This window comes from Chiloscyllium plagiosum, unplaced genomic scaffold, assembly GCF_037043375.1.
Source record: "Chiloscyllium plagiosum isolate Xiang-an unplaced genomic scaffold, Cpla_swu_hap1 HiC_scaffold_45, whole genome shotgun sequence".
Classification (NCBI taxonomy): domain Eukaryota; kingdom Metazoa; phylum Chordata; class Chondrichthyes; order Orectolobiformes; family Hemiscylliidae; genus Chiloscyllium; species Chiloscyllium plagiosum.
In genome coordinates this window covers 65,121,965-65,266,143 of record NW_028270183.1, presented here as the reverse complement: position 1 = coordinate 65,266,143, position 144,179 = coordinate 65,121,965, and the positions used below count along the sequence as shown (strand labels likewise).

The 144,179-nt window shown below is 45.8% G+C and overlaps 2 long non-coding RNA genes across 3 annotated transcripts; one reads left to right on the top strand and one right to left on the bottom strand.

Moving 5' to 3' along the window:
• Positions 1 to 43,129: 43,129 nt before the first annotated feature.
• On the top strand, positions 43,130 to 96,253 carry LOC148136719 (uncharacterized). 2 transcript variants are annotated; one of them, XR_015754518.1, is made up of 7 exons: positions 43,130 to 43,176; positions 45,917 to 45,999; positions 49,147 to 49,233; positions 68,795 to 68,903; positions 82,010 to 82,117; positions 88,766 to 89,330; positions 95,964 to 96,253. It is a non-coding gene; the product is annotated as an uncharacterized LOC148136719 (long non-coding RNA). The 2 variants fall into 2 exon arrangements; XR_015754517.1 differs by lacking the exon at positions 82,010 to 82,117 and having other exon boundaries at positions 43,141 to 43,176.
• Positions 96,254 to 113,138: 16,885 nt separating this feature from the next.
• LOC148136718 (uncharacterized) lies at positions 113,139 to 117,279 on the bottom strand. Its single transcript, XR_015754479.1, has 3 exons — positions 117,173 to 117,279; positions 115,960 to 116,151; positions 113,139 to 113,351 (listed from the first exon to the last, which is right to left on the bottom strand). It is a non-coding gene; the product is annotated as an uncharacterized LOC148136718 (long non-coding RNA).
• Positions 117,280 to 144,179: the final 26,900 nt, after the last annotated feature.

Sequence of the window (144,179 nt, the reverse complement as noted above, 5' to 3'; positions counted from 1 at the left end):
TGTCACCCCAACTCTCTCTCCGTTCCCCTCTCTCTGTCCCCCTCTCTCTGTCCCCCTCTCAATCCCCCCATCCCCGCCTCTCTGTCTCCCTCTCCGTCACTCTCTCTCCGTCCCTCTCTCTCTGTCCCCTCCTTTCTTTGTCCCCTCTCTCTCCGTTCCCCTCTCTCTGCCCTCCTCTCTCTATCCTCCATCTCTGTCCCCCATCTCTGTCCCCCCTCTGTCCCCCTCTCTCTCCGTTCACTTCTCTCTGTGTCCCCTCTTTCTATCCCCCTTCTGTCCCACCCTCCCCCTCCCTCTGTCCCTCTCTCTCTGTCCCCCCTCTCTGTCCTCTTCTCTCAATACCCCCGTCCGCCCTCTCTTTCTGCCCCCCCTCTCTCTCTCTGTCCCCCCTCTCTCTCTGTCCCCCTCTCTCTGTCCCCCTCTCTCCCTGTAACCCCTCTCTCTGTACTCTCCTCTCCCCTCCCTCTGTCCCCATCTCTCTGTCCACCCCTCTCTCTCTGTACCCCTCGCTCTGTCCCCCTCTCTCTGTCCCCCCACTCACTGCCCCCTCTCTCTGTCCACCCTCTCTCTCTTCCCCCTCTCTTTACCCCCCTCTCTCCCCATCTCTCCCCTACCTCTCTCCCCCATTCTCTTGTCACCCTCTCTTTCTGTCCCCTCCCTCTCTAACCGTCCTTCTCTCTGTCCCCCCCCTCTGTCCCCCCCTCTCTGTCCGTCCCCTCTGTCCTCCTTTCTCTTACCTCCTCTTTCTTTCCCCCGCGCTCTCTGCCCCCCTCTTTCAGTCCACCCACTCTCTGCGCCCCCTTCTCTCTTTCCCCCTTCTCTCAATGTCCCCCGTCTCTCTGTCCCCACTCTCTCTCTGTCCCCTCCCTCTGACCCCACTCTCTCTCTGTATCGCCTGCTCTCTCACCCTCCTCTCTGTCCCCACTCTCTCTGTCACCATCTCACTCTGTCCCTCCCTCTCCCTCTGTCCCCATCTCTCTGTCCACCCCTCTCTCTTTGTATCCCTCTCTCTGTCGCCCTCTCTCTCTGTTCCCCCACTCTCTTCCCCCTCTCTCTTACCCCTCTCTCTCCCCTATCACTCCACCCTCTCTCTCGCCACACTCTCTTGTCCCCCTCTCTGTCTGTCCCCCACTCTCTCTCTATGTCCCCCCTCTCTCTCTGTACCCCCTCACTCTCTCTGCCCCCCTCTCTCTCTGTCCCCCCTTCTCTATGTCCCCCCTCTCTCTGTCCACCTCTCTCTCTCTATGTCCCCCCTCTTTCTCTGTCCTCCCCTGTCTCTGTCCCCCCCTCTCACTCTGTCCCCCTCTCACTGTCCCCCACTGTCCCACCGTGGGCGGCACGGTGGCACAGTGGTTAGCACTGCTGCCTCACAGCGCCAGAGACCTGGGTTCAATTCCCGCCTCAGGCGACTGACTGTGTGGAGTTTGCACATTCTCCCCGTGTCTGCGTGGGTTTCCTCCGGGTGCTCCGGTTTCCTCCCACAATCCAAAGATGTGCAGGTCAGGTGAATTGGCCATGCTAAATTGCCCGTAGTGTTAGGTAAAGGGGTAAATGTACGGGAATGGGTGGGTTACGCTTCGGCGGGTCGGTGTGGACTTGTTGGGCCGAAGGGCCTGTTTCCACACTGTAAGTAATCTAATCTCTCTGCCCCCCCCCCTCTCTCTCTCTGTCCCCTCTCTCTGTTCCCCCCCACTCTCTCTGTCCTCATTCTCTGTACACAACTCTCTGCCCTCTCTGCCGCCCCTCTCTCTGTGACCCCCACTCTCTCTGCGCCTCCCTCTCTCCGTCCACTTCTCTCTCTGCCCCTCATTCTCTCTGTCCCCTCTCTCTCTGTCCCTCCTTCTCTCTGCCCCTCCGTACCACTCACTCTGCTCCCCTCTGACCCCCTCACTCTGTCGCCCCATCTCTCTTTCTCCCCCTCTCTGACAGCTCCCGCTCTGTCCACCTCTTCCTCTGTCTCCCCCTCTGCCCCATCTCTCTGTCCCTCCTCTCTGTCACCCTCTCTGTACTCCACTCTCTGTCCCACTTCTCCCTGTCTCCTTTCTATCTGTGCACCCCTCTCTGTCCCCTTCTATGTACGCCCTCTCTGTCTCCCTTCTCCCTGTACTCCCTCCCTCTGTCCCCTCTCTCTATATCCAACCTCTTTCCCGCTCTCCCTGTCCCCTCCTCTTTCTGTTCCCCTCTCTGTTCCCCTGCTTTCTGTCCCCATTCTCTCTGTCCCCCTCCTCTCTGTCCCCCTCTCTCTGAACCACCTCTCTGTACCACTCTCTCTGCCCCTCCTCTCTCTCTGTCCCCCCGCTCTCAGTCCGCCCCCTCTGTCCCCTTCTCTCTTTCGCAATCTCACTTTTCCCCCTCTCTCTTTCCCCCCTCTACCTGACCCCCTCTCTCTGTCCCCCCATTACCCCCTCTCTACTGCACCCTCGTCTTTCTGTCCCCACTTCTCCCTGTCCCCACTCTCTCAGTCCACCCGCTCTCTGTCCCCCTCCACTCTGCCCCCTCTCTCTGTCCGCTCTCTCTCTACCCCCCTCTGCCCCCTCTCTCTGTTCCCCCCTCTCTCTGTACCATTTCTCTCCGTCCTCCCTCGCTCTCTGTCCCCCTCTCTCTGTCCCCCCTCTTCCTCTGTCCCCCTCTCTCTCTCTGTCCCCTCTCTCTGTCACCCTCTCTCTCTGTCCACTCTCTCTCTGTCCCCCTCTCTCTGTCACCCTCTCTCTCTGTCCCCTCTCTCTGTCTCCCTCTCTCTGTCCCCCTCTCTCTGTCCACCTCTTGCTCTGTCCCCCTCTCTCCCTGTCCCTCCTTCTCTCTGTCCCTCCGCTCTCAGTCTGCCCCCTCCATACCACTCATTCTGCTCCTCTCCGTCCCTGCTCACTCTGTCACCCCATCTCTTTTTCTCTCCCTCTCTGACACCCCCCTCTCTGTCCACCCTCTCTCTGTCCGCCCTCTCTGTCCCCCTCTTCCTCTGTCCCCCTCTCTCTCTGTCCGCTCTCTCTGTTCCCCCCACTTCCTCTGTCCCCCTCTCTCTCTGTCCCCCTCTCTCTGTTCCCCTCTCTCTGTTCCCCTCTCTCTCTGTCCCTCTCTCTCTGTCCCCCCTCGCCCCTCTGTCCCCCTCTCACTTTGTCCCTCCTTCTCTCTGCCCCTCCGCTCTCAGTCTGCCCTCTCTGTACCACTCTGTCTGCTCCCCTCTGTCCCCCTCACTCTGTCACCCCATCTCTCTTTCTCCCCCTCTCTGACACCCCTCTCACTGTCCCCCTCTCTCTGCCCCCACTCTCTCTGTTCCCCCCTCTCTGTACACCCCTCTCTCATTCCCCCCTCTCTCTGTCCTCCCTCTGCCCTCTCTCTCTCTCTGTCCACCTCTCTGTGCCCCACTCCCTGTCCCCTTTCTATCTGTCCCCTTCCCTCTCTCTCCCCCCCCTGTCCCCCCTCTCTCTATCCCCCCTCTGCTCCCCTCTCTCTGTCCCCCTCTATGTATCCCCCTTTCTGTACTCCCCTCTCTGTCTCCCTTCTCCCGGTCCCCCTCTCCCTGTAACCCCTCCCTCTGTCCCCCCTCTCTCTCTGTCTATCCAACCTCTGTCCCCCTCTCCCTGTCCCCCCTCTTTCTGTCCCCCCTTTCTGTCCCCCTCCTCTCTGTCCCCACTCTCTCTGTCCTCCTTCTCTCTGTCCCTTTCTCTCTGTACCACCTCTCTCTCTCTGTCCCCCTCTCTCTGTACCCCTCTCTCTGACCCCCTGCCCCTCCCCTCTCTGTCCCCCTCTCTCTGTACCACACTCTCTGGCCCCCTGCCCCTCCTCTCTCTCTGTTCCCCCGCTCTCAGTCCGCCCCCTCTGTCCCCCTCCCTCTTTCCCCCTCTCTCTTTCCCCCCTTTCTGTCCCTCCTCTATCTGACCCACTCTCTCTGCCCCCCTTGTCCCTGTCCCCACTCTCTCTGTCCCACTTCTCCCTGTCCCCACCCTCCCTGTCCCCTTCTCCTGTCCCCACTCTCTCTGTACCCCTCTCTCTGTCCCCCATCTCCGTCCCTCCCCTCTCTGTCCACCCTCTCTCTCTGTCCCCCTCCACTCTGCCCCCTCCCTCTCTCCCCCTCTCTCTGTCCCCTCTCTCTCTATCTCCCCTCTGCCCCCTCTCTCTGTCCCCTCTCTGCCCCCTCTCTCTGTTCCCCCTCTCTCTGTCCCCCTCTCTCTCTGTCCCCCTCTCTCTCTCTGTCCCCTTTCTCCATCTGTCGCCTCTCTCTGTCCCCCTCTCTCTGTCCCCCTCTCTCTGTCCCTCCCGGTCTCTGTCCCCTCTCCATCTGTCCCCCTCTCCATCTGTCCCCGTCTCTCTTTACCCCTCTCTCTGTACCCGCTCTCTGTGTCCCCCTCTCTCTCTGTCCCCTCTCTCTCTACCCCCCCTTGTCCATGTCCCCACTCTCTCTGTCCCACTTCTCCCTGTCCCCACCGTCTCTGTCCCCTTTCTCCTGTTCCCACTCTCTCTGTACCCCTCTCTCTGCCCCCCATCTCCGTCCGTCGCCTCTCTGTCCACCCTCTCTCTCTCTGTCCCCTCCACTCTGCCCCCTCTCTCTGTCCCCCCCCCTCTCTGCCCCTCTCTCTCTATCCCTTCTCTCGCTGTCCCCCTCTCCATCTGTCCCCGTCTCTCTTTACCCCTCTCTCTGACTCCCCGCTCTGTCCCCCTCCCCTCTCTGTCCCGCCTTCTCGGTCCCAGCCCTCTCTCTGTATCCCCTCTCTCTGTCCCCTCACTCGCTCTGTCCCCTCTCCCTCTCTCTACCCCTCTCTCTCTATCGCTCTCTCTCTGACCCCCCTGTCCCTATGCCCCCTCTCTGTCCCGCCTTATTGGTCGCAGCCCTCTCTCTGTACCCCCTCTCTGTGTCTCCCTCTTTCTCTCTGTCCCCTCTCTCACTGTCCCCACTCTCTCTGTTCCCCTCTGTCTATCCCCCCTCTCTGATTCCCCACCCTCTCTGTCCCACTTTCTTGGTCCCAGCCCTCTCTATGTACCCCCTCTCTCTGTCCCCTCATCTCTCTGTCCCCCCTCTCTATCCCTCTCTCTCTGTCCCCCTCTCTGTCGCCCCTCTCTCTGTCCCCCACTCTCTGACCCCTCTCTCATTATGTCCTCCCCTATTTCTCTCTCTCTCCCTCACCTTATCTCTCCCTTGCCCCCCCCCCCCCCCCTCTCTCTCTCTCTCCCTGCTCCTTCTCTCTCTCTCCACGTTCTCTCACTCTCGATCCACCTACCTCGGTCTCTCTTTCTCCCCACCTCCCTCTGTTTCTCTGACTAAATCTTTCTCCCTCCTGCCCCTCCCTCCCTCTCTGACGCAGTCTGTCTCCCTGACGCGTCCCTCTCTCTCTGATCCAGAAACTGGGAAGGCGGGTAGTGGGTGGTGCTGTGGCTGCATGTGTTTGGAGGGGTGGTTGTGAGATGATAGAGAGATGTGGGAGGTGAGAGGAGGGGGAAAAATGGAGTAGAAACGGAATTGCGGGAGGGAGACAGACGGCAGGAGAGAGAGACAGTGCAGGGGAGGGGGAGAGGAAAGAGTGGAGGCAGGTGGAGAGAGTAGGGGAGAGGAAATGGGGAGGCCAGGTTGGAGTGGGGGAGGGGGACAGAGGGAGTTAAACCCAGCTCCTGAGCTCAGGGTGCGGTGCCCTCCCCTTCCCTGAGGACCAGGACTTGGGGCTGAGTCTGTCTCTCTCCAGCTCAGCTTCTCCAACACAAAGACACACAACAACATCGGTCACTCTGCTGCTCGGCACGCTTTAATCAACATTTTTACTGGTTACAAATGGAAGTGATGGATACAGTCAGTGGGATGGTGCCTTTTCTCACCGGCCCCTGAGTTGTGAGAAACATTGAAATGTTTCCCTGTAACCCCCCTGTGGGATAAGGATGGACAACCCAGCGCTACCCTCAGTCTGTTACCATAGCGACAGGCTGCTCCATCGCTGAAACACTGAACTGAAATGAGAAAATCCCGGAAGGATTGATTAATGAGGGAATTTGATGGATGGATGGATTTGGGTGAAGGGATATTTCAGCACATTCTTCAGCTGCTGCCTGAACTTAGTCTGGGTCACGGCATAAATCGCGGTGTTTGTGCAGCAGCTGAGGAGCTGCAGCATGAAGCCCAATTCCCGCACAAAGAGATGGAGATTCACAGACTGATACCCAATATCCAACATCCTGCCCCATATAGAAAACAGCATGAACGTTGACCATAACAGGATGAAATTGGCCGAGATCACAAACAGTAAAATGATGGATTTTGTTCGGTTTCTCATTTCAGTGTCAGACTGAGCGTCCCCATTGGTGTGAGCGCGGAGTCTCCTGCAGGCTCTGCTGGTCACTACAATGTGTCTGACGGTGAGAACATTGAGCAGCAGAATCAGGAGAAATGGGACCCCCGGGGTTAGAATGTGGTGGAGCAACTCGATTGTGACCCAGACCCTGGAGGATAGAACAGCGTCTGTTACATCACAAAACCAGGGGGTGTTCACCAGCCAATACCGAGCCGAGAGAATAAAATACCAGGAAATGTTCTTTAAACATCTCAGCACAGTCACTGCTCCCAGAACCACAGCCGCCGTCTTCTCACTGCAATATTTACTTTTCAGCTTCTGGCAACAAATGGCCACAAACCGATCAAAGGTGAAAGTGACGGTGAACCAGACAGAGCAGTCAGTGGCTGCATGAAGCAGGACAGCGTGGATATTACACACGGGGACGGAGTCCCTCAGGAAATAAAACTGTTCCTCATAAACAATGGGAATGTGTCTCAGGATCAGGTCGAGGATAATGACCAGGAGATCCGCCGCTGCCATGGCCCCCAGGTAACGTCTGACACATGGAGACAATCCACAATCTTGAGAAAGCAGGACGTAGATGGTCACTACGTTAACTGTGAGGAAGGAAGACAAACCCATTATCCATCAGCCTGGAGGCAAAGGGACCCGTTTGATCAGGGACACAGTGAGATTTTCAAATGTGTCTCTGTATTCAGGGATTTATTAAAATAATCGGAGCTGGAATAACAAATGGGAAGGTCGGAATTACTGACAAAAATGTGACATAAACCACAAGAAACCCTCCCTCCCCAAACACACAGAGACACATCCATAAGGACAGATGGTTTCTAGAACATTCCCACACACTCGATCACTCGAGAGCAGACACAGGTTACTCCTTCCCAGTTCCTAATACGGAGGGTGGGAACGTTGCTGTCCTGAAGGATTATCTCCCAGTTTCCTGAAGACAAACGGAGTTTGGGAATTTCTGTATTTTGTTCTAAATTGTGGTCGATCCTGTGACGTGGAGAAATGTAAACGCCGGGAAAACGTGTTCACTCCTTTAACTGCCTGAGGGGCCTTCGGGACAGTGTCTCCTTCTCCCTGGAACGGGATCTCTTCCCTCGGGATCTTATCGTTTGTTCAATTCACTGACGTCCGGCCGTTCACAAACAATGTCAGGGACAGAACGTTCCGGGAAATGTCAGTTACAGGATGTTGTGGACAGAACGTTCCGGGGAACTCCTTGACCTGCCCATAACCTTTCCCCCCTACCAACCACACCAAAATGATGTACTGTACCTGGACACACTTACATTAATGGGGTGAGAGACGGAGGGTCCAGTCACAGGAATGAGAACTAAAGGCTTTGCCAGATCAGCTGAAATGGTTAGATATACCACATTCTCAATCCACCTCACAGAACCAGCCCAGAAACCATCAACCCAGAGGAGATATCTGTTCACCGTGGAACACTGTGCAGACCAGGCCAGTGTCCTGCTCAGTACAACCCAGCAATCTGTCCAGAGTGATACACTCCACAGATCAGATAGGGCATTGATCTATAATCCCAGACCATTTATCTGTCCAGCGCGGTGAGAATTGCAGACCACAGCAGTGCATGGATCTATAAACCCAGATTAGATATCTGTACAACACGGGGAGCTGTGCAGACCACAGCAGTGCATTGATCGATAAACCCAGATTAGATATCTGTCCAACACGGGGAGCTGTGCAGACCACAGCAGTGCATTGATCTATAACCCCGTAGTAGATATCTGTCCAGCAGCGGGAGAAGTGCAGACCACAGCAGGGCATTATCTATAAACCTCAACCAGATAGTCTGACCAGCACAGTGACCTGTGCAGTGGTCACCCGTGAATTAATCTGTAAACCAGGAGCAGTTACCCTCCCAACATGTAGGACTGTGTACACCACCCCAGTGCATTGATCTGTAACACTGTGATAGATCACTGCCCAGCGTGGGGAAACTTGCAGCCCATGCTGGAAGTGACAGGATGTGCAGCTCACATCCATTTCCAGCTCCAACTCTCCATTGTGCCCTGACAAGGGGGTGCTGTGAGTGTGAACATCACTGCCACAGAGATACAGAGATGGAGGGGGAATCAGTTTAAACAATAACAAATGGGAGGGGTATGGGAAATAGACAGAGAGGGGGTCACTGAGAGACAGTGTTATGGAAGGATATGTTCCCAGGTTTTAGAATGCAGAAATGAAAACATTTTAACAGCACCCTGTAACATAAGTATTTCCAGGAATTGTAGGTGAACATGATATTGGTGGGAGTTCAGATGATGCAGAGTTTTGGATGAGTATTTGTTCTGCAGCTTTGTATTTGGGTGTAGGGTCAGCAGAGTCTTTGACTCATTGAGCTAAATCTAACAGGGATTCTCAACACGAGGCTGAGCTAGTTTCCTGGTGCTATCTTATCGAACTCACCTCATTAACCACCCACCCCATGGTGTCCCTCTCATTCAATACCAGCCCGATTCTCCCACCCAATATGGCTGGATGTACTCACCATAGCCCGGGTGCCTCTGGATATTCCATGATCCATGACGCTGGCGCCATCTTTCAAAGGTCACTGAGCACAAGGTTGAGCTTTCTCTGTTAGGAGCTGCCCTGCACAGTTTACCCCGAGCCTGGCAGATAAGGGGCAATTACACCACGTTTTGTCGACAGGAGCACGGAGGTCCTGGTGAATGGGCTAGTACAGAGGGGGACCATTCTTTTCCCAGAGTAGGCCACACCACCAGACCCACCGAGCATGGCCTGATCTCACCACCCAGCTCAGTGCAGTAACTGCGGTCTGAAGAAATGTCCAGCAATATAGGACAAGCATCAATAACCTTCCCCGTTCTGCAGGGATAAGGGTCACCGTATTCTCTCTGCTCCCTCACACTCACTGTATATCTGTTACAGCACCAACCCCCGAAAAAGGCTCATGGTCCACCATTCTCACTGCCGCATGCCTCCACTTTACCCCCCCACCACCACATTAAAAACACCGCATGGATACAACACTGTGGACTGACTCCCTCCGGACACCTCACCAGACCATGTCCCCCACCTACACCAGCACTAACAGCAGGGCCACCCACTCCCACCCTCCCTCTCTCCCTCCCTTTCTCGCATCCTAGGAGAAACAGCCTGGAATAGGACAGAAAGGGCCTATCCGCGTGGTGGAATGCCCGATATCCATTCCCTCACCTCGTGTGGAGATTCTGAAACATCCAGGTCCCACCAACCGAGAAAGGAGCAATGTTCAGTGAAGGGCAATTCTCCCTTTAAACCCCCTGGCAGCTCCGTTTCCCCCCGGCACAACTGAGATGCCGTAGCCCTGATGCCATCTCCCTTTTGTGTTGAGCTGGTACAAATTGAATCCCCACGGTCTTGGTGGGCAGAAGGGTGGGCTCACAACACATCGTCACCACCACCTCCCAGGAGGTGTAGGAGGGAGTCACGCTCCTACACCTCCCCCTGTAAACAGCTCAGATACTGTAACTAATCTGTGATAGTTACTACTCTCCCCACTTGTCCTGACATCTTCAACAATCTGTGCTCATATACACCCAGCGCTCTCTGTTCCCGCACCCCCTTTATAATGGCACAGCCTGCTTTAAACTGCCGTTCACTGTCTTTCCTACCAAAGTGTATCACCACACACTGCTCTGTATTGATTCCCATCTGCCATAAACCTGCACACTACATCAACGTGTGATTGTCCTGGTAGAGTTCCACACTGTCCTCCAAAGACTTCAGAGTTCTTCCAGGTTCGGAGCCATCTACAAACATTGAGATTGTTACAGTGTCACAGTCCCCATGAAACAACTGAAATCCTGCCCCACATACACGAGTGTGAACAAGTGAAATATTGATATATTCCTGTGGACAAAGTTGAATAATGACATGCTGTCAATGAAGCAACAAAAATCCTGACACACACCAGACGGAGCAAATGAAATATTGACAAACCACAGAGCAAGAGAAATCAGGATCGGATCCACTTATCGATATTCATCAGGGTATAATGTGATGAAGTTGAAAACGTGTACTGTACCTTTAAGCGAGGGTGAATGCTGTTCTGAACTGAGAGCTTACAAGCACCTGTGATATGAGAGAATGGCAGACCCAGAAACAGTATATTACTGTAGAGCTGGAGTCGGGAAATAAGCAGTTAAGAGAAAATGGGGTCCCAGAGTTGTGAATAGTTAATGTAAAATGTTCACTTTCAGAGTTAAAAAATAAATTGATGTTTTTATTTAAACAGTGGAATTTGGCAGATCTGTCCCTCATATTTTAACAGTTTACGAGGCGAATTGAGCATTTCTTTATGTTTCATTTAAGTTACCAGATGAGCTTCACGCCGTGTCCTAACCATTCCCGTGTGTGTATCTGTGTGTCTCTGTGTGGGGCAGGTCTGGCTGTCTCTGTGGTGCTTAAAGTGATGCAATGCCACCCTCTGCTGGCTTCCACATGCCACTGCACAGGCATTGGCAGAGGGTGAAAACCAACAGGGATTCATTCAGAGATGGGGAGGGTGAGGGCAGCTGCTCACAGCACCATCCAAACTGATGTCTTATCCATGGATTGATCTAAATGTCTTTTAAACGTTGTAGCTGTCCCTGCTTTCACCACTTCCTCTGGAAGTTCATTCCACACACAAGCCAGATTCTACCTCAAATAATTACCTCTCATGACTTATGTAAATCTTTTTCCTCACACCTTAAAATATCCCTCAGTTTTGAATCCCCAACTCTAGGGAAAAGACATCAGCCCTTCAGCTTATCTGTGCCCTTCATTATTTTATAAACCTCTGTAAAGTTACCCCTTAATCACATACTCTGCAGTGAAAAAAGTCCCAGCCTACCAGCCTCTCGTTATAGCTCACTCCCTCCATTCCCAGAAACACCCAGGTTAATCTGTTCTCAACCCTCTCCAGCTTAATTATATCAAGGTCAATAATATCAAAGTGAATAGTCAAGGTGTTTTCGAAGGGTACGGGGAGACCAAAACTAGAGGACATAGGTTTAAGGTGAGAGGGGAAACATTTAAAAGTGACCTAAGGGGCAGCTTTTTCACCCAGAGGGTGGTGTGCCTATGGAATGAGTGGGCAGGATGACCAGACTGGACACAGTATTCCAGAAGAGGTCTCACCAATGTCCTGTACAACCACAACATGACGTCCCAATTCCGATACTCAAAGGTCTGACCAATAAAGACAAGTGTGTTAAACACCTTCTTAACCACACTATCTGCATGAGATGCAAATTTTAAAGGACAATGCCTGACGTCCTAGGTCTCTGTCCTACAACACTGCCAAAGGCCCTGCTTTTAATTGTATAGATCCTGCTCTTGTTTGATTTACCAAATCCAATACCTCGCATTTATCCAAACTAAACTCCATCTGCCACCCCTCAGTCCAGTGTGTGATATTATTGTTACCTCACCCACCCACTTCAGTTTTAAAATGCCCATCCCCCTCTCCAGGAGGTCTGCACACTACGGCCTTGATTTTCACAAAGACCCCGGCAGGTCCTCCTGGAGTACTGAGGAACACAGGGACCTTGGTGGGCAAGTCCCTGGATGTCTGAAGGTGTCAGCATAGGTAGACAGGGTGGGGAATACACCTGAACTGGGAGCAGGAGGGGGACCCACATCCTGGTGGGGAGCGTTGCTGGAGCTGCTCGAGAGGATTTAAACCCGTCTGGCAGGGCTGTGTGACCCCAAAGAGTCGTAAGGCCAGAAAGAAAGTTGAAGCTGGTACAAATGTTGAAGAGAGCAATATAAGTAGGCAAGGCAGGCAAGAACATAGCAGGCAATGAGGGAAAACTGGTGGATTAACCTGCAGTTATTTCAATGCAAAGGGCCAGACAGATAAGGCAGATGAACCCAGAGCATGGATGGGAACATGGGATTGGGATACCATAGGTATTACAGAGACACAGCTGAGGGAGCAACAGGACCAGCAGCTCAATGTTCCGGAGACAGATGCTACAGGAAGGATAGAACAGGAGGCAAAACAGGAGGAGAGCTGGTGGTTTTGATTGGGGGAAACATCCCAGCAGTACCTAGAGGGAGTATTCATGCAGGATCGCCCAGTTAAGTGATATTAGTGGAACTGAGAAATAAAAATTGGTCATTAGTTTTCTACGGTCAGACTACAGTGATAGGCAATGGGAGATGAAGGAGCAAATATGTCAGGAGATTTCAGATATCTCTTAGAATAATAGGGTTGTAATGATAGGGGATCTTAACCGTTCCAAACCTGGACTGGGATTGCTACTCAGTTAAGCATTTGGATGGAAGGAATTTGTTAAGTGTGTTCTGAAAACTCCCAGTCATTATGTAAGTGGCCCAACTGGAGAATGGGGCTAAACCTGACCTCCCCGTGGGAAACAAGGTAGGGAACGGGACTGAGGTGTTAGTGGGGGAACACTTTGGAAAGTTACCACAATTGTATTAGTTTGAAAATAGCGATGGAAAAGGACAGGCCTGGTCCACAAGTTAACGTTATTCAATGGAGCAAGGTAGTATTAGACATGAATTTTTAAAGTAGATCTGGGGAGGCTATTTGCAGATAAAGCGAAGTCTGGCAAGTAGGAATATTTTAAAACCGAGATAAAAGGAGCGTTCAGCGCCAGCGTGTTCCTGTTAGTGTGCAGCTCAATGCTGACTGAATTCGGAAACACTGGCTGAGTTTCAAGGCTGTGGTCAAGACACAAAAGGGGTCACATGTCAGATTTAACTGGCTGACTCAAGGGAATCCCTTCAGGAGCATCGGGGCTGTAGAAATACACTTAGGATGGAAACCAGGAATGTAAAAAGGGGACACGAGATAGCTTTGGCAGAGAAAGTTAAGGAGAATTCAAAGAGACTCTACAAGTGTATTAAAAGCAAAAGAAGAGCTAGGGACAAACCCGGTATCCTTAATGATCAATGAAGCCAACGTTGTGTGAAACTACAAGATCTGAAACAAATATTTCACTTTGGAACTTACTGTGGATGAAGACTGGGGCGCTCAGGTAACAAAACAGTGTTTGGCCTGACCACTATTGGAATACTGTGTGCAATTCTGGTCTCAATGTCATCGGGAGGATGTCGTGGAACATGAAAGGGTTCAGAAGAAATGACCAAAGATATTGCCAGGGTTGGAGGGCTTGCGCTTCAGGGAGAAGCCTGAATAGGCTGGGGCAGTTTTCAGTTGAACCTGGGAAGCTGAGGAGTTAACCGATAAAAGGTGTTTAAAATCATGATGGTCATCGACAGGGTCAATAGACAAGTTCATTTCCCCAGGCGAGGGAAACTTTTCAAAGGGGTCTAAAGGACAACTGGCTCCCGCAGAGTGGATGGAATAAGCTGCCAGAGCAAATAGTGGAGGCTGATAGAAATACATTTAAAAGGCATGGGGATGGGTGTATGAATAGCAAGGGTTTAGAGGGATATTGGCAAAATTGTGGCAAATGCGACTAGAAACGCCATGCAGGAGTTGGTCCGAAGGGCCTGTTTCCGTGCTGTACATCTCTATGACTCAAAGTGTTGAAATGAGTCCACATTATAGAAAAGGAGGGCTGGAGGGTTTAAAACACAAAGGTACATAAATCCCCAGGACCTGATCAAATGTATCTCAAGACATTGTGGGAAGCTGGTGAAGAAATTGTAGGGTCCCGAGCAGAGATATTTGTACCATAGAGAGCGATGTGTGATAGGCTGTTAGACTGGAGGGTGGCATTGTGGACAGTGAAGAAGGTTTTCTGAGATCACAGAGGGATCCTGATGAAATGTGTGAATGGCTGAAAAACTGTCGATGGAGTTCAATCTGAATAAATGTGAGGTAATGCATTTGGGACAACAAACACGGGCAGGACTTATACAATTAATGGCAAGACCTTCGGTACTGTTGTAGAACAGAGGGAACGCAGGGTTCAGCTACATAATTCTTTGAAGTTTGCAACATAGAGAGACAGGATAGTTTCAAAAAAGGTGCTTGCCTCACTTGCTTTCATCACTCAGTCCTTTGGATATAGGAGTTGGGAAGTCGCATTGAGATTATCCAGGCCATTGGTGAGTCCTCTTCTGGAATACTGTGTCCAGTTCTGGTCGCCCAGTTATAGGAAGGATATTATTAAGCTGGAAAGGGTTGGGAGAAGATTTACTGGGATGTGGCTGGGTACGAAAGGCTTCAGTATAAAGAAAGGCTGAATAGGTTGCTATTTTTCACTGAAACCTGAATGTTGACAGATGACCTCATAGAAGTTTATAAAATCATTAGGGGGATAGATAGAGTTAATGGGAGTTGTCTTTTCCCATGGACAGGGGAGTTTCAAGACAAGGCACTACATTTTTAAGTTTAGAGGAGAGACATTTAAAAAAAAAAAGACACGAGAGGCACATTGTTACACAGAGGGTGGGTTGTGTGTGAAATGAACTTCCCAAGGAAGGGGTGAACATGGGGACAATTACAATGTTTAAAAGACATTTCGATTAGTACAGGAATAGGAAAGGTTTGAAGGGATATGATCCAGGAACAGGCAGGTGGGATGAGATCCGTTTGAAGAGTATGGTTAGCGTTAACCGAACAGTGCGGTATGACTCTGACTATGATTATAATGTTGCGTCATTAATTAAGAAAGGCTGAAGAGAAAGCCAGGGAACTACAGACTGATGAGCGAGACATCAGGGTGGGTCAGTTGTTGGAGGTCATTCTGAGAGGTAGGCCTTACATGCATTTGGAAAGATAAGGCCTGATTACGGACAGCCAGCATGGCTTTGTGCGTGGGAAAACATGTCTCACAAACTTGACTGGAGTTTGCTCAAGATGTGACCAAGAAGATAGATGAAGGCAGAGCAACAGACGTTGTTTCTGGCTTCCGCAAACCCTTGTTCAGGGTGTAACATGATACACTGGTTAGTAAGGGGAGATCACAAGGGATCAGGGAGAGCTAGCCAACTAGATACAAAATGGGATGACAGTGGGAGACAGAGGGTGGTGGGAGAGGGTTGTTGTTCGGACTGGAAACTCTGACCAGCAGTGTGCTGTAAGGATTAGTGCTGGGACCACTGTTGTGCACCACTTACATAAACAATTTGAGTGAAAATATGTTAGTATGTTTTCGGATACCAAGATTAGTGGAAGAGTGGGCAGGGAATATAGTTATCGAAGGGGATGTTAATCAACTGGGCCAGTGGGCCAAAGAATGAAAGATGGAGTTTAATTCAGGTGTTGGATTTAGTTCAGACAAACCAGGGAGGAGTAACACGGGTAATGGTTGGGCCCGGGACAGTGTTGTAGAAAAGGGAGAGACCAAGGGGTGCAGTTACATTATTCCTTGGACTGGCATCACAGGGCGACAGGGTGTTGAAAGCAGCAATTGGCCCACTTGTCTTCATTGGTCAGAGCATTGAGTACATGAGTTGGAGATATTGGTAACATTGTCGTCTATATTTCTCCTGGGCAGAGTAGGCCACGGGGTGACCTTATAAAGGTTTATGAAACCATACAGGGTTTAAGTAAGGTGAATTGCCGAGGGTAGGTGAGTCCAAAGCTAAAGGCATAAATGTGAGGTGAGAGAGCAAGGATTTAAAGAGGGAGCGGAGGGGCAACATTATCCACAGAGGATGGTGCATAGACGGAACGGGCCGCCAGAGGAAATGGTAAAAACTAGTACAATTACAACATGGAAAAGACACTCGGGCAGGTACATGGAAAGGAGAAGGTTTGAAGGGATATGAGCCATACACAGGCAAATGCAACTCATTCCATTTAGGAAACCTCGGCCGAAGAGTCATGCCGCACAGAAACAGACCCGATGTCCCCAGTTATTGGAGGAGGAGACTATCGAGACAAGGCATGTTGTAGAGACTGAAGCAAGTTACAGCGATACGGATGGTCATCTGGACTGGAGGTTTCAAATATGTGAAATAATTGTTGAGAGGGGAGGAGATGACAGAGATAGGAACTGTTACAGGAGTTAGAATGATTGAAGACACTGGTCCTCAATACAAGCCATAGATACAGTGTTGGAGAGGGAATAGGGAACAGAAAGATCCCAGGCAGCATTACCACCGTCGTGTGGGAGGCCTGCTTTCCCCTCAGTTGTTCTGATGCTCCCTAAGAAAGCACAGGCATGGACTGATAACTGGGAACTGCCGGCGCTGTCTCATTATTATAAAACTTGCAGCAGGCGTGGTGATTGAGCCTGGGGTGTGTCTGTGCTGTGCTCCCCCTCCAGCACTTTCTCTATGTCATATCTTGTTAGCTGATGGTTGGATCCCCCTAATTACTTTCTGCTCTGTGCACTGGAATGATCTTACCTGGGACCAGGATTTATTGAAGACTCCCGACCTCCCTGACTTTTTCTTTCTGGCTGACCAACCATCGTTCCAACCAGCAGTTGGCAAGTCTATTGAGTCAGGAACTCCAAGAGCACATGTAGAAGACACATAAACAGGCAGAATGGGAAATTAGACTGATGCTGTGAGAGTTACACATATAGAATGGCACGGAACCCACAGAGATCTGGAAAATCCCAGTCTCCATTCCTGACCTGTGCTGCCTCATCTCTCTGGAGTGGAGAATTCTGTTGGCTCATGATCTGGAGTAGCTTCAAAAGTGAGAGACGCTGACAGAGGCAGCAATCAGAGCCACACAGTGAGGGATACCACATGGAGAGGTACTGAGTCACATCACCAGAGTGCCGGGTCAAACAATTGTGCAGGAAGAAAGGGTTTTGATTCATGTTGCACTGGGATATACAAACTGTGAGCAGGCGAAGTGATGGCCTAGTGGCATTATTGTGAGACAGTTTATCCAGAAACTCAGCAAGTGTTTTCTGGACACAGGTTCAAATCCCACCATTGCAAATGATTGAATGTGAAGTAAATACTTCAAAAACGATGTAATTAAAAATCTGTAAATGAATATTAAACAATTGCTGATGTTAAGAAAAACCCATCGGGTGCCTTCCTGTTTTTAGTGAAGTAATCTAAGATGGGACTGGGATGTCACAGGTATTACAGAACAACAGCTGAGGGAGGGACAGGACAGGCAGCTCAATGTCCCAGGGGACAGATGCTGCAGGAAGGACAGAAGGGGAGCTGAGAGAGGAGGAGAGCTGCTGGTTCTGATTGGGTGAAACATCCCAGCAGGACTGAGAGAGGATATTCCTGCGGGACCGCCCAGTGACGCTGTTTCCGTGGGATTAATCAGTTACAATGGGTCTTCCCTTTCCTCTGATTGTTCTACAGACCCCGAGAGCCCCGCCCTCCTGCACCTTGACCTTCACAAGATGGCGGCCCTGAGCGCTCCCTCTTCCCTCAAACAAATGGCGGCCGTGACCCTGGGCCGCTTCCCTGATCAGAGACCGCCGCCTCCTTACCCGGGCCTGGAGGGTCTTTATCGAGTTATTTTTAACCTGTATCCGGGACTTGTGAATTCTCTCCGCTCCTTTCTCCCAGCGAGGCTCCCACACACCGACCCGAACGCCGCTCTCTGAAGCCGATCGCAGCCGCTGCCGGAGAAAGCAGCTCCATGTCTCTCTCTGTCATGACGAATTTGACACTGCGCATGCTCTGCACAGAAACCAAACTGCGCGTGCGTCTGAGGTTATCGGTGAGTTGATATATAATATTCCTATCTGCACAGAATCATGGGTGAAATATTAGTCATTAACAATTGCTCTGTCGACTTACAGTCATAGACATGTCTAGCTTGCCAATAAATTGTTTGTTCCAATTCAACCATATCGGCCAGGTATATAAATTACCAATCGTTCTGGGAATTTGAAAATAAGTTTTTTACTCGAGTTGTGTAAATCGATTGGAAATATATATGCTATCAGATTTACATCTCAACTATTTTTTAAAATGTCACATAGATTTATGAGAGAGGTTTAACGCTGTACCGTGGAGTGAGAACGATCAATCGTGCAAAACACTTTGCTTTCTGACCAATCCTGAAGCGTTCACTCGCCGAGAATGCTTTGGCCCCTAAAATAAGCACTACCGCACTTAGGTGGTAGTGTGGGGGTTTAAAGAAAAAAAGAAAAAAGAAAAAAAAATATAACCAGGAGGTTCCCTACCCTCCCCCTAAAGAAAAAAAAAGAAAAAAAAATGCTTTGGCCCCGCTCCTCACTCACTCTGGTTGGAAGACCGGCCGCTGCTCAGTCCTCTCGTTCCGCCCCTTCCTCCCAATTGTAGAGTTGATTCAACTGGCCAAGCAAAAGAAACATTAAGGGACAAGGGAACTTAGAGTCGATGCCTTCTGATGCGGTGAAAATATCCTGAATCTTGGACCGAGAGGCCAGAGATTAATTCACAACTTGTGCAGGTTTGTAATAACATCTTTGAACAGGTTCATTAGGAAAAACAAGGGAAGTCCGGAACAGCACTAAAACAATAACAAAACCCATGCAATATGGTGGGACTCTCAATGCTCAGATGATTTTAGTCTTTACCAAGTGTTTCAGGGCCCCAGTGGGTCCCAGTTCAGGCTGTTGCACTCCTTCTAGTGCACAGCCAAATACCACAATTGTGTGGCAAAGTGTTGTGGTGGGAGATAGAGGTGCTTTTCTGAAAGGCATTCGGTTTTGGAGGGGATAAGAATTGAGAAGGAGTAGGGTTTTGTATGGAGTTACCTGTTCCCCTCCTGTTGCAGCATCTTATTATTGCCCTGATTCTACCTCGTACATTTTTGGTAGATATCAGTGACATTTCGTAAGCCCACAATACAAGATTTGTCACTCTGTTTAAGACATCAGAAATCTCTTGTAGCACTATAGTCATAGAACAATACAGCGCAGAACAGGCCCTTTGGTCCTTGATGTTGCGCCAACCTGTGAACTATTCTCAGGCCAACACCCTACACTATCCCAAAATCACACCTGTGCTTATCTAAAGGATTGTTTAAATCTCCATAATGTGGCTGAGTTAACTACATTAGCAGGTAGTGCATTCCACGCCCTAACCACTCTGAATAAATAACCTGCCTCTGATATTGGTCTTAAATCTATCACTCCTCAATTTGTAGTTCTGTGCCCTAATACGCAATGATGTCATCATCCTTGAAAAAGACCTGCACTGTCTACCATATCTCAGCCTCTGATCATCTTGTATGTCTCTATCAAATCCCCTCTTGGCCTTCTTGCCAATGAGAACAGGTTCAAGTCTCAACTTTTCCTCATAAGACCTTCCCTCCAGACAAGGGAACAACCTCGTAAATCTCCTCTGCACCTTTTCCAATGCTTCCACATTCTTCCCGAAATATGGGCACCAGAACTGCACACAATATTCCAAGTATGGCTGCACCAGCGTTTGTATAGGTGCAGCATGATATTGTGGCTCAGGAATTCAATCCCTCCACGAATTAAACCTCACACACCGTATGCCTTCTTAACAGCACTATCCAACTGGGTGGCAACTTTCAGGCATCTATGTACATGGACCCCAACATCCCTCTGCACATCCACAAACCAAGAATCTTTCCATTGACCCAGTACCCTGCCTTCCTATTATTCTTCCCAAAGTGCATCACCTCACATTTAGCTGCATTGAACTCCATTTGCCACCTCTCCGCCCAATTTTGCAGTTTATCCATGTCACCCTGCAACCTGTAACATTCTTCCACACTGACCACTATTCCACCGATTTTAGTGTCGTCTGCAAATTTACTAATCCATCCACCTATGCCTGCATCTAAGTCATTTATAAAAATGACAAACAGCAGTAGTCCCAAAACAGATCCTTGTGGCACACCACTAATAACCGGACTCCAGGCTGAATATTTTCTATTAACCACCATTCGCTGCCTTCTCTCAGAAAGCCAGTTTCTAATCCAAACTGCTATCACCCTCAATTCCATGTCTCTGCATTTTCACCAACAGCCTACCATGTGGAACCTTATCAAAGACTTTACTGAAGTCCATGTATACCACGTCAACTGCCTGACCATCATCTACATGCTTGTTCACCTTCTCAAAAAACTCAGAGGATTGTGAGACACGACCTGCCCTTGATGAAACCATGTTGACTATCTGAAATCAAATTGTTTTTTGCTAGATGATTATAAATCTTATCAGTTATAATCATTTCCAATATCTTTCCGACAACAGAAGTAATGCTCATTGGTCTATAATTACCTGGGTCATCTCTGCTACCCTTCTTGAACAAGGGCACAACATTTGCAATCCTCCAGTCCTCTGGTACCAAACCTGTAGACAATGACGACTTAAATATCAAAGCCAAAGGCTCAGCTGTCTCCTCCCTAGCTTCCCAGAGAATCCTCGGATAAATCCCATCCAGCCCAGGGGACTTGTCCAGTTTCACTCCTTCTAGAATTGATAACATCTGTTCATAACTAACCTCTACAATATTCTCCTTTTTCCTGAGTGAAAACCAATGAGAAATGTTCATTTAGCATCTCTCCGATCTCCACAGGGTCCACACTCAACTTCCCACTTCTGTCTTTGATTGGTCCTATTCCTACCCTATCCCTTTATTCCTCACATACCTATAGAATGCGTTAGGGTTCTCCTTTATTCTATTTGCTGAAGACTGCTTGTGTCCTCTCTTTGCTCCTCTTAACTCTCTCTTTAAATCCTTCCTAGCTGATATGTACTTCTCCATCACCTCATCTGTACCATCTTGCCTCATCAACACATAAGCTCCTACATCTTCTTAACAAGAGATGCAATTTCTGCAGTAAGCCACAGTTTCCTTACCTGATCACTTCCTCCCTGCCTTATAGGGACATACCTATCAAGGACACGCAATATCTGTTCCTTAAACCAGCTCCACATTTCAATAGTCTGCATCCCCTGCATTTTGCATCGTAATTCTTGCTGAATCGCATTATAATTGCCCCAGCCCCATTGATAAATCTTGACCTGTGGCATGTACCTATCCCTTTCCAATGCTAAACTAAATGTAATTGAATTATGATCACTCTCTCCAAAAAGCTTACCTACAACTAAATCAAACTCCTAGTCTGGTTCATTACCAAGGACCAATCCAATGTGGCCTCATCTCTTGTCGGCCCTTCGACATACTGTGTCAGGAAACCCTCCTGTACACATTGGACAAAAACTGATCCATCAGACATACTAAAGTTATAGCATTTCTAGTCAATGTTGGGAAAGTTATAGCCCCCATAATGACCACCCTGTTACTTTCACTCCTACCCAGAATAATTTTGCTAATCCTCTCTTCCACCTCTCTGGAACTCTGCGGAGGCTTATAAAAAACTCCAAGCAGTGTGACCTCTCCTCTCCTGTTTTTAACCTCAGCCCACACTACCTCAGTAGATGAGTCCTCATCAAAAGTTCTCTCAGCCGCCGTTATACTATCTTTGACTAACATGACATGCATGGACCCATTGCAGAGCTTCAAACTCCATTAGGCAGGCAGACTCAGTCTGGCACCTCCTCTGTCCTTAAGACCATCTGCACTGCCTGCGCTCCTCCATTTTCCTTTTGCACATTCCCTTTCCAATCCACCCCACCTGCATCACTCCACAATTGGAGCTGTCAAGGGCAGAAGTCTGTGGAAAACCCTCCCTAACCTTCTCTATCCTCCTTTTAAGATGTATTTTAAAATCATTCTCTTTAATCAATGTTTTGATCATCCATGAAGCACCATAGGAGATTTGCCATTCTGAAAGATTCCATGCAAAGCAAGTAGTTTTTGTTATTGCCATACATTAGGAGAAACAGGAATGATGCATTCAAAATTATAACAAGAAAGTCACTGACAGGTGTAGTGTGCAGGCCACCAAATAATAACATCACATTGTGATGGGCAATAAACAAAGAAATAACTAATGCCTGTAAAAATGGTACGGCTATTATCATGGGTGATTTTAATCAACATGTCGATTGGTTGAACCAGCTCAGTCAGGGTAGCCTTGAGTTTGTTAACTGTATCCATGATAGTTTCATTGAACAGTATGAAAAACTGACAAGGGAGCAGGCTATCCAAGATCTGGCCCCTGTGCAATGAGACAGGAATGATTAATGACTTCAGAGTTAGGGAACCCCTTGGAAGACATGATCTCTGTATGGTTGAATTTAGAATAGATATGGCAAGTGTGAAGGTAAAATCTAATACCTGGGTCCTGTGCTTGAACACGGGGAACTACAATAGAATGAGGGAGAACCTGGATAAAGTAGACTGAAAACAATGATTTTATGGTGGGACTATTGATGACCAGCGGCAGATTTTCAAAGACATGTTACAAAGTGCTCAGTAAAAGTATATTCCAGTGAAAAGGAAGGACTGTAAGAAAAGGCATACTCTGCGATGGGTATCTAAGGAAAGCAATCAAATTGAAAGGGAAGGCATACAAAGTGGCCAAAAATAGCCTGAAACTAGAACTGGGAAAACTTTAAAGGTCAACAGAAAGTCACAGCAGAGCTATAAAAAATAGTAATTAGAACAGGAGAAAAATAAACTAGCACAGACTATAAAGACAGAGAGCAAAATTTCATATAAATAATAAATAAATAAATAATTTTGCGAAAAGAATGGCTAAAGTAAATGTTGGTCCCTTGGAAAATGAGAAGAAGCATTTAGTTATGGGATATCACAATGGAGGACACTAATATCTTGCCAGTAATTAACAAAGAGACAACGGTAGGTGTGGATTTGGAAATTATCATTATTATGGAATAGCTAGTGTTGACTGTTGGAGGTAATTGTTCTAATGATAGAAAAGTCTCCTGACCCTGATGGAATGCATCCCAGGGTACTCAAGGAGATGCCAGGAGAAATAGCAAATGCACTGGCAGTAAGTTTCCAAAATTCACTGGACTCTGTGGCAGTCCCAGCAGATTGGAAAGCAGCAAAAGTGATGACACTATTTTAAAAAGGAAGTGGACAAAAGATGGGAAATTATACACCAGTTAGCTTATTCTCTGTCATGGAAAAGATGCTTGGGTCTATTATCAAGGAAGAAATAGCAGGGAATCTCGATACAAATTGTCCCGTTGGACGGACACAGCATGGGTTCATGAAGGGCAGGTCATGTTTGACAAATATTTCAGAATTCTGTGAAGACATTACGAGCAAGGTGGACAACGGGGACTCAGTGGATGTGGAGTACCTGGATTTCCAAAAGGCCTTCAACAAGGTGCTGTGCAAGAGACTGTTGCATGATATAAGGGTGCATGGTGTTAGGGGTAGAGTATTAGCATGGATAGAAGATTGGTTGAATAAAAGGAAGCAAAGTGTGGGGATAAATGAGTATTATTCTGGCTGGCAATCAGTGACTAGTTGTGTGCTTCTGGGATCAGTGTTGAGACTGCAAATATTTACAATTGATACAGATAATTTGGAGTTGAGGACCACATGTAGGGTGTCAAATTTTGCATATGAGACTAAGATGAGTAGCAGAACAAAGTGTGCGGAGGACTGTGAAACTTTGTAGAGGAACATAGATACATTGAGTGAGTGGGCAATGGTCTGGCAAATGGAATACAATGTTCATAAATGTAAAGTCATACTGTTTGTTTGGAGTAACATTACAAAGGAGAATATTACTTGACTTTTAAAAAGTTGCACATTTGCTATGCAGAGGCACCAGGGTATCCTTCTGCATGAGGGTTGGTCACCAGGTATAACGATCCATTCAGAAGGCAAATGGAATTTTGTCCTTCATTGCTGAAGGGATTGTGTTTAAATGTAAAGATTATGTTCCAGCTGTGTTGGGTGAGGTCACACCTGGAGTACTGCATGCAGTTTTTATCTCCTTACATGAGAGAGGACGTCCTGGCTCTGGAGGGCGTGCAGAGGAGGTAAACTAGGTTGATTCCGGAGTTGAGGGGGTTGGCTTAACAGAGACTGAGTAGATTGGAATTGTGAGAAATAAAACTCACAGTATAATAAATTTCAGTCTGAGTCAAAATCTGAACCAGCGAATTTTATTGGAACCTTCTTGCAAGAAGGGGTTACCAGTGGGCACACACATTCAGGGATTGCTTTACAATGTATACAGTTTTAATTTTCGGTATTCCCCGTTTACCTCATAGGTCTTCATACCTATCAATCTCCCTTATTGCGTTCTGCCACTACCCAGGTCCGCTCTGCCATTATTACTTGCCCCTTATCCAAGCTGGCGACCCTCCCCTCTGTAAGTGCTGACATAAGGGAGATTTTGCTAAACCTCGATCTTGATGTTCTTTTCACTTTATCTGTTTGCTTGTAACATCTTCCATTGTTCATAGGTACATTCCATTCTTGAATATACATTTTAACAATATGTCTTTTCTTGCCTAGTTTATGAGCTTCAGCTATCTCAGCTCTTTTGCTGAAATTGTAAATTATTTAAACTATCATGATGGAAGAAATTATTTGCTAGAATAATTATGCACTAAAGTTACTCAATTATCCACAATTATATACTAAAGTTAGTAATTATTTACCTATCTCCCACAATTATACGCTGAAGTTAGTACTCAATTTCACTGTTCAATGTTCGCAGGAGGACAGTAAAACACTGTTTTACCTATATCCCACAGGATTATATTCATTGTAATTCAGAAGAATGGAAACATAAAATAATGTATGGAATGGATAAAACAAAAGTAGTGAGGATGTTTCCACTGGCAGGTGAAGCGAGGGCAACATGGCATCATCTCAAGATTAGAGGCAGCAAATTTAGCACTGAATTGAGAAGGAACTTCTTAACCACTATGGAATTAATTTCACAGGAAAGTAGTTGATGCTAGTTCAATAAACGTTTTTAAAGCTAAGGTAGATTTTTATTAAAAAAGAAGTAATCAATTAAGGGATGTGGTGAGAACGCGGGTAAATGGTTCTGCGTCCACGAAATGATCTTGTTGAATAGCAGAGAAGGCTCGAAGGGCAGGACGGCCTTCTCCTGTTCCTAGTTCTTTTGTTCTTATATTATGCATTCCTCCCTCACTCGTGACTTGCAGGTGCTGGTTTTGGATTAGGATGGACAAAATTATAATTTAGTGAACGCCCACTTTAGAGTCCAACAAGTTTATTTGGAAGCACTAGTTTTGCTCCTTTTTCATCAGGTGGTTGTGTGATTTTTAACATTGTAAAAACAATGACTGCAGATGCTGGAAACCAGATTCTGGATCAGTGGTGCTGGAAGAGCACAGCAGTTCAGGCAGCATCCGAGGACAGGCAAAATCGACGTTTCGGGCAAAAGCCCTTCATCAGGAATAAAGGCAGAGAGCCTGAAGCGTGGAGAGATAAGCTAGAGGAGGGTGGGGGTGGGGAGAGAGTTGCATAGAGTACAATAGGTCAGTGGGGAAGGAGATGAAGGTGATAGGTCAGGGAGGAGAGGGTGGAGTGGATAGGTGGAAAAGGAGCTGGGCAGGTCGGACAAGTCCGGACAGGTCAAGGGGACAGTGCGGAGCTGCAAGTTTGAAACTAGGATGAGGTGGGGGAAGGGGAAATGAGGAAACTGTTGAAGTCCACATTGATGCCCTGGGGTTGAAGTGTTCCGAGGCGGAAGATGAGGCGTTCTTCCTCCAGGCGTCTGGTGGTGAGGGAGCGGCGGTGGAGGAGGCCCAGCACCTCCATATCCTCGGCAGAGTGGGAGGGGGAGTTGAAATGTTGAGCCACTGGGCGATTTGGTTGATTGGTGCGGGTGTCTCGGAGATGTTCCCTAAAGCGCTCTGCTAGGAGGCGCCCAGTCTCCCCAATGTAGAGGAGACCGCATCGGGTGCAACGGATACAATAAATGATATTAGTGGATGTGCAGGTAAAACGTTGATGGATGTGGAAAGCTCCTTTGGGGCCTTGGATAGAGGTGAGGGAGGAGGTGTGGGCGCAGGTTTTACAGTTCCTGCGGTGGCAGGGGAAAGTGCCAGGATGGGAGGTTGGGTCGTAGGGGGGCGTGGACCTGACCAGGTAGTCAGGGAGGGAATGGTCTTTGCGGAAGGCGGAGAGGGGTGGGGAGGGAAATATATCCCTGGTGGTGCGGTCTGTTTGGATTTTTAACATTGTCCCCTCTCGAAAGTTATGAACAGCAGCAGAAGCCACAAAGCAGTGCGCATGCTCCAACCAACAATGGGCCCCGGGTGATTGATGTCAGCAGCGGACCAATGGAAAGACAGGGGCAGAGCTGGAAGACCTGTCTTTCCATTGGAAAGCTGGAAGTAAATGAGGGGGTGGGACTAGACTATACCACGTGATTATCCTCGCCATCGGCGCGCGTGTGCAGGACGTGTGGCTGGAGGGCTGTCGGTAAGGAAAGAAATAAACAGCAGGAAGCGGGAGGGTAATGGTGTTGGTATGGGCTGAGAGGTTTTAAATACATTTGGTGCCCATCGGAAAACACAAATTTGAAACTTACAGTCCCGTTTTTGCAGCAAAGGGGAAAATGCCTCATTGAGCGATCCTGCCCGAGTGAGCGCCGCCATCTTTATTCGGGGCAACGACTCACTGGACACGTGCGCAGCCGCCAGCTTTGTCGGGGGCAAAGTTCAGAGGGGTGGATGTGCAGCTCTCCCTGAGAGAGAGTCATGGGGCAGGATTTACACAGAGCACATTCAAACCCAGGGAAATGGATGCTTTTTATTCTGGACATGTCTCGTCATTCATTTAAAAAATTTTGATGTGAAGCGAGGCGGTACAGATAGTAAGTTTGCAGATGACACCAAAATTGGAGGTATTGTGGACAGTGAAGAAAGATATCTCGGAGTACAATGGGATATTGATCAGATTGGTCAATGGGCTGAGGAGTGGCAGATAGGGTTTAATTTAGGTAAATGTGAGGTGATGCATCTTAGAAAAGCAAATCAGAGCAAGACACATACTGAATTGTAAGGTCTTGGAGATTCTTGCTGAACAAATAGACCTTGGAGTGCAGGTTCATAGATCCTTGAAAGTAGATAGAATAGTGAAGAAGTTGTTTAGTATGCTTTCCTTTATTGGTCACAGCATTGAGTAAGGCCACTTTTGAAATATTGTTTACAATTCTAGTCTCCCTCCTATCAGAAGGAGGAACTGAAACATGGAAGGTTTGAGAATAGATTTTCAAGGATGTTGCGAGTTGGAGGATTTGAGTCACAGGGAGAGGCATAATAGGCTGGGTCCATTTTCCCTGGAGTGTCATAGGCTGAGGTGTGATGTTATAGAGCTTTATAAAATCATGAGGTGCGTGGATAGCATAAATAGACGAGATGTTTACCTTGGGTTTGTGGAGCCCAGAACTAGAGGATATAGGTTTAGGTTAAGAGGGGAAGATTCAAAAGGAGCCTAAAGGGCAACTAAAATTGGAACACTTAAAAAGCATTTGAATAGGAAGGGTTCAGAGGGATGTTGGCCAAATGCTGGCAAATGGGAATAGATTAAGTTAGAATATCTGGTTGGCAGAGACGGTTGCACCAAAGAGTCTGTTTCAGTGCTAGTCATCTCTGACTGTGATATCATAAAAGTGAACACTGTTCTGATTCTCCTCTGGTCTCCTTGATGTCCATTTGTTCATTATCTTGCTTCCTCAGTGTCTCGTGTGTATTTTTGCTCTGTTTAGTATTTTACTATTATGTTCACAGACCCTTTTGTAAATGAATTGTCTACTGCTGCCCAACTCATGACCATATGCTTCTCATTATCAGGTTTTTTTTCCCACAATATCTTTGATAGTCAAGAATTCTTTTTTCCAATAAGCGAGTAAATTTTCCTTCTATTTCTAACAGCCAAATTCTGCACCATTTTTGTTCTCTATAATTCATACTGCACTCTCTGAAAAATCGTGTGTATTTCTCCTTCCACAGATACCAGTGATCAATGCCAAAGCCCTGGTGCCTGTGGAGAGGGTAATATTTGACTTCTTGTACTGCTGCAGTTTGTATGGTGAAGGTGCTCCCACAACGTGGTTTGGTAAGAGACAGAACAGATTATTCACTCAGCGATAGTGACGAGTAGAAGATACCGGTAAAAATCAATATGTTTTTAATTTCACAAAAACATTATTGAGAACTTTTGACAAAAGGCCAAAGATGGAGAATATTATGCCAGTGCTAGAGCAGTACTTGTCTTGGTGGGCAACAAGTTCTGGAGCACAGCCATCAGTCTTATTGTAACAATGTTGGCAGGGCCCAGAGCCTTTACACTATTTGTCCATTTCTTGATATGATTTGAAATGAGTTTTCAACTAATCCAATTCACATCTGTGTCAGGGACCAATGGGGAAGCTCATTCACTTGGCACTGCTGGCTGAAGATTGCTGCAAATGCTGTTGTCGTATCTGTTACATGGATGATTGAGACCCTTCTGTCTGTAGGGATGGGGATATCTGTGATGCTTCCTGCAGTGAGTTGTTTAGTTGTCCATCACCAAGCATGACTAGGTGTGGCAGAAATGCAGAGCTCAGATCTGATCCAGTGGTTGTGGGATCACATAGTTCTATTTGGTGTTGCTTGCACTGTTTGGCATGCAGGTTTGGTAGCTGCACCAGGTTGGCATCTCAATTTTATGTACTGGTACTGCTGCTGGCATGTCGTCCTGTATTCTCCATTGAACCTGGGCTGATCTCCTGGCTTGATGTTATTGGTTGAGTGGGGGATATACCAGGCCATGAGATTTCAGATTGGGCTGGAGTACAGTTCTGCTGCTGTTTTTGGCCCACAGTGAGGCAGAAGTTGCAGTGTCAAGAGGACTGACTTTGTGGTTGTACTTTCCAGTGCATTGGGAGATGTAATGTGGTCCATCTAGTTTCCTTCCTTTGTTGAGACTGTGCAGTGATTAATACAGTGAGTGATTGGGTGGACCACTGTCAGGAATGCAACTTTTAAAAACAGGTTTTGTGATTTTTTTTATGCATAATTTCAGTTGCATCACAATGTAAATGTTTGCTATGAATTCTGTGCCTCAGAATTGTGCCCTCCACAATCACCTGATGAAGGAGCGGCGCTCCGAAAGCTAGTGTGCTTCCAATTAAACCTGATGGACTATAACCTGGTGTTGTGTGATTCTTAACTTAGAATATGACAGCACTACTAACAGGACTGCATGTAAACAGGCTCAATCCAGTTAATCAATACATTCGGAAGGATTTCCTCCAAGTTTGATGACTCAATACTAGTCAAAACCGTCAACTTCAACCTGCAATGTTGCTCTTAACAAAAACTTCAGGCTGACACAAAGCTCCCCACCCCACTGCAATGTGGTAACCGGGCCCGGCCCAGGAACTGGGACATTTGTGGACTGTGATCTCAAAGGAAGTGAGAAAACACAATTCTGACAGATTAGTCCTCAAAGGTGAGTAGCAAGTTTGAGAAAAGGCCGGTGGTATGCCACCTTGCACTTAGCTTAATTGCATTTCTTATTTACAGTTGTGTTTTGCAAAGTACAAAGAACTGTGTTTTCCATGGTTGGGGAGTTTTATCCTAGTTGATCACAGTTGCTGCCTCATGCTCCCCAAGTCAAATCATAGGATCTATATAAAAAAATAAACTGCAGGTGCTGAACCACAGAAACAAAGTGCTGGAGAAACTCAGCAGTTCTGAGGGCATCAGTGAAGTGAAAAAAATGTTACATTTCAAGTTCACTAACTCTTCGTCTGAACGGACAAATGGTCATGAGACTTTGAACTTACAATGTTTTTTCCCCCCTCAGAGATGCTGCTGGACCTGCGGTTCTCCAGCACTGTGCTTTCTATAGTGAACTTTATTTACAAAACAGATCGGAAAAATACTAATCTCCAAAAGTGAAAGGTTCATTGCAAACATGAGCATAGTTTCCACACTTGAGTTACACAAGTACGTCTCAGTTTAAAAACAAGATTTAACTCAAAGTGACATTCCATCTCAAAATTAGCCAAGTTACACCAGTAATAAAGCTCATCCACCCAATGAGGCACTTCAGCACAACATCCTGCAGTGTTGTACACAGCCACCTTTACCAAAGAATGATCACATGTCACAAAATTGAAGGCCAAGAGCATGTCTCTTTAAAGGAGCTGAAGTCAAACTCAATTTTTGGAAGGATTTTTATTAAACCTGATTGAACATTTAAACCTCAGAGCATAATCTTTGCTTTTTTAAACAAAATGTGTTGGAAACATCCCACATCTTGCTAAAGGCTCAGTTCGGTCTGATACATAGAGCCAAAGGTCAAACAAACATCTCACTTTCCATTCACTTCTACAAAGGGCTGACATCACATTTCTTCAGGATTTAAAGTATTTTATAAATTGTTTGTAAAATCATTTGTCACATTAAAGAACTGGACAATAAATGTCATTGTATACAATAAGAGTGAAGCCTGTGACAGCAGATTTAGCTTTGGAGGGCAGTTATGCGTTTTCTAAATTCTGGGAGCACTTTGGGAGACTGCTCCCAGGTGGTGATAGTGAGCATATCTGGAATGCACTGTTTAGATTTGGGAATCCATGGGAAACAATCTGTGGTTTCACTAATACTTGGCTTGCGTTGTTGGTGTACAGTAAGCAATTCATAAAGTTACTTATGTATTGTTGTTGACTACCTGAATGGTATTCAAATCTTCCAGGTTGCCTTCAATAGTGTAAGTGTATCTATTGTAAATATTTGGAATACTCCAGAACTGCCCAGTGCTTGGCAAATTCAGGGGGGACAAAAAAATCACATTGAGTAATTTGAAATTAACAATCCAAGAGGACTTAACCACTGAAGTATTCAATTCAAATAGTTAAATGGAGTGCTCACATTTAAAATACCTCTTCCTGATCTTTGGGCACCCGGTACGGAGGAAGGAGGGCAGGTCTGAGGACTTCCTCGTGGGTCTGCTCCTGGGCCTGGCCAAACTGGCCATTAACAGGTCCAGGCAGCGGGCCGTGGAGGGTGTCGTTAGGGCCGACTGCCTGCCCCTCTTCCGCGGCTACGTTAGGGCCCGGGTGTCCTTGGAGAAGGAGCACGCGGTGTCCACCAACACCCTGGAGTTGTTCAGGGAGAGGTGGGCGCCACAGGGAGTGGAGTGCATCATTTCTCCCTCCAATTCTATGTTGATTTAGTCCCTACCCTCCCCTTCACTGTTTTGATCACACAGCACTGCCCTTTGATGTGAAGGGCAGTGTTTGTCACTGGCCACCCGGGTGTTTTCCTATCTTCCTGGTGGTGAAAATTGAATAAAGATTCGTGCACTTTGTGTCTTTCACTGTGTCTCACACCTGCACACACACACCATGGGTGCTGGGGGAAAAAAATAAGCACTACCGCACTTAGGTGGTAGTGTGGGGAAATAAAAATAAATAAATAGGAAAACAATAACCTGTTTATTTATCTTCCTTGTTAAAAAAAAACAAAAAAAAAACAAAATTAAAATACCTCTTATCCATAAGAATGGATGGACTGACAGAATTGTGACCAAATTCCTAGCTGGGGCATGTGAAATGTGCTTTGATAAAGTCACCTGCATTTACCAACAATAATTTGGCAAGCTCGGAAATTTAAAAAAACAATACGAGCTTCATTGCTGCTCCAGTCGGGTCCCAAGCTCTGTGCAAAAGTAACAATGTTCAGGTTTATTGCATACACTCTACAGATCCTGCAAGTTTCCCCAATGAGCATAGTCCATCCAAATGATGTTGCTAACTTTGGCCAACTCATTTCTTTCCAAGCCTCTATAACCTGAAGAGTGACCAGAAGCAATTACTCCCCATATGTGGGAACATTACCGACGAGGATTATTTCCTTCAGAATTGACTTCCATATATTCAGTGCCCAGAAAAAATAAAAAGCTTGTCACCTTTTATAGAGCAATGATTCAGTGGGAGTAAAACGCTAAACTTTTCTTGCTGAACAATCAAGCTGCCTAAATTTTAAAAATGAACACTTCTTAATAGTTCTTAATAGATCTATTAAGAATGAACACTTGTAATAGATCCTAACGAAAAGTATTGTGCAAAACAAATCACAAGGAAGATAAATAAACAGGTTATTGTTTTCCTATTTATTTATTTTTATTTCCCCACACTACCACCTAAGTGCGGTAGTGCTTAGTTATTCAGATAATAAAACAAGTTTGTTCAGTGAAGAACCCAGAGGAAAAGGTCATGAAATAATGTGAGTTTGATATACCTCAATCATCATTGCAAGTGTATTCTCTGCATAAATTCTCCCTTTCCTCCTCGAAATATTCAACTTCTTGAATAATTGAGAGAATGAAGTCACAGTTGTACAACACAAACTTAGACCCTTCAGTCCAACTTGCCCATGCTGACCAGATATCAAAAATCTAATCCCATTTGCCAGCATTTGTTCCATATCTATCTTAAACCCTTTCTACTGATTATCAGTTTATTTTACTTTATCAGCACTTGAAATACTGACATTTTTTTTCTCCCAACATTGGTTAAAGAAATCATAAGTTCATTTATCTAAGTTAATTTTGTAATCTTTCACAAAGAAACAAGTGAGAACAACATATAGCTGAGTGCAAAACAAAATACTGCAGCTGCGCGATATCTGGGAACACTCTAAAGCTGAGGCACTGATACTGCACAAGTTTGTCAGCACGGTTTCAATTACTGACAATAATTTAGTAATGTCTTAGCCTTCACATAGTTAAGGTAAATGTGAGATATCTGAATTTCATGAATTGGTTCCTATTGCACTTCGATCAACAAAAATTATTCTTGGTTTAATCTACTCAAAGGAGAAAGTGACGACCAAAGAAGCTGGACGTCAGAATCGAAAAGTGTCATGCTGGAAAAGCACAGCAAGTCAGGCAGCATCCGAGAAGCAGGAGAGTTGATGGTTCGAGCATAAGCCCTTTATCAGGAATCACAGGCTTCAGAAAAATAACTGGCATAAACTTATGCCAATACATATGTAGAAGGGTCAAAGCACGTTACTATCAGATTAGAGACTAATTTCAAATTTGGTACTATTGAGTGCAACATTTCAGGATGATATTTACATATGTACCTAAAAGAGAAGTTGTCTAAAATTACAAGCTCTAGAATGATTATAGAATTAAACATGGAAATAAAGCTGGTGAACAAGAATGGCAAAGTGAAGTCCCATCAGTATCGCCTTGGGCAGTGTCAAGTAAGAATTTGAGAGCAGAGTTGCCACTTTGGTGTAACCTGCAGTCTGGCCAAATTGCAGCAAACATCTGTTCAATTTTATCTGCAAACTATTGAATGCAAAATCCTCCTTGCACAATAATGAGGCAGCATTTTGGGATGTCATTTTTCAATTATATTATTTTCAAAGTTACTCACAATTAAGAGTGTTCACTTGGTGCTGTCTGCATAACACAGTACGAAAAGGAATTAACAGAAAAAAACATTATAACCCAAATTCAGAGTCACTAATTTATTGATATTGCATGGGTCCAGCATTGATAAGTAATCTATTTTTAAAAATAAATACAGATACATTTACTAATTACATTGGAGTACAGTCAAGTTTCTTACTGAACAGTGACAAGATTGTACAGAGTCCGCATGGATTTAAGAGAGGGGAATTATACTTAGCAAATCTACTGAAATATTCGACTCTGTAGATTCTTAAAGTAAGAAATTGCAGGACATTTAGGAAAGCTTATCATTAAACATGATAGACTGGGTTTTGTGAAAGAGAAACTATATTTGACAAATTTGCAACAGTTCATTGAGGAGATAACAAGAAGGGCTGATAAAGGGCAATCCAATGATGTTCTGTATTTGGATTTTAAAAATGCAAATGATAAGGTGCTACATAAAAGTTATTTGCACAATTTAGGAGCTCATGGTATCGGCGTAATGTATTAGCATGGATTGAGGATTGGTTAACCACACTGGCTGTTGGTGAGTCCTCACTTGCAGTGTTGTATACAATGTTAGCTCCCATATTTAATAAAGGATAAACTAACATCGAAACCATTCAAAAAAGATTCACTTAGGTGCTTCGAGGACGAAAGGGTTGACCTATCAAGAATAGATAAGCAGGGGTGATCTTATGGAAACAAGATTCTGAGGAGCTTGACAGAGTAGATGTTGACTAGATCTTCGAGCACCAGTGAAGTCTCAAACCAGGGGACATTACATAAGGGAACATTCATTTTAGAAAAAGTAAAGAATTTTTTCTCTCAGTGAATGGGTAGAATTTTCTCACCCAAACAATTGTGAAAGTTAAATGTGGGAGGGGAAAGGTTGGGTTACTCTTCGGAGGGTTGTTCTGGCTTGTTGGGCTGAAGGGCCTGTTTCTACACAGTAGGGAATCTATGATTCTATCTCAAATTATTTTAAAAGAGGGCAGATAGATTTTTGAAATATTGAGCAGTTGAGGGCTATGCGGATCAAGCATAAAAGAGGTGTTGAGGTCTGGGTTGGCCCAGCCATGATCTGATAGAATGGGGGAACAAGCTGAAAGAGATTGTTAGAAACGAAAATCGCTTCTCAATAATCGCTCTAGACAAATTCAGGAAAACAAAGTTTTATTAACAAGTCAAGTCTGCAGAGTCGGGCACCCTTAAAGAAAAGGCGCGCTGAGGCTTACAAAGTCTCCATTATTTATAGGACAAGCCCCTCCTCTCCTTGGCTCCAACAAGCCATGAGGTTCACATTCTTAAAAACATCATTATTTTTATCACAAAGTCTGCAACAAAAGGCTCCAGAGTCTCCAAAGTTTGTTGTTTTTCTCACCCTGTAGTCTTATCAAAACAGATGTCTCAAGTCGTACTCCCATCCTGGAGTCTTATCAGCCAAGGACTTATCCTTCTCTGCTGTGTGAATGGCTTCATTAATCAAGAGCCTGCCTGCTTTTACTATCGCTCACAAATTGTCAGCATTCTGCACAATTTAAACTACTCTACTTTTGAGTATATAAAATGGTTGTTAGAAAAGAAACAAAGGTTCTGTCTTTTATTATAGCAGCATGTGGTCCAGGCACATCTTAAAGTTCCCCCCCCCCCCCCCCCCCCCCCCCCCCCCCCCCCCCCCCCCCCCCCCCCCCCCCCCCCCCCCCCCCCCCCCCCCCCCCCCCCCCCCCCTTCCCTCAAGGGCCCGGGAAATCCTTGGTCTTTCGCAGCAACATCACTTTAAGTTCCCGTGTCCCATGTTGTGGAACCACCACTGCCTGGAGTCGGGAAATATTTTTCTGAATTAAAAACTGAATACAGGGAGTTAGGCAGGGTAATACGAGAAGAAGAATCATGCCGCCCCCAACCATCAGCAACGCCGTGCGCCACCAGCTACCACCAAGGAGACCATCTCACCATCCGATGCCACTAAGAGGACGCCAAGATTGTACTGGCACATGGGCCAATCTCCGAATTTCATCGGAAATTTTCAAAACCGCTTTACCATTATCGTCAATTTCTAGACAGCAGTTTGTCAGGTTAAATTTCCCGCACACACCCCCCTCCGAGGCCAACAGATAATCCAAGGCAAGTCGGTTTTGATATTTGGCAGCCCTCATCTGATCCTGCTGCTGAGCCAACAGCTCTAGGGCCAGGGCAGTCCGGTTAGTAATGACCTCTACGACTGCTTGGAGCCTGATAATTCGATTTAGCATATAGATAGGAGTATGATATCCCCACCAATACAGTCCAAGTAGAGTTCATTATTGCTGTCTTTTCAGTTTTACCGACAACGGCTTGTCCCCTTGCTCGCATGTCTAGGTGCTTTCTTCTTCAGGCGGAACGGGCCCCTTTATCCTTGATGCGTGGACCCACCCTTTTTCTTTCGTTCAAACAGCTGCCTCAGTTGTTAACAGAACCAGGAACGGTCCTTCCCACCGCGGCTGGAGCTTTTCGGCCTTCCAGGTCTTAACAAGTATCCAATCTCCGGGCTCCACCTTATGCAGGAGGAAGTCGAGCGGCGGAGTCTGAGCCAGGAGACCTTTCCTTCGGAGTTCTGCAAAAGAACGGGATAAGGCCAGTAAATAGGTTCGGATAAATACATCCCCCCCTTGTAGAGTGGGACATCCATCAACCTTACTCCAATACGGTAATCCGAAGAGCATTTCATAGGGGGAAACCCCGACATCTCGGCGAGGTGCCGTACGTATCCTCAATAGGGCAATGGGCAGGCACTTTGGCCAGGGTAACTTAGTTTCTAACATCAGCTTAGTCAATTGGGTCTTGAGCGTGCCATTCATTCTCTCAACTCGACCCGAACTCTGAGGATGCCAGGGTGTGTGGAATTTCCATTGGATACCCAGGGCATTACAGATCAAATGGTGTAGCTTAGAAATAAAATGCGTCCCGCAATCGGAGTCAATAGATTCCATTATGCCATATCTCGGGATTATGTTCTCTAACAACAGTCGGGCCACGGTTGGTGCATCGTCTTTGGCAGTTGGGAAAGCCTCTACCCAGTGAGTGAAATGGTCTACTATTACTAGCAGATATTTCCATCTCTGTACTGGGGGTAATTCTGTAAAGTCGACTTGGATCCTCTGAAATGGCCTAATCGCTAGGGGCTGACCACCAGCTAGCATAGAACGCATGGCTTTCTGATTAATACGCCGGCAAGTGGGGCATCCGACTACCTCTTGTTGGGCTAATGTGTATATCCCCCTGCATACATAGTCTCTCAGGATTGTGTCACACATGGCTTGCACCCCCCAGTGGGTCTGATGGTGTAATCGGTGCAGAATACCCCGGGTGATCTGTTTGTTCAGTACTTGTCTCTCATCAGGAACCGTCCACTTCCCGTTCGTATCTAGCCGGGCACCCAATTGATCCATTTTATCAATCTCCCCCTGGGTGAAGACGGGTTGTTTAGCGAGGCCCTCCCTCAATGGTATTAACGTTAACAATTGGACGGATTTTTCGACCGCTGCCCGCTTGGCTTCCTCGTCTGCCAGCCGGTTTCCCACCGCTTCCGGTGTCGACCCCTTCTGGTGACCGGGTACATGGACTACTGCAAGTTCCGTAGGTAACGCCAGGGCTTCCAACGTTAGGCTGATCATTTGTTCGTGAGCTAATTCCTTTCCCCGGGAAGTTATCAATCCTCGCTCTTTCCAGATTTTCCCGAAAGTATGAACGACTCCGTATGCATACTTTGAGTCAGTATATATGGTCCCCACTTTCCCTTCCAACAGCTTCAGGGCCCTCTGGAGGGCGTACAACTCACAGGATTGGGCTGACCACTTCCCGGGCAGTCGGCCGGACTCAATCGTCCGTTTCGTTGCACCATCTATAACAGCATAGCCACTGTATCGTACTCCACTGATGCACCGGGAGGACCCGTCGATATACAGTTCCTGTCCCTCACCCAGCGGGGCTTCTTGCAGGTCCTCTCGGCTTTTGGTCTGCAAGTCCACAAATTCCACACAATCATGCTCCTGTTCCCCGTCTGCAGGACGTCCGTACAGAAACTGGGCTGGGTTGCAACTGAGATCTTTTGCAAAATTGAGATCGTTCCCGGTCATCAAAATCGTCTCATACTTTAGGATGCGAGAGTCTGTTAACCAGCGGTGAGCCTTCTGAGCCAGTATGGCACTAACCGAATGTGGGGAGTATACTGTGATCCTTCCTCCAAAGGTAAGTTTTCGGCCCTCTTCTACTAACATTGCCGTAGCTGCCACTGCCTGTATACAGGTCGGCCATCCACATGACACAGGGTCTAACATTTTTGACAAAAATGCAACCGGCTGACGTTTCCCTGCCCGCAGCTGAGTGAGCACACCCTGGGCAATTCCGCCGGCGCTATTAACATATAACTGGAACGGTTCCTTCAGGGTGGGTAAAGCCAATACCGGAGCTCGAATCAGTTTATTTTTAATAATATTAAATCGCTGCTCCTCCTCATCTGACCAGTCCACCTTTTGTCCTTCTTGTCCCAGTTTGTCGTACAAAAATTTTACTAAAGTGGTGTAACTTTCAATCCATATCCGGCAATACCCTACTAGTCCCAGGAATTGTCTGTCTTCCTTCTTCGTCCTGGGTATTGGCATACCCGTAATTCCTGATATTCGTTCTGGCGTGATACGGCGGTGCCCCTTACTGACTTGATGGCCCAGATATCTTACTTCTCGCTCCACAAACTGGAGTTTTGTCCTGGAGACGCGTAGACCCTGTTTCCCCAGGAAGTTCAACAGGGCAACGGTGTCTGCTCGTACCTCCTCTTCTCTTGGTCCTGAGAGTAAGAGATCATCGACATACTGGAGCAATTGATTCTCCGCATTACACTGAAATCCTTCTAAGATCTGCTCCAGTATTTGTCCAAACAAATTGGGTGACTCCGTGAATCCCTGCGGCAAGACCGTCCATCTTAACTGTCGCTTTCGTCCTGTGAAGGGATTCTCCCATTCAAAGGAAAAAAGGTTCCGACTTTCTTCGTCAAGGGGGCAACTCCAAAAAGCATCCTTCAGATCTATTACGCTGAACCATTCATGTTCGGGTGGAATTTTACTCATTAACGTGTAGGGATTAGGTACCACCGGGTATCTAGCCTGGACTACTTCATTCAACCCCCGCAGGTCTTGCACCAGCCTATATGTCCCGTCCGGCTTCCTCACAGGGAGTATTGGAGTATTGAAAGGGGACATGCATTCCTCCAGTAGTCCATCTGTGATTAATCTTTCTATCACAGGTTGTAACCCCTCCCGTCCTTCCATAGCAATCGGGTATTGTTTCCTTCTTACCGGGCCTCTTCCTGGTAACATGGTGATTTGGAGAGGTTTGATGTTTAGACCCCCTCTGTTCCCCTCTCGGTACCAAACTTCCGGGTCTATTTGTTGATCATCATCTTCGGTGAGGGCGAACAACCTTACCACCATTTCCCCGTTACTTGGTACCGTTCCGATCCCTAGTTTGACCTGCAAGTCTCTTCCTAACAAATTAAATCCCGCCGATGGCAGTAGAAGGAGGTCTCGTTTAGTAGTTCTGTTTTCATATCCAATTTCCACGTCCTCTACCACTGGGACTTGTAATTTCTGTCCTCCAATTCCAGATACCCCCATAACTTTTCCTCCTGCTCGGGTGCCGGGGGGTATTTGGATTATACTTGATCTTTCGGCTCCCGAGTCCACCATTAATGTGATCTCCGATCCTTGGGGCCCTACTTTCAAGTTTACCAGGGGTTCCTGTCGATAGTCCTTTTGCCCCAAGGGTAGGAACCCCCGACCTCCCTAATCTTCCTCCATCAGGGCGTACGACCTCACCTCCCGCTTGTAGCGGGAGCACTCTCGTTTAAAATGTCCCTCTTCATTACAATAGTAACATCTGAGTGTCCTCTTCGTTTCCCTGTCGCGGTCTCGCGTTCCTCCACTCTTCCTTTGTTCCGGCCATGGTTCTCTTTTCCTCTGCTCTTGCCACGACTCTCCCCTTTCCTGTTTCTGCCACGGCTCTCCCTTTTCCTTTCTTCCAGCTGTCATTTGTTGCACCGTTTGCATCATTATCTTTGTCGCCTTCCTTTGCTTCTCATCGTCCCTTCTCACAAACACCTTTTGTGCCTCCCGTAGTAGTTCACTTAAAGATTTACTATCCCAATCATCCATTTTCTCTAACTTCTTTCATATGTCCGGCCAGGCCTTTGATACAAACTCTACCCGTATGAGTTGTTGCCCTACGTCCGTCTCAGGGTCCACCCCAGCAACCTGCTGCACATTCTTCCTAATCCTGTCTAGGAAGTCCGTAGGGGTTTCCTCCGGATTTTGATGATTACCAAAGGCCTTGGTAAAATTGTGCCCCTTCGGGGCTGCGTGTCTTATTCCTTTTATCCAATATTCCCGCATGTCTCTCATGTTGCGCCATCCTCCCTCCGTGTTCTTATCCCACTCGGGGTCGGTGAGGGGAAACTTCTGCTCCCCTCCTTCTCCCCCCTCTCTCTCCCAGACCAAGAGCGCAGCTTGTCGTATCATCTGACGCTCCTGGCTAGAGAACAATGTTTTCATGATGGAACACATCTCTTCCCACGTGTAAGTATTCGGACCCAGGAACTGATCCAATTGTTCAGCAAGTCCCATGGGGTCCTCTAGTAGACCCTTCATCTCCCTCCTGAAATTCCGTACTTCAGTACTCGTCAAGGGAACGTTCACATATCCCGTCCTTCCTTCCTCGCGCCCCATGGGCACTTCCCGGAGTGGATTCATTCTTGCAATTGAGACAGGGTTTTGTCTGTGACCCTTTTCAGCTTGAAATCTGGTCTGTTCCCCTGAGGTAGTTTGTGATTCCTCCCCATCTTCTTCCCCTTCCCCTGAATCTTCGTCACCCGAAGGAACATTCTGTGGGGCAGACGGGGTCACGTAGGGCGGCGGTAAGTGATCTAAAGGGTCCCATTCTTTCTGCCCTTTCGAGTCTTTATTAGTTACCTGCATTTGACAAGATATCGTAACCGGCAGCCAACAAAGGGCATAATCACTTTCTTCCAGATTAACATCAGGTTTTGAATTGACATATAAAATGAGGGCTTGCCGGACCCAGTCTTCGTCAGTACCGAATCTAGGCCACCACACTGAGTCGCCCTGAATAGGTTTCTGGGACCACTTTTGACAGTATTTTACCATCTTCCTTTTAGATTTTCCCTTTCTTCCAGCCTGATCCCAATTATTTAGCATTCTCCCTAACGGACTATCGTCAGGTACCCCGGGGTATGTGTCATTGTCCCTGTTTAAGCCTACCTTTCCCTTAATCACCTTAGATCCCTTATTTCCCATTTCCGAGGACTTCGTATTTTTCCCGTGATAATCTATCACAATGTAGCCAATTACCGGACCTTCAGTCCCGTGATCGCCCAGGTTCCTTTGCAGGCACCCCCGGTCTTTGGATTCCTGTGTCCTACGTCTCTGTGACACAAATCACAGGCACCCCGTAGGTACACGTTCCTCCTCAAACACGGTCTCTGCAAAATCCCTCACAGGCGAGCCCCGGTCTCCAGATTCCTGAGTCCCACGTCTCTGTAGAAAAAAAAAAATCCACAGGCACCCCGTAGGTACCCAGTCCTCCGGAAACACGGTCCCCGCAAGTTTTGTCTTACCTGGGTTCGGTGCACCGAAATTACTCGATCGTTAACCGTCCCCACTGCCTCGGGTACACCCCTCCTTTGTTTTCCTGAGCCTCCTGGATATCACTCGCTCAAGCCGCGCGGGGCGACAAGCAAGGAATCAGGGACTGCTGAACTCAGCAGGGTGCACCTTCTCCGATATCCTTCCTCAACTCCCCTTGCGGCCGGAGTGTTGATCCCGGATGACGAGCCCCCAAGTTGTTAGAAACAAAAATCGCTTCTCAATAATCGCTCTAGACAAATTCAGGAAAACAAAGTTTTATTAACAAGTCAAGTCTGCAGAGTCGGGCACCCTTAAAGAAAAGGCGCGCTGAGGCTTACAAAGTCTCCATTATTTATAGGACAAGTCCCTCCTCTCCTTGGCTCCAACAAGCCATGAGGTTCACATTCTTAAAAACATCATTATTTTTATCACAAAGTCTGCAACAAAAGGCTCCAGAGTCTCCAAAGTTTGTTGTTTTTCTCACCCTGTAGTCTTATCAAAACAGATGTCTCAAGTCGTACTCCCATCCTGGAGTCTTATAAGCCAAGGACTCATCCTTCTCTGCTGTGTGAATGGCTTCATTAATCAAGAGCCTGCCTGCTTTTACTATCGCTCACAAATTGTCAGCATTCTGCACAATTTAAACTACTCTACTTTTGAGTATATAAAATGGTTGTTAGAAAAGAAACAAAGGTTCTGTCTTTTATTATAGCAGCATGTGGTCCAGGCACATCTTAAAGTTTAAACCGAAATTACCTCTCACAGAGATGAATTGCCTACTCCTGCTCCGATTCCTGGAGGCTCCATTTTATGGTTTTTTTTTGTTGTTTCCAAAGAAGAGCGTGATACAATGTGCTAAAGATCTCAGATGTTGTGAAAATGGGGTGTTTATGTACTGATTCAGATGGCATTGATTCATCAATCACAGCTATACAGTCATGAGTAGGAAGGCAATTCCCTCCATGAATAAAGGAAATCTACTGCAGAGCTCACACAAAGGGAATTCTTACCCTCAGTAAACTCTCCCATTACATTACCCAACATATCAGTTAAAGCAGGACACACTGCATGCTCTAGCCAATAAAGGGACCCCCGAATGATTGATGTCAGCACCGGACCAATGAAAGGACGGTGGGCGGAGCTGGATGACCTAGCGGGATGTTGGTCCTCCAACCAATCAAAGTGAATGAAGGGCGGAGCTAAACAACCATGTGATCACCCTCGCGCGCGGCGCACAGTCGCTGTAATGAATGGGAAGTTATGGAGAAAAAGGATACGGTAAGGAAAGAAATAAACAGGGAAACGGGAGAAAAACTGTGTTGCTATGAGTGGAGAGGTTTTACAAACAAATTGTGCACGTCGGAAAACACAAATTTGAACGTCCCAGTCCCGTGTTTGCAGTAAATGGGGAATTGCCTCAGCGCGGCTGCAGGCCTGAGTGAGCGCCGCCATCTTTATTTGGGGCAACGATTCACTGGACACGTGCGCGACCGCCATCTTTGTAGGGGGCAAGGTGCAGCCAGGCGCATGTGCAGCCTTTCTCGAGTATAGAGTCTTTGGGATCACAGCAGCCCATACAGCTCTGATTCACCTCTGGGCTCCCTCATGGCCACTTTGTCAATATCTAGCTTCCTGAGTCTCGAACCATGGGTGTATTTTTGGTCTGTTTACTATGTATTATTACTTTTATAGACCGTTTGTAAATGAGTTATTCACTGCGGCCCTGCCCCTGACTATGTGCTGCTCTATTATCAGATTACTTTTTTCTTGAATATTTTTGACAGTCAAGAATTCTTTTTTTTCCAACAAGCAAGTGTATTTTCCTTCCATTTCTGACTATCAAATTCTGCACCATTTTCATTCCCTGTAATCCATTTTGCACTCCCTGAAACATCAACTGTGTTTCTCCTTCCACAGATACCTGTGATTAATGCCAAAGCCCTGTTGCTTGTAGAGAGTGTGATGTTTGACTTTCTTGTACAGCTGCAGTTTGAGTGGTGAAGGTGCTCCGACAATGTGGTTGGGTAAGTGGCATTGAGATTATTCATTCAGCCACAGTGATGGTTTGAAAATAATGTCCAAATCAACAATAGTTTGTATTTTTATTATCATGCTTATAATTTCACAAAAATACTATTGACAACTTTAGACAAAAGGCCAGAAATGGAGATATTAGGTCAGATGACCAAATTGCCAAAAAGCAGGTTTTTAGGGATGTCTTAAAGGTGGAAAGCAGACCTGTGAGGTTTTGGCTGCGAATTTCAGACCATGCTGCTTCAGCAACTGTAGAAACATCCACACAGGTGAAGTAATGAATTCACAAATATTTGGGAGTCTCGAAGAAAATGGGTTGTCGAGGTCTCAAAGTGTGTGTGGTGCAGGGAGCTAGGGATTATCACAGCCAGGAATTAAATCAAGTGTGAGGATTTTAAGTTGAGGGATATTTGCCAGGTGCTGGCAGGTGAGACTAGATTGGGTTGGGGTATCTGGTCGTCATGGACGAGTTGGACCGAAAGGTCTGTTTCCTTGCTGTACATCCCTATGGCTGTATGCTGTTGATTATAATTAGGAGCCTTTTGATGAATCAACAAGCAGAGATTTAGACTTTCTTGAGATTACAGGGAGGTTGAATGTGGGAAGCTGGCCCTGAGTGTGTTTGGAAAATGAAGTATGGAGATAAAACAAGGTTGATGAAAGTATATGAGCTGAGGCAAGGGTGGAATCAGCTAGAAATAGTGGTGTTGGAGTGGGACTGAGTTATCACACTCACCTCACCTCTGGAATTCAGCTGGTTGTCAGGTTGTGAATCAGGGCGGTAACACAATCGGGAGCTGAGTGGCTCTGGTGGAGCCTGAAATAAGTGTCGCTCAGCTGGCTGTTGCTGAGCAGTTGCTGCTTGGTAGCCCTGTTAATGACATCTTCCATCACTTTACTGCTGATCGAGTGTGGACTGATGGAGGGAAATTTCCTGGGTTGGATTGCCCTGTGCTTTTGTGTTGAACATCCCTGGGCAATGTTCCACATTGTCGGTAGATGCCAGTGCTGGAGTGGTACTTGGCTTGGTGGGTGGCAAGTTCTGGAGCACAAGCCATCAGTATTATTGCCAGAATGTTGGCAGGGCCCGTAGACTTTGCACTACTTAACCATTTCTTGATGTTATTCAAACTTAATCGAACTGGCTTAAAACTCATCTGTGATGTTGGAAACCACTGGAGAAGGCCGAGATGGATCATCCCACTTTACACTTCTGGCTGCAGATTGCTGCAAATGCTGTCATCTGATCTGGTGCATGGATGTGTGAGGCCTCTCCATCAGTAAAGGTGGGGATATCTGTGATGCTTCCTCCAGTGAGTTGTTTAATTGTCCATCACCGTTCACAACTGGACGTGGCAGAACTGCAGAGTTCCGATCTGTTCCATTGGATGTTGGATCACTGAGCTCTGTTGCTTGCTGCTGATGCTGATTGATATGCAGGTAATTCTGTTTGATAGCTTCACCAGGTTGGCACTTCATTTTTAGATCTGCCTGGTGCTGTTCATGGCATGCCCTCCTTTACTGTCCATTGTGATGGGTGAGAGCGGGATTTACAAACCCATGAGATTTCAGATTGTGCTGGAGTACAGTTCTGCTGCTGTTGATGTCCCACAGTGCCTCAGAGATACCCAGTTTGAGATCCTACATCTCTTCAAAGTCTGTCCCAATTAGAACGGTGATAGTGCCACTCAACACAATGGAGGTTTTTCTCAACTTTAAGGCAAGACTTTGTCTCCAAAAGGAATGTGTGATGGTCGCTCTTCCTGATACTGTCATGGCCAGATGTATCTGCCGCTGGTCAATTCATATCAATGAGATCAAGTATGTTTTACACTCTTGTTGGTTCCCTCACCACCCGCTGCAAACTCAGTTGAGCAGCTATATCCTTTAGGACCTGACCAGCTCAGTCAGTAATTCTGTTGCAGAGCTAGTCTCGATTGTGGACATTGAAATCCTGTTCACGGAGTACGTTTGACACCATTTTACTCCCTCAGTGCTTCCTCCAAATGTTCAACATGAAGGAGAACTGATCCATCAGCCAAGGGAGAACAGTACGTGGTAATTGGCAGGAGCCATGAGACTTCCTGGTCTCCGGAGCCAATGCTGAGTACTCCCAGGGCACATCCTCCCTGTCTGTACACCAAGGTGCCACCACCTCTGCCTGGTGTGTCCTGCCGGTGGACAGGACATATCCAGAGATTTCACGAGGAAGTGAAGACTGCAGATGCTGGAGATCAGAGTCAAGAGTCTGGTGCTGGAAAAGCCCCAGCAGGTCAGGGTTATGAAGGGCTGAGTCTCGAAACGTCAATTATCCTTCTCCTCGGATGCTGCCTGACCTTTTGTGCTTTTCCAGCACCACACTCTCGATATCGAGGGATGGTGATGGTGGTGTCTGGTCATTGTCTGTAAGGGATGATTCCGTGAGTATGACTATGTCAGGCTGTTCCTTGACTAGTCTGTGAGACAGCTCTCGACATTTTGGAACCAAAAACCATATGTTAGTGAGGAGGACGTTGCACCATCGAGAGGGCTGATTCTGTGGTTGTAATTTCTGGTGCCTTGTTAGTTGCCAACTGGTCCATCCAGTTTCATTCCTGTGTTGAGACTTTGCAGTGATTAGTACAGTGAGTAGCTGGCTGGGCCGCTGTCAGGTTGGCAGGATTTTTTTCGCCATTGACAATGGTTCCATGGAGATCAGGAGATTCCTAACATTTTTTTTCTTGAATTCAGATTCCACCATCTGCCAAGACGGGATTCGAACCAGGACTTCAGTAGTTTGTTTTAATATTCGGGATAAAAGCTAAATACATCAGGTTTGTTCACTCGTTTTGAATATCACTAACCCTGGTTTTGTTTCTTTGTAAAACACTGTCCATCATCCTTTCTCCTCCATCCTCCCCTCCAACACCGAGTGAGGAGCACATGGAATTTCTCTGACACTAAGACTGAGATAATCCGATCTGCTGCTTCTCTCCCTCCCGCTAGCCCACTGAGCCAAACTGCCTCACGTGGTGTTCCTGGTTTTTGTCCTAAACCTACATCTTTCTCCAGTCTCTTGTCAAGCCTTATCAGAGCTCACCTTGACCCTTTACCCAAACCTCGCTAAACTCACTTTCAAACTCTCTTTCCTCCGCTGCCGCCTCATTACTCCCCTTCGCCAATTCATAGATATTGTTCCTTGTTCTGTCTGTTGGTCTTTTTTTGGTTATGTCCTTCTCTCCCATTCTGTGAAAAACTAATATTTGACCTCACCGTTGTTGGAAAATCCTGTTCCATCTCCACTCTCCCTTTCCTTTCTGAATTCCTTGCATTTGGTGTCCCTCAACGATCTAACCTTGGTCTCTCCTGTATCTCACGTACATCGTGCCAGGAGGTGATATCATCCAAAAACACTGTTGGGTTTCACATGTACACTGACGATGCCCAGCTCTCCCTCCCCATCATCCCTCTCCATTACTCCACTGTTACTCAGTTATCAAACTGCTTATCACATTCCCACTACTCGATTAGCTGCAATTTCCTCCAATGAAACATTGTCACGGTTAAACCCATTGCCTTACCTTTACCTTTCTACTGAGCCCCTCCCTCCCACTGGGAACTCTCCGAGGCAGAATGACCCTCTTCACAATATTGCTGTTACATCTGACCCCAAGGTGACCTTCTGATCAGACATCCACACAATCCCAATCTCTTAAAACGTGCTTTTCTCCACCTCACCCCAGCTCCATTGCTACTGAAACCCCTTACCCGTGTCGGTGTCACAATATCTTGATGAATCCAAAACAGAACCCTTGATTCCGTGACTCAGAATCTGGTTTCAGACTCCCCTCTCAGTATTTACCCTCAGACACATCCTCTCAGTATTTATCCTGTCAAACCCCTTAAGAATCCCATCTGTCCCAATGAGATCACCTCTCTTTCTCCCAAATCCAGTGAGTAGAGTCCCAACCTTTTCAGCCTTTATTTAAAAGATAATCCCTCTAAACTAGGGATCATCTCATTGAATCTTCCCTGAAATGCCTCCAATAAAGTGACACATTTCCTGATCTAAAGGGACCAAAACTGCTCTCATTACTGCAGATATGGGGGTCTCACCAGCACTTCCACACGGTACTCTCAGGTATATACTCCAAACTCTAGTACTGAGAACCTTTGAAACAAAACGTTCCATTCCCCTTCCTGGTTCCATGTTGTAACTGTGTGGTAGCTTTCTGTGTTTTCTGAACAATTACTCCTGGTCCCTTTGTGGTGCAGCTTTCTATGGTTTCCACCATTTAAATAGTACTTTGTTCTTTTATTATCTCCTCCAAAATGAGCAACTTCCCATTTTCCCAAGTTACACACCATCTGGCAACTTGTTGCCCCCTTCTCCTGTACATCTCTCACTTTTCATAATCCTCTTAGACCTTTACAGTTATGCCTTTTCTAGGAGATATCCCCCCCCCCCCCCTTCCCATTCTTCCAAACATTTACTGGGAGCACTGGGCAGTGGGAAGCAGACAGAGTTGCTATCTTTTTTGGGATACGCTTTGGAGTGATTGGGAGGATCTTCCTACACATTGGTCAGGATGGAGACAACTTGCCCATCGTTAGGCATTAGCCTTTCACACCCAAGTCTTATTGATGAGGCAGAGCGGCAGCACGGAATGAAAGAAAAGAAAGTAATTCTTGTTCCCCCTATCTCACTGACGCTTGGATCATTTTCTCCAATGTGTCAAAGAACTGCTGTGTTCAGTCACATGAGATCTCAAGTTGGAATCTCCCAGAAACCCACAGATTTCCCCCTGAGTTGACTGCTGTTGACCTCAAGGGTAATATGTACAGTAATCCTGGGCCACGAGGAGGGGATGGTGTGAGTTTCTAACTTGAACTGATAGTGACAGATTTTATAAACTTGTATTACAGGATATTACAGGTGGACATTCAGATGGTAATCTCAGTAAATGTTCTGCTAAACTCTGATTGAATTACTCAGTATATATCAGGACCTGGATATTCGCATTGCGTGTGAGTGAGTGTTGTGTTCCAGATCAATCCCATTTGCTGCTTAAAAATTCTCCTTTGAATCATCGCATTCTCTCAAAAGGTCTCCCCAAACCTTCAATGTGTCATGTAATCCTTTTATGATGACCTGAGGAGTGTAAGGTTTATTATTCGAATGTGTAATTTTTGTACAAGGATGTCTCAGAGAGGGAGCAGAATATGCTTAAAGGGGAGAATAACCATTTTGAGGGGAGGCTGTTGTTTATTGGTATTAATGATATCGGAAGAGAAGAGTTCATATTGTTGGATCATTGGAATCTCTTGGAGGGTAGAATTGACCTCCATCAGAAGGATGGATTGTACCTGCACTGGAAAGGAAGAGTTGCTAGTGCTATTCAGGAGGCATTAAACCAGTGAAGGAATGTGGGTAAACCCAGAGAGAGAGTGAGGGAAGAGCTAAGTCTGACACTGGTACAGTTCAGATGTCAAACAGTCAAGGAAGACAAGGGCAAGGCACAGAATGAGCAGTTACACTGCATTTATTTCAATGCGGGAGGCCCGATAGGTCGGGTAGAGGAGCTCAGGGTATGGTTTTGAATATCGCACTGGGATATTATAGCAATTACAGAGGCATGACTTAATGATGGATAGGACCAGCAGCTTAATGTTCCAGTGTATAGATGCTATAGCAAAGATAGAAAGGGGGCAACAGAGCAAGGGGAGAGGTAATTTTGATTAGGGATAACATTACAGCTGGGCTTCAAGAGGGTATTCCTGTGAGTACATCCAAGCAGGCTATACAGGTGCTAATGAGAAATAAGGGATGATCTCCTTATTGGGATGGTACTATTGACCCCCCCTCCCCCTTCCCCAATAGTCAGCAGGGAGTTGAGAAGCAAATTTACTAAGAGATCACTTCTCTGTAAGAATAGTATGGTTGTGTACAAGACTTGACCTTCTTTGTTATTCATTCACAGGATGAGGGTGTCACTGGCTGGGCTCAAAGGGCAGTAAAGGGTCAACCACATTGCTGTGGGTCTGGAGTCATATGTAGGCCAAACCAGGTAAGGATGTGGCAGATTCCTTCCCTGAAGGATATTAGCTAATCTCATGTTTTTTTTTCGCAGTAATCAACAATGGATTCATGGTCTTTAATAGATTCTTAATTCCAAATTTTTATTGAATTCACATTCCACTCTCTGCCGTGACGGGATCCAAACCTTGGGCCCCAGAACGTTTTCTGGGTGTCTGGATTATCCATCTAGTGATAATCTCACTAGGCCATTTGGCAGGGTGAGTGACTGAGGTATCCGTAGGGCAGCACATCAGCACCAAAGATACCATGGTCTCTGTGGAAGATAGAAAGGGCTGGGGAGGGAGATATATCCCTGGTGGTGGGGTCTGACTGCAGGTAGCGGACATAGCAGAGGTTAATGGTGATTAGTAGGTGGCAGGTGAGGACCGGGGGATTATATTCTTATTGTGGTTGGAGGAGTGGGGGGAAGGCGGAGGTACAGGAAGTGGAGGATATGCGTTGGAGTGCATTGTTGATCAAGTGGGAGGGAAATCCGGTCCTTGAAAGAGGAAACCTTTCTGGGATGTCCTGGAGTGAAATTGCTTCTTCTGGGAGCAGATATGGCAGTGGCGGAGTAATTGGGAGGACAGAATCACGTTTTTACAGGAATATACTCGAGGGTAATCAGGAGAGCAAAACGGGGACTTGAAATATCTCTAGGAAATAGTTTAAGGAGAATCCAAAGAGATTCTACAATACATTAAGGATAAAATAATAACCGGACAGAGAATAGGACCCCTTAAAGATCAACAAGGCCATCTATGGAACAACAGGAGGTGGGAGAAATACTATGCTATTCTATTCTAGAGAGTTTGGAGAAATAAATAGTGATAACTTGAAAAGTGTCCATATTACAGAGGGGGAAGTACTGGATGTCTTAAACAGTAGTAAGGTTGATAAATCCCTGGGACCTGATCAGGTGTATCCCAGAAATTTGTGGAAAGCTAGGAAGGTGATGGCAGTGCCCTCCCTGAGGTATTTATATCATTGTTTGTGACAGGTGAGGTGCTGGAAGATGGGTGGCCATTATTTAAAAAAGGTGGTAAGGAAATGCCAGGGAACAAGAGAACAGTCCACCTAACGTCAGTGGTAGGTAAGTTGTTGGAAGGGATTCTGAGGGACAGGATTTACATGTATTTGGAAAGACAAGGATTGATTAGGGATAGCTAACACGGCTTTGTGTGTGGGAAATTCTCTCTCTCTAACTTGATTGAGTTTTTTTGAAGATGTGACAAAGATGATTGATGAAGGCAGACTGTGGACGTTGTCTATATGGACACTGAACGATGTTCCACAAAGCAGACTGGTTAGCAAGGTTAGATAACAACATGAAATGGCGGGAGAACTAGCCATTTGGATACAAAACTGGCTTGAAGGTAGGAGGCAGAGGGTGGTGATGGAGGGTTGCTTTGCGGACTGGAGGCCTGTGAGCAGCATTGTCCTGCAGAATGGGTATTGGGTCCTGAAATAAATGACTTGGATGTGAATATGAGATATGGTCAGTGGGTTTTCAGAAGACACCAAAATTGGAGGTGTAGTGGACAATGAAGAAGGTTAGTTCAGAATGCAACAGTATCTTGACCAGATGGGCCATTGGAGCGAGGAATGGCAGACTGGGTTCAATTTAGACAAATGTAAGCTGTTGGATTTTGGAAAGGCAAATCAGGGCAGGACTTGTACACTTAATGGTAAAGTCCTTGGGAATGTTGCTGGACATGGAGACCATGGAGTGCAGGTTCATTGTTCCTTGAAAGTAGAGTCGCAAGTAGGAAGACTAGTGAAGGTGGGGTTTGGTATGCTTATATTTATTGGTCAATGCACTGAGTACAGAAGCTGGGACGTCAAATTGTGGTTGGACAGGACATTGATTAAGCCATTTCAGGAATTATGTTTTAAGTTCGAAATTCCCTGGTCTCGAAAGGATGTTGTGAATCTTGAAAGAGTTCAGACAAGATTAACAAAGACTTTGTTAAGGTTGGAGGATTTGGGCAACAGGGAGAGGCTGAATAGGCCAGGGTTAATTTCCCTGGAGAGTCAAAGACTGAGAGGTGACTTCATGGAGATTTATAAAATCATGAAGGGCATGAATAAGGTGAGCAGCCGGTGTCTTTCTCCCCCAGGTTAGGTGGGTTTAAGATAAGATCACATGGGCTTACGTTGAGAGGGCAAAGATTAAAAACGGATCTAAGGGGCAAAGTTTTCAAGCTGTGTGTGGTGTATGTGTGGAATGAGCTGCCAGATGAAGTAGTGGAGGCTGATACAATTACAACATTTGAAAAACATCCGATTGGGTACATGAATAGGAAGAGTTTCCAATGATACGGACCTATAGCTGGCAAATGGGGCTCCATTTGTTGAGGATTCCTAGTTGGCATGGACAAATTTTTTGTTCAATGTGTGCAGGAGAGTTTCCTGACACAATATGTAGACAGGCCAACAAGAGGTGAGGCCATACTGGATTTGGTTCTGGGTAACGAGGAGAAAGTGAGGTCTGCAGATGCTGGAGATCAAAGTTGAAACTTTATTGCTGGAACAGCACAGCAGGTCAGGCAGCATCCAGGGAACAGGAGATTCGACGTTTCGGGCACAGGCCTGAAGAAGGGCCTGTGCCAGAAACGTCGAATCTCCTGTTCCCTGGATGCTGCCTGACCTGCTGTGCTGTTCCAGCAATAAAGTTTCAATTCTGGGTAACGAACCAGGCCAGGTGTTAGAATTAGAGGTAGGTGAGCACTTTGGGGATAGTGACCATAATTCGGTGATTTTTACTCTCGTGATGGAGAGGGATAAGTGTGTACTACAGGGCAAGAGTTATAGCTGGGGTCAGGGAAATTATGATGCGGTGAGGCATGACTTAGGATGTGTGGCTTGGAAAAGTAGACTCCAAGGCAAGAGTGTAAATGATATGTGGAGCTTGTTCAAGGAGCAACTATTGAGTGTCCTTGATAATTATGTACCTGTCAGGCAGGGAGGAAAGGGTCGTGCGAGGGAGCCGTGGTTTAATAAGGAATTGGAATCCCTTGTTAAATGGAAGAGGGCGGCCTATCTCAAGATGAGACGTGAAGGTTCAATTGGGGCGATTGAGAGTTATAGGGTAGCCAGGAAGGACCTGAAGAGAGAGCTAAGAGCAGCAAGGAGGGGACATGAAAGGTCCTTAGTCGGTAGGATTAGGGAAAACCCTAAGGCTTTCTATAGGTATGTTAGGAATAAAAGAATGACTAGGGTAGGAATAGGTCCAGTCAAGGATAGTAGTGGGAAGTTGCGTGTGGAGGCGGAAGAGATTGGGGAGACACTGAATGAATACGTTTCTTCAGTATTTACTCAGGAACAGGGCATTGTCGTCGATGTGAATACTGAGTCACAAATAAGTAGAATGGATGGCTTTGAGGTATGTAGAGAAGAGGTGTTGGAAATCCTGGAAAAGGTGAAAATAGATAAGACCCCTGGGCCTGATGGCATTTATCCTAGGATTCTCTGGGAAGCAAGGGAGGAGATTGCAGAGCCATTGGCCTTGATTTTTATGTCCTCTTTGTCTACAGGAGTAGTGCCAGAAGACTGGAGGATAGCAAATGTGGTTCCCTTGTTCAAAAAGGGGAGTAGGGATAACCCTAGTAACTATAGGCCGGTGAGTCTCACTTCTGTTGTGGGCAAAGTCTTAGAGAGAATTGTAAGGGATAGGACTTATGCACATCTGGATAGGAATAATGTGATCAAGGATAGTCAGCATGGTTTTGTGAAGGGCAGGTCGTGCCTCACAAACCTTATTGAATTCTTTGAAAAGGTGACGAAGGAGGTTGATGAGGGGAAAGCGGTAGATGTGGTATATATGGATTTTAGTAAGGCGTTTGATAAGGTTCCCCATGGTAGGCTACTGCAGAAAATACGGAGATATGGCATTGAGGGTGAGTTGGAGGTTTGGATTAGGAATTGGCTGGATGGAAGAAGACAGAGGGTAGTAGTTGATGGCTAAGTTTCTTCATGGAGTGCCGTCACTAGCGGTGTTCCGCAAGGATCTGTTTTGGGACCATTGCTGTTTGTCATTTTTATAAATGACCTGGAAGAGGGGTTAGAAGGTTGGGTGAGCAAGTTTGCGGATGATACGAAAGTCTGAGGAGTTGTTGACAGTGAGGAAGGATGTGGCAGGTTACAGCAGGATATAGAGAAGCTGCAGAGCTGGGCAGAAAGGTGGCAAATGGAATTCAATGTAGCTAAGTGTGAGGTGATTCACTTTTGGAAGAATAACAAAAAGATGGGGTACTGGGCTAATCGTCGGATACTTGGTAGTGTGGATGAGCAGAGGGATCTTGGTGTCCATGTACACAGATCTCTGAAAGTTGCCACTCAGGTAAATAGTGCGGTGAGGAAGGCATATGGCGTACTGGCTTTTATTGGTAGAGGAATTGAGTTCCGGAGTACTGAGGTCATGATGCAGTTGTATAAGACTCTGGTGCGGCCGCATCTGGAATATTGTGTGCAGTTTTGGTCGCCATACTATAGGAAGGATGTGGAGGCACTGGAACGGGTGCAGAGGAGGTTTACCAGGATGTTGCCTGGTATGGAAGGAAGATCGTATGAGGAAAGACTGAGACACTTGGGGCTGTTTTCATTAGAGAAAAGAAGGTTTAGGGGTGACTTGATTGAGGTGTACAGATGATTAGGGGGTTAGATAGGGTTGACAGTGTGAACCTTTTCCCGCGTATGGAGTCGGGTATTACAAGGGGGCATAGCTTTAAATTAAGGGGGGGTAGATATAGGACTGAAGTTAGGGGTAGGTTCTTCACTCAGCGAGTCGTAAGTTCATGGAATGCCCTGCCAGTAGCAGTGGTGGACTCTCCCTCTTTAAGGGCATTTAAGCGGGCATTGGATAGGTATATGGAGGATAGTGGGTTAGTATAGGTTAGGTGGGCTTGGATCGGCGCAACATCGAGGGCCAAAGGGCCTGTACTGCGCTGTGTTCTATGTTCTATGTTCTAAATTGGACCAAAGGTTTATTTCTGTGCTGTACATCTCTATGACACTATTAAATGAAAATAAGATGTGTTCCTCTTTTGTGGAGAGCTAGCAGAAGCACAGATAATTGTCCTTGGAGCCGAGAAGGTTAAGCAGTGATTTTAACCAGGTGCAAATTTGTTTCTAGGATATCTAATCTGCAGAGACAGGGGAATTGTTAACAATGTCACAATTTTAATAACTATTTTCAGGTAATTGGCAAATAATGTGAATATGTGAATGTTATTTTATTCAGTAAGTTCTGAGTATCTGGAACAGTCTGAATTGCAGCTGGACACAGACTCAGCAGTTATTCATAAACAGACTTGGAATTTTACTTTTTAAGGGAAGATTTGGGGGGTTATGGGCAAATGGGAAGGGAATTGGGACAGATTTGTAGAATATCCAGAGGGAGAGAGTACAGCCCCAATGGGCTGAATAGCCCCAGACCCTGTGCTCTGTGATACTGCCCCATTGAGTGTGAATGTTGAAGCTCATCCCAGGGCAGAGAGAGGGAGGATCCCACCACTCACCTCACAATGGGCCCCGATGATTGATGTCAGCTAGGGCCAATAGGAGGCAGAGGGCAGTACTGGAGGACCAGGCCGTACCAGTTTGTCTTCCAACCAATCGGAGTGAATGAGGGCAACCTCAAGGCTGGAACTAAAGAAAGGCAAATATCGCAGAGATTTGAGAAACTGGAGGACATGAGATAGGGAGCGTTCTGTGGCTGGTGAGGAATTATATAAATAAGGAAGACTTGTGAGGCTGGATGAGGTGACAGTGATCAGGAGAGTTGAGGATGGAGGAATTTAGAGTTAGTGAGGATTAGAGTCATAATGTTATACAGCAAGGAAACAGGCCCTGTGGTCCAACCAGTCCATGCCAACCATAATTCCAAACTGAACTAATTGTACCTGCCTCCGCTTGGTCCACATCCATCCAAATATTTCCTATTTATGTACTGATCTGAATGTATTTTAAATATTGTAATTGTATTCACAGCTACCACTTCCTCTGGAAATTCATTCCACACGTATATATATTTTTTAAAACCCTAATGTCTTTTCTCAAACCTTTCTCATTTCTTCTCAAAATGAATGCACCCGAGTTTTGAATCCCCCTCTCCCCCGGCTATTCACCTTATCTACGCTCTTTCTGATTTTATAAACCTCTAATAAGGTCACCCCTCAACCTCGTGCACTGCAGTGGAAAAAATTCCCAGCCTATCCAGCCTCTCCTTAGAATACAATCCCTCCATTCATGGCAACATGCTGGTAAATCTCTTCTGAACCTGCTCCGATTTAATAATATCCTTCCTATAAAAGCACAACCAGAACTGGACAGAGTATTCCAGAAGAGGCCTCTCCAACATCCTGTACGTTCTCAACATAACGTCCCAACTCCTGTACTCAAAGGTCTGAACAATGAAGGTAAGTGTGCTAAGCACCTTAACCACCCTGTCTACATGTGACACAAACTTCCAAGACGTGAAGCCCTCTGTCTCTTCGTTCCCATATCACTACTCAAGGTCCTACTTTTATTGAGTGTAAGTCCTACCCTGGTTTGTTTTATCAAGATGTAATATTTAGCATTTATTCCAATCCAAAAAATTTTCAAGTATAAAGGCAGTAGGAGTATAATTAAGAGGGAAATCAGGAGGCAAAAAGGGGACGTGAGATAGCTTTGGCGAATAGGGTTAAGGATAATCCAAAGGGCTTTTATAAATACATTTAAGAACAAAAGGCTAACTAGGAGAAAATAGAGATCAGCAAGGCAGTCTTTGGAAAAATGTCCATATTACAGAGGAGGAGGAGGTGCTCAATGAGTGGCTAAAGAGCTGGTGCAGTGGAAAAAGGATTCACGTTTTTGCATCATTGTGATCTCCTCTGGAGTAGAGTTGACCTGCATAAGAAGGATGGATTGTACCTGATTTGGAAGGTGTCTAATATCGAGGCAGGGAGATTTGTTAATGCTACTCAGGAGGCATTAAACCAGTGAGGGAGTGAGTGTGATTGCAAATAGATAGTGAGAAAAGAGGTATGTCTGAGGCTGGTACAGTTCTGAGGTCAAATAGTCAAGGCAGGCAAGGACAAAGCAGAGAATGAGGTCAGACTGAGCAGTTACACTGCATTTATTTCAATGCAAGAGGCCTGACAGGGAAGGCAGATGGGCTTAGGGTATGGTTTTGAACATGGCACTGGGATATCATGGGTATTACAGAAACGTGGCTCAGGGATGGATAGGACTGGCAGCTTAATGTTTCAGAGTATAGATGCTATAGGAAGAATAGAAACAGGGCCAAGAGAGGAGGGAGAGTAGCATTTTTGATTAGGGATAGCATTATGTTTGTGCTTAGGGAGGATATTCATGGGAGTACGCCCAGTGAAGTTATTTGGGTGGAACTGGGAAATAAGAAAGGGATGATCACCTTATTGGGGTTGTCTGCATGGATTTCATCCGGGTTCTCTGGTTTCCTCCCACAGTCCAAAGATGTGCAGGGTAGATTGGATTATCCAGGCTGAATTGCCCGTAGTGTGTCGGTTGGGTGGCCCTGGAAAATGCAACGTTACAGGGGGAGGTTAGGAGGCTCTGAGCGTCAGTATCGATGTGATGGGCCGAATGGTCTCATTCCACACTGTTGGGATTCTGGGATTCTCTGATAATTCTACTAGTTTTAAAATAGTTACAGAAAATAATAGACCAGATTATCCAATTTCGAAACTTAACTTTTCAAAGGTCAATTTTGATGGCACAAGGCAAAAACTTTCATCTGACCCCTCAAACCTGCTCTGCCATTCAATAAGGTCAGGGTTGATCTTTTCATGGCCTCAGCTCCACATTCCTGCTCTCTCACCATAACCCTTAATTCCTTTCCTGTTCCTTAAAGGCAAATAAAGTTGATAGCTCAGCTGCTTCACTCAGCAGGGAATTCCACAGATTCACAACCCTTTAGCTGAAGAAGTTACTCCTGAACTCAGTCTTAAATCTGCTCCACCTTATTTTGATGCTATGTTCTCTAGTATCACCCACCCCTGGTGAAAATAAACTCCCTGCTTCTATCTTACTTACTCCCTTCATAATTTTGTTTTTTTTACCCCATCCAACCTCCCATTCTTCTAAATTACAATGAGTATAGAACCAGATTTCTCAATCTCTCCACATAGACCAACCCTCTCAACTCCAGGCCCAAACTAGTGACCCTCCTCTGCACCCCCTCCAGTGCTAGTACATCCTTGCTGAAGTAAGGAGATCAAACCTGTACCCAGTACTCCAGGTGTGGCCTGTACAGCTGCAGCATAACCATCCCTCTAGCAATGAAGGACAATATTCCGTTCACTGCCTTAATTACCTGCTGCACCTGCAAACCAACTTCCTGTGATTCATGCACAAGGACACACAGCTCCCTCTGCACAGCAGCATGCTGAAGGTTTTCACTATTTCATCATCCAGTTTGCTGTTAGTTCGACCAAAATGGATGACCCCACATTTCCCAACATTGTCCTCCATCTGCCAGATCCTTACCCACTGACTCAACCTATCTGTATCCCTGTGCAGACTTACGGTGGCCTCTGCACACATTGCTCTACCTCATCTTTGTATCAAATCTGAACTCTGACACCGTACACTTGGTCCTCAACTCCAAAACATTTGTGTAAATTGTAAACAGTTGTAGTGCCAACACTAATCCAAACTCACATTTATCCCCATTCTTTACTTTTTGTTGGTTAACCCATCCTGTATCCCTGCTAATACATTACCCATAATGCCGTGCAGCCTTTATCTTATACAGCAGCCTTTCATGTGGCAACTTGTCGATTACTTTCTGGAAATCCAGATACACCACATCCACCGGGTCACCCTTGTCCAACGTATTTGTGATGTCCTCAAATAGTTCAACTAAATGTGTTAAACATGAGCTGCCTTTCATGAATCCATGCTGTGTCTGCTCAATGGGATAGTTTCTACCCAGATAACTCGTTACTACTTCCTTGAGAGGTTCAAGCATTTTCCTCACTACAGAAGTTAAACTAATGGGTGTTTTTTTTTTAAATAGTGGCATCACATTTGCAGCTTTCCAATCTGTCAGATACGTCCCAGAGTCCAGCAAATTTTCGCGAATTATCATGAACACATTTGCTATTTTCCCGGCCATCTCTTTTTGCCCCTGGGATGCATTCCATCACGGCCAGGCGCCCCTTTTACCTTTAGGCTGTTACCTTTCCCAACACTTCCTCTTTACTGAGAATGATTGATTCTCTGTCCACATCTGCCATTGCCTCCATAGACCTGTAAAAATGAGACAATGAGAGTACACAGACAGTATATTCCTGTTAAGGCCAAGGCTGGGAAGCGTAGAGAATGCTGCCTGTCGAGAGAAATTGAGGCTCTGGTCAAGAAAATGAAGGAGGGATATGGCAGGTACAGACAGCTAGGTTTGAGTGGATCCCTGGAGGAGTATAGAGACAGTAGGAGAATACTTGAGGGAAACCAGGAGGGGAAAAAGGGGACAAGCGATGGCTTTGGGAAATAGATTTAAGGAGAATCCAAATAGATTCTAGAAATACACTAAGGACAAAGAGTGACCAGGCAGAGAATAGGGACCCTCAAAGACCAACAAGACTGACTATGGAACCCCAGGAGTTTGGAAAGATTCTATATGAATATTACACATTGGTTTTTACTGAAAAACGATGTGGAAGCTAGAGAATTTGCACAAATAAATAGTGATAACTTGGCAAGTGTCCATGTTACAGAGGAGGATACCCTGAATGTCTTAAAATGGATAAAGGTGGATAAATCCCTGGGACCTGATCAGATGTATCCCAGAAATTTGTGGGAAGCTAGGGAAGTGATTGTTGGGCCCCTCCCTGAGATATTTGTGTCATCAATAACCACAGGTGAGGTGCTGGAAGATGTGTGCCATTATTTGAGAAAGGTGGTAAGGAAAAGCCAGGGAACTATAGACCGGTGAGCCTGTAGTCAGTGGCAGGCAAGTTGTTGGAAGGGATTCTAAGGGACAGGATTTGCATGTAATTGGAAAGGCAAATAATTGGGGAGAATCAGCATGGCTTTGTGCATGGACATCGTTAACCCGGACTTCAGGAAGACACAATGTTCCACATAACAACAGACTGGTTAGCAAGTTCAACATCATAGAATACGGGGAGAACTAGCTATTTGGATAAAATTCATCACAGAGACATACAGCACAGAAACAGACCCTTCGGTCCAACCCATCCATGCCAACCAGATATTCCAGCCCAATCTAGTCCCACCTGCCAGCACCTGGCCCATATCCCCCCAAATCTTTCCTATTCATATACCTATGAATGTTACAATTGTACTCGCCTCCACCACTTCCTCTGGCCACTCATTCCACACACGTACCACCCTCTGTGTGTAAACGTTGCCCCTCAGGTCTCTTTTATATCTTTCCCCTCCACCCTAAACCTATGCCCTCTAGTTCTGGAAGCCCCCACTCCAGGGAGGAGACTTTGTCTATTTATCTTATTTATCCTGTCCATGCCGTTCATGATTTTATGTTTCTCTGTGAGGTCACTCCTCAGCCTCCGACACGCCAGGGAAAACAGCCCCAGCCTATTCAACCTCCCCCTGTCGTGATTTCGACCAGGAGCAGATTTGTCTCCAGGATATTTAGTTGACAGAGAGGGAAAGTAGAAAGTTTGTCACAATTTTTAGTAACTGCATTCATGTAACTGGCAAATAATGCAAGGTAAAAATGAGAAGATTATTTTACTGAGTCAGTTCTGAGCATCTGGAACAGTTTGAACAAGAGCTGAATGCAGATTCAACAGTTAGTGTCAAAACAAATGTGGAATTCAACTTTTTAAGGAAAGATTTGGAAGGCTATGGACAGTTGGGAGGGGAGTTGGGACAGATTTGCAGCATCTGCAGAGGGAGAGAGTACAGCCCCAATAGGCTGACTAGCCCCCAGCCCCTATACCCTGTGATAATGCCCCATTCGCTGTGAATGATGAAGCTCATCCCACCGCAGAGCCATCGAGCCATAGAGATGTACTGCACAGAAACAGACCCTTCTGTCAAACTCGTCCATGCTGACCAGATGTCTTAACCTAATCAAGTCCTATTTGCCAGCACTTGGCATATATCCCTCTATACCCTTTCTATTCATATACCCATTCAGATGGGGTAATTGTACCAGGCTCCACCACGTGTCCTGACCGAAAATTCAATGCATGTAGCAACCTCTGATTGACAGAAGCCCGTAAGGTCCCTTTTAAATATTTTCCCTGTCAACTTAAACCTCTCGTTCTGGACCTGTCTATTTATCCCATTCATGCCCCTCATGATTTTATAAAACTCAATGAGGTCACCCTTCAGCCTCCAACACTTATGGGAGGATCCCACCAACATGACACAATGGGGCCCAGGTGATTGACAGCAGCTGCAGACCAATAGGAGAGTTGGCGTGATCCTCCAGCCAATAGAAGTGAATGAGGGGTGTGGCCAGCAGGCCAGCACGTGACCATGAGCTGTGCAGGCGCAGTGTCACTGTGAGGGGGGACTCAGTGAGTGTGAAGGGAGTGGCATAGACTGGGAGAAAAATGGAGTTTGTGGGTACTGGGGCAGTTTATAAACACACGGTGTAGGCTGCTTGACATGAATTACAAGCTCCCGCTAAATAAAAACCAGAAAAAATTGTGGATGATGGAAATGATAAACAACAACCAGAAAGTGCTGGAAAAGCTCAGCAGGTCTGGCAGCATCTGTGAAGACAAGTCAGAGTTAACATTTCTGAACCTATGAACCTTCCTCAGAACTGATGTGACTGAGGGAAAAATGTTGGTTTATATGCAGAAGGTATAGGTAAAAGAGTAAATGATTGGGAATAGAGTGCAAAGAGAGAGATAGGAGACATTGGACAAAGGAGTGTATATCGATCTGGCTGGGGGAGAGTGAATAGCTGTTCATGGGGACTGTTGGTGGCTAATCACAGATAGTGTGTAATAGCAGGCTATGTAATAACAAGGCCTGGTGTGTGGGGTGTAGGGGGCTAGGATGCTAGGACGTGGGAGAGTTCAGGATCTAAAATTATTGAATTTGATATTGAGGCCAAAGGGCTGAAGGGTCCCCGAGTGAGTGATGAGGTTTTGTTCTTCCAGCTTCGTTAACATGTGGCACTGGAAACGCACAGCAGGTCAGGCAGCATCCAAGTAGCTGGAGAATTGCCGTTTTAGTATATGCCCTTCATCAGGAATGTGCGGTGTGGGAAAGAGTGCTGAGAGATAAATAGGAGGGGGTGTGTAGGGCTGGGGGGGAAGGGATCTAGGAAGGCAATAGGTAGATGCAGGTGGGAGGTAATGGTGAGACGGTGGAGTGGATAATGGGGAAGGAAGATGGACAGGTGGGTCAGTTCAAGAGGCCAGTGCCGAGTTGGAGGGTTGGAGCTAGGATAAGGTGGGGTGAGGGGAGATGAGGAAACATTGATGCTGTGTGGTTGAAGGGTCCCAAGGCGGACGATGAGGTGTTATTCCTCCAAGCTTCGGGTGGCTTGATTTGGCGATGGAGGCAGCCCAGAACCTGCATGTCCTTGGCGGAGTGGGAGGGTCCGTTGATTGTGTCGGCCACAGGGCAGTGGGGTTGGTTGGTACATGTGTTCCAGAAATGTTCCCTGAAATATTCCGCAAGTTGGCATCCTGTCTCCCCACTGTAGAGGAGACCACATCGAGAGCAAAGGACTCAATAGGTGAGGTGTTTGAATGTAAGAACTATCTCTGCTGAATGTGGAAGGATCCTTTGGTGTCTTGGATGGAGGTGAGGGGAAGGTGTGGGCACAGGTTTTCCACCTCTTGCAATGGCGAGCGAAGGTGCCTGGGAGTGGAGGATGGGTTCGTGGGGAGCGTGGATCGAACAAGGAAGTCACAGAGAGAATGGTCTCTGAGGAATGCTGAAAGGACTGGGGAGGGAAATATATCTCTGATGGGGTCTGATTGTAGGTGGTGGAAATGGTGGAGGATGATGTGTTGTACCTGGGTGGAATGTGAGGACTTGGGGGATTCTATCCTTGTTGCAGTTGAAGTAGTTGGGTTCAAGGGTGGAGGTGTGGGAAGTAGAGGAGATACGGTGGAGGGTATTGTTGACCACATGGGAGGGGAAATTGCTGTAATTGAAATACGGAGCCATTTGGTATGTTCTAGAGTGTTCTGCCAGTTTGTATCAAGCTTCACTGGAACATTGCAGTAAGTATGAGACAGGGATGTTGCCCAGGGAACAGGCTCGTGTGTTGAAGTGGCAGGCAACTGGAAGCTCAGGGTCTTTTTTGCGGCAGAACGTACATCAGCCACCATTTCCATCACATCCACTGAGATGCTGCCAGACACCAGTTCCTGTTCCCTCCATTAACAGCTATGCGCACTCCCAGCCAAATCGCTATCCAGTCCTTTTTCTTTCCAAATGTTCCTTTGGGCTCTGTCCCCACCTATTATTCACTCTTTAACCCCTATCTCCTTTGCCATTGCACTGGGAGCTAAATTGCCCAGAGTTTTCAGAGATGTGTAGGTTAGGTGCAAGATAAATATTTGTCTTTACTATTCATCCTGCACTGACTGTGAGTGTTGTTGTGTGAATTCATTTTATGGGATATTAATTGAGACTGGGATCTCAGAAACAGGTTTTTACAGTCAGCAGAGACATCAGGACCTGAATATAATTGGCATTTAACTGTGAAAACAGAAAGGTTTGTCTGTTCTGTCTGTGAGAAAATATCTTCAATACTTTTGTCAAGCAAAAATCAGAGAGATGGACAAATTTGTGGCTGGATCACCCTTTGGGTGTGTGCTCTGTTCTGGGCCCTGCAGCTGAGGAAGGAGATATTGCCCTGAGAGGGAGCACAGATTTATCCAAATTGCACCTCATCTCTTTGCAGCAACTGTCAGATTTAGTCCCCCAATCACCCACTTCGTAATGTTAACCTGTAAACTCCTTATTTTCAGTTCTCTGCAAACTACCCACTAAAATTCCTTATGGACTCAAATTCCTTATGAACTAAAATTCCAGCATCTTTTCAGGTGGAATGTTCCAGATTCTGACAACTGAAAATGACAGGGCTGCACTGAGAGTGCTGCTTGGCTCAGTGAGTGTGTTTTGGAATTGGGTGAAAACAGTGAGGTGAGACAGGGAGAAGGTGATGCTGAAACTCAGGTTTAGTTCAGGCCGTTCAGAAATTCATATGCTCCCAATGGGAATAGCCAATTTTTATGAGATACCTGCTGAATATTTTGTAACAGGTTTTAAAGTATAACATGTCAGCTTAAGTAAAGGTCGGGGATTTAGATTATAATGGACATGCTTGAAGTGAAGAAAGGTTGCTAGCTCATTTAAGTTCTCGCGATGGGAGAACTAGCTGAATCTAGAGAGACATTGTTACAGGAGACCTCAGATCCGCGGTGTTCTCCTCTTGCACAATGTGGGAAATAAGGGATGCTTCCAGTGTCCCTGGCGACAATATGTGCAGGAAGTGTGCCCATCTGCAGTTACTGGGAAACTGCTTTTCAGATCTGAAGCTGTGAGTGGACTCACTGTGGAGCATCTGCAATACTGAGGATGTTATGGACAGCACGTTCAGTGAGTTAGGAAAGGGAATGGATGACTATCAGATCAAGTAAAAGGCTCAGGAAGGAAATGCAGGAGTTCCCAGTGATCATCCCATTATCAAACAGATACTGTATCCCGCTTCGGATTCTGCACCGAACGGAGGAAAGAGAGTAACGGGGATTCAATAGTCAGAGGTACAGATAGGCACTTCTGTGGCCACAGACATGAATCCAGGATAGTATGTTACCTCCCTGGTGCCAGGATCCGCGATAGCATGGATAGGTTATTGGACATTGTGGAGCTGGAGGGTAAACAGCCAGTGGTGGTGGAATCCTCTCACTATGCAGACCATGTATCATTTACATTCTCCACTGCTTCTCACTCATGTCTGCTTCAAAAAGAGGGAATCACTGAGAAACACGGAATAAAATGGGGTCAGAGTCTCTGGTATAAAACTGTTGAACACAATGCCCCCATCTTCTCCATATTGGTCATCAAGCACACAGACCCACTGCGATCATCTCATACCTTTTTGATATTAGAATAGATGATAGATGATTGGTTAATGTTTTGGGGAGGCAAATGAGCAGAGAGGTTTAGTAGGAAATTCTGGAGCTCAGGGTGCAGGAATCTGAGTTAAAAATGGGCTATCCTCAAGGCTGGAATTACAGAAAGGCACTTAGCAGAGAGATTTGTGGGGATCGAGATTACAGAGATAGGGAGGATTGTGTGATTGGAGGATGTTACAGAGATGCTTATGATAGCAGAGATAAGGAAGAGTTGTGAAGCTTCATGAGGTGACAGTGATAGGGAGAGTTGTGAACACGAAGACACCGAGAGTTAGAGTTTCAAAGTTATATATCATGGAAATGGACCCTGTGGTCTAACCAATCCATGTCGACTATAATTCCACCTAAACTAATCACACCTGCCTCTGCTTGGCCTATATCCCTCCAAATATTTCCTATTTATGTACTTATCCAAATATCTTTTAAGTATTGTAATTGTATTCACAGCTACCACTTCCTCTGGAAGTTCAACCCATAAGTGCAAAAATAGAAAAACTCATGTCTTTTTTAAAATCTTTGTCATCTCTTCTCAAACTGTATGCACCGGTGTCTTGAATCCCCCTCCCATGCAGCCATTCATCTTGTCTACACACTCCATGATTTTATAAACCTCTAATAAGGTCACCCCTCAACCTCCTGCTCTCCGGTGACAGACATCCCAGCCTATCCATCCTCTCCTTCTAAAACAATCCCTCCGTTCATGGCAACATCCTGGGAAACATCTTCTGAACCTTTTCCAATTTAATGACATCCTTCCTCTAACAGGGGGACCAGAACTGAACACAGTGAAGAGGCCTCACCAACATCATGTATAACCTCATGATAGTGTCCCAACTCCTATACCTAAAGGTCTGAGCAATGAAGGTAAGCGTGCTAAACACCCACTTAACCACCCTGTCTACATGTGACACAAACTGCAAAGACCTGAACCCCTCGGTTTCTTTGTTCCACATCACTACTCAAGGACTTACTTTTAATTAGTGTAATTAATTAATGAGGCTAAAGGAGATTTTGTTTTATAAAATATAATATCTTACATTTATTCAAATTAAATTCCATCTGCCACATTTCAGCCCATTCACCCAATTGATCAGGATCCCTCTGTATTCGTGGATAACCTTTTGTTACTGTCTACCTTAACAGTTTTTGATGTCACCCACAAACAAACCATGCTTTGTGTATTCTAATTCAAACCATCTACACACATGACAAACAAAAATGGACCCAGCACCGATTCCTGGAGAACACTGCTGGTCACGGGCCTCCAGTGTGAAAAACAACCCTCCACTATTACTGTCTCCTATTGTTAAGCTAATTTTGTATCCAGTTGGCAAGCTCTTGCTGAATCCCATGGGATCGAACTTTACAACTTCGTCTCCCCTGCACAACCTTTTTAAAGACTTTACTAAAGTCCAAATAAACAATGTCTGCCACTCTGCCCTCATCGATCTTCTTGGTGACTACCTTAAAAATCTCAATCAAGTCTGTGAGACACCCTGTTAAGTAACCATGTTGAGTGTCCCTAATCATTCCTTAACTCTCCAAATACATGCAAATCCTATCCTTCTGAATCGCCTCCAACGGCTTACCCACCACTGAGGTCTATAGTTCCTGGGCTGCTCCTTATACCCCTTCATTAACAAAGGTACAACATTAGCCACTCTCCAGTCATCAGGCAGCTCACCTGTAGTTATCGATTATACAACTATTTCTCCATGGTGCCCACAATTTCCTCTCACCCAAACTGTTCCCGTCCTATCACTTCAGTCACTTGCCCTGTCTGATCAGACAAGAAAAGGTCAGGTGTTGCTTGCTTCCTGATAGGAACATTTAAATATTGATAAAGAACATTTCTTGAACTCATTTAACACATTCTTTACCAACCAAACCTTTCACACTATCGTAATCACCTACTACTATAACCTTATTGTTGTGAGTGTATATCGGAGATCTCTCTGTATATTTGTTCCTTATATTCTCCCTGATTATTGCAGCGTCTATAGTGCCATCCGACCAAGGTGATTTTTTTTTAAAGTTTGAAAACACAATTTAGTTTTTAAAAAAGCTTTCCTCTGCGATTTAAATATAAATCTCTTTTTGTTTATTCACTCAGATGTGGATGTTTACCCTGAGGGCAGTTGGTAGTTAACCACATTGCTGTGGGTCTGGAGTCACATGTTGGCCAGACCGGGTGAGGATGACAGTTTCCTTCCCTAAAGGGCATTAGTGAACCAGATGGGTTTTTTCCTAACAGTCGACAATAGTTTCATGGTCATCATGAGCCTTTTCATTCGAGAATTTACTGATATCTGATGCCACCATCAGCCATGATGCTACCATCTAACCCTAATCCTCGGAACATTGCTCATATTACTCGTCTAGCAAGAATATCATCTGGCCATTGCCTCCCTTTTTAGCAATGTATTTTTTAAAAAAAGCTCCATCATTCTCCGTGTACAATTTGAGGTAAAATTACACACATGCAATTTCTGAAGCTGGAGGGGGATTACAGAGACGGGGGGGATGTGGGTCTAGTGGGGGATTGTTGTCCAAACATCACTGTGGTGTACATGGACTGCAGCATTTCAGGGAGGCCGTTCACCACCATTTCTCCAAGACACATAAAGGTGGCCAATAAATTCTGGTCTGGGCAGCAAAGGCAACCTCCAGTGAATAAAACTGAGCAGTGACCTCTCCCAGCTGACTTCTTGTGAAGGTATAAACCGCTCGGAAATGCAGCTTGGAGAAAAGAGAAAGAAACAGTGACATTTCACAGCTGTCCTCAGAGAGACCTCGCTCTGTGAGCTGCTCACAGCCGGGATCAGCTCAGTGGGTTTCAGTCTCTTGAAACATCAATTTTAGACGGTTTTATTATATTAATAGTGAGAAAGGTGAGGGTTTCTTTTTCATGTCTTTCGGTCTGTTGTTAAAATGTTTAAAATATAAAGCGTAAGCATTAAGTTATTCTCAGGCAGTATTTTTCGAGCAGTAAGACTGTGCCTTTGTCTTGGTCTGTAGATTGTTAAGGCGGAGAGATGGCCTGTTGTAGAGTGATGTGCTGTTCCTGTCGGATGCTGGAGTCTAGAGAGAGTTTCAATGATCCTGATGATTGTGTCTGCAGGAAGTGTCTTTGCAAATCCTATCAAATCACATGGATTGGTGAAGGAGTGATTAAAGGCAGTGAGGAATTGACAGGGGTCAGGGGTGTGAGAGATGGCAGTCTCAGGATTGCAGGATACTGCAGATACAGTCAGGTAGGTGGGTTACCTCCAGGAAAGCTAGGAGGGGTAGGCAAGTACTGCAGGAATATCCAGTGGTTATCCCCAGCTCAAACAAGTGTACTGTTTTGGAAAATGTAGGGGGTAATAGACTTTCAGGGGAATATAGCACTGACTGCCAAGTTACTGCGACTGAGACTGGCTCTAACATAATGTAAGGTATACCCAGTTCCACGCAAACGATGGTGATAGGGGACACTCTAGTCAAGGGCACAGTCTGCCATTTCTGCAGCTGACAGTGAGACATCAGAATGGGGTGGTGCCTCCCTGATGCTAGGGTCAAGGATGCCTTGGAGAGGGTGCAGAATATTCTCAAAGGGGAGAATAACCAGTGGGAGGACATTGTACATTGGTACCAATGGCATAGGAAGGGGAAAGCATGGGGTCCTGATGAGCAGGGAGAATTGCTAGTTCCACTCGGGAGGCATTAAACCAGTGAGGGAGTTGGGGTAAACCTAAAGAGATAGTGAGAAAAGAGGTATGTCCAAGGCTGGTACTGTTCAGATTAGACTGTCAAGGCAGGCAAGAGCAAGCCACAGAATAAAGTGGGACGGACCAGTTACACTGCATTTATTTCAGTGCAAGAGGCCTGACAGGTCAGGCAGGTGGGCTCAGGGTTTGGTTTTGAACATGTGACTGGGATATTACAGCAATTACAGAGGCATCACTCAGGGATGGATAGGACTAGCAGCTTAATGTTCCAGGGTATAGATGCTATAGCAAGTATAGAAATGGGGCAACAGAGCAGGGAGAGAGGTGTTTTTGATTAGGACAACATTATGCTTGGGCTTCGGGAGGATATTCCTGGGAGTACATCCAGGCAAGTTATTTGGTTGGTACTGAGAAATAAGAAAGGGATGACCATCTTACTGGGATTGTATTATAGACTCTCTCCCAATAGTCAATGGGGAATTGAGACACAATTTTGCCAGGAGACCTCAGTTATCTGTAAGAATAATATGGATACAATGATAAGGGGTTTTAACTTTACCAACATAGACTTGGAGTGCTGTAGTGTTAAGGGTTTGGATGGAAAGGTATTTGTTCAGTGTGTACGAGAACGTTTCAGATTCAGTTTGTAGGATGTACCTACTAGAGAAGGAACAAAACCTGACCTGTTTTCTTTATTCATTCACAGGATGAGGCAGTCACTGGCTCGGCCAGCATTTATTGCTTTGTTTAACCAGAGGGCAGTTAAGAATCAACCACGTTGCTATAGGTCTGGAGTCACATGCAGACCAGACCAGGTAAGGATGGCATTTTCCTTCCCCTAAGGTCATGAGTGAACCAGATGGGATTTCCCAACAATTGACAATGGATTCATTGTCGTCACAAAATTAATTTTTCCAGATATTTATTGAATTCACGTTCCAAAATCTGCTGTGATGGGATTCAAACCCAGGTCCCCAGAACATTATCTGGGTCTCTGGATTAATTGTCTAGCGATAATTTCACTCCGTTATCGCTGCCTCTTAGGACATGAGGCAGGGTGAGTGACCGAGGTATCAGTGGGGCTGCACATCAGCACCAAAGATCCCACAGTATTGTGGCTCAGTGGTTAGCGCTGCTTCCTCAGCACCAGAGACCTGGGTTTGATTCCAGCCTCTGGCGAATCTGCGTTGGAGTTGGCACGTTCTCCCCAGTGTCTGTGAGGGTTTCCTTCGGGTGTTCCAGTTTGCTCCCACAGTCCAAAGACGTGTAGGTTAGTTGGATGAACCATGTTAAATTTCCCATAGTGTCCAGATGCAGTAGATGAGGTTTTGGGATGTGCGGAGAAATCTCTGCCTGATGTGAAAAGATCCTTTTCGTGTCTTGGACAGAGGTCAGAAGGAGGTGTGGCCGCATGTTTTACATCTCCCGTGGCGGCAAGGGAGGGTCAAGGGTGTGGAGCATGGGTTGGTGGGAGGGGGTGGGCCTAACAAGGGTGTTGCCGAGGGAATGGTCTCCGTGGAACGCAGATAGGGGTGGAGAGGGAAATATGTCTGTGGTGGTGGGATCCGACTTTAGGTAGCAGAAATAACAGAGGTTAATGCACTGTATCTGGAGATTAGTGGAGTGGAAGGTGAAGACTGCAAGGTTATAATCTTATTGTGGTTGAAGTGGTGGGATAAAGGTGGAGGTGCGGGAAGTGGAGGGTATGCATTGGAGGACATTGTTGATCAAGTGAGAGGGAAATTGTGGTCCTTGAAGTAGGAGGCCTTTCTGGGATGTCCTGGGGTGGAATTGCTCCTCGTGGGAGCAGATATTGCACAGGCAGAGGAATTGGGAGTACAGGATCACGCTTTTATACTTGAAGGAAATCAGGAGAGCAAAAAGAAGACATGAAATAGCTTCAGGCACTGGTTTACGTAGAATCCAAAGAGATTAAACAAATATATCACAGACAAAATATTAACTGGACCAGAGACTAGGACCCCTTAAAGATCAACAAGGCTGTCTATGGAACCACAGGGAGTGGGAAAGATATGCAACTATTTCTTGCCATTTTTTACTGGAGAAGGATATGGAAGCTCGGGAGTTTGGAGAAATAAACAGAGATAACTTGAAAAGTGTCCATGTTACATAGGAGATGGTACTGGATGTCTTAAATCGCATCAAGGTTGATAAAGCCCTGGAACCTGATCAGGTGTATCCCAGAACTTTCTGGAAATCTAGAAGTGATTGTTGGGCCTCTCCTGAGGTATTTGTATCATTGATAGCGACAGGTGAGGTGCCATTATTTTAAAAAGGTGGTAAGGAGAGGCCATGGAACAAGAGAACAGTGAGCCTGAAGTCAGTGGCAGGCAAGTTGTTGGAAGGGATTCTGAGGGACAGGATATCCATCTATTAGGAAAGGTAAGGAATGATTAGGGAGTGTCGATGTGGCTTTGTACGTGCACAATCATGTCTCACTAACTTGACTGAATGTTTTGAAGTGACAAAGAAAATTGATGAAGCCAGGCGGTGAATGTTGTTTATATGGACATTCAACAAGGTTCCACAAAGCAGACTGGTTAGCAGGGTTAGATAACATGGCATGCAGGGAGAGCAAGCCATTTGGATACAAAACTGGCTTGAAGGTAGGATACAGAGGGTGGTGATGGAGGGTTGCTTTGCGGACTGGAGGCCTGTGGGCAGCAGTGTGTTAAAAGGATATTGGGTCCTTAAATAATTGACTTGGATGTGAATGTGTAAGGTATGGTCAGTAGGTTTACAGAAGACACCAAAATTGGAGGTGTAGTGGACAGTGAAGAAGGTTAGTTCAGAATTCAACAGGATTTTGATCAGATGGGCCAATGGCGCAAGGAATGGCAGATGGAGTTCAATTTAGACAAATGTGAGCTGTTGGATTTCGGAAAGGCAAATCAGGGCAGGACCTGTACACTTAATGGTAAAGTCCTGGGGAGTGTTGCTGAACAAAGAGACGTTGGAGTGCAGGTTCATAGTTCCTTGAAAGTCGAGTCGAAGGTAGGCGGGGTAGTGAATGCAGTGTTTGGTACACTCCCCGTTATTGGTCAATGCATTGAATGCAGCTGTTGTAACGTCATATTGTGGTTGTATAGGACATTGATTTATGCTCTTTTGGGATTCTGTTTTCAGTTCCAATCTCCCTGTTCTCGGAATGATGTTGTGAAACTTCAAAGGTTTCAGAAAAGGTTTGCAAGGACTTTGCCAGGGTTGGACGGGTTGAGCTATTGGGAATAGCTGAATAGGCTGGCACTATTTTCCCTGGAGAGTTAGCGACTGAGAGGTGACCTTATAAATGTTTATAAAATCATGATGGACCTGGATAAGGTGAGCAGTCAGGGACTTTTTCCCGGGTTCTGTGGGTTCAGAACTAGAGGACACAGGCTTAAGATGAGAGGGAAAAGATTTAAAAGGGATCATTTTTCTCAATGAACAGAGTTATCAGAATCTGGAACATTCCACCTGAAAAGGTGCTAGGATTTGAGTCCATAAGGAGTTGACAGGTTAACATTATGAAGTGGGTGATTGGGACTAAATCTGACAGTTCCCACAAAGAAATGAAGTTCAATTTGGATCAATCTATGCTCCCTCTCAGGCCAAAAAAGACCCTGAGCTCCCGGTTGCCTGCCACTTTAACACACGAGCGTGTTCCCTGGCCAACATCTGTCTCATGCTTAGGTGCAGTGTTCCAGTGAAGCTTGATGCAAGCTGGAACATACCAAATGGACCATATTTCAAGGACTGCAATTTCCCCTCTCATGTGGTCAACCCCAATGCCCTCCAGTGTATCTCCTCCACTTCCGACACCACTGCCCTTGAACCCCACCCCTCCAACCCTTAACTCACACACATTGTTATCACATTGCCTGCCATTACACACTACCCACGATTAACCACTAATTGTCTCCGATGACAGCTATCCCCCACCTACATCATTCAAGGATTGGAGCTGCCAAGGACACAAACCTCTGGAATATCCTCCTTAACCCCCTCTGTCCTCCTTTAAGATTGTTGGGCCTCTCCTGAGATATTTGTATCGTTGATAGCGACAGGTGAGGTGCCATTATTTTTGAAAAGGTGGTAAGGAGAGGCCATGGAACAAGAGAACAGTGAGCCTGAAGTCAATGGAAGGCAAGTTGTTGGAAGGGATTCTAAAGGACAGGATTTACGAGTATTTGGAAATGATTAGGGAGAGTTAAAGTGGCTTTGTTTGTGCAAAATCGTGTCTCACTAACTTGTGTGTTTTTTTTCCTTGAAGATGTGACAAAGATGATTGATGATGGCAGCCTGTGAACGTTGTCTCCATGGGAATTGAACAAGGTTCCACAAAGCAGACTGGTTAGCAAGGTTAGATAACATGGAATGCTGGGAAAATGAGCCATTTGGATACAAAACTGGCTTGAAGGTAGGAGACAGAGAGTGGTGATGTAGGGTTGCTTTGTGGACTGGAGGCCTGTGAGCAGCAGTGTGCTGCAGCAATGGATATTGGGGCCTTCAATAAATGACTTGGATGTGAATATATGAGATATGGTCAGAAGGCACTAAAATTGGAGGTGTAGTAGGCAGTGTAGAAAGTTAGTTCAGAATACAACAGGATCTTGTTCAGATGGGCCATTGGAACGAAAAATGGCAGACTGAGTTCAATTTAGATAAATGTGAGCTGTTGTATTTTGGAAAGGCAAATCAGGACAGGACTTATGCACTTAATGGTAAAATCCTGGGGAGTGTTGCTGAACAAAGAGACCTTGGAGTTCAGGTTCATTGTTCCTTGAAAGTAGAGTCGAAGGTAGGCAGACTAGTGAAGGTGGTGTATGGTATGCTTATATTTATTAGTCAATGCATTGAATACGGAAGCTGGGACGTCATATTGTGGCTTGACAGGACATTGATTAAGCCATTTCAGGAATTCTGCTTTCAGTTCAAATATCCCTGTTCTGGGAAGGATGTTATGAAATTTGAAAGGAGTCAGACAAGATTTGCAAAAACATTGCCAGGGTTGAAGGATTTGGGCTCCAGGGAGAGACTGGGGCTATTTTCCCTGAAGAGTCAAAGACAGAGGTGACTTTATGGAGATTTATAAATCATGAGGGGCATGGATACAGTGAACAGGCGGGGTCTCTCCCCCCCCCCCCCCCCCCCGCAGGTGAGGTGGGTCCAAAACAAGATCACATGGGCTTAAGTTGAGAGGGCAAAGATTTAAAAGGGATCTAAGGGGCAACGTTTTCAAGCTGAGTGTGGTGTGTGTGTGGAATGAGCTGCCAGATGAAGTAGTGGAGGCTGATACCATTACAACATTTGAAAGACATCCATGAATGGCATGGGTTTTGAGGGATAGGGCCCAATAGCTGGCAAATGGGACTCCAGTAGTTTAGGATTCCGAGTTGGCATGAACAAATTGGACCGAAGGTCTGTTTCTGTGCTGTCCATCTCTATGACACTAATAAATTAAGATGTGTTCCTCTTTTGTGGAGAGCTAGCTTAAGCACAGATAATTGTCCTTGGAGCTGAGACGATTAAGCAGTGATTTGGACCAGGTGCAGATTTGTTTCCAAACAATTAATTTGCAGAGAGAGAGGAATTGTTAGCACGATCACAATTTTTCGTAACTACTTTCAGGTAACTGGCAAATAATGCAGAGTGAAAATGGGAACATTATTCCACTCAGTAAGTTCTGCGCACCTGGAATAGGCTGAACGGCAGCTGGACACAGATTCAGCAGGTGTTCTCAAACAGATTTATAATTTTACTTTTTAAGGAAAGACTTAGTGGACTTTGGGCAAGTGAGAGGGGAGTTGGGACAGATTTGCAGCATCTCCAGAGGGAGAGAGTACAGTCCCAATGGGCTGAAGAGCCCCCAGCCCCTGTGCTCTGTGATACTGCCCCATTCACTATGAATGATGAAGCTCATCACTGGGCAGAGAGAGAGAGGATCCCACCACTTACCTCACAATGGGGCCCGGCTGATTGATCTCAAAGAAGTACACTGTTTCGGAAAGCGTCGGAGGTCACCCTCTCAGGGGCATATCGCACTGACAAGCAAGATACTGGTACAGAGACTGGCTCCAATGTAATGTGAGGTATATGAGGTTCCTGGTGATCGATGGTGATAGGGGATTCTCTGGTATAGGGCACAGACTGCTGTTTCTGCAGCTGACAGTGAGACATCAGAATGGGTGGTACCTCCCTGGTGCCAGGGACAAGGATGTCTCGGAGAGGGAGCAGAGTATTCTCAAAAGGGAGTGTGATCAGTGGGAGCTCATTATATATCAGTACCAATGACATCGGAAGGGGAAAGGATGAGGTCCTGACGAGAGAATATAGCAAATTATCCTGGTGGATAAAAAGTAGGTCTTCGTGGGTAGTAATATCTGGATTACTCTTTGTGCCACATGCTAGTGAGAGTAGGAACAGCAGGATAGAGCAGATGAATGTGTGGCTAAGGATCTGGTGCAGGGGAGAAGGATTGCCATGTTTGGATCATTGGAATCTCTGCTGGGGTAGAATTGACGTGCATAAGAAAGATGGATTGTACCTGAATTGGAAGGTGTCTAATATCCAGGCAGAGAGATTTGCTAGTGCTACTCAGGAGGCATTAAACCAGTGAGGGAGTGGGGGGTAAACCTAAAGAGATAGTGAGAGAAGAGGTATGTCTGAGGCTGGTACAGTTGAGAAGTTAGACAGTCAAGGCAGGCAAGGGCAAGGCACAGAACGAGGTGGGACAGAGCAGTTTCACTGCATTTATTTCAGTGCAAGAGGCCCGTCAGGGAAGGCAGATGAGCTGAGGATATGGTTTTGAACATGGGACTGGGATATCATGGATATTACGGAAACGTGGCTCAGTGTTGGATAGGATTGGCAGCTTAATGTTCTAGGGTGCAATGGGAAGGATAGAAAGGGGGACGAGAGGAGGCAGAATGGCGTTTTGAATTAGGGATATCTTAATGGTTGTGCTCAGGGAGGATATTGGGAGTATTTCCAGTGAAGTTACTTGGATAGAATTGGGAAATAAGAAAGGGATGATCACCTTGTTGTGGTTGTCTGCTTGGGTTTCGTCTGGTTGCTCTGGTTTCCTCCCACAGTCCAAAGATGTGTAGGATGGGTGGGTTATCCAGGCTGAATTGCCCATAGTGTTCAGGGATGTGCTGGCCAGGTGGATTGCTCATTGGAATTGCAACGTTATAGGGGTAGGGTAGAAGGCTCTGATGTTCAGTGTGGATGTGATGGGCTGAATGGCCCGCTTCCACGCTGTCTGGATTCTCTGATAATTCTACTAGCTTTAAAATAGTTACAGAAAATAATAGACCAGATCTAATAGGTAGCCTTCTAAATTGGACAATTTCGATGGCACAAGGTAAGAACTTGCAAAATTTGTTTGCGGGAGGTTATTTCCAGGGAAAGGGATGGCTGGACAAAAGAGTAACCAGGCAGAGATTAGCAACCCTCAAAAATCAGTAAGGCTATCTATGGAATCGCAGGCAGTGGGAGAGATTCTGTAAGTATTTCACATCAGTTTTTACTGAAAAATGATATGGAAGCTAGAGAGTTTGGAGAAATAAATAGTGATAATTTGGCAATTGTTCATATTACAGTGGAGGAGCTACTGGATGTCTTAAAAAGCAGAAAGAAGGATAAATCCCAGGAATCTGAGCAGGTGTATCCCAGAACTTTGTGGGAAGCCAGGGAAGTGATTGCTGGGCCCCTCGCTGAGATATTTGTATCATCGATTACCACAGACAAGGTGCTGGAAGATGGGTGCCATTAGTTGAGAAAGTTAAAAATCACACACCAGGTTATAGTCAAACAGGTTTATTTGGAAGTGTGCTTCCAATTACACCGTTTGGACTATAACCTGGTGTTGTGTGATTTCTAACTTTGTACACCCCAGTCCAACACTGGCATCTCCAAATCATTATTTGAGAAAGGTAGTAAGGAAAAGCCAGGGAACTATAGACCGGTGAGCCTGAAGTCAGTGGCAGGCAAGTTGTTGGAAGGGATTCTCAGGGACAGGATTTACATGTCATTGGAAAGGCAAGAAAAGATTAGGGATAGTCAGCATGGCTTTGTGCATGGATGTCATTAACTTGGACTTGAGAAAGACACAAGGTTCCACAGAACAGGCTGGTTAGCAAGTTCAACACCATAGAATACAGGCGGAACTAGCTATTTGGATACAAAATTGTTTGGAAGATCAAAGAGTCATAGATGTACAACACAGAAGCAGAGACCCTTCGGTCCAACCAGTACATGCTGACTAGATATCCCAACGCAATGTAGTCCCACCTGCCTGCACCCGGCCTATATCCTTCCTATTCATATACCCAATAAGATGCCTTATAAATGTTGCATTCGTCCAACCTCCACCACTTCCTCTGGCAGCTCATTCCATACACGTACCACCCTCTGTGAAAACGTTGCCCCACAAGTCTCTTTAAAGTCTTTCCCCTCTCACCCTAAACCTATGCCCTCTAGTGCTGGGATCCACCACCCCAGGGAAGAGACTTTGTCTATTTATCCTATCCATGCCCCTCATGATTTTATATACCTCTATAAGCTCACCTCTCAGCTTCCGACGCTCCAGGGAAAATAGCCCCAGTCTATTCAAAATCTATTCAACCCCCAGCTGAGCTCAAATCCTCCAATCCTGGTAACTTTCTTGTAAATCTTTTCTGAACCCTTTCAAGATTCACAACATCCTTCCGATAGGAAGGAGATCAGATTTGTACGCAATATTCCAATAGTGGCCTCACCAATGCCCTGTACAGCCACAACATGACCTCCCAACTCCTATACTTAATGTTCTAACCATATGCCGCCTTCACTATCCTATCTACCTGTGGCTACACTTTCAAGGAGCTATGAACCCGCACTCCAAGATCTCTTTGTTCAGTAACACTCCTCAGGACCTTACCATTAAGTGTATAAGTCCTGCTAAGATTTGATTTCCCCAAATGCCACTCCTCAGCTCATTCACTCATCTGATCAAGATCCCGTTGTACTCTGAGGTAATTGTTTTCACAGTCCACTACACCTCCAACTTTGGTGTCATCTCACTAACTATGCCTGCTATGTTCACATCCAAGTCATTCATATAAATGACGAAAAGTAGTGGATCCAGCACCGACCCTTGTGGCACTCCACTGGTCACAGGCCTCCAGTCTGAAAAACAACCCTCCACCACCACCCTCTGTCTTCTGCCTTTGAGCCAGTTTTGGATCCCAATTGGCTAGTTCTCCCTGTATTCCATGAGCTCTAACCTTGCTGAGCAGTCTGTGTCTTGGTGGAGGGTGCTTTTAGGACTGGAAGCCTGTGGTGAGCAAAATGCTGTCAGGCTGGGTGCTGGGTCCACTGCTTTTTGTCATTTATATCAATGATTTCCATGTGAATATAGGAGCTATGGTTAGTAGGTTTACAGTAGACACCAAAATTTGAGGTGCAGTGGACAGTAAAGTTACCTCAGAGTACAATGAGACTCCGATCAAATGGGCTGAGGAGTGGCAGATGAAGTTTAATTTTGATAAATGTGAGGTTCTGCATTTTGGAAAAGCAAATCAGGGCCGGACTTCTACACTTAATGGGAAGGTCCTGGGCAGTGTTGCTGAACAAAGACACCTTGGAGTGCAGGTTCATAGTTCCTTGAAAGTGGAATCATAGATAGGCAGGGTAGTGAAGAAGGTGTTTAGTATTCTTGCCTTTATCAGTCAGTACATTGAGTACAGGAGTTGTGACGTCATTTTGCGGCTGTACAGGACATTGATTCAGTCACTTCTGGAATTCTGCTTTCAGTCCTGGTCTCCCCACTATCGGAATGATATTGTGAAACTTGAAAGGATTCAGAAAAGATGTGCAAAGATGTTTCCAGGGTTGAGGGATTGAGCTAAAGGGAGAGGCTGAATAGGCTGAAGCTGTTTTCACTGGAGAATCGGATGCTGAGGGGTGACCATAGAGGTTGATAAAATCGTGAGGGGCATGGATAAGGCAAACAGCTAGGGTCTTATTCATGTTTAGGTGAGTCCAAAACTAGAAAGCACAGGCGTGAGGGAAAAGATTGAAAAGGGATATTAGGGGCAAAGTTTCAAGCTGAACGTGATACGTGTATGGAATAAGCTGCCAGAGAAAGTGTGGACGCTGGTATAGTTACAACATTTAAAACGCATCTCATTGGATATGTGATTGGGAAAGGTTTAGAAGGCTATGTGCCAAGTGCTGGCATATGGGACGAGATTAATTTAGGATATCTGGTCGGCATGGACAATTTGGACTGAAGGGTTTGTTTCTGTGTTGTACATCTCTACGACACTAATAAATTAAAATTAAGATAGGTTTCTCTTTTATGGAGAGTTAGCAGAAGGTCAGACAATTCTCCTTGGAGCTGAGAAGGATAAGCAGTGATTTCGACCAGTAGTTGATTTGTTTCCAGGATATTTCATTTATAGAGAGACAGAGTGAGAAATTTTTAACGTCACAATTTTTAGTAACTACTTTCAGGTAACTGGCAAATTATGCAGGTTAAAAATGTGAAGATTATTTTACTCACTAAGTTCTGAGCATCTGGAACAGTTTGAAAGACAGCTGAATGCAGATTCAGTAGCTATTGTCAAAACAAATTTGAAATTTAACTTTTTAAGGAAGGATTTGGAAGGCTATGTCCAAATGGGAGGTGAGTTGGAACTGACTGGTACCATCTCCAGAGGGAGAGAGTACAGCCCCAATGGGCTGAATAGCTCCCAGCCCCTGTGCTCTGTGATACTGCCTCATTCACTGTGAATGATGAAGCTCATCACAGGGCAGAGCTGTAGAGATGTACAGCATGAAAATACACCCTTTGGTTAAACTGGTCCATGCTGACCAGATATCCCAACCTAATCTAAGTCCCATTTGCCAACACTTGGCACATATCACTCTGCACCCTTCCTATTCATATACCCATCCAGATGCCAAATGGTATAATTGTACCAACATCCTCCACTTCCCGACAGAAGATTCCATACACGCACCAACCTCGGTGGGAAAAAAAATTGCCCCTCTGATCCATTTTAAATTCTTCCCCTCATGTTAAACCTATGCTCTCTCATTCTGGACTCACCCACCCCAGGGAAACGACCTTGTCTATTTATCCTACCCATGCCCCTCATGATTTTATAAACCTTTATGAGGTCACCCCTCAGCCTCTGATACACCTGGGAGGATCCCACCACTCAGGTCACAATGGGGCCTGGCTGATTGACACAGCTTCAGACCAATCGGAGAGTTGGCATGATCCTCCAGCCAATGGGAGTGAATGAGGGGTGGGTCCAGCAGGCCAACACATGACCATCAGCTTTGCAGGCGCAGTGTCACTGTGAGGGAGGACTCTGAGTGTGAAGGGAGTGGGAGAGAATGCAGAGACTGGGAGAGAGACGGAGTTAGTGTGAACTGGGAGGGTTGATAAACACTGTTTCAGTCTGCTAGAGCTGAATTAGATACTCCGGGTAAATTGAAAGAACTGTGGATGCTGTAAATCACACACAACAACTGAAAGTACTGGAAAAGCTCAGCAGATCTGGCAGCATCTGTGAAGTGAAATCGGTTCGCATTTTGGATTCGGTGACATCCTCAGGAACTGATGCAACTGAGAAAAAAATGTTGGTTTTTATGCAGAAGGTAGGGGTTAAGGAGTAAATGATAGGGGGGATAGAGTCCAAAGAGAGAGATAGGAGCAGTTGGACAAAGGAGTGGATAACGATCTGAGGGGGAGGGTGAATAGCTGTTTATGGGGACTGTTAGTGGCTAACCATAGGTAGTGTGTAATGCCAGGCTATGTAATAAAAAGGCCTGGTGTGTGGGGTAAGGGGCAAAGACACTAGGACGTGGGAGAGTTCAGGACCTAAAATTATTGAATTTGATGTTGAAGCCAGAGGATTGTAGGGTCCCTGACTGGGAGATGAGGTGTTGTTCTTCCAGCTTGTGTTAAAGTGTGGCGCTGGAAAAGCACAGCAGGTCAGGCAGCATCCAAGGAGCAGGAGAATTGACATATTGGGCATGTAAGCACTTCATCAGAAATGTGGGAGTTGGGGGAAGAGGGCTGAGAGATAAATAGGGAGGGGTGTTTGGGGTTGGGGGGAAGGGAGCTACGAAGAGACTAGGTAGGTGTAGATGGGGCGTAGTGGTGAGAGGGTGTAATGGATAATTGGGAAGGAAGATGGACAGGTGGGACAGTTCAGGAGGCCAGTGCCGAGTTGGAGGGTTGAATCTGTGATGAGGTGGGGGAGAGGAGATGAGGAAACCTTGATGCCGTGTGGTTGAAAGGTTCCAAGGTGGAAGATGAGGTGTTCTTCCTCCAGGCGTGGGGTGGCTTGGATTTGGGGGTGGAGGACACCCAGGACTTGCATGTCCTTGGCAGCGTGGCGGCGGAGGTGATGTAGCTGAAGTGGTCGGCCACAAGGTGGTGGGGTTGGTTGGTGCATGTGCCCCAGAAATATTCCCTGAAATATTCCACAATTTGGCGTCCTGACTCCCCAGTGTAGAGGAGTCCACATTGAGAGCAAAGGACACAATAGTTGAGGTGTTTGGGTGGGCAGGGAAATTTCTGCTGGATGTGGGAGGATCCTTTGGTGCCTTGGATGGAGGTGTGGGCACAGGTTTTACACTACTTGCAGTGGCAAGCAAAGGTGCTGGGAGTGGAGGATGGGTTGGTGGGGAGGGTGGACCTAACGAGGAAGTCACAGAGGGAATGGTCTCTGTGGAATGCTGAAAGGGGAGGGGAGGGAAACATATTTCTGGTGGGGTCTGATTGTAGGTGGTGGAAATGGCAGAGGATGATGTGTTGTATCTGGGTGGAAGGTGAGGAGTGGGGGGATCCCATCCTTGTTGGGGTTGGAAGGGTGGGGTTCAAAGGCAGTGATGTGAGAAGCGGAGGAGATACACTGGAAGGCATTGTTGACCACATGGGAGGGGAAATTGCAGTCCTTGAAATAGGAAGCCATTTGGTATGTTCTGGAGTGTTCTGCCAGCTTGTATCAAGCTTCACTGGAACACCGCAGTAAGCATGAGACAGAGATGTTGGACAGGGAACAGTCTTGTGTGTTAAAGTGACAGGCAACTTGAAGCTCCGGGACCTTTTTGCAGCCACAATGTAACTCATCAGTCACCATTTCCACCACCGCTACTGAGATGCTACCAGGTTCCTGTCTCCTCCACTAACAGCTTTCCACCCTTCCACCAGATCGTTATTCACTCCTTTGTCTTTCCAAATGTTCCTGTCTCTCTTTGCACACTCTATCCCCACCTATTATTTACCCTTTAACCCCTATCTCCTGTAGTCCAAAGATGTGCAGGTTCAGTGAATTGGCCCAGCTAAATTTCCCGTAGTGTTCAGGGATGTGCATTAGTCCGGGGAAATGGAGAGTAATAGGGAGGGGAATGGGTCTGAGTGAGATGAACTTCGGAAGGTGGGTGTGTAATTGTTGGGCCGAAGAGCCCGTTTCCACGCTATAGGGATTCTACTTTTCCCAGCTGTTTTCGGTTCTGATGAAAGGTCACAGAACCCGTGATGACCCTTGGTGTTTGCAGGAGGCGGAAAGGGGAGAGTGGCAGCAGAAACCGGATGAGATGTATCAGTGTAGACTGGGAGGGTTTAGTCATACTCTGTGCAGGTCGTTAATCTGAATTAGAAAATCCTGGTCCCACATTTGCAGCAAAGGGGAAGATGACTTGGGCCTCATGCAGTGAGAGGTCCTGGGTTATGGCCGCCATCTTTATTTGGGGCAAGGTACAGCAAGGCACATGCACATGTCCTCTTTTGGGGGGGGGGGAGCGGGGTGATTTCAAGAGGAGTGTTTACACATCAAACACATACCAAGAGAAGTGTTCGCCTTCACTATTCATCTTGCACTGATTGTGAGCTTTGTTTTGCGAATTCATTTTCTAGGATATTAATTGAGAATAATTGAGACTGGGATCTCAAAAACAAGTTTCTACAGTCAGCGGAGTCATCAGGATCTGAATATCATTGGCATTTAACTATGGAACGAGAAAGGTTTGTTCAGTCTGGGAAAATACCACCAATAGTTTTGTCAAGCAAAAAGCAGAAAGATGTTCAAGTTCATGGTCAGATCACCCTTTGGGTATGTGTTCAATTCTTGGCCCTGCAGCTGTGGAAGGAGGTATTGGCCTGAGAGAGAGCACAGATTTATCCAAATGGCAGATTTAGTCCCAGTCACCCACTTCATGATGTTAACTGTAAACTCCCTACTTCCAATTCCCTGCAAGCTTCTCATAGAATTTCCTTGTGGACTCAAATTCCAGCACCATTTCAGGTGGAACATTCCAGATTCTGACAACTGTCTGTTCATCCAGAAACTGCTGAAGTCCATGTTGACTCTGGGGTTACAAAGGGCTGAACTGAAAGATGAGATGCTGTTCCTGAGCTCCCATTGAGATGCGTTAGAACAGTACAGGAGGCTGAGGGCAGTGTAGGTATGAGCAGACATTGAAAATGACAGGGCTGTACTGAGAGTGCTGCTTGGCTCAATGAGAGTGTTTTGGAGTTGGGTGTAAACAGAGTGAGGTGAGACTGGGAGAAGGTGAAGCTGAAACTCAAGTTTAGTTCAGGCCATTCAGTAATTCACGTGGTCCCAATGGGAACAGCCAATTTCTCAGTGATACCTGCGGAGTATTTCAGTTTTTAAAGTATGACATATCTGCTGAAGTAAAGGTTTTTTTTATTATAATGTACATGTTTGAAGTGAAGGAAGGTTGCTCACTCGTTTAAATTTTCTTAATGGGAGTAACGAGATGAATGTAGAGAGATGTTGTGATAGGAGACCTCAGACCCGTGGTGTGGTCCTCTTGTACAATGTGGGAAATAAGGGACGCTTCCAGTGTGCCTGGCGGCTATGTGTGCTGCAAGTGTGTCCATCTGCAGTTACTGGGAAACTGCTTTTCAGACCTGGAGCTGTGAGTGGACTCACTGTGGAGCGTCTGAGAATGTTATGGACAGCATGTTTAGTGAGTTAGTCACACTGCAGGTGAGGGCTACACAGGCAGAAAGGGAATGGATGACCATCAGATCAAGGAAAAGGCTCAGGAAGGGGGTGCAGGAGTCCCCAGTGGTCATCCCCTTCTCATACAGATACTGTATCCCGCTTGGGATTCTGTAAGGGCGGGAATGGGTGGGGTAGCTTCTTGGGAAATCAGCACCAGCTAGGGTCATGCCACCACAGAGAGCTCCGCTGCAAAGAGCGGGAGGAAAGAGAGGAAACACGGCTATAGTGACAGGGGATTCAATGCTCAGGGTTAGGGCGGGCACTGCTGTGACCACAGGCATGAATCCAGGATGGTATGTTACCTCCATAAAGCTACGATCCGCAATATCATGGAGCGGCTGCAGGACTTTCTGGAGCTGGAAGTTAAACAGCCCGTGGTGGTGGAACACACAGATACCAACAACATCGCTAAACAGAGGGATGAGGGCCGGAAAGCGAGACATAGGGAGAGCAGAGATGCATTAAAATGTAGCTCCTGAAATGTAATAAGGTCAGACTTACTCCCAGTGCCATGTGCTACTGAGAGCAGGAATAAGAGGGTAGATCAGCTGGATGTGTGGCTGGGGAAATGGTGTACCAGAGAAAGGTTTAGATTCTTCAGGCACTGGGACTGTTTCTGGGTGGGACCTATACCAGCCTGACCGGTTACTCCTGGGCAGAGCTGAGACAAATCTGATGGGGGCTTTTGCAGTTCCATTGGTGAGGTTTTAACTAGTCTGGCAGGGGGTTGGGAAATCAAGTGTCGGCTTAGATGGGTCAGATTCGGGTCAGGGAATGGGAGGTAGAATATTAGTGATGTAGTCAGCAGCTCAGAAAGCCAAAGAAAAGGAGGATTAAACGAGGATTGAGTCCCTCTTCAGCCATCAGTCCTGCCATCTCAGAAATGTGAGTCAACAAAATATGGAGCTGTATACATGTCTATGACTCTATGTGCTTCAGCAAAATGGTGGAAATCTACAATAAGAACATAAATTGCTGGACATCCTCAGCAAGTCTGTCAGCATCTGAAATGGTGACAGATGCAGGAAACATTGCAGCCTTGAAGAAGTGTTTAGATGATCACACCAAGATGTTACACGGAGTGCCAGAACGTGGGACTAGAATAAATAGGCGCTTGATGACCAGCATGGATACGATGGGGATGGAAAGTTGATGTTTCGGGTCAGGACTATTCATCCGGACTGACAAACTGTCCTGACCAAAACATCAACTTTCCTGCCCCTCTGATGCTGCTTGACCTGCTGCACTTCCCCAGATCCACATTGTATAAACTCTGACTTCCAGCATCTGCAGCCCTTAACTATCTACACATCCCAGGACTCAGGCTGGTGACCCTCCTTTACTCTCTCTCAGTAACCAGGAGAGCCTTCCTTGGGAAAGGGGAACAAAGGTACACACAGTACTCCAGGTGTGGTCTCACCAAGGCCCTTCCAGAAAGGGATCCCTGCTCCGGTACTCGAATCCTCTCACTAGGAAGGTTACACATCATTTACATTCTCCACTGCTTCCCACTCCTGCCTGCTTCTGAAAAGAGGGAATCTCAGAGAAACACGCAATAAAATGGGGTCAGAGTCTCTGGTCTAAAACTGTTGAACACAATGCCCCCATCTTCTCCATACCGGTCATCAAGCACACATGCCTGGTGTGATCATCGAAACACTTCTTCAAGGCTGCAATGTTTCCTACATCTGTCACCATTTCAGATGCTGCCAGACCTGCTGAGGATCTCCAGCACTTTGTTTTCTCTGTTGTAGAGTACTGAAAGGGGGAATTTGTAGTTGAGAAATACACATTGAACTTCATGTTCAGTTTTGATAGTCACTGGATCTGTGCCGATCTGGATATCATTGGCCTTTTCATCTGGAAGGAAAGGTGTGCATTCTGTCCAGAGACGAATATTTCAAATGTCAGTGTGGCTGGAAAAAGTACTGAGACAGCAAAGTCCGTGTTAGTGTGATGACTGTAGAGAGAGATTTCATTTGGTTTTTGAAAGTCTAAAAAATCATGGCACATTTCCCAGGAGCAGTTAAACCCCAGATTGGTTAATTGTCCTCATACAAAACCATGAAACCAGAAAGACAAAAGGATTCCTGCATCATGGAAAAAGCTATGAAAATGGGATTGTTGTAACGGAGTGAATTATCGATCATGGATTGCAATCCATTGGTGTTGTCACGTCGGTTCCAATGCCGTGGGGAAAACGCGTGAAATGTGATGGATGCAGTGTAGGTTTCAGTTATTAAACTGGAAAGGTGCAGAAGAAATTTACAAGAATAATGCCAGGTCTCGGGTCTGAGTTATAGGGAGAGGTTGGATAAGCGAGGACTTTTTTGTTTAGAGCAGAGGAAACCGAGGGGGAATATATTAAAGAAGTGTATGAGATCATGAGAGGCCTGGGTAAGGTGAATGCACTCAGTCTTTTTCCCAGGGAACTAAGGACTGGAGGGTATCAGTTTAAGGTTAGAGGAGAAAGAATAAAAGGGAACCTGAGGGGCAACTGTTCTACACAGAGGGTGGTATGTATATGGAATGAGCTGCCAGTGGAAGTGGTTGAGGCGGGTCTGATAACAACATGTAAAAGACATTTGGACAAATACATGGATAGGAAAGTTTCAGAAGCAGATGAGCCAAGTGCAGGGAAATGGGGTTCGCGTGGATGGACATTCTGATCGGCATGGGCCAGTTTGGGCCAAAGGGCCTGTCTCTGCTGTAGGATTCTATGACTAGGTGCATTTGCTATTTCTCCCCCTGACTCTGTTGGTATCTTGGGATGTATTCTATCAGGGCAAAGAGACTTGTCTACCTTTAGCTCCATTAGCTTGCCCAGCTCTAACTCTTTCATGATAACGGTTATTTATAGGTCCTCACCTTCCTCAGTCTCCTTATCAATTACCGGCATGTTCTTCGTATCCTCCACTGTGAAGACTGACTACTGTGTACTCATATTCCTGAACCCTGCTGGGTAGGAATAACTGGGCACAGAACTCTGAGAGGTCTTCTTTAGAGTCTTTATTGATGAGACATGGTAGTTACGTGCAAAATGCCTTCAGACAACATCAGGTAACTCCCCGCCTGTCCGGTGTACGCCTCCCATTTTTCTACCTTTGTGGTTTGTGACTTTGAATAGAGACTATCTCTCAGGATTATCTCCATGGCAACAGCAGTTAAAAAGTCTTGTTCAGTTCAGCACTTTGTGGTTAAACCATACACCCCTCCCCCACACCCCTGTGGCTCAGTCAGGTATCTGACAGGCAGTTCAGTTTCAGTGGGGCTGTCTGTCAGGATTCTGATGTGGAGGAGCCAGGGTTGGGGTGGGATGGACAAAGTTAAAAACCACACAACACCAGGTTATAGTCCAACAGGTTTATTTGGAAATACAAGTTTTTGGAGTGTGCTGTGATTTTTAACTTGATCAGGATTATCTCTATGGTAACAGTTAAGTGCTTCAACAATTACAGAGGCCATATGTTCCCCACACAATAGGTTCCCCTCCAGCAGTGTAAACTGCTATTCTGGCCCTGGAGATAGCTACTCATTACATTTTATCCGTAATCCCATCAAGCTTTCTGTTAATCTTTGAAGTTTCTCTAATCTCCTGGTTTCTCCTTGGTCTTTACCAATTTGTATGCCTTCAATTTCAATTTGACAGACTCCATTATTTCCTTAGACACCCATGGCAGATTACTCCTTTTCCGACAGTCCTTCCTTTTCACTGATACATGTTTTTACTGAGCACTTTGAAAAATTGCTTTGATATTCCTCCACTGTCCGTCAACTGTCCCACCCTAAAGTCTTTGCTTCCAGTCTACATTAGCCAACTCCTGCTTCATCATATTGTAGTCTCCTTTGTTTAAGCACAGGATCTGGATTGGATTTAATCTTCCCGCTTTCCATTTTGTGTTCTAAATTCAACCAGACTTCTCAGGTCTTTTATCAGGTTACGTGGGGAGGCGGTGTTTTGGGTTTCATTGTCAGAGACCTTGGCTTTGTAGTAAAGTATAGGATAGATATTCCCAACAGAGTATTCTGGACGCTGTGAATGTCCTACACAGTCGAACACCATAAATCACTGTGTCCCCTCAGTTTAAAATTGCAAAATCATTATCTCCTACTCGCTTCCTCACTATCTAAGTTTGGAACGCTAATCCACCTGAGTATCCTGCATTTTGTGAAGGTGGTGATTTTTGGATTCAGCTTTCCAGTTATTACCGTAAGAAGATAAGCACTGGGCACAGGAGAGGCAATGCAGCCCTTCGAACCAGCTCCACCATTTAATACAATGATGATTGAGCTCACCTCGCTCTCAGCTGGATTTTCCCGCCTGCGCGCTCTCACCCTTCAACTCATTGCAAATGAAACATCTGTATCTTTTCATTAAGTTTGCTCATTGCCCTGGCATCCACTGCATTTTGAATAGGGAATTCCACAGATTCAGAACACATGGAGACAGGTACATTCTTCTTCATGAGAATAGAATAGAGTCCCTATAGTGCAGAAACAGGGTGTTCATCCATCGAGTCCACACCAACCCTATAGTCAGCATCCCATTTAGACCCATCCATTCCCTGTAACCCTGCATTTCCTGTTGTTAATTGTCTAACTGGCACATGCGTGGACCCTGTGGGCAATTTAGCATGGCCAATCCAGCAAACCTGCACATCTTTGGACTGTGGAAAGACACCGGAGCACCCAGAGGAAACCCACGCAGCCAGAGGGAGAATGTGTAAACTCCACACAGTCGCCGAAGGCTGGAATCAAATCCGGCTCTCTGACGCTGTGAGGCAGCAGTGCTAGCCACTGAGCCACCTCTCTTAAAATTTGCTGCCCCTTATTAACCTCCCCACCCCACAATTGGCTGAATGTATATTCCTTACGTCAGAACTCGGGTTGTCTAAGCAGATGTCTCAGTAAAACCCAGTGACAGCCCACATGTCCTGTGTGTCTGAATGGGGATCCAACACCCTCCAGCCCACAATTTTCATTCACTTTCCAGAGGCTTCATGGGGACAACAACTCCCACAATCCCTGAGGCAGGGACCACACGTGTGGGGAAACCCGGCATTGTACATGTATGGAATGTGGGCGTGTTTTGGAGCATTTGTTTTGGGTAACTAGCAGAAAGCATTTCACACCGACTGGCTGTAGAAGGGACGCATCTACTTATAGTATTGATCGGTTGGGGGGAGGGGGTCAATGTGCCATCACACCCACGTGGAACCAAGTTCATCCCCAACTCGTTGTAATGCTGGGAATCGACCTATGGGAAACGAGGAAGGATCTGACACCTTCTCCCAGACTGAAGGTTCCTCTTCTGTCCAGGATCTGCCACCTCCCTTTCTGTTTCCTTTTGTTTCATTCTGCTGTTACATTACTGACTTGCAGCAACTGAAGGGAAAGGAAGTGAACCCAGAAAGGGTGCAGAGTCTAACCAGGGACGGGAAGTGGTGGCATGGATCTGTTTATCAGTAACTCCATGAGAATGGGGAAGGTGTACATTAGGGGGTAGCAGAGGCAGAACAGTGGGAGAAAGTAAGTGGGCTGGAGGGTTACAGCTTTGGGGGAAGAAAGGGGAAAAATATTCAGGAGAAATTAGAATTGTCTGTTCTGAATTTCTAACCTGTACATATTCCTTTATACAGGGTGCTAGATGGTGAAGATTTGCAGACTGAAATCTCAAAATCATGTGCAGATCGTGATTACGTTAACCAGCATTTGATGAACCAAAGACTGAGACTCACTCGGCCAAAATCGTGCAACACTCTCCCTCCCAGCATTGTCGGTCTATCTGCACCAAATGGACTGTGAATGGTTCAAGACAGCAGCTCACTACCATCTTCTCAAGGGTAACTAGAGATGGGGTATAAATGCTGGCTGAGCCAGTGATGCCCATATCCTGGAAATGGGTTCTCTCTCTAGTTGCTGAAGCGCGGTTGATGTTACTGCAGGATGATGAGGGATGCTGAGTGCATCCTCCAGGAGGCAGCACCATCACATTACCCCTGCCTACACCCACACAGTAACACAGCAACGTCACTGAAACAAAAGGTGGTGAAGCCAAAGGAGGACTTCGATGAATTTACCTCAAAGAACTATATCTAAGGGGATTGGGACACAGCAGGAACAGGTGATGGATGGTCAGCTGGTTCCCATTGGTTGGTGGAGCAGGATTGAAAAGCCGAATAGCTGCTTCTTGCTATCTCCCAGGTATGTATATAGCCATGGAGCCCGAGTAGGAAGAAGTAGGCAGGGCAGGGATTCTCCTGGAGATTGCACCTCCACATCAGTTTTCAGTGAGAGAGGGTTTGATGGATTTTATTTAATATTTGTCTTTTACATTTAAAAAAAATAAATTTGCAAACCTTGTGTTCAAGTTTATCCCAGAATAAAAGTAAAAGAATCGAAACGATCTGAATATAAGTTTTTAAAATTTCAAACGCCCTGTAAAACAAAATCCTGTCTATTCCCGGACACCATCACTTCCCAGTTGCTCAAACTCCAAGGAAATATTCCCTCCCTGTCAGAACCTTTGGTTTGATTTAACTGCTTTTCAGTTCTCGTTCTGTGAGCTGTGAAGTGTTCTTTTTCCCCCCCATTTCTCCTACCCAGGAATGTTATCTCTCACAGCTGTGCAACCTTCCCACCATCAACATCAAATTACTCCATTTTGCTTTTTGTTACCAGCAGGAAGCCACCCGTGTAACCAATTGAATATTTCCAAACAAGACCCCTTACAGGCAAAGCAAACCATTACAAGTGACAAAGTGAGAAGGGACTAAATCAAGGCAGAGTTGTAGGGAGGGGGCAGCGACAGAGATAAAGCACATATCCCCTGCGGTGCCCACCTCTATCTAAAGGCATTGAGAGCATTGATACACACCACATGCTCCTTCTCCAGGGACACCCTGCTGTGTAACGTTTATCCTCAATCATAGAACAGAATCCCAACAGTGTGGAAGGAGAGCATTGGCCCATCAAATCCCACCGACCATCTGAAGAACATCCCACGCACTGCACTCCATCCCTGTAACACTGCATTTCGCATGTCTGATCCACCTAGTCTGCACATTCCTGGACACCATGGGCAATGTAGCACGACTGATCCACATAACCTGCACATCTTTTGACTGTGGGAGGAAACCAGAGGACCCACACTATCGTGGGGAGAATGTGGAAACTCCACACAGGCCGTTGACCAAGGCTGGCCTCTGACCTTGTACCTGGTGCTTTGAAGCAGAGGTGCTTCAATCCCAATATAAATCAAAACAGATGATCCCTGCTCATTGTCACATTGCTGTTTGTGTAGCCTTGTGCTCAGAGAGACATCCTGAGCTTCAGAAAGTGGCAATATAAATTCAGTCAACTCCAGCCCAGTTAATGTGGTTAACACCACAACAACATCAATATTCCAACAGTGTCATCGTGTACAAGGTCCACTCCTGACTCTGATTAACAGTAACTGCAGAATCAGAGTCCTGCAGTGATGTGTGAACTCTACCCCACACGGAGCAGGGGGATGACCACTTCCCTGTGTGCACTCGCTGGTCTCTGTCATGTTGAAGATGCAGCAAATCCCTTGTCACACTGAGAGGTAAACAATTCCTACCCAGTGTGAACCCTCTGGTGTATCAGCAGGAGGGATGAATCACTGAAACCCTTTTCACACACTGAGCATCTGAATGGCCTTTCCCCAGAGTGGTCTCACTGGGGTCTCAGCAGATCAGAAGACTGGGCGAATCCTTTCCCACACATGGAGCAGGTGAATGGCCTCTCCCCGGTGGGAACGCACTGATGTCTCTGCAGGAGAGAGATTTGAATGAATCCTTTCTAACACATGGAGCAGGTGAATGGCCTCTCCCCGGTGGGAACGCACTGATGTCTCTGCAGGAGAGAGATTTGAATGAATCCTTTCTAACACATGGAGCAGGTGAAGAGTCTAAATCCTCTGTGACCTCTCTGGTGCCTCAGCAGATTGCAAGAGTGAGAAAATCCCTTCCCATACATGGGGCAGGTGACCAGCCTCTTCCCAGTGTGACTGTGTCAGTGAGTGTCCCGCTGGGAGGGGTAAGTGAATTCCTTCCCACAATCCCCACATTTACACAACCTTGCCCTGGTCCTATCACATTGGTGTCTTCCCAAATCACATGACCAGTTAAATCCTCAACCACATGCACAACACGAATGGTTTCTCTGGGCTGGGAATGCTGCTTTCCCCTTCCGTATTATGTATAATGTTCAGGACCTGCAGAATTGGGAGTGTTAAATGTGATGTTAAAGCTGAGTTTCCCATCTGTGAACTCTCTCTGTAAAACAAATTTATCTCCTTCATTACTACAGCTCCCAACACCAGCTCTCCCTTTAGTTCTCCTGAAATTCTAAATTTGGACTAATGCAATAATGTGGCTTTCTCTCACTTGTTTCTGAAAGTAAATTAGGATGATTTTGAATAACTGGACTTTACTAGCCAAACTCGTTCCTACTCTATCATATACGACCTTTAACCCATGGGAAATGTGTTACCAGCTTCGATGACCGTTATAATGTTCTGACCACTTCTATGGAGTCTGTATAAGTTGATTCTAACAATTATCAATAGATCGTATCTAAACAGGATGCCCACACAACAGTGGGCGCTCTGACACTCAATGCCTGTAAGTTGTTATTTTTCTTAAAGCCCCACATGTGTCTGGCAATCTGGCAATACAATTGAAGATAGTTTATACAGTAACCTTACAGTCTTAGTTGCCAATTCCAATCCATGAAGCAGTCAGTAACATTCCCCAGTGAATTGAATTCTATTAGCAGCTTTGTCCTGTCAGGAGAGATTGAGGATCATGAAGCTGTCTTCTCTGGAGGACTGAAATATGAAACACTTGAAATGAACAAAATTCTTCAAGAGCTCAATAGGATAGATATAGGACGATGTGCACCCTGGCTGATATGTCTTGAATGAAATAAGCACTAACTGCGGTGTCTTTACCCAGCATCCCCTTTAGCTGCATAAATGTTCAAGATTTATTTGCTGCTCTAATTCCACTCTCTTATTGAATCCCATTTGTAACTGCTGTAATGTTGTTGCCGTGCAAATTGGTAACATTTGATTCAATCTATCCTAAAACCTCTCTGTATCTGTGTCTCGCTTTTGTTCACCAAGACCCTCATTCAATCTGACCTCTTTACAAACCCTGCCCTGATATTTTCTTAGAGGGCTCAGAATTAAATGTCCACAGAATTGTTACTGCACAAAAGGAGGCTGATTGGCTCATCAGCTCTCCAAAGGATCACCTCACCGAATGCTATTCTTCTACCTTTACCCCATAAACCTTCCCATTGGTCCTCTTCCAATAACTGTTCTGTTCAATTCTATTCTCTTCATTATACCTGGCTCCCATTGTACTCTTTGGCAGTGCATTCCTGACCATAAACTGTCTCTGCATGAAAACACTTTGTATCATGTTACATGTGCTTCTTTTGTCAATCCCTTGACATCGGTGCCTCCTCATTATTGATTCTTTCATGAAAGAGAGCAGTTTCTCCTGGTCCACTCTCAATAGATCCCTTTTGGAGGTGTCTTTACCCAGTATCCCTCGGGATGGTGAATATCATCTCTCCTGGTTACAGGAGACCAGTGCGAGACCATTCAGTAGCTTTCACTGTGGGGCTGGGTTCAGGACACCATCCAGCCTCACTGTACTCCAGCGAATACACACTGGGGAGAGACCATTCACCTGCTCTGAGTGTGGGAAGCAGTTCACTCAGATATCCAGCTTGATGAAACACCGGCGAGTTCACAAGTAACCACAGCGATTGGATTTATTTTGTTTGTTCATGGGATCATGGCAACACTTGCTGGGGCAGCATTTGTCAATCATTCTGACTGCCAAGAAGATGGTCCAGGGTCAACCCCATTATTCAGGGTCTGGATTCACATGTAGGCTGGTCAAGGTCAGAATTAACACAGTTTCCGAGACTCAGTGACATGAAGAGGGAAAACACTCAGACACTGACCAACCCATCTGATTGTCAACTCAGACAGAAAGACAGAAAGAAAGATGCACATTTAGATAGCACCTTTGATGACCTGGGGCAATAACGCATGCTTCTATCCCAATGATTTCAACCACAAATCTCTGAAAACACAGGCACAAAGCTTCCTACTTGTACCAGGTTGTCTCTCAGCCTCCTCTTGCGAAAAGAGTTTTAAGCTGTTAAGACTTTCCTGGTGATTATAACCTCTATGTTCCTATAAGATTTGTGACTGAACCTTTATTTTCCTGTTCCTTGTGAGTGATGCCAGCAGCAGAAACAGCTCCTGACCTGTGCGGGTTTCGATTGGAGTATTTGTATTTAAAAATGCATTTTCACCCTCATGTACAGTGTGAAATTGCTATAAAACAGAAGGAAAGGATTGAGTGAGAACCCACAGAAACACAAAGGCAGTATGTGTACCTGAACTGAATGAACCGGGCATGAGGAAAACATGACGACAATCACAGCTAGTTAGAGTCACAGAATCCCGTAGGTGCAGAAAGAGGCTATTCAGTCCATCAAGCCTGCAATGAACTGCTCTCCCACCCTCCCTCCATAACCTCTCATTTACCATGGCTAACCCAACCCGTTAAACCTGCACACTACAGGCCATGTTAGCACAGCCAATAGAGCAAACCTGCACATCTGTGGGAGGGTCACAGATTACATCCAAATGCTCGGAATTGTGGATGATGTCTCACGAATATTTGACTCTGATACAAATGCTCTGTTTTTAAAAATAAAATCTGGGAGAAACTGCAACCAGAAAGATTTCCAATTATCTCTGGAGGAAGAGAATTCAAAACTCGTGCCATTGACCCAAGGGGACACAGTGAAGTCACAGAGGTCTGGGAACCATCAGAAATGTAACAGGTTGTGAGCAAGGAGGAGGTGAGACAAGGACAAACAGACAGTCTGTCACACAGGGGAAGGCAGGAGAGATTAAACAGCAGAAATGGTAGTCCCTCAAGGCCACAGGGAATAGTGTTCAGGCTGGGATTGAAACTAGGAAACAAGGTGTGCAGCTGTCAAAGAAATACATTGAAAAACAGATAATAAGAACATAGAGGGCAGAGATCACAGTCTGAAATTGTTGCTGTCAATGGTGAGTATAGAATGCTGTAAAGCCTGGATAGTTCTATTACAACCAACACATACAGGATGGGCCAAGTGGCTGCGATCTGTGCTGTAACTTTCTGATAAATTTATTCCGACATTTGGATATCAAGTCTGATGATGCTAATAAATTCTCAAATTCGACTTGAGTTGAATATGCTGGAGAAATGTCAAATAAATCACATTGATCCCATTCTGCAGACTTTAGTCTGCAGCCCTGCATGTTCCAGCATCTCAGTTACATCCATAACCTTTTGTCCTAATGTGATGCTGGTTACTGCCTCTGCCACCCCATCAGTGACTCACCATCTCCGAGTGAAATGAATTCTCCCCTCCCCTTCTTTCTGAGAATTAGTTTCAATCTAAAACCTCCAGTTTCTGACCTCTCTGCTAATGAATAGCTCCTCCCTATCCACTCGATCTGTATTCTTCAGCATTTTATCACTTCAATTAAATCTCAGCTCATCCTCCTCGGAAATCATCCCCAGCCTACCCAACCTTTCCTCAGAGCAGAAATTTTCCAATCGGAGAAACATTCTGATCAATCTCCTCTGTACCCTCTCTGGTGTGATCACATCAACCCTGGAATGTGGGGATCAGAAGTGTGTGCAGTACTTTAGCTGTGGTCAAACGAGTGTTCCTGACCTTTCCCACGTCACCTCCGTGTTCTTGTGGTTGTCGCTCAGACAAGAAGTGTCCTGGTTTTCCCACATGGAACTGGATGTGCACTCCATGAGCCTGGGATTCCCTACCATGTGTTTATTTGTTAACTAATCCTAAATTAACTTCAGATTAAAACAAGATTATCAGCTACCCACCAATCAACTTCTTCCATTATACTCAAGTCACCTTACTTTTTAAAAATATCTTTAAAATTATTACTATCTAAACACAACAGGCTTTAATTTGCTGATCAAGTATTCAGATGTCTCCACTGTTACAATCACTTGAAGATTATCTTTACCTTCAGCTACATTTGGTGAATTGAACACTGATTGTAAATATATGAATATCAAAAGGACTTGAGTTTTATGATAATTAATCCAGTCTGACATTCTTGTTGGTTAATATCTTGAAGAGAACTGTCCTCAGAACTCCAGCTGTGCTCTGACTTCATTGACAACAGTCCATGGCTGGACTGCAGAGCTTCGATCTGTTCTGTTGTTTCCCGGATTGCTTCACTCTGTCTATCACTTGCTGCTTCTGCTGTTAGGAACACAAGTAGTCCTCTTTGGTAACTTCATCAGGTTAACACCTCATTTTTGGATATTCATGCTGCTTTTACTGTAAGTTTTGTTGGAGTACAATTTTACTGCAGTTGGTGGAAGGAGAGAGCTAAACTCTTACACTGTCGGCCCCATACACAAGAAGCAACATGCAGTATCATGATCACTGAAAGGCCAAGACATGAAATACAAGCAACTCTGTACAATGATGCAGGATCACAACTGCAGCAAGGGGAGTTTAAGATCCAACCCGACATAGGAGTATGGAAAGAAGCAGCTGATCAGATTGTCTCATTCAGAGTCACAAAGAGACTCTGTGAGATTATTGTGCTGTTGGGGATGAGGATGGAAGAGGTTGGGGAGATGGAGAGTCCTTCAAAAGAAACTAATCTGCCTGAGAGTTATGGGATTGACTTGATTGCCATGCATTTAACAGAAAGCTAATTGAAACTGTTTTTATCCCCAATAGATAACAAGGCATCAGAAACAAACCCCATGATACATGGTTCTGAGATGGATGTCAATAGCCCATCAACATCCAACTCCTGCAATGAATAAAGGAAAATAAAAGTCTCTACCCAGTGTGAATCTGCATGTTCAATGATGTTGTGAACATTTCCAAAACTAAGTTCTCTATATACAAAACTTTATGAACTGCCAAAACCATTGTTCATTACTTGGTGTGAACAAGAGAAAAAAAATCCTTCAACTTGTGGTTATGAGTAAATTGACTGGTGTCTTAGCAGGATGGATGCCTGAGTGAATCCCTTCCCACCCACCCTCCCCCCAACCACACACTCACAGAGCAGCAGAGCAGGTGAACAGCTTCTCCCCAGTCTGACTGGTTTGGCCAATTTCCAGGTGGGATGGGTAAAGAATTCCTTTCTGGCATTCCCCACATTTCCAGAGTCGGTCCCTAGTGTGGCTTCACTGGTGTTTTGCCATTTCAGACAAATGCTGGCACTGTTATACACACCGTCACACCCCCTCCCCTCCCCCACACCCGAACCCAGTATAAAACAGTAAACATTATCTCCTGCTGTGGAGGGACAGCCTGTATTAGTCTGTGTAGGAACCCTGAGCAGATTTACCTCAATGACAATTTAATCGGTGACCAGAGCAAGTTAAGCAAGTCCAAATAAAATGCATTATAGCACAGAGAGAGGCCCATCAAATCCAAGCTGGCTCTCTGTAGCAGAATCCCATATTCTCGCTCCCTATACTTCCCCCAAACTCTGCAAGTTTACTTCCCTCAGATCGGATATAATTGTTTTTATCAATTATTCATCTTCTCCTCTGCCTGCACTACCATAATAGGCAGTATGTTCTGCATATTTCCAGCCAATACAGACAGCAGAAACAATGGCTCATCTCCCACTGTCTCAAAGTGGGGGTGGCGTTTTTGCCAGTTTGATGGTGAGTTTGGTGTTGGAGCGGACGGGGGTGGAGGTTTTTGTTGGTTTGATGGTGAGATTGGGGAGGCGCAGTGGTAGTTTGGCGCACTGATCTTTACACCGCTGAGGCTAAACGCCAGCTCACGGACACCTTCTCCTACTGCCCCCTTGACCATGACCCCACCACCCCCCACCACCAAACCATCATCTCCCAGACCATCCATAACCTCATCACCTCAGGAGATCACCCATCCACCGTCTCCAACCTCATAGTCCCACAACCCCGCACCGCCCGTTTCTACCTCCTGCCCAAAATCCACAAACGTGACTGCCCCGGCTGACCCATTGTCTCAGCCTGCTCCTGCCCCACTGAACTCATTTCTGCCTACCTCGACACGGTCGTGTCCCCCTTAGTCCAAGAACTCCCCACCTACATTTGGGACACCACCCAAGCCCTCCACCTCCTCCATGATTTTCGCTTCTCCGGCCCCCAACGCCTTATCTTCACCATGGACATCCAGTTGTTATACACCTCCATCCCCCATCATGAAGGCCTTCAAGCGCTCCACTTCTTCCTTTCCCGCCGACCCAATCACTACCATTCCACTGATACCCTCCTTCGACTGACTGAACTGGGTCCTCACTCTTAACAACTTCTCCTTCCAAACCTCCCACTTCCTCCAAACCAAAGGAGTAGCCATGGGCACCCGCATGGGCCCCAGCTATACCTGCCTCTTCGTCAGATATATGGAACAGTCCATCTTCCGCAGCTACACTGGCACCACCCCCCACCTTTTCCTCTGCTACATCGATGACTGTATCGGCGCTACCTCGTGCTCCCACGAGGAGGTTGAACAGTTCATCCACTTTACTAACACCTTCCACCCCGACCTCAAATTCACCTGCACTGTCTCAGACTCCTCCCTCCCCTTCCTAGACCTCTCCATTTCTATCTTGGGTGACTGACTCAACACGGACATTTACTATAAACTGACCGACTCCCACAGCTACCTAGATTACACCCCCTCCCACCCTGTCCCCTGTAAAAACGCCATCACATATTTCCAATTCCTTCGTCTCCACTGCATCTGCTCCCAGGAGGACTAATTCGAATACCGAACAACTCAAATTGCCTCCTTCTTCAAAGACCACAATTTCCCCTCCGATGTGGTCGATGATGCTCTCCACTGCATCTCCTCCACTTCCCGCTCCTCTGCCCTTGAACCCCACCCCTCCAATCGTCACCAGGACAGAACCCCACTGGTCCTCACCTTCCATCCCACCAACCTCCAGATACATCGTATCATTCTTCGTAATTTCTGCCACTTCCAGACAGACCCCACCACCAGGGATATATTTCCCTCTCCACTCCTATCAGCATTCAGGAGAGACCACTCCCTCCGCGACTCCCTCGTCAGATCCACAACCCCCACCAACCCAACCTCCACTCCCGGCACCTTCCCCTGCAACCACAAGAAGTGCAAAACGTGCGCCCACACCTCCCCCCTCACCTCCCTCCAAGGCCCCAATGGATCCTTCTATATCCATCGCAAATTCACCTGCACCTCCACACACATCATTTACTGTATCCGCTGCACCCGATGTGGTCTCCTCTACATTGGGGAGACAGGCCGCCTACTTGCAGAACATTTCAGGGAATACCTCTGGGACACCCACACCAACCCACCCAACCGCCCCGTAGCGGAACACTTTAACTCCCCCTCCCACTCCACCAATTACATGCAGGTCCTTGCCCTCCTCCATCGTCACACCCTGACCACACGACGCCTGGAGGAAGAGCACCTCATCTTCCGCCTAGGCATCCTCCAACCACGAGGGATGAATGTAGATTTCTCCAGCTTCCTCATTTCCCCTCCCCCCACCTTATCTCAGTCCCAACCCTCGGATTCAGCACCGCCTTCTTGACCTGCAATCTTCTTCCCGACCTCTCCGACCCCACCCCCTCTCCGGCCTATCACCGTCACCCTCACCTCCTTCCACCTATCGTATTCCCAGCACCCCTCCCCAAATTCCCTCACCCCTACCTTTTATCTCAGCCCGCTTGGCGCACTAGTATCATTCCTGCAGAAGGGCTTATGCCCAAAACATCGATTCTCCTGCTCCTCGGATGCTGCCTGGCCTGCTGTGTTTTTCCAGCACCACATTTTTCAACTCCCGCTGTCTCAAAACCTTACATCTGATCTTAATTCTTATGCCATCACCTATCGAATACAGATATTTTTGTCTGCTATATCTAGGTCTGTTGTAATCTTATACGTTCTATCAAAAATATATTCTACATCTTCACTTCAAAGAAAATAGCAATTTCTTCAAATCAATCCAGTGACAGCATTTTCTTCATCAGTGAACTACTCCAGTAAGTCTGTACTCTATACTCTGAAGATCACTCATATCCTTCATTGTTGATGCCTATTTTGTTCCACAAATCCAGACGACGCAAGTTTTCTGCACAACAGCAGTAGCTTTATTATTGGACAGCCGGCGAGAGCTTCAAAGCATCTCTAAAGTAGCTGAGTGTCTACTTGCAGAGGCTGTTCTTCCTGAATCTCTGCCTTACCCACAGAGACAGTATATTTAATAGGAATTAGACAAAGGCATATCAGTCACATGGGCGATTGTCAACAGATAGTTTAAAGTAGGTAATTATGACCTTACAAAGCTTGATGAATGACGATGTCCTGTGATAACGTGTGATGGATTACAGAAACTGATTATCGTATTGTTCATGTTTATGTGTTGATGGGAAGAGATTAAGGCAGAAGGGTTCTTCCTTCAGTTAATGGGGCATTCACTTACCTATGCTCATATGGAGGGGATGTAAGACAATGGACCGGGAGGCAGTTTAACAGGCTTGTGCCCAGGACTCTCAGTCTTGTCTGGCAAGGGCCAATTCGTCTGTCTGGGGATATGGTGGAATCCACATGTCCTGAAAGAGAAGCAAATTATGGAACTGGCCCCTCTGTGGTATTTTAACTTCCTCATTCTGATCAGAAATCTGTTGACCAGAATTGGATGCAATGATTGTCTGTGACCTAACTAGAGCTTTGTCAAGGGTTAGCATCTTTTCCGTGTATAAAGTTAAAAATCACACAACACCAGGTTATAGTCCAACAGCTTTAATTGGAAGCACACTAGCTTTCAGTGCGATGCTCCTTCATCAGGTTTATTAGATTAGATTAGATTACAGTGTGGAAACAGGCCCTTCGGCCCAACAAGTCCACACCGACCCGCCGAAGCGCAACCCACCCATACCCCTACATTTACCCCTTACCTAACACTACGGGCAATTTAGCCAATTCACCTGACCTGCACATCTTTGGATTGTGGGAGGAAACCGGAGCACCCGGAGGAAACCCACGCAGACACGGGGAGAATGTGCAAACTCCACACAGTCAGTCGCCTGAGGCGGGAATTGAACCCGGGTCTCCGGCGCTGTGAGGCAACAGTGCTAACCACTGTGCCACCGTGCCACCGTGCCGCCCTGGTGTTGTGTGAATTTTAAATTTGTACACCCCAGTCCAACACCGGCATCTCCAAACCACATTTTTTCCGTGAGTTTGTTATCATTCCCCCCTTAATGAAGCGGAGCATCCCATATGTTTTCCTCAAAACAATTTATGTTCTCTCTCACCTTAATGATTTGTACACTTTGTTCCCCATTCCTGCTGTCACGCTCTCTGTTTCTGTGCCATTTAAATTATATATTCCCTTTCTACATTGCTTCTCTCAAAATGCATCAACTTACTGTATGTTCTAAAGAAGAGACATATTCCATTCAAAATATTAACTGTCACTCCATACATTCTACCGCCTGGAAAACAGAACAGCACAGCACCGGAATAATCAGCCCACTATGTCTGTGCGGATCATGATGCTATTCCAAACTAATTCAATCTCCCTGTATATGATCCATATCCCTGACAACCCATGCCCGCTTATGTGCCTGTCCAAATGCCTCTTGAACGTTGCGATTGTTTCTGCTTTTACCGACTCCCAGGAGAGTACATTCTAGTCACTCACCACCTTCTGCTCAAGAAACTTGTCTGACACAGCTTCCTTTAAACTTGCAAAGATGTTGTTGGAAATCCTCACTAGGTCATGCAGCATCTGTGAAGAAAACTCAGTTAATGTTTCGGTTCTGGTCACACTTCAACAGAAACGTTAACTCTGATTTCCCTTCACAGGTGCTGATAGAACTGCTGAGTTTTTTTCCAGAAACTTCTGGTTTACAGCATCTGCTGTTCTTTCGGTTTTCATTTCCTTTGAACTTGCCCCCTCTCCCCTAAAATCTATGGCCTCGAGAATTTATCATTTCCACCATGGAAAAAGATTCAGATTATTCACTCTGTCTGTGCCTCTCGGATTATTCCGCAGCCACTGACTTTCCAAAGACAGCAATTCAAGATTTTCCAACCTCTCCCAATCCAGGCAACATCCTGGTAAACCTGTTTCCACTCTCTCCAAAGCCTCCACATCCTCATTATAATGTGGTAATCCAAACAGCACAAAATACTCCAAAGGTGGCCTAATGCCAGTTTTATATTTACTCCCCTGACAGAAGAAAGCTTTATTCCTGATGAAGGGCTTTTGCCCGAAACTTCGATTTTACTGTTCCTCGGATGCTGCCTAAACTGCTGTGCTCTTCCAGCACCACTAATCCAGCAGAAGGCAAGCCTGCCATCCACCTTCTTCACCACATTCAGGGAGCTGTGAACTTGCACCTGAAGATCCCTCTGTATCCCAATGCTGCTCAGGGCCCTTCCGTTTAGTGTACACATTCCTCTTACAATGAGCCTCCCAAAATGTATCACCTCACACTTATCTGAATTAAAATCTGTCTGCAATTTCTCCACATAACCTTCCACCTGCCCTCTTCCTTGCTGTATCCTTTGACAACATTCTTCATGTACCATGTACCATCGACAAACTTGCTAATTAAATCGTTTACATTTTCAAACTAATCATTTATATACATTACAAACAACAGATGTCCCAGTTCTGATCCTTGTGGAACAGCACTAGCCACAGACCTCCAGCCGGCAACTTGCCCCAGCACAACTGTTGTTGGGAGAAATATCAAAGAGGAGCCTTCAGTTCTGTGCTGTGCAGCATGACCAATGTTTATTCAGAGCTTACTAACGCATGATGGGAGAGTTCCCTCTCTGGCTCCCCCAACCAAATCCAGCATTCTGCTGCATTTCCTTCATACGTTCCGGTAATATATCCCCCCTGACCCAATCTCCTGGGTTTGGGATGTCAGCTTGGAGGTTTCTCTGCTCCCTTTTCCAGTTTCTGATTCTCTACCGTTCTGCAACTTCCCCTCTCAGCTCATGCAGTTGCTTATCCAGTTCTTTCACAAATTGTTTAACCCTATCCTTACCATTGCACATCTCGAGCCCTCCCACTGCCACGCCCTCTGGTAGCTGCATAGTCCATTCAGTCACTAATTCAAAGGTAAACAGTCCTGTTTCCTTTGCTGGGGTTGCCCTCAGTTTCATTGGGATGATGGGGAGTACTCTAACCATCCCTGCCTGTCTCTGTCAGGGCCTTAGTCAGACTAGCTGTCTGTGTCTGCTTCATTCCTTCTGCTGTACCTGAGCACTGGGGGTGGTGTGGGAGATGGGATTTCTGTTCAGTATCAAACAGGGCACAGATGTGTTTAACTATGTGTCCCTTGGTCAGAATCTGCAGGGGAATGCTTTCACTCACTGCGTAAACCTATTTATTAAGATCCAGCAGGATTTCCTTCCCTGGGCTTGGGATGGAGGTGTATGTAAAATCCATCTTAATTATTCCCATGTCCTTCTGGGTCTCAGCTGCTCGATTCACTTTACCCTGATTGCTTTCTCTGGCTCACACAGTGTACAGACTACACACCTTCGACAAAACCTCTCCCTGTTCCAGGTCACCCCGGTAGTAGGTCATCTGATATTGCATGTATCCTGCCCAATATGGTTCAGCCTATGATATGTTTTTAATAATGTTTGTCTTATACAGTGTAGTGGCACTGCTGGATCATCCAGACTCTGTCGTGTCCTATTATTGCCCCATCCTTTTCCTGTTCCTGTTTCTCCAGTTCTGTGACTGTTTCTAAGAATGTCTTTAAACTTTCCTTTCTCGCTTCTGTAGCTACTGTCACTGCCACTTCCCCAAATGTCTGCACTGTTTCAGTCAGTATTTTACCTGCCTTACCCACATACTCACTGCTCTGTTGGTGTGGAGTTTCTACTTTTGTGAGCTCTAATCTTCATCATTGTTGCTTCACTGGGAAATTTAGCTGTTTCCACTAAGTCTCTGACCTGTTCCTCATGCTCTATGTGGCCCCCAGAGGGTGATGTACCCTCACTGAGCCCAGGCCAACACATGGTCATGAACAATGTCAAAGGCATGCTGTGTACATGTTTCCTCCCTGTCCCCTGGCTCATCCAGTGCTTCTTTCAGGGCTTTAGATGGCTCTACCAATTCTGGATATTACTTACAAAGTTCCCACAGTAGTTAAACAATCCTAAGGTTTGCCTTACGCCCTTCACGGTGTGCGGGTGGACAGTTTTAATATCATAGTTTTTGGTTCTGCTGGGACTGTCCCCTCACGCTTCATGATTTGATCTCCCCAGTATGATATCCCTACCTCCCCAGTTGCACTCTCTGTGAGTTAATTTTAAGCCCAGCCTGGATGACCTGACCCAATACTCTGTTTAATATCCAGAGATGTTCTATCTCACCGACTGAGGTGATAAGGTGTTGGTAAGATCAATTTGACTAACTCCATCAGCCATATACCGGTGGGATATACTGGAATATTGTGGGATCCCTGAGGTAACTGGATCAAGGTGCACTGTTTCCTCAGACAGCTATCCGGCTTCTGTCAATTAGTAAGGGATACTGTCAGTCTGATGATTCTCTACTTCTCTCAATCTGTTACTGTCACAATTACTGCCTCCTCAGCCCCAGCTTTAATGGGATCCTGTTTGTGTGGGGAGTGAGAGGGCCCTCAATCTTTACAGGATCTACAGATAATAACCCACATTCCTGTTTGGGTTACCCACACCGCTGAGTGGGTCCTAGCTGTAACTCCCAAGATTCCCTGACTGTCCCACTCTCCCTGCAATTCAGCTACTTTGGTGATGTCGCCTCTTATTTTCTTCCTGTCCCATTACTGGCTGGAGCGTCCCTATGTTATAGTCCAGGTCTCTACATCAATAGTTGCTCCTAATTGTTCTAAAATGGCAACTCCCAGAATGGTCCTTTCCTCAGTTTCACACTCCCATATCTGAATGTATTTTGTTATATTCCTGATCTACATCAGGATAGCTTCCTCCAGCTTCATCCAGCTTCCTCAGTTCCCACTCCGACTGCTCTCATTTTAGTAATTGAAAGGGTGAGGGGTAAATCCATATCGGTAACTGATATAGATGCGCCTGTGTTAACATCATGTGTTGCTCGAGCCCTAACAGCGTGTCAATAAATATTTATGGGCTATGCATGTGCACACGTGAACACAGGCCACACACAATGTGAACACCTATCTCCCTCTCTCTGCCTACGTTCCTTGTCTATATGCCCTTTTCTGCTTCCCTTGCAACATTGCGAGTCTGGTTCCCCTCCCTGTACTGCAGCTATTCCCTTGTGTTTCTGAGCTTGCCTCAGCTCTCATGGCCCAATTCAGAATTTGTTTAGAATTATCTCCCACTGGGAGTCCCATGTTTATAATTACAGTTACATGGGGTTTCGTGTCATCTTTTAAATACATCAAACAAATTTCATCACCACAGGTTGAGGTTTGGTAATCCCCCGTGGTCCTTATACACCTCAAGCTTCCTCTCTGTACGATCGTTGATATTACCCTTGCGGCCCTGAGTCACTAAGGTTATTTTAGCCCATTCAGCCTGTCCCCTCCCCAGTGTGTCCCTGTAATATCTGTAAATGCCTGGAGCCACTGATCGGCTGTGCACTGAAGGGAACCGGCTCACACCCCCACCCTCTCATTGCAGGGACAGATTCTGCTGTACACGTCAGGGCATCTTGGCCTGAAAGGTTTTAGCCTGACATCCTCATCAGTGAGATTGTGTACTTCAATTAATTCATCCATACTCTCCCAATAAGACCCATTATTACCATTTCTCTATCAGGCTGGGTGTTCATTCACCAACATCTGTCATTCAGCCAGGTAAACAGTTCAGGTTTAGTTTCTGTCAGTTCCCTTTGTTGCCCCCTCCTGTCTGTCCAAGTTTGAGTTTTGATGCCAGGCGGTGCCATAGACACGGCCTTCTGGACTTTACAGGGCGGTGGGTCATCCCACCCAATGCCGGCCCTCTCTCTATACATACAGTCATAGAGACATAGAGATGTCCAGCATGGAAACAGACCCTTGGGTCCAACTCGTCTGTGCTGACCAGGTAACCCAACCCAATCGAGTCCCACCAAACCTTTCCTATTCATATACCCATCCAAATGCATTTAAGTGTTGCAATTGTACCAGCTTCTAACACTTCCTCTGGCAGCTCATTCCATGCACATACCACCCTCTGCATAAAAAAGTTGCCCCTTAGGTCTCTTTTATATCTTTCCCCTCTCACCCTAAACCTATGCCCTCTAGTTCTGGACTCCCCAACCCCAGGGAAAAGACTTTGTCTATTTATCCTATCCATGCCCCTCATAATTTTGTAAACACCTGGAAGGTCAACCCTCAGCCTCCGACACTCCATGGAATACAGACCCAGCCTGTTCAGCCTCTCCCTATAGCTAAAATCCTCCAACCCTGGCAACATCCTTGTAAATCTTTTCTGAACCCTTTCAAGTTTCACAACATCTTTCCGATAGGAAGGCAACCAGAATTGCACACAATATTCTAACAGTGGTCTAACCAATGTCCTGTACAGCCACAATATGACCTCCTAACTCCTGTACTCAATACTCTGACCAAGAAAGGAAAGCATACCAAAAGTCTTCTTCACTATCCTATCTACCTGCGACTCCACTTTCAAGGAGCTATTAACCTGCACTCCAAGGTCTCTTTGTTCAGCAACACTCCCTAGGACCTTATCATTAAGTGAATAAGTCCTGCTCAGAATTGCTTCCCCAAAATGCAGCACCTCGCATTTATCTGACTCCATCACTACTTCTCAGCCCATTGGCCCATCTGGTCCATATCCTGCTGTAATCTGAGGTAACCCTCTTCGCTCTCCACTACACCTCCAATGTTGCTCTTATCTGCAAACTTACTAATTGTACCTCTTATGCTCGCACCCAAATCATTTATGTAAATAACAAAAAGTAGAGGAATCAACACCGATTCCTGTGGCACTCCACTGGTCAGAGGCCTCCAGTCTGAAAATCAACCCTCCACCACCACCCTCTGTCTTCTACCTTTGAGCCAGTTCTATATCCAAATGGTTAGTTCTCCCTGTATTCCATGAAATCTAACCTTGCTAATTAGTCTCCCATGGGCAACCTTATCGAATGCCTTACTGAAGTCCATATAGATCACATCTATTGCTCTGCTCTCATCAATCCTCTTTGTTACTTCTTCAAAAAACTCAATCCAGTTTGTGAGACAAGATTTCCCATGCACAACGCCATGTTGACTATCCCAAATCAGTCCTTGCCTGTGATGGCTGTAATAGAACTACCCAGGCTTTACAGTATTCTGTACTCACCAATGAGCAATAATTTCAGACTCTGAATTCAGCCTTTTTTTTCTGTTTTTGTTTTCATTGACAGCTGCATACCTTGTTTCCTTATTTGTTTCCCAGCCCTAACTCCATTCCCCGTGGCCTTGAGGCAATACCATTTCTGCTGTTTAATCTCTCCTGCCTTCTCCCGTGTGACAGACTGTCTTTTTGTCTTTGTCTCACCTCCACCTTCCTCACAACCTGTTACATTTCTGATGGTTCCCAAGTCTCTGTGACTTCACTGTGTCCCCTGGGTCAATGGCACGAGTTTTGAATTCTCTTCCTCCAGAGATAATCAGAAATCTTTCTGGCTGCAGTTTCCCCCAGATTTTATTTTCGAAAACACAGTATTTGCATCAGTCAAGTATTTGTGAGAATTCATCCACAATTCCAAGCATTTTGATGTAATTTGTGACTCTCCCACAGATGTGCAGTTTTGCTCTATTGGCTGTGCTAACATGGTCTGGAGTGTGCAGGTTAGGTGGGTTGGGTTAGCCATGGTAAATGTGGGGTAATAGGGATAGGGTGGGAGAGCAGGTCATTGCAGACTCGATGAGCTGAGTAGCCTCTTTCTGCACCTCAGGGATTCGAACGAGTTGTGATTGTCATCACATTTTCCTGATGCCCGGTTCATTCAGCTCAGGTACACATGCTGCCTTTGTGTTTCTGTGGGTGCTCACTCACTCCTTTCCTTCTGTTTACATCAATTTCTCACTGTAGGTGAGGCTGAGAATGAATTTGTAAATACAAATATTCCAACCAAAACCACTCACAGGTCAGGACCTGTTTCTGCTGCTGCCGTCACTCACAGGAACAGGAAAATAAAAGTTCAGTCACGAAACTTACAGGAGCATAGAGATTATAAACACCAGGAAATGCTGAACATCTCAAAACTCTTTTCTCAAGAAAAGAGGAGGCTGAGAGACAGCCTTTTACAAGTAGGAAGCTTTGTGTTTTTGTGTTCAGAGATTTGATGTGGGGATCATTGGGTCTGGAGCATGGTTCAATGCCCCAGGTCATCAACGTTGCTACCTAAATGTGCATCTTTCTTTCTGTCTATCTATCTGAGTTAACAATCAGGTGGACAGGTCAGTATCTGAGTGTCTTCCCAAATCCCTGATTGAATCTTCCTCCCCCACAATCTCAGGTGCCTCACCACTCACTGGGTCATGGAGAAACTCTGCCGTTACAATGAGAACTGTCTTTGCTGTCGCCTCTTCTCGTGCTTCTGCCTAATCCCCATTTCCCATCATTAAATCCCAGCTGCCTATAGCCCACCCACATGGGCATGTTGAAGAGCATGACAGGAGATTGGATTGAAACCGAGAGTTCAATAGCCAGAATGAAATAGGAAGAAGGAAATAAACCGGGTTTGTGGATCCCAGGGGATACAGACTCCAGGTTGGGTCCTTTGTGGGCATTCCCGCAGTAATACGAGACAACATTCCATGATGAGAGTTAAACCCGGATGGCAGGAGAGGGAGCCACTGAACATTAGCAGGTTTAGCTCAAACACAGGTTTGTTCAGTCAGTAACAGTGTGTTAGACATGGAAGTGAAGTGAGCAGTGAGGGGAAATGTTGCCGAAAGCTGCAGATGGGCAAATTTCATTGGAACAGGAGGAGGCTATTCAACCCCTCAACCCTGCTCTGCCATTCAATAGATCATGGCTGATTTCTGGCCTAACTTGCAATGTTCAAAACTCTCCAAACTCATCAATAAACTCCTCTGCAACAGACAAGATCAACATTGAAAAACTAACGATCTGCAAATGCTGGTAAATCAGACACAAAAACAGAAATTGCTGGAGAAATTCAGCAGATTTGGTAGCATCTGTGGAGAGTGAACCTTTGGGGTCAGGTGACCAGCTGCAGCTGACCATTCTTCCTTTTCTGTAACACTATCTGGAACAGGTTGTCTGTGAGAGGGGGATGAGATTGTCAATAACAACTGAGCAAACAGGAGGGCATGCTCAATTAGAATAAAACCCATTTTGGAAAAAGTGAGGACTGCAAATGCTGGAGATCAGAGCTGAAAATGTGTTGCTGGAAAAGCACAGCAGGTCAGGCAGCATCCAAGGAGCAGGAGAATCGACGTTTCGGGCATGAGCCCTTCTTCAGGAATGAAGAAGGGCTCATGCCCGAAACGTCGATTCTCCTGTTCCTTGGATGCTGCCTGACCTGCTGCGCTTTTCCAGCAACACATTTTCAGCGCTAAAACCCATTTTGGTCTTGCACTTTTAATTCAACTGCAAACATTATTCATTACCATTTCCAAAATAGGATAATAGATCATAAATCAACTCTTAATGTCACTGAGTCTAGGAAACTGTTACTTCTGACCTGGTCCAGCCGGCATGTGAATCCAGACCCTGAATAATGGGGTTGCCTCTGAACCATCTTCTGTGCAGTTAGAATGGATGACAAATGCTGCCCCAGGAAGTGATGCCATGATCCCATGAACAAACAAAATAAATCCGATCACTGTGGTTACCTGTGAACTCGCCGGTGTTTCATCAAGCTGGATATCTGAGTGAATTTCTTCCCACACTGAGAGCAGGTGAATGGCCTCTCCCTGTTGTGTATTCACTGGAGTACAGTGAGGCTGAATAATGTCCTGAACCCAATCCCAGAATGAGAGCACCTGAATGGTCTCGCACTGCTCTCCTGTGACCGGGAGAGATGTAGACACTATCCCAGGGTATGGTGGGTAAAGATATCTCCAAAAGGGATCTAGTGAGAGTAGATCAAGACAAACTGTTCACATGCATGAAAGAATCAATAATGAGGAGGCACCGCTGTAAAGGGATTGACAAAAGAAGCACATGGGACATGAGACAAAATGTTTTCATGCAGAGAAAGTTTATGGTCAGGAATGCACTACCAAAGAGTGTGGTGGAGTCAGGCACAATGAAGAGGATAGAATTGAACAGTCATTGGAAGAGGATGAATGGGAAGGTTTATGGGGTAAAGGCAGAAGAATAGCATTCAGTGAGGTGATCCTTTGGAGAACTGATAAGCCAATCAGCCTCCTTTTGCACAGTAATAATTCTGTGAACAATTAATTCTGAGCCCTCTAAGGAAATATCAGGGCAGGGTTTGCAAAGAGGTCAGATTGAATGAGGGTCTTGGTGAACAAAAGTGAGACACAGATACAGAAAGGTTTTGGGATGGATTGAATCAAATGTTATCAATTTGCACAGCCACCAACATTACAGCAGTTACAAACAGGGGTGATCAAGAGCATGGAATAAGAGCAGCAACTAAATCCTAAACATTTATGCAGCTGAAGGGGGTGCTGGGTAAAGATAACACCGTTAGCGCTTATTTCATTCCAGACACACCAGCCAGGGAGCACATCCTTGCTGTATTTATCCCATCGAGCTCCTGAAGAATTTTGTTCATTTCAAGTGTTTCATTTTAGATACTCCAGAGAAGACAGTTTCATGCTCTGCAATCTCTCCTGCCAGGGCAATGCTGCTGTTAGAATTCAATTCACTGCGGCATGTTACTGGCTGCTTCATGGACTGGAACTGGCAATTGAGACTGTAAGGTTACTGTATAAAATATCTTCAATTGTATTGCCAGATTGCCGGACACATGAGCGGCTTTAAGAAAAATGACAACTTACGGGCATTGAGTGTCCATTGTGGGGGCATCCTGTTTAGATAAAATCTATTGATAATTGTTAGAATTGACTTGCACTGGCTCCGGTGAAGTGGTCGGAGCATTATGACTGTCATCGGAGCTGGCAACAAACTTCCCATGGATTAGAACTCGTACATGATAGAATAGGTGTGGGTCCTTCTTGTAAAGTTATTCAAAATGGTCCTAATTTACTTTCAGAAACAAGTGAGAGAAAGGCACATTACTGAGGTCATTGCATTAGTCCAAAATTAGAAATTCAGGAGAACTGAAGGGAGAGCTGGTGTTGGGAGTTGTATTAATGATATGGAGAAACTTTTTTTTTACAGAGAGAAAGTTCCACATGGGAAACTCAGCTTTAACATCACATCAACTGCAGAGTCGTCCAATTCCGCAGGTCCTGATCCTTATCGGTAATATGGAAAGGGAAAGCAGCATGCCTAGCCCAGAGAAATAATTCCTCTGCTCTGCATGCAGTTGAATATTTAACCGGTCATGTGATTTGCGAAGACACCAATGGGACGGGACCAGGGCTAGGGTATGTAAATGTGGGGACTGTGGGAAGGAATTCGCTTACCCCTCCCAGCAGGACACACACTGACACAGTCACACTGGGGAGAGGCCATTCACCTGCCCCACGTATGGGAAGGGATTTACTCAATCTTACAATCTGCTGAGGCACCAGAGAGGGCACAGAGGATATCGACCCTTCACCTGCTCCATGTGTGAGAAATAATTCATTCAAATCTCTCACCTGCAGAGACATCGGTGCATTCCCACTGGGGAGAGGCCATTCACCTGCTCAGTGTGTGGTAAAGGACACACTAGGTCCTCTGAAATGCTGAAACACCGAGCTCACTCTGGGGAAAGGCCATTCACTTTCTCACAGTGTGGGGAGACATTCACTCAAATGCACTACCTGCAGTGACCCCAGAGAGCTCACTCTGGGGAAAGGCCATTCACTTGCTCCCAGCGTGTGGGGAGAGATTCACTCAAATGCATCACCCCCCGAGACACCACTGAGCCCACACGGGACAGGCCATTCAGATGATCAGTGTGTGAGAGGGGATTCAGTGATTCATCCCACCCCCTGAGACCCCAGCGAGCCCACACAGGGGAGAGGCCATTCAGATGCTCAGTGTGGAAGAGAGGATTCAATTATTCATCCTGTCCCCTGAGACCCCAGCGCGTTCACACTGGGTAGGATCGTCACTGCGTGACAAGGGATTTGCTGAGTCTTCAACACGACTGAGAGCCCAGTGAGTGGACACAGGGAAGTGGTCATCCACCTGCTCCGTGTGGGGTAGAGTTCACACATCACTGCAGGACTCTGATTCTGATGTTACTGTCCATCAGAGTCAGGACTGGACTGTGTTCATGATGACACTGTTGGAGTATTGATGTTGTGGTTGTTAATCACATTAACTGGGCTGGAGTTGACTGAATTTATATTGCCACTTTCTGAACTTTGAGATGTCTATCTGGGCAGTGAGTCTCCACAAACAGCAATGTGACAATGAGAAGGGGCCATCTATTTTGATTTAAATTGTGATTGTAGCACTGCTGCTTCACAACATCAGGTATAAGGTCGGAGTCCAGCGTTGGCCAACGGCCTGTGTGGAGTTCCCACATTCTCCCCATGATAGTGTGGGTCCCCTCCCGGTGCCCTGGTTTCCTCCCACAGACTAAAGATGTGCAGGTTAGGTGGATCGGTCGTGCTAAATTGCCCATAGTGTCGAGGATTGTGTAGACTAGTGGATCAGCCATGGGAAATGCAGTGTTACTCTGGATTGCTCTGGGTGGGATGCTCTTCGGATGGTTGGTGAGATTTGATGGGCCAATGCTCTCCTTCCACACTGTAGGGATTCTACTCTATGATTGAGGATAAAGGCTACACAGCAGGGTGTCCTTGGAGAAGGAGCATGTGGTGTGTATCAGTGCTCTTGATGCCTTTAGATAGAGGTGGGCACCCCTTTATCTCCAGCGCTGCCCCCTCACCCCCAACTCTACTTTGATTACGTCCTTTCCCACTCTGCCACTTGTAGTGGTTTGCTTTGCCCATAATGGGCTTTGTTTATAAATATTCAATTGGTTATTCAGGTGGTTTACTGCTATAATGGCGAAATGATGATTTTGATGGTGGGAAGGTTGCTGTGATAACACTTCTGGGTCGGAGAAATGGGGAAAAAAGAAAACTCCACAGCTCACACAACGAGAACTGAAAAGCAGTTAAATCAAACCAAAGGTTCCGACGCGGGGGGAATATCTCCTGGAGTTTGAGAAACTGGAAAGTGATGGTGTCCGGGAGACGTCGGGATTTTGTTTTATACGGCGTTGAAATTTTAAAACTGTTATATTCAGATCGTTTTGTTTCTTTTCTTTTTGTTTCATTTATCGTGGAATAAACTCGTACATGTTTTAAAACCAAATTTACAAACTTTGCATTAAAGACAAATGTTAAACAAAGTCCATCAAACCATCCCTCACTGAAAACTGATGTGGAAGTGCAATCTCCTGGAGAGTCCCTGTCCTGCCCACTCCTTCCTACCCGGGTTCCATGGTTACATACAGACCTGGGAGATAGGGGCAGGAGGGGAGCTTTCGGCTTTTCAATCCTGCGCCACCATTCAATGGGAAACAGCTGACCATCCAGCTCAGTCTCCTGTTCCTGCTGTGCTCCAATCCCCTTTGATGCCTTTACCTTTAAGAACTATATCTAAGTCCTCCTTTAGCTTCATTGCCTTTTGTTCCAGTGCCGTTGCGGTGTTACTGTGTGGGTGTAGGCAGGGGTAATGTGATGCATGCACTCATCATCCATCATCATCCTGCAGTAACAATCAGGTTTCAGTAAATAGAGATAGAAACCATTTCCAGGATATGGGCATCACTGGCTCAGCCAGCATATATTCCCCATCTCTAGTTACCCTTGACAAGATGGTAGTGAACTGCTGTCTCGAACCATTTGCAGTTCATTTGGCGCAGATAGACCGACAATGCTGTGAGGGAGAGTGTTGCAGGATTTTGGCCGATTGACTCTCAGTCTTTGGTTCGTCAAATGCTGGTTAACTTAATCACGATCTGCACATGATTTTGAGATTTCAGTCTGTGAATCTTCACAATCTAGCACCCTATATAAAGGAATATGTACAGGTTAGAAATTCAGAACAGGCAATTTTAGTTTCTCTGGAATATCTTTTTCCCAGTCTTTCCCTAAAGCTGTAACCCTGCAGCCCACTTACTCTCTCCCACCATTCTGCCTCTGCTACCCCCTAATGTACACCCTCCCCATTCTCATGGAGTAACTGATAAACAGATCCATGCCACTACTTCCCGTCCCTGGTTAGACTCTGCACCCTTTCTGGGTTCACTTCCTTTCCCTTCAGTTGCTGCAAGTCAATAATGTAACAGCAGAATGAAACAAAAGGAGACAGAAAGGGAGGTGGCAGATCCTGGACAGAAGAGGAACCTTCAGTCTGGGAGAATGGGTTAGATCCTCCTTGGTTTCCCATTGGTCGATTCCCAGCATTATGAGGCATTGGGGATGGAACTTGGTCCCACGTGGGTGTGATGACACCTTAATTCCCCGGCAGATCAATACTAAAAGCTGATATGTTACTCCTCCAGCCAATCACAGTGTGAAGTACTTTCCGCTAGGTACCCCAAAGCACATGCTCCAAAGCCCACCCACATTCTGTACATGGACAGTGCCGGGTTTCCCCACTCACGTGTGGTCCCTGCCTCAGGGATTGTGGGAGTTGTAGTCCCCAGGAAGCTACTTGAGCCCTGTCTCTGGAAAGTGAATGAAAAGTGTGGGCTGGAGGGTGTTGTCTATCAAATCCCCATTCACACACACAGGACATATGGGCTGTCATTGGGTTTCACTGAGACATTCGTTTCCACGACCTGATTTCTGACGTGAGGAATATAGATTCAGCAAATTGGGTGATAGAGAGGTTAATAAGGAGGAGCAGAGTTTAAGCAGAGGTAGCTGAGTGGTTAGCACTGCTGCCTCACAGCGTTAGCGATCTGGGTTTGATTCCAGCCTTAGGCGACTGTGTGGAGTTTACACATTCCCCCCCATGTCTGTACGAGTTTCCAACCGTGCTCCAGTTTCCTCCCATAGACCAAATATGTGCAGATTAGGTGGATTGCCCATGTTAAATTGCCCAGTTTCCATGCATGTGCTGTTTAGGCAATTAGCCACGGGAAATGCAGGGTTACAGGGAATGGGTGGGTCTGAATGGGAGGCTCATCATAGGGTTGGTGTGGACTCTGCACTATAAGAACTCTATTGTATTCTCATGAAGGAGAATGTACCTAACTCAATGTGTTGTGAATCTGTGGAATTCCCTATTCAAAATGCGGTGGATGCCAGAACAATGAGCAAATTTAATGAAGAGATACAGATTTTTAATTTTCAATGAGTTGAAGGGTGAGATAGAGCAGGCGGGAAAATCCAGCTGAGACCGAGGTGAGCTCAGTCATCATGGTATTAAATGGTGGAGCTGGTTCAAAGGGCTGCATTCCCTCTCCTGTGCCCAGTGCTTATCTTCTTACGGTAATAACTGGAAAGCTGAATCCAAAAATCACCACCTTCGCCAAAGGAGATTTTCGGGAAAAGTAGGATAGTCAGGGGGATTAGCATTTCAAACTTAGAAGATGAGGAAGCGTGTAGGAGATAATGATTTTGCAATTTTAAACTGAGGGGAGACAGTGATTTATGGTTTTTGATTGTGTAGTAAATTCACACCGTCCAGAATACTCTGTTGTGAATATCTATCCTGTACTTTATTACAAAGCCAAGGTCTTTGACAATGAAAACCAAAACACCCAGGTAACATCATCTCACCTCGTAATCTGATAAAAGACTTGTGATAAGTATGGTCAAATTTAGAATACAGGTGGAAAGCGGGAAGATTAAATCCAATACAGATTCTGTGCTTAAACAAAGGAGACTACAATAAGATGAGACAGGAGTTGGCTAATGTAGACTGGTAGCAAAGACTTTACGGTGGGACAGTTGACGGACAGTGGAGAAATATCAAAGAATTTTTTCAAACTGCTCAGCAAAAGTATATATTAGTGAAAAGGAAGGACTGTAGGAAAAGGAGTAATCTGCCATTGATGGCTAAGGAAATAAGGGAGTCTATGAAATTGAAATAGAAAGCATACAAATTGGCAAAGACCAAGGAGAAACTAGGAGATGAGAAAAACTTTAAAGATCAACAGAAAGCTAGATGGGATTGGGGGAGAAAAGTGATGAGTAGCTATCCCCAGGGACAGAATAGCAGTTTACACTGCGAGAGGGGAACCTATTGTGTGGGGAACATATGGCCTCTGTAATTGTTGAAGCACTTAACCGTTACCATAGAGATAATCCTGATCAAGTTAAAAATCACAGCACACTCCAAAAGCTTGTACTTCTAAATAAACCTGTTGGACTATAACCTGGTGATGTGTGGTTTTTAACTTTGTCCACCCCGTTCCAACACCGGCTCTTTCACATCAGAATCCTGACAGACAGCCCCACTGAAACTGAAGCGCCTGTCAGATACCTGACTGAGCCACAGGGGCGTGGGGGAGGGGTTTTGTGGTTTAACCAATCAGTGCTGGGCTGAACTCAACTTTTAAACTGCCATTGCCGTGGAGATAATACTGAGAGACAGCGTCCATTCAAAACCACAAACCACAAAGGTATGAGAATGGGAGCGGCACATCGGACAGGCGGGGAGTTACCTGATGCTGCCTGGAGGTGTTCTGCATGTACACTATCCAGGTAACTGCCATGTCTCATTAATAAAGACTCAAAGAAGACCTCTCAGAGTTCTGTGCCCAGTTATTCCTATCCAGCAGGGTTCAGGAAGTCTTCACAGCAGTCAGTCTTCACAGTGGAGAACACGAAGAACATGCCAGTAAATGATAAGGAAACTGAGGAAGGTGAGGAACAAGAAACAACCTTTATCACGAAAGTGTTAGAGCTGGGCAAGTTAATGGAGCTAAAGGTAGATAAGACTCGTCGCTCAGATGGAATACATCCCAGGTTGCTACCAGAGATAGCGGGAGAAATAGTAAATATACTTAGAGTCAGAGTCCTACAGCAGAGACAGGCCTTTGGCCCAAACTGGCCAATACTGACTAGAATGTCCATCCACGCTAACCCCATTTCCCTGCACTTGACCCATCTGCTTCTGACCCTTTCCTATCCATGTATTTGTCCAAATGTCTTTTACATGTTGTTAATGTACCCACCTCAAGCACTTCCACTGGCAGCTCAGTCCATATACATAGCACCCTCTGTGTAAAACATGTGCCCCTCAGGTTCCCTTTCATAATTTCTCCTCTAACCTTAAACTGATGCCCTCCACTCCTTGATTCCCTGGGAAAAAGACTGAATGCATTCACCTTACCCAGGCCTCTCATGGTCTTATACACTTCCAGAAAACATTCCCCCTCTGTTTCCTCTGCTCTAAACAAAAAAAAAAAATCCTCGCTTGTCCAACCTCTCCCTTTAACTCAGACCCCTGAGCCCTGGCAAAAATTCTTGTAAATTTCTTCTGCACTTTTTCCAGTTTAATAACTGAAACCTACACTGCACTCATCACATTTCCAGTGTTTCCCCACGGCGCTGGAACTGACGTGACAACGCCAATGGATTACAAGCCACGATCGATAATCAACTCCTTTACAACAATCCCGTTTTCATAGCATTTTCCATACTGCAGGCATCCTTGTGTGTTTCTGGTTGCATGATTAATTAAAACTTTGTCCTCATACAAAACAAATCTGTAGCTTAATCGTTCCTGGGAAATGTGCCATGTTTTTTCAGACTTTTAACAACAAATGAACTCTTTCTCCACAGTCACCACGCTAACATGGACTTGGCTGTGTCTCAGTACTTTTTCCAGACACACTGACATTTGAAATATTCGCCCATGGACAGAATACACACCTTTCCTTCCACATGAAAAGGCCAAATGATATTCAGATCGGCACGGATCAAGTAACTATCAAAACTGAACAGGAAGTTCAATTTGAATTTCTCATCCACAAATCCGCCTTTTCAGAACCCTACAACTGAGAAGACAAGTCACCACCGTTAACACAGGATGGAAATTCATAAGACAGTGATAGTATTAAATTGTAGTTTCTTTGCTCCCCCAAAGCTTTAAATCTCAGTCTCACAATTGCTCTCTTCTGTGAACTGAAATCCAAACCAATCTCCTCACCATTTTTCCTCCACACCCAGTTCTCAGACACTCTCTCTTCTCTTTGAAATCAGCTTCCTAGCTCCTGCCTGCAGACTAAGAACCAAAAAAAGGTTTCCTCCCACAATCCAAAGATGTGCAGGTCAGATGAATTGGCCATGCTAAATTGCCCATAGTGTTAGGTACATTAGTCAGAGGGAAATGGGTCTGGGTGGGTTACTCTTCCGACGGTCGGTGTGGACTGGTTGGGCTGAAGGGCCTGTTTCCACACTGTAGGAAATCTAATCTAATCAAATCAATGAGTCTGACTCGGAGCCTCCTGGATGTTGGTGAATCCTCCCCCCATCTCCCAGGCTTCCTTCCTGGTCAGAACCAAACTGATTTTTTTCCCCCAATCTGGAACATTTTATTTATTTCCCCCACACGGACCCTCTGATGAGAACCATCCTGCAAACACTGACCAAATCATATCTGATTGAACTAAGATGAACCAAATTAGAACTTTAATTGCAGGCCCATCTGTGTTGTTTTCCATAACATTCCTGAATATTCACACGAGTTCTGATAACTTTCTGCAAAATGCTCCCCCCACTGATAGCCGACTACTTGTCACGATATCAGGGCAGGGGCCATTTCCCTGAGTTCTGTTCCCATAGGGAGGAAACTGCCAATGACAGATTAACCCCACACACGCACAGCCTCCCTCCTGGCCCTGACCAGCCCTGCACATACACCAACAATTGCCCAGCACTGCGCCCGTGCACTGGTCTCCCCTCCTACAGCACATGCTCCAGATCACACAGAAGCTGGGTGATTGACAGCAGCCGCTGCCCAATAGGGTGGAGGGGGCAGGGCTGGAGATTGTAAACAATGAATGAATGTGGAGGACACTGGGGGATGGACAGGTCAGTGACGGACAGGAGCAGTGCAGCAGTAGGAGGGAACCCTGGACAAAGTGAGCAATGGGAGAGTCTGACAGGAGAGAAACTACAGGAAAGTTCTGTTGAGGCTCAGGCGGGGACAGCTGGGAGACAGTATGGCCTGGCGGCTTGGTCATGTTTTCCAATCACCCTTTTCAAAGATGCTGTTACTCAACTCTGAGCCCGATCCTCCTGGTTCAGAGGAAAGGACACTACCATCATTTTCTGGTGAGCTAGTGGAAAGAAGGGAAGATTTTCTCAATCTCTCTTACATGAAAACTCCATGAGCTCCTCCCACTTACTGTCTATGGTGGGGATGGAGACAGAGCAGATGGGAGCGGGGTTCTGGATATAGGGACTGCCTTTCAAATGGAACTTACCTGTGTGGGTGATATCAACAAGACTCAATACACAGTCACTAACACAAACCTGATGTACTTGAACTTTATCCAGAATATTAACAGTCATAACTGGGTGACACAGATCCCAATGTACAGAGTTAAGTCCTGGATATTAATAATGGCTTTGTGTATGAGAAATCACGTCACATGTACTTGAGTCAATTTTTTTTGAAGTAACAAAGAGGATTCATGAGGGCAAAGCAGTGGAAACGATCTACATGGACTTCAGTAAGGCGTTCAACAAGGTTCCCCATGGGAGACAGATTAGCAAGTTTAGATCTCATGGAATAGAGAGAGCACTAGCCATTTGGATACAAAACTGGCTCAAAGGTAGAAGACAGAGGATGGTGGTGGAAGGTTGCTTTTCAGATTGGAGACCTGTGACTAGTGGGGTGTCACAAAGTATCAGTGCTGGATCCACTAATTTTCATAATTTATATCAATGATATGGATGTGAATATAGGAAGTATTGTTAGTAAGACGACACCAAAATTGGAGGTGTAGTGGACAGTGAAGAGGATTACCTCAGATTATAACAGGATCTTGATCAGATGGTTGAATGTGCTGAGGACTGGCAGATGGAGTTTAATTTAGATAAATGTGAGGTGCTGCATTTTGGGAAAGCAAATATTAGCAGGATGTATACACTTAATGGTGAGGACCTTGGGAGTGCTGCTGAACAAAGAGACCTTGGAGTGCAGATTCATAGCTCCTTGAAAGTAGAGTCGCAGGTAGATAGGATAGCGAAGAAGGGGTTTAGTATGCTTTCCTTCATTGGTCAGAGTACTGAGTATCGGAGTTGGGAGGTCATATTGCGGCTGTACAGGACATTGGTTAGGTAACTCTTGGAATATTGCGTGCAATTCTGGTCTCCTTCCTATCAAAATAATATTGTGAAAGTTGAAAGTGGCCAGAATAGTATTAGAAGCACATTGCCAGGGTTGGAGGATTTGAGCTACAGGTAGAGGCTGAATACACTGTTTTCCCAGGAGCGTCAGATGCTGATAGGTGACCTTATAGAGGTTTATAAAATCAGGATGGGCATGGATAGGGGAAATACACAAGGTCTTTTCCCTGCGGTGGGGAGGAGCCAGAAGGGGGAGACCGAGAGCGGAGGGTGACGGTTATTTTGTAGAGCTACAACACAACCCTGTTCCTGTTTTCTCCCCATTCCCTTCAATCCCTCTGAAGGGCTCAGAACAAGTGCACAGGCCCTGAAAGGTAGAGCTTCAGGGTGATTAAGTGCTGAAGGTTGCATTTGGGACACTGACCTTTATTGGTCTGTGCACTTATCAATAAATGGACCTAGGTTCAATTCCACTATCCTGGATTCATGTCTGTGGCCACAGACGCGCCTGTCTCTGACATTGACTACTGCATCCCCTGTCACTACAGCTCTGCCATTCTCCTTCCTCCAGTTCTGTGCAGCGGAGCTATCTGTGGTGTCATGAACCTGGCTATTGCTGACTTCCCCTGAGAGTCCACTCCACCTGATCCCCGCTTGTAGAATCCCAAGCGGTGCACAATATCTGTTTGAGAAGGGGAATGATCACTGGGGAGTCCTGCACTTCCTTCCTGAGCCTTTTACTTGATCTGATGGCCACTCATTCCCTTTCTGCCTGTGTAACCCTAACCTGCAGTGTGACTAACTCACTAAACGTGCTGTCCATAACATTCTCATTATCGCAGATTCTCAACAGTGATTCCACTCTCAGCTCCAGGTCAGAAAAGCAGTTTCCCAGTAGTTTCAGATGGGCACTCTTCCTGCACACATAGCCATCACGGACACTGGAAGCGTCCCTTATTTCCCACATTGTATAAGAGGAGCACACCACGGGTCGGAGGGCTCCTGTCACAACGTCTCTCTAGTTTCAGCCAGATACTCCCATTCAGATAATTGAAATGAGCTAGTAACCTTCCTTCACTTCAAACATTTCCATTATAACCAAAAGCCCCGATCTTTACTTAAGCTGACATTTTACACTTTAAAAACTGTTAATAAAAACTCAGCAGGTATCGCTTACAACCTGGCAGTTCCCTTTGGGAACATGTGAATTTCTGAACGGCCTGAACTAAAACTGAAGCTGAGGTTCACCTTCTCCCTGTCTCCCCTCGCTCTGTTTATACCCAACTCCAAAACACTCATTGAGCCAAGCAGCCCTCACAGTGCAGCCCAGTCATTTTCATTGTCTGCTCATACCGACACTGCCCTCAGCCTTCTGTACTGTTCCAATGCATCTCAATGGGAACAGCATCTCATCTTTTAATTCAGCCCTTTGTAACCCCAGAGTCAACATGGACTTCAGCAGTTTCTGAATGAACAGACAGTTGTCGGAACCTGGAACATTTCACCTGAAATGGTGCTGGAATTTGACTCCACAAGGAATTTTCATGAGAAGTTTGCAGGGAATTGAAAATAAGGGGTTTACAGGTTAACATCATGAAGTGGGTGATTGGGTCTAAATCTGACAGTTCCTATAAAGAGATGAGGTGTAATTTGGATAAATCTGTGCTCCCTCTCAGGCCAATACCTCCTTCCACAGCTGCAGGGCCCAGAATTGAGCACAAACCGCAAGGGTGATCCAACATCTTTGAACATCTTTCCGCTTTTTGCTTGAAAAAAACGATACTTTCCCACAGAGAGAACAGACACACCTTTCTCCTTCCACAGTTAAATGTCAATGGTATTCAGATCCTGATGACACTGCTGACGATAGAAAATTGGTTTTGAGATCCCTGTCTCAATTATTCTCAATTAATATCCTATAAAATGAATTCACAAAACAAAACTCACAGTCAGGGCAGGCTGAACCGTAAAGACAAATATTTCTCTTGGTATGTGTTTGATGTGTAAATGCTCCTCTTCAAAACGTCCGCCCCCACCCAGGAAGAGGACATGTCCATGCCCCAAATAAAGATGGCGGCCATAACCCAGGACCTAGCACCGCCTGAGGGCCACAGCCATTTTCCCATTTGCTGTAACCGTGGAACCAAGAGTTTCTAATTCAGGCCTAACTACCTGTACAGGGTGTAATTAAACCCTCCCAGTCTAAACTGGATCCAACTCCCCTTTCCAGTTTCCTCCTCCTGCACACACCAAGGGACATTCTAGGTCCAGTGACCCTTCCTCAGAACCGACAACAGCTGGGAAAATTAGAATCCCCACAGTGTGGTAACAGGACATTCGGCCCAACAAGTCCACACCCACCCTCTGAAGCGTTTCTCAACCAAACCCATTCCCCGACCCTATTATTCTACATTTCCCCTGACTAATGCACCTAACCTATACATCCCTGAGCACTACGGGAAATTTCGTTGGGCCAATTCACCGAACCTGCATATCTTTGGATTGCAGGAGATAGGGGTTAAAGAGTCAATAATAGGTGGGGATGGAGCCCAAAAGAGACAGTAACATTTGGAAAGACAAAGGAGTGGATAACAATCTGGCTGGGAGGGTGCAGAGCTGTTAATGGAGGGGACAGGAACCTGTGTCGGGCAGCATCTCAGTGGAGGTGCTGGAAATGGCAGCTGATGATCTACGTTCTGCTGCAAAACCGACCCCGAGCTTCCAGTTGTCTGTCACTTTAACACACGAGCCTGTTGCCTGGCCAACATCTCTGTCTCATGCTTACTGCAGTGTTCCAGTGAAGCTTGGTGCAAGCTGGCAGAACACTCCAGAACATACCAAAATGCCCTGTATTTCAAGGACTGCAATTTCCCCTCCCATGGGGTCAGCAATATTCTCCAGCGTATCTCCACCACTTGCCTCACCTCTGCCAGTGAACCACACCTCTCCAACTGCAGCAAGTATAGAATCCCCCAGTTCTCATCTTCCACCCAGATACAATGCGTCATCCTCTGCCATTTCCATATATTAACATAGAAATCATTGATATAAATGATGAAAAGCAGTGGACCCAGCATCAATCCTTACACCATATTGCTCATCACAGGCCTCCAATCCGAAAAGCACTACCTTCCGTCTCCAACCTTCCAGCCAATTTGTTTCCAAATAGCTGGTTCTCTCTGCATCCCATGGTGTCTAACTTGCTAAATGTGGAACCTTTTTGAATGTCTTTTTGAAGTCCAAGTTAGTGATTTATGTACAAAGCCATGCTGACTATCCCTAATCACTTCATGCCTTTCCAATTACATATAAACCTATCCTTCAGAATTCCTTCCAACAAATTGTCTGCCACAAACTTCAGACTCACCAGTGTATTGTTCCCTGGTATTTCCTCATCACCTTTCTCAAATAATGGCGCCTGTCTTGCAACACCTCACCTGTGGCTATCGGTGATAGAAATATCTCAGCGAGGGGCCCGGCAATCACTTCTCTAATTTCCCACAAAGATTTGGGGTATACCTGATCAGGTCCCACAGATTTAATCAGCATTATGTATAAGACATCCAGTACAACCTCCTCTGTAATATGGACAGTTGTCAAGTTATCACTATTTATTTCTCCAAAGTCTCTAGCTTCCATATCCTCTTTCAGTAAAAGCTGACATGAAATCCTCGAGACCCATGATGGAATGCATCCCAGGGGACTAAACGAGATGGTGAAGGGTCTATTGTACTTCCTTGCTAGAGGGATGGTTATGCTGCAGCTGTACAGGGTGCTGGTGAGGCCACACCTGGAGTACTGTGTACAGGTTTGATCGCCTTACTTCAGCAAGAATGTACTGACACTGGAGGGGGTGCAGAGGAGGGTCACTAGTTTGAGTCGGGAGTGGAGAATGTTGGTGTATGTGGAGAGATTGAATAGACTGGGATTATACTTGTTGGAATTTAGAAGAATGGGAGGTTGTATTGGAAAAACTAAAATTAAGAAGGGAATAGATAAGATAGAAGCAGGGAGGTTATTTCCACTTGGGGGGGGGGGGTCAACCTCGAGAGTATAGCGTCAAAGTAAGGGGGTATCTGATTTAGGACAGAGTTCAGGAGCAACTTCTTCAGCAAAAGGGTTATGAATCTGTGGAATTCCCTGCTGAGTGTAGCAGTTGATGTTATCAATTTGAATGTCTTTAAGGCAAAAGGTAGATTTGAGAACAGGAAAGGAATTAAGGGTTATGGTGAGAGAGCAGGAAAGTGGTGCTGAGGCCATGATAAGCTCAGCCCTGACCTTATTGAATGGCAGTGCAGGCTTGAGGGGCCAGATGGCCTACTCCTGCTCCTATTCCTTCTGTTCTTATGTTCCCACTTTCCAGCCGTCCCTTTACCTGGGGGGTTGCAAAGAAATATTGAAAGTTCTTGCCTTGTACCGTGAAAATTAACCTTTGTCCAATTTTGAACAACAACTTTTAGATCTGGTCTATTATTTTCTGAAACTATTTTAAAACTAGTAGAATTATCGTCAGAGAATTACCAAGTGTGGAAGCAGGCCATTCGGCCCATCACATCCACACTAACCCTCAGAGTCTCCTGTCTTAGCCCTGTAACGGTGCATTTCCCATGACCAATCCCCCTAGCCTGCTCATCCCTGAACACTGTAGGCAATTTCGCATGGCCAATCCACCCAACCTTCACATCCCTGAACAATATGGGCAATTCAGCCTGGATTATCCCACCCAACCTGCACATCTCTGGACTGTGGGAGGAAACCAGAGCACCCGGATGAAACCCACACAGACAACCTCAATAAGGTGATCATCCTGTTCCTATTTCCCAGTTCCACCCAAGTAAGTTCACCGGGCGAACTCCCATGAATATCCTCCCTAAACACAACAATAATGTTATCCCGAATCAAAAACACCATTCCACCTTCTCTCTTAATCCCCCTTTCTATCCTTCCTCTTACATCTATTCCCTGGAACATTAAGCTACCTGTCCTTTCCAACCTAAAACACGTTTCTGTGATACCCACTATATTCCAGTCCCATGTTCAAAACCATATCTTAAGCTCATCTGCTTTCCCTGTAAAACCACTTGCATTGAAATAATTGCAGTGGAGTGCTATCAAAAGGACAGTCTGATGGGCAGAGGGGATGGGATGGCCCTGTTGGTGAGGGATGACGTTCAGCCCTTTGCGAAGGGGGAGACACAGAGTCAGGAGATGTAGAGTCAGACTGGAGGGTGGCTAATGTTGTCCCACTTTTCAAGAAAGTTGGGAGAGAGAAAGCAAGGAATTATAGACCAGTTAGCCTGAGGTCAGTGGTGAAAAAGATGCTGGAGTCAATTATAAAAAATGAAATTATGGCTCATTTGGAAGCGGTAATAGGATTCGTCAGAGTCAGCATGGATTTACAAAGGGGAATATACTGACTTGGATTGAAAATTGGCTGGCTGACAGGAAGCAAAGAGTAGTGATAAACGCTTCCTTTCGGAATGGCAGGCAGTGACTAGTGGGGTACGACAAGGTTCGGTGCTGGGACCGCAGCTGTTTACAGTAAACATTAATAATATAGATGAACTTATTAAAAGTAATATTAGCAAATTTGCTGATGACACAAAGCTGGGTGGCAGGGTGAAATGTGAGGAGGATGTTATGAGAATACAGGTTAACTTGGATAGGCTAGGTGAGTGGACGGATGCATAGCAGATGCAGCTTAATGTGGATAAGTGTATGGTTATCCACTTTGGAAGCAAGAACAGGAAGGCAGATTACTATCTAAAAGGAGTCAAGTTTGGTTAAGGGGAAGTACAACGAGATCTAGGTGTTCTTGTACATCAGTCAATGAAAGCAATCATGCAGGTACAGCAGGTAGTGAAGAAATCTCGCTGCATGCTGGCCTTCATAACAAGAGGAATTGAGTATAGGAGCAAAGAGGTCCTTCTGCAGCTGTACAGGGCCCTGGTAAGACCATACCTGGAGTATTGTGTGCAGTCTTTGTCTCCACATTTGAGGAAGAACATTGTGGCTATTGAGGGAGTGTAGGGTAGGTTCATGAGGTCAATTCCCGGAATGGCGGAATGATCATATGTTGAAAGATTGGAGCGACTGAGCTTGTATACACAAGAGTTTAAAAGAATGAGAGAGGATCTGATAGAGACCGACAAGATTATTAAAGGGTTGGACACTCTGGAGGCAGGAAGCATGTTTCCACGGATGGGTGAGGCCAGAACCAGAGGACACAGTTTAAAAATAAGGGAGAGGCCATTTAGAACAGAGTTGAGGAGAAACGTCTTCACCCAGAGAGTAGTGGACACAGGGAGTGCACTGCCCCAGAAGGCAGTGGAGGCCAAGTCTCTGGATACTTTCAAGGAAGAGATGGATAGAGCTGTTAAAGATAATGGAATCAAGTGTTACGGAGATAAGGCAGGAACAGGGTAGTGATTGTGGACGATCAGCCATGATCATAATGAATGGTGGTGCTGACTCAAAGGGCAGAATGGCCTATTCCTGCACCTATTGTCTATTGTACTTTGTCAGTCCGACCTCATTCTGTGCCTTGCCCTTGCCTGTCTAACTTCTAAACTATACCAGTCTCAGACTTGCCTCCTTTCTCACTATCTCTTTAGGTTTACCCCACGCCCTCACTGGTTTAATCTCTCCCGAGTAGCACTAGCAAATCTCCCTGCTTGGATATTAGACACCTTCCAATTCAGATGTAATCCATCCTTCTTATGCACGTCAATTCTACCCCAGCAGAGATTCCAATGATCCAAAAACGTGAATCCTTCTCTCCTGTATCAGATCCTTGGCCACGCATTCATCTGCTCTACCCTGCTATTCCTACTCTCTCTAGCATGTGGCACCGGGAGTAATCCAGATATTACTACCCACAAGAACCTGCTTATTATACTCCAGGCTAATTTGCTATATTGTCTCATCAGGACTTCATCCTTTTCTCTTATGTCATTGGTACCAATGTACAGCGACCTCCCACTCATCATTCTCCCCTTTCAGAATATTCTGCACCCTCGGAGCCATCCTTCACCCAGGCAGTAGGGAGGCACTACCCCATTCTGATGTCTCACTGTTAGCTACAGAAACTGCAGTCTGTGCTGCAGACTAGAGAGCCCCCATCACCATCGATCGCGTGGAACCTGATATACCTCACATTACACTAGGAACTTGGCTGTCAGTGCGATATTCCCCTGAGAGTCTGTGACCCCCGATGCTTTCCAAAACATTATACTTGTTTGAGATGGAAATAACCACAGGAGACTCCTGCACTACCTGCCTTCCACTCCTCCCTTTCCGAGAGGAAACCCATCTACCTGACTGGATCGGCAGTTTTCCTAACTTTCTGAAACTGCCACCTATCACACCCCCCGGCTCCTGTAAATTCTTCATTACCTTTAGCCATCGCTCCATCTGATCCATGAAATCCTACAGGATTTGCATCCTCACTTCCTGCAGACAATCAGGATCATTGAAACTTTCCTTAATCTCCTAAATCCAACAGGAAGAGCACATCACTGTACGAATGGCCATCTCTGCACCTTAACCGTCCACAGACCCAGAAAAAGGCACATAGTCTTACAGCTTTACAAAACACTACCCTAGAATAAATTAGTACCAATATTTTATATTAAAACACTTAATCAAAGTATCATAAGATGTGTACTTAAAGAAATAAACCGCCACCCTACTGAATGTTGTAGCTTTACTAAAATAAAACAGACTAAGATTTATCTTTGAAGAGACCGAAACCCACTGAGCTGTGAGGCACAGATAAACAGCACTAAACAGAATCTTCGGTCAAATTTGTCCATGCCGACCAGATATCCAAACCTAATCTTATCCCTCTTGCCAGCGCCTGGGCCATATCCCTCTAAATCTTTTCTATTCATGTCAATGTCCAAATGCCTTTAAAATGCAATAATTGTCAGCCTCCACCACTTCTGGCAGCTTATTCCATACACGCACCACTCTCTGCGTGAAAAAGTTGCTCCTTAGTTCCCTTTTATATCTTTCCCCTCTCACCCTCAACCTCTGCTCTCGATTTCTGGACTCTCCTACTCAGAGAAACGACCTTGTCTGTTTACTCTATCCATGCTACCAATGACTTTATAAACCTCTACGGAGGTCACTCCTCAGTCTCTGATGCTCCAGGGAAAGAAAGCCCAAGCCTTTTTGCTCTCTTCCTGCAGCTCAAACCCTGGCAATATCCTTGTAAATTTGTGTTGAACCCTTTCAAGTTTAACAACATCCTTCCGATTGATGGAGAACAGAATTGCACACAATATTCCAAAAGAGGCCTGACCAATGTCCTGTACATGACCTTCCAACTTCTATACTCAATGCTCTGATCAATAAAGGAATGTATTCCAAACACTTTCTTCAATATTCTATCTACCTACAACTCTACGTTCAAGGAAATATGAACCTGCACTGCAAGATATCTTTGTTCATCAACACTATCTAGGAATTTGCCACTAAGTGTATCAGTCCTGTTAAGATTTGCTTTTCCAAAATGCAGCACGTCACATTTATCTGAATTAAACTCCATCTGCCACTTCTCACCCATCTGAACAAAATCCTGTTGTAATCTGAGGTAACCCTTTTCGCTGTCCACTATATCTCCAATTTTGGTGTCATCTGCAAACTTACTAACTATACCTGCAATGCTCATAACTAAATCATTATATATATATATATATATATATATATATATATATATATATATATATATATAAAACCACCACCCTGCCTTCTACATTTGAGCCAGTTCTGTATCCAAACGGCTAGTTCTCCCTGTATTCCATGAGATCTAACATTGCTAACCTGTCTTCCATGGGGAACCTTGTCGAGCGCCTTACTGAATTCCATAGATCATGTCCACCTCTCTGCCCTCATCAATCCTCTTTGATACGTCTTCAAATAACTCAATCAATTTTGTGAGACATGATTTCCCACGCACATAGTCATGCTGACTACCACTAATCAGTCCTTACTTTTCAGAATACACACGCATCTTGTTCCTCAGGATTCCCTCCAACAACTTGCCTAGCATCAATGTCAGGCTCACCGGTCGATAGTTCCCTGGCTTGTCCTTACCACCTTTCTTAAATAGCGGCACAACGTTAACTAACCTCTAGTCTTTCGGCATCTCACCTGTGATAATCAATGATACAAATATCTCAGCAAGAGGCCCAGCAACCACATTCCCAGCTTCCCAGAGTTCTAGGGTTCACCTGATCAGGTGCTGGGGATTAACTAAGCTTTAAGGGTTACAAGACTCCCAGCACGTCCTCCTCTGTAAGATGGACATATTCAACATGTCGACATCTATTTCCCCACATTCTATATTGCCCATGCCCTTCGCCACAGTACACACTGATGCAAAATATTCAGTTAGTATCTCTCCCATCTCCTGCGGCTCCACGCAGAGGCTATCTTACTGATCTTTGAGGAGCCCTATTCTCTCTCGAGTTACCCTTTTGTTCTTAATGTATTTATAAACACCCTTTGGATTATTCATAACCCTATTTGCCAAAGCTATCTCATGTCCCCTTTTTGCCCTCCTGATTTCCCTCTTAAGTATACTCCTACTGTCTTTAATGCTCAGGGTTTTTTGGATTGGAATAAATGCAAATATTACATCTTGATAAAACAAACGAGGGCAGACTTACACTAATTAAAAACAGAGCCTCGAGTAGTGATATGGAACAAAGAGGCCGAGGGGTTCGGGTCTTTCAAGTCTGTGTCACATGTAGACAGGGTGGTTAAGAAGGCGCTTAGCACACTTGCCTTCATTGCTCAGACTTTTGAGTACAAGAGTTGGGACGTTACTTTGGATGTTGGGGAGGCTTTATCTGGAATTCTGTGTCCAGTTCTGGTCATGCTGATATCGGGAGGACATTATGTAGTTGGAGCGGATTCAGAAGAGATTTACCAGGATGTTAATGGGAATGGATAGTTTGAATTATAACCAGAGACTGGATAGGCTGCGACTTCTTTCACTGGTGCGCAGGAGGCTGAAGAGTGACCTTATTAGATGTTTCTCAAATCATGGAGGTGTGGTATCAGTAATGTGAACAGCAGGTGTCCTTTCCAGGAAGGGACGCGATTCAAGACTGGGTACATACCTTTTAAGGTGACAGCAGAACGGCTTTAAAAAGGCGTTTGGGATTTTTTTTTTATTTTTGTTCAGATAATGGTTTATGTGTGGAATGAACTATCAGAGGAAGTGGTAGTTGTGAATCAAATTACAACTTTAGGGTGGCTCTGTGATTAGCTGTGCTGCCAGGGCCCCAGGTTCCTGCTGCTCAGGAACAGGGAGAAACAGGAGGTAATCACTCAACTGCTCGATTCTGGGACATAGGGACAGGAGATAGTCTTTCAACTGTTTGAAATTGGGACACAGGAACAGGAGGTAGTCACTTAACTGCTCAATACTGGGACACAGGAACAGGAGGCAGTCACTCAACTGCTCGTGACAGGGATACAGCTAAACATGGAGGCTAGTGAGGCCCCAGATTTCTGTTCCCCAGGAACAGGAGGCGGTGACTCACTACCCATCAGTCTGGGACACTGGGAGAAAAGGGAAATCGGCGTGTTACTAACAGAAAAATCTGAATAATTTGCATGAACGAGCCATTTAATCCTGCTCCAACATTCTTCAAAACCATGACTGATCTGATTGCAATTCCATCATTCCATTTTACAGAGATTCCCCTCTCTGAAACCTCTGCTCCATTTGTTGGTCATGTTGCAGATCCAGATGCTGCAACTACAGTCACCATGTTTCATCCATATTTGGATCATCAAAGCCTCTGGTCTTCCTGAATTGCCAGAGCAGTTTAAAACATAGCCTCCCGGAAACCATCCACAGCACTTCCACGAATGTACAAAAACTAGAGTTAAGTCAATTGCCAGTGAAATGCAAGTGAGAAGACTGGTCTGAATCACTAACAGTTGTGGGGATTCCTCATGTTACTGACCACCTGAGCAGCAGAGAATGATTAAAACAGGCGTTCAATGTTAGACACAGAGCAAGTTACAAAGATGTGCCTCAAAACTGCTAAAACCCCACTCTCCAACATGGAGCACAGGGCAGGACACTGGGACAAACACAGAGACAACACATGCACACAGACCCACACGGACACACAGACACATTAGCATCTTGAGGATATAACTAGATAAGTTATGCTTAATCATGGGATCAAGGCTTGTTGTGAGAAGGCAGGAGAATTGGCTTGAAAAGCATGTCAGCCATGATCAGTAGCTCCGTAGACTGGATGGGTCAAATGGCCTTTTATTCTGCTCTAATTATTTACAGTCTACGGTACATGCATTTGTCTGTGCTTGTGCGCATACTTGTATGTGCATGTGTCTGTGTGTGTGACCGTGTTTTTGTGTGTTTGAGTGTGCCTGTGTGTGCATGTCTGTGTGTGTGTTTGAGTGTGTGTGTGTGTGTGTGTGTGTTTGAGTGTGCTTGTCTGTGTGTGTGTGTGTGTGTGTGTGTGTCTGTGTGTGTGTGTGTGTGTGTCTGTGTGTGTGTTTGAGTGTGCTTGTCTGTGTGTGTGTGTGTGTGTATGTGTGTGTGTGTGTGTGTGTGTCTGTGTGTGTGTTTGAGTGTGCTTGTCTGTGTGTGTGTGTGTGTGTTTGTCTGTGTGTGTGTGTGTGTGTCTGTGTGTGTGTTTGAGTGTGCTTGTCTGTGTGCGTGTGTGTGTGTGTGTGTGTGTGTGTGTCTGTGTGTGTGTTTGAGTGTGCTTGTGTGTGTGTGTGTGTGTGTGTGTGTCTGTGTGTGTGTTTGAGTGTGCTTGTCTGTGTGTGTGTGTGTGTGTGTGTATGTTTGTGCTCCTCAGTATTTTCAGAAACGGAAATTTCAATGTACATTTTTTAAAAATGTCTATTCTGTTTGATATTCACTTTTCCATCATAGTTTGAGGAACTTTGTTTTCGTCATGAATTTGTTATTTTAATAAATGAAGGAAATCAACCTGACCTCTTCCGAGGATGACCCTGACCGAATGTGAGACCTACAACATTGGCCATATCATCAACCTGGTTACAGCATGAATTTGTTGTGACCAATGGAAGAGTGGCAGTAGAAAATAAAACAGTTACCCAACAACCCAATAAACTCTGGACCAGTGAGCCTGACATTAGTGATGGGTGAGCAGTTGGAGGGGATTCTGAGGGATAGCCAATTGCATGCATTTTCAAAGGCAAGAATTGATTGGGGATAGTGACCATGGCTTTTTGCATGAGAAATCGCGTTGTACGAATTTGACTGAGTTTGTTAAAAAAGTGACAAAGCAGATTGATGAAGGCAGTGTTGTAGATGGTTTCCATACAAACTGGAACAAGTTGTTTGACAAGATTCTGCATATTAGGCAAGTTAGTAAGGTTAAGTCACATGGGAACCAGCGCATCCAAGCCAATTGAATACAAAATAAGATTGAAGGAAGGAACAGAGGTTTGTAAAGAATTGCTTTTCAGACTGGAGGCCTGTTTTAAGGTACGAGGGGAAATATTTTAGAGGGAGGTGTCCATATGGAATTATCTCCCAGAGGAAGTGGTGGAGTCTGGCATCTTTGGTATTTGAATAAGGAGGTTTAGAGGAATATGAGACAAATGCTCTCAAATAAGACTCGATCATAATGGGATGTCTGGGCAGCACTTACACATTTACATGCTTTATGACTCTATAAGAGGGATGAGCAGAAATTCTAAACAGGTATTTCAAGTGGGAATTCTCATCCCCACAAGTTTGAGATGTCTTTTTGTTTATATTTATTCAACGCTGAGTTAGTTAAATATTGGACAGAGAAGTGATTCTTGGTTAATAGCACACAGACAGAAATGTGGAGCTGAGACCACAACTTGATCAGCCACAATCTTAATCCCTAGTAGAGAAGGATCAAAGTGTCCAATGACCCACTCCTGCTCCTCAGTCCCATGTTTCTGTGTTCCATTTAGCCCATCAAACCGACTAGACGGAGCAATTAGAGGCTACTTACTCCTTTCACAGAAAAGGAGGAGACCATTCAGCCCCTCAAAACTGTCAAACCCAGTTTGGACTAGTTAGGAAAGTGTAATAGGAAATCCCAGGCACTGGTATGAAAGAGGGTCCTCATCACTCCTCACTGACCTTCCCCTTTCTGCAACTTGTGCTTCGTTTGTTGGTCAAGTTGTGGACCCAGTTTCACTGTGACTACAGCCCCCATTCCTCACCCTGCGGTGGTCCAGACAATCTGGTAATATTCAACAACAGAGCTTCTAGGAAAATAACAGCCTCTACTTTCAAATAATAGAACGTGAGAAGGCCACAAACAGGGATATGTCATTCATCCACACGCCACCCACCCCCGTCCATCCCCCCCCCCCTCCCCCCCACCCACAAGCAGGTCTTCTCCCACAATAAGATCATAAGGTCTAATGTCCTCTCTCGTGTCCAATTCGTGTCAGAGCCCTCAACTCTGACTGGTCAAAAAGCACTCCCTGCCCCACACTGTGGCCTATTGATATGAGCAAAATACGTGAACACAAGGGCTCAGGGAAGAGTGACCGGCCCTGTCATCAAGGCATCATTTAACTAAGGACGGTCTCAAGGAGTCTGAGCAGGATTGCACTTAATGGGAATGAGTTGTAAACTTCCCCGGTTAGAGTGATTTAAAGCATAAAGCACAATGATTGTGGTTTGTGGACAAAACTCCATGCAGTCCTGGACATGTCTGCAAAAGATCCTCAAGGTAGCTTCCTCAGCACAAACATCTTCAGGTGCTTCATAAATGTCTTGCCCACACCATAAGATTAGAAGTGGGGGTGTTCACTGAAGATCATACAATATTCAGGAAAAAAAATGTCCCCCTTCAGCTCCTGAACTAGTCTGTGTACATGTGCAGCAAGCCCTGCACAACATTCAGGCTTGTGATGTTGGAAGTATCGGTAACATTCATGCAACAGTGCTGCTGGACACTGCATATTTCCACAGTTAAAAGGAGGGAATTATTCCGCTCCTCACAGTAGCTTCACAGGAATATGAGTAAGTCATTCAGCTCAATGATATTATTGGGGAAGTGTAGAGATAGCCCATTTAATGCCTCCAACCAATTACACAGGGAGAGAAGGAGTCACGTGTAATGGACGACAGCAGAGCTCCTCAAAAATATTTGAAGGCGTTGGCCTAGACTCTATTAATAATTAAGTGTTCTGATACATGTAATTGGACAAAAGGAAAGATCAGACACAGATTTTCAGATGCAGTTCTCCAATCGAGGAGGGAAAACAAATCAAGTGAAAATTTAGAGAGAGATGCAGCCAGGATACTTCCACTGAAGCTCCCAACTCTGTAAAGACGCCAATACTTTCTGATGTTACTGAGAAACCAAAACACTTCTTGTAACGTGGCTGCCAGAACTGCACACAGTATTCTATCTATGGCCTAACCAATGGCATGGTTACCTCATATTATGTCGCCTTGATGAATAAACACTATGCCTACAGTCCCGTATGATTTTTACACTGTCTGGTCACATTCAGGGATGTGTGGAGAAACACCCTCTGATGTCCCTATTGTTCTGCTATTCATTGCATTCTACCCTGTCTGGTTACTTCTTACAAAGTGCATCACCTCATATTTATCAATTTTCCATTCCATCTGCCATTGATCTGACCATCTGACCACTCCACCTGTGTCTTCCTGTAACATAAGGCCTTCCTCCTCACTGCCAACCACCTGACCAATCTTTGTGTCAAACACAAAATTACTTATTATGCTCAGCCCTCAACCCCCACCACCCCCTCCACATTTACATTTACATCATTTATGAATACCACAAATAATTTGATACACTGCACTGCTTGCTGTGGTACACAACGAGACACTGGTCTATCTCTACCACCCTTCCAGTAACTTGGGACCACATAGCTGTTCTCCAGTCCTCTAGCACCTCCCTTGTGTGGTCAGATTCGACTAAAACATTTAGGTCAGGACATTTCCTCTCTTGTCTCCAACAGCATCCTGCGATACAACTCATCTGGACTTTACATTATCCAAAACCATCAATTCCAACTTGCATCTTATATCAATCTGTTCGAGAGCTTCCCAGTCCATCTTCTTGAATTATGTACCTGCATCTCCCTTATCCCAACTAAAACAGATGTAAGCTCTCGTGTTACAGTCTATTAAATGTTCCCCAGTTTCACATACTGATTACCCGCTTGGTTTCGAAATGGATTCTAATTTTTCCCTGGTTATTCAGCAATGGAGGAGAGCTGAACCATGCTGGAACTGATCTCAGCCAAGCTGCAGAAGCATGACCAGGAGATCCAGCGTCTCGGGCCACATGTCGTGGAGGTGGAAGAGTGGACTGCGGCTTTGGAAATCATGACAGAATCCTCAGCAGGTCTGGTCCAAGACCTAGAATGGTAGGTACAGACCTTAGTAGAGCAGATCGAGGACCTCGAAATTAGAGCCGTCAGAAGAACATCAGCTTGGTCGGGCTGCCAGAACGGGAACAAGAAAGCCATCTCGTCAGCTTCTTGGTACAATGGCTCACACAATTTTTGAAACTGGAAGTCAGGGCAGACTGGGTGCGGGTCGAGCGGGCCCACCGGGTCGCAGTGTGCAGGCCCGGATCGGACTAGCATCCCTGTCCGGTGCTTGTGCAACTCCAGCACGATAGAGAAAAACAGATGCTGGAATCTTCTTGGGTCGTACAATTAAGGGGAGACTTTAAGTGACGTGTGGACCCGGAGGTGATAGGATGTCGAGGGTATCGGAGGTATTTCCCCGCCACCCAGGCAGCTGGTGGACCTGAACAGGTAGCTGGGTTGGCGGATGTGTGATATGTCTTCATCCTGAAGATATGGACTTCACCTTTATTTCGAACCCGCATAAATGCTATACTAGGATTGACATGTTGTTTGCCCCATTGGTCTTTCTAAATTAGATGCTGTCTTTTAGAAATGGGAACCATTTATGATCATGTGGCAGTGTACATGGAGGTCAAGGATGGTGGCGATGGGACAGGCTCACGGCACTGGCACGTGGATCATTGCCTCCTGAAGGATAGCAAATGTTTCGGGGGAATTTATATTTTTTTGGAACATGAACTTGTGTACGGCCAGTAATCCGATGGTGCTATGGGAGACTGCCAAAGCCTATACAAGGGATTTGATTATTTCTTATTCAGTGACTCAGAAGCGGCAGAAGGGAGAACAGCAGAATATGCTTGAGGCTCGGCTGAATAGAACTGATACACCATATTTTGTCAGACCGTCTATAACTTAATTGCAGCAGATTGCAGCCCTCCGGATTGCTCTGAATGCTGCACTCGCCCAGAGAGCAAAGAGAGAGAGTTCCTTTGCGAAACAGAAGGTATTCGAGCATGGTGATAGCCAGAGCTGATAATGTGTTGCTGGAAAAGCGCAGCAGGTCAGGCAGCATCAAAGGAGAATGAGAATCGATGTTTCGGGCATGAGCCCTTTTTCAGGAATGAGGAGGGTGTGCCAAGCAGGCTTAGATAAAAGGTAGGGAGGAGGAACTTGGGGAAGGGGCGTTGGGAATGCGATAGATGGAAGGAGGTTAAGGTGAGGGTGATAGGCCGGAGAGGGGGTGGGGTCCGAGAGGTCGGGAAGAAGATTGCAGGTAAAGAAGACGGTGCTGAGTCTGAGGGTTGGGACTGAGAAAAGGTGGGGGGGGGGGGGGGAGGAGAAATGAGGAAGCTGGAGAAATCTGCATTCATCCCTTGTGATTGGAGGGTTCCTAGATGGAAGATGAGCCGCTCTTCCTCCAGGCGTCGTGTTGCCATGGTCTGGCGATGGAGGAGGCCATGCCTTATAAGTATTATTGAATTTTTTGAGCATGAGGAAAAAACAGATTTATGAAGGTACAGCAGTGGATGTGGTGTATTTGGATTTTTGCAAGTCATTTGATAAAGTTACCAGTGGTATGTTCATTCAGAAAGTAAGGATGCATAGGATACAGGGAAATCTGGCTATCTGGATACAGAATTGGCTGGCCCATAAAAGACACAGGGTAGTGGTAAATAGAAAGTACTCAGCCTGGAGCTCGGTGACCAGGGGTGTTCTGCAGGGATCGGTTCTGGGTACTCTGCTCTTTGTGATTTTTATAAGAGAGTTGAATGGAGAATTGAAAGAGTGGCTTTCCAATGACAAGGAAGTTGGTGGAGTTGTGGATAGTGTGGAAGATTGTTGTATGTTGCAAAGAGACATTGACAGAACTGAGCTGATGAGTGGCAGATCGAGTTAAATCTGAAAAAGTGTGAAGCCATTCACTTTGGAAGGTAACATTTTCATGCAGAGAACAGGGTTAAAGGCCGTATTCTTGACAGTGTTAAGGAACAGTGGGATCTTGGGTTCCATGTCCACAGATCCACAAAGTTGCCACCCAGGTAGATGTGGTTGTTGAGAAGGCACAAGGTGTGTTGCTTTCACAAGCCGGGGAACTGGGTTTCAGTGCTGTGAGGTTATGCTGCAGCTCTAGTGCTTTTCTGCATTGAGAGCTTGCAAGCACCTGTCATATGACTAGCTAGCAGTTTCAGAGTGTACTGGAAAATTGAAAATGTGTAACATTTGGCTGTGAAACAGATACCTTGAGTTTTGGTTGTTCTTTTGACAACTTTCCATATTTAACGAATCTGTTCTAATCATGCTTCAGGGTAACAAACGCAACAGATTTTGAATTTACTGTTTTGCCAACATTGAACCAATGGCATGATTTGATTTTGAGCGGATAAAGAGACAAGCATTATGAAAGTTAGACAGAGAGTAAACTGCCATCGACAGAGAGTGCCATGGAAAACACTTCCTATTAAAGTTATGTTTTTGCATGATACCTCCTTGCGGTAAAAGGCAGAAGACGACCCAGAGACATCTACAGATGAAAGAAGGAGGACACTGGAGATGACAGCCGCTTCCTGGTTTTGAAATTAAATTGATGTAATTTTAATTTAGTTTCTTTTTAATGGGAACAGTATATTTTTGGAGAGGTGGAAGCAGATAACAAACAGTTCAGAGAAAGGGAGCTTAGAGCCGTGAATAGTTGTTGTTCAATGTTCACTTTAACAGTTAAGGAATAACCTGATATTATTTTTCTTTAAATAGTGGAATTTTCGAGCTCTCTGTCACTCGTGCTTTAACAAATTATAAGGCAAGGTGAGCTTCTCTGGGTGTTTGGTTTAATTAACAAACGGGTTCATTGCTGTGACGCAACAGTACACTTGGAACATTGTGTTCAGTGCTGGCCACCTTGTTATAGGAAAGATGTAGAAGCTATATTGAGGGTGCAGAGGAATCCCAACGGATCAACAAAAATATTAGCACACACCACACGATCGAGTGAAATATTGAGGAAGTCACCACGCGAAAAATAAATACTGGCAGATTCTGCATGTCTGTATAAACGTCAGTGTGTCAGTGTTTGTGGTGCGTCTGTACTGATGCCTGTATATCTATGTGTGCACGTGCATCAGTGCATTGGCATTTGTCTCTGTGTGCTTTCGTATATGTGTGACTGCACCAGTCTCTACATGTGCCTGTGTATCTATATTCATATCTGTGTGTATCTGCGTGTCTCTGTGCGTATCCGTGTGCACAGCGGATCTGCCAGCCTCTGTGGTGTTTAAAGTGATGCAATGTCCGCCTCTGCTGGCCTTCACACTCTACTGCATTGATGGCAGTAGAGGGAGAAGACCATAAGGGATTCAGTCTAGGAGGTGGGGCGAGGGAGGTAGATCATAGCACCAACCAAACTGACAGCACCATCTGGACAAGCACACACACACACAGTTGGGCATAGGGTGGATCATAATTAGACTGAGGACACTCAGAGTGGCGAATGCTCCTGAGGAGTAATATCTGTGCTTGATCTGCAATGTGGAAGCGATTTGTCTTTGGAGATTATTCGTCACACAGAGTGCACACCTTGAAGAGTATTTCCACTGCAACCGCATCCAAGTAACTCTGACCAAAACACTTGTAAGGTGATGCGATGAATTTATTGCACGTTCGTTAAATTGAAATATTTTATATTTCACCCCTACAAGGTGTAAGTGAGAAAGGATTGAAATGTCCTGAAATTGACCCAGTGAGGATGGTAATATATCTAGGTATCAGACAAAACTGTTCTGTGCATCCAAAGATATTTGCAAAACCAAACAGCCGTGCAATGTGAGAGATTCGCAGTATTTGATGTCCTCTGATATAAAAAAAAACTGACACTTGTGCAGTGGCATGGGGAGACCAGCAGAGGGTGTCATCGTATGACTATAAACTTAACAGGGACAGACGTAGAGGTGGAGGAAGGGAGTCAGGGTTTATCTCAATTTCAATGGATTTACCCCCAAAATCACAGAGCCATCATTTCACAGAGATGCACACAAACATACATAGACACATTAAACTCACAACACACATACATACAGATATGGACACTTACACACAAACACATGCACACTCCCGCACACAGGCACCTTGTTTTCTTTAAGATAGAGATAAATATGTTTTTCATGAATAAGGGAATCAATGGTCAGTTTGTGAAGGCAGGAGAATGTGGCTGAGAAACATTTTAACTGTGATCATTCGGCACAGCAGATGCAAGGGGCTAAATGGCCTAATTCTGTTCCAATTTCCTATTTTGTGAAGGGATTCATTTTGAAAGTCGAATTTGAATGCCGATTACTGGGTCAAATGTAGGTTTCCTAGCAGTGTGGAGGAACAAACGGATCTTGGGGTCCATGCTTATAGGTGTCTCAGTTGCCACCTAAGTTGATTAGGTTGTTAAGAAGGCGTATGGTGTGTTGGTTTTCATTAGCAGGGGGGCTGAGTTGAAGAGCCGCAAGATTATGCCGCAGGTCTATAAAGCTCTGGTGAGACCACATTTGACATGTTCTGGTCGCCTTAGTAAAGAAAGGATATGGAAGCTTTAGAACGGGTGCAGAGGAGATTTACCAGAATGCTGCCTGGACGAGAGGGCTTGTCTTATGAAGAAAGGTTGAGGGAGCTATGGCTTTTCTCATTGGAGTAAAGAAGGATGAGAGGCAACTTGATAGAGCTGAACAAGATGGTGAGAGTTACAGACAGAGTAAATAGCCAGAGACTTCTTCCCACGAATGATTGTCACGAGGTGAGCATAATTTTAAGGTGTTTGGAGAAAGGTTTTGGAAGATGTCAAAGGCAGTCCGACACCAGCCCCCCCTCTGCCTCCCCACAAACCGGGTCCCAGGTACAGTGAGACAGACGTGCTAACCACTGAGACAGCATGCACCCCCCCCCCCTCCCCATCCTCCCGAAATCCGTACCCTGGTACTGTGGGACAGCCGTACTAACCACTGAGACACCATGCCCCTCTCCCCCTCTCCCCTAAACTGGGTCTCTGGTACTGTGAGACAGCCGTACTAAGCACTGAGACACCATGCAACCCCTCCCTCTCCCCCCAAACCCCGGGTCCCTGGTACTGTGGGACAGCCGTACTAACCACTGAGACACCATGCCCCCCTCCCCCTCTACCCCAAACTGGGTCTCTGGTACTGTGAGACAGCCGTACTAACCGCTGAGACACCATGCACCCCCTCCCCCTCCCTCCCAAACCGGGTCCCTGGTACTGTGAGACAGCCGTGCTAACCACTGAGACACCAGCCCCCCTCCCGCTCTCACCCAAACCGGGTCCCTGGAACTGTGGGACAGCCGTGCTAACCACTGAGACACCATGGCCCCCTCCCCGCTCAACCGGGTCTCTAATACTGTGGGACAGCCGTGTTAACCACTGAGACATCATGACCCCCTCCCCCTCTCCCCCACACCGGGTCCCAAGTACTGTGAGACAGCCGTGTTAACCACTGAGACACAATGCCCCCTCCCCATCGCCCCAAACCTGGTCCCTAGTACTGTTAGACAGCCGTGCTAAGCACTGAGACACCAGGTCCCCCCTCCCCCAAAACCAGTTCCCTGTACTGTGAGACAGCCTTGCTCACCACTGAGACACCATACCCCCTCCCCTCCCCTCAAACCGGGTCCCTGGTACTGTGAGACAGCTGTGTTAACCACTGAGACACCATGCACCCCTCCCCTTCCTCCAAACCGATTCCCTGGTACTTTGAGACAGCTGTGTTAACCACTGAGACACCATGTCCCAATTCCCCACCCCCATCCCTCCAACCGGATTCCTGGTACTGTGAGACAGCCGTGCTAATCACTGAGACACCATGCCCCCTCCCCCTCCCCCCAAACCAGGTACATGGTACTGTGAGACAGCTGTGCTAACCACTGAGACACCATGCACCCTCCCCGCCCCCTCCCCCAAAACGGAGTCACTGTGCTCGGTAATACTTGGGAAATGTAAATAAAAGTGATCCGATTAGAGCTATGATGTTGTGGCCATTACAGAGGCATGAGTTTCTCAGGGGCAGGAATGGTTGCTGGATGTTCCAGGGTTTAGAACATTTAAAAAGAATAGGGAGGAGGTAAAAAGAGGAGGGAGTGTAGCACTGCAAATTAGAGAGGGTATCACAGCTACAGAAGTAAATATTATCGAGGAAGGTCTGCCTACTGAGTCAGTATGGGTGGAAATTAGGAACAGTAAGGCAGCAATCACCTCATTAGGGGTTAAATACAGGCGCCCCCAATAGAAGCAGGGAGATTGAAGAAAGCATAGGTCGGCAGTTTTTGGAAAAGTGTGAATGGAATAGGGTAGTTGTAATGGGTGACTAACTTTCCCAATATTGATTGGAACCTCCTTCCAGCAGACGGTTTGGAAGGAGCTGTTTATGTAAAGTGTGTTCAGGAGGGTTTCCTAACTCAGTACGTTCACAGGCCGATGAGGGGAGAGCCCATTTTGGATTTGGTGCTTGGCACTGAGCTGGGGCAGGTGTCAGATCTTGCGGTAGCAGAGCATTTTGGTGATAGTGACCACAACTGCCTCATATTCTTCATAGCCATGGAGAAGGAGAGAAGCAGGAACAATGGAAGGATATTTAGTTGGGGGAAAGGAAACTATGATACTATCATACTGCTTTGCGAAGCATGGACTGGGAGCAATTGTTCCATGGAAAGGGCACTATAGACATGTTTAAGGAACAGTTGTTGCGAGTGATGCACAAATGTGTTCCTTTGACACAGGCAAGAAAGCGTAAGGTAAAGGAACCTTGGATAACGAGAGCGGAGGAGCTTCTCGTCAAAAGAAAGAAGGCAACTTACGTAAGGTGAAGGAAGCACGGGTCTTGCTCAGCTCCGGAGGATTACAGGCAGGCGAGGAAGGAGCTGAAAAATGGTCTGAGGAGAGCCAGGAGGGGGCAGGAAAAAGGCTTGGCAGGAATGATTAAGGAGAAACTAAAGGCATTTTGCACATATGTGAGGAATAAGAAAATGATCAAAGAAAGAGTAGGGCCTATCAGGGATAGCATATGGAACTAAGGAGGTAGGGGAAGCCCTAAATGAGTTTTTTGCTTCTGTCTTTACGAACGAAAAGGACTTTGTAGTGAATGAAACCATTGAGGAGCAAGTAATCATGCTGCAACAGATAGATAGAGGAAACTGTTGTGTTGAAAATTTTGACAAACATTACTGTTGACAAGTCACCAGGGCCAGACCATATTTGTCCTCGGCTGCTATGGGAAGCGAGAAATGTGATTGCTTCGCCACTTGCGAAGATCTTTGCATCCTCGCTCTCCACCGGATTCGTACTTGAGGACTGGAGGGAGGCAAATGTAATTCCTCTCTTCAAGAAAAGAAATAGGGAAATCCCCGGAAATTACAAATCAGTTAGTCTCACGTCTGTCATCTGCAAGATATTAGAAAGGATTCTACGGGATAGGATTTATGACCATCTGGAAGAGCATGGCTTGATTAAATGCAGTCAGCACGGCTTTGTGAGGGGCAGGTCATGCCTCACAAATCTTATTGAGTTCTTTGAGGATGTTACTAGAAAAGTTGATGACGGTCGAGCGATGGATGTTGTATATCTGGACTTCAGCAAGGCATTTGATAAGATTCCCCATGGTAGGCTCGTTCAGAAGGTCAGGAGGAATGAGATGCAGGGAAATTTAGCTGTCTGGATATAGAATTGGCTGGTCGACAGAAGACCGCGAGTGGTAGTGGAAGGAAAATATTCTGCCTGGAAGTCAGTGGTGAATGGTGTTCCAAGGGCTCTGTTCTTGGGCCTCTACTCTTTGTAATTTTTATTAATGACTTGGATGAGGAGATTGAAGGATTGTTTAGCAAGTTTGCAGAGGACACAAAGGTTGGAGGTATCATTGACAGTACACAGGACTGTTGCAGGCTGCAGTATGACATTGCCAGAATGGAATTCAAACTGGATAAATGCGAGGTGATGAATCTTGGAAGATCTAACTTGAAAGTTGAGTACAGGATTAAAGGCAGCATTCTTGGCAGTGTGGAGGAACAGCGGGATCTTGGTGTGCAGGTACATAGATCCCTTAAGATTTCCACTCGTTGCAGCTCCATTTACTCATACCCCTATACTTATTCTCCCATTTTCTCATACTCCGACACTAAATTCTCTTGCTTTTTCATATAACGATACTAATTCTGCCATTTCCTCATATCCCAGTATGATTCTCTCATTTCCTGATGCCCGAGTTCAAATCTCGCATTTTGGAGTGCCCTACTCTAATTCTACATTTTAATGGTGACTTGCACCAAATATCTAATTTAGGTCCACTCCACACCATTTCTTCCATTAACTATGTAGCTGCAATGATTCTCCCATGTCGTGGTCCACTGCTGTAATTCTCCAATGTTGGCGTTTACTGCATCAAATTCTAAAATTGCCAATTCTGCACTAATCCACCCTTTCGTCATGAACTGAAGAAACTGTCCCACTGAGTATTGCCTTGCCCCAACTCTCCTGTTTTGCTGTTTCCTGACATACATCTTCCACATAATGGTTTACTACTCAAAGTTTTTTCATTAATGTCGCCCTGCATCGAATGGCCACTTTCCTGCACTTTACAACATTTCTCCGACTTACTGATTCCTGCCCGTGTTCTCCCATTTAAATATGCTCTGTTCCAATTCTGCATGCTTTAAACACCCCACACCAATTTTCGAATTCAATATTGCCCTGAAACAATTCTCATGTTCATTGATACCCAAACCAACTTCTCCCAGTGTGGGGAACGCCACTCTGACTCTCTGAGATAGTGGTGTCATACCCCAATTTGCTGTTAAAGTTCCAATGTGCAATATTTCCATTTTGTGGTTCGTGCAACAATTGTCCCAAATACAGCTTCACATCCGTGCACCATTCTACCATTTTCGAATACTGCACGAATCTTCTTTACGTCAATAACTGCACCTCCACCACATTTAATATTATTCAGAACCAGTTCTCCCACGTCTTCCACCAAATCTCTACTTTCGTGACATCGGCACCAACTCTCCCATTATTGATGCCCTGCGTGAATTGTCCCATTGCGTTGTTTCCTGATACACTTCCTGATACACGTATGGCTTCCCTGCTCCAAAGTTTTTTTTTTCATTTCTTGATGGGCGGACTCGTATCTCGACTTTACTGCTGCTTGCAAAATCTTTCCTTCTCAATGGTTCC